The sequence below is a fragment of the Bos grunniens genome, chromosome 23, assembly GCF_055505025.1.
Source record: "Bos grunniens cultivar Pamir isolate PY7600 chromosome 23, Bosgru_T2T1.0, whole genome shotgun sequence".
Lineage (NCBI taxonomy): Eukaryota > Metazoa > Chordata > Mammalia > Artiodactyla > Bovidae > Bos > Bos grunniens.
This window is the reverse complement of record NC_141187.1, coordinates 8,445,403-8,568,399: the sequence shown is the minus strand read 5'-3', so window position 1 is coordinate 8,568,399 and position 122,997 is coordinate 8,445,403. Positions and strand designations below refer to the sequence as shown.

Below are 122,997 nucleotides of genomic sequence, written 5' to 3'. Positions count from 1 at the left end.
TAGCCACTGTAACCCAAAGGTCAGGGTCTCGAGTAGTGAATCCCAACAGAGAAGTTGGAGAATGAGAAGAGGCGGGATGGCATGTGGGTGGACGTGAAGCTGAACAGACTGGGAAGTCATGTAATCCTGACCCAATGCAGAAGTGTGTAGTTTTGAGAAGACATTGAAGGAAGTCACAAATGTGGTCTTATACTCTTGGTTTTCAATTACAGATGTTGGATGGGTTGAACAATTTTTGACTTTATAAAATGGAAGCTTAAGTGAAAACCGTCTGTCCAGAAGAGGAGCCTGTGTGCGTACAGGGACACTAGGAAGTACCTAGAAGGGCTTCAGTGTTAAGGCCAGCCTCTCAGAAAAAGCCTAAGACCACATTAGTGAATTTCTTCTATGTGCCAATGATGTCACTGAAGTTGTTTTTGTTTTCACCAGTCCAGGTGGCTGGTAGACCCTCAACAGAAACTTGCATTTCCAAGCTTGTGCAGTTATACACCAACCGCCTTCCTCTTCTCTGATATGAATGCAGCCCACTTCCAGGCCTACTCAATGGAGAGGACTTCCTGTGCACCAAACCCACAATGACTTCTCTTTTCTCTTTTAAGTCCACTATCCAGATTGCTTGCCTGCTTTAACAAAAACTCTTCTCTTTCTAGATGTTTCTTTCCACTCTCCAACCGACCAGCAAGTGAACGACATGGAGGCAGAGGCCACATCTCTTAGCTCTTGGGAGTTCGTATAATGCTTTGCACATACACACCATAGTTAGTCCACTTCTGGCCATGGTGGCTAGGTTGGTGGAAGAGGCAGTGGGCAAGGAGGGGACTTACTCTTTGGGCCCTTCTATAGTGGCAGTAGAAGAGGGACAGGGACTTCCCTGGTGGCCCAGTGGTTGAGAATCCACCTGCCAGTGCAGGGGACACAGGTTCGATCTCTAGTTCAGGAAGATCCTACAAGCCACAGGAAAACTAAGCCCGTGCACCAGAACTATTGAAGTCTGAGAGCCCTATAGACTGTACTCCGCAACGAGAAGCCACTGCAACAAGAAATCCTTACACCACAACTAGAGCAGCAATGAAGACCAAGTATAGCCAATAAATAAATACAGAGGGACAGCACAAGAGAAGCTGCCTGGGGTTCCCTAATGTCAGTCCTGGTTTCTACATAAATGGTCATCCAATCACCAACAGGACTGGAAAAGCTCAGTTTTCACTCAAATCCCAAAGAAAGGCAATGCCAAAAAATGTTCAGACTACCGCACAATTGCACTCATCTCACATGCTAGCAAAGTAATGCTCAAAATTCTCCAAGCCAGGCTTCAACAGTATGTGAATCATGAACTTCCAGATGTTCAAGCTTGATTTAGAAAAGGCAGAGGAACCAGAGATCAAATTACCAACATCCGTTGGTAATTCAAAATGGATTACCAACGTTGGATCATCAAAAAAGCAAGAGAGTTCCAGAAAAACATCTGCTTCTGCTTTATTGACTACGCCAAAGCCTTTGACTGTGTGGCTCACAACAAACTGTGGAAAATTAAAGAGATGGGAATACCAGACCACCTGACCTGCCTCCTGAGAAATCTGTATGCAAGTCAAGAAGCAACAGTTAGAACCAGACATGGAACAACAGACTGGTTCCAAACTGGGAAAGGAGTACCTCAAGGCTGTATATTGTCACCCTGCTTATTTAACTTATATGCAGAGTACATCATGCAAAATGCCTGGCTGGATGAAGCATAAGCTGGAATCAAGATTGCCGGGAGAAATATCAATAACCTCAGATATGCAGATGACACCACCCTTATGGCAGAAAACGAAGAGGAACTAAAGAGCCTCTTGATGAAAGTGAAAGAGGAGAGTGAAAAGGTTGGCTTAAAGCTCAACATTCAGAAAACTAAGATCATGGCATCTGGTCCCATCACTTCATGGCAAATAGATGGGGAAACGATGGAAACAGTGACAGACTTTATTCTCTTGGGCTCCAAAATCACTGCATATGGTGACTGCAGCCATGAAATTAAAAGACACTTGCTCCTTGGAAGAAAAGCTATGACCAACCTAGACAGTATATTAAAAAGCAGAGACATTACTTTACCAACAAAGGTCCATCTAGTCAAAGCTATAGCTTTTCCAGTAGCCATGTATGGATGTGAGAGTTGGACTGTAAAGAAAGCTGAGTGCTGAAGAATTGATGCTTTTGAACTGTGGTGTTGAAGAAGACTCTTGAAGCGTCCCTTGAATTGCAAGGAGATCCAACCAGTCTATCCTAAAGGAAATCAGTCCTGGGCGTTCATTGGAAGGACTGATGTTGAAGCTGAAACTCCAATACTTTGGCCACCTGATGCGAAGAACTGACTCATTGGAAAAGACCCCGATGCTGGGGAAGAAGGCAGGAGGAGAAGGGGACGACAGAGGATGAGATGGTTGGATGGTATCACCGAGTTGATGGACATGAGTTTGACTCTGGGAGCTGGTGATGGACAGGGAGGCCTGGCGTGTTGCAGTTCATGGAGTCGCAAAGAGTCGGATGTGACTGAGCGACTGAACTGAACTGAAGTGAATTACCAACAGTGCTCAAGAGAGTTGAAATATTCTTTGGAGTTGACTAGAAGTGGGGGACAGAGCTATATGTGTAAAATCAAACACAAAAAAGTAGAGTTAAGAGGAAAAAGGGAAGGAAGAAACCACTTCGCTGAGCACAGGTCTCTGGGTTTTTCTGTCCAGCTTAATTCTAAAACCACCTTCAATCTTCTCATTAATAGAGAAGTGAAATTGCCTGCATTTCCTGTTGCTGCCTTATGGAAGGTTTCACATCTCCTTTGGCTGCCTGAGCAGAGACCCAGGCACAAGAGGGAGCTCGCTGAGCCTCCAGGAGCTGGCAGAGGGCCACGCAGCAAGAATTCCAGTTCCAGGCAGGCTTTGAAGACCTTGATAAGGATCCCGAGACCTGGTTCCTAAGGTTAGGCTCACCACCTACCTGGAGGTGGAGGAGAGACTTTCAAAGGAGAAGTGATCATGTGTGTGGGAGAACTCACACAGTTTTGAGACTGTTGAAAGAGAAAGTAGAAGAGACACTGGTTTGGAGTGGGAGGAGCTCTGAGCATTGGAAAGATAAGACTCAGAGGGATGTGCTGGCTCTCCCCTTTTTCCTTTTCTGAGCGGGGGCCGCCACAAGCTACCTCTGTGTGGTCCTCTCAGTCCTAGGACAGTGTGTGTGTGGGTGTACCTTGAAACCTTTGGTGTGAATCTTCAACTTGTTTTCCAAATTGTAAGAAGGACCATTCATAACAAGACTTTTAAGAGTAAATGAAACAGTGTGGATCTCATAGTATCCACCATAAAGTAGAAGCTCAACACATTTTGGACTCGCGCCACCCCTCCCCCCCAACTCCTCCGTTTTCGGTTCATTCAACACCCTTCATGGCTGATTAGAGAAGTTCAAGTGTAGAACAATCTTGTAACCAGGTGGGGTTGAGGGCGGGGGTGGTAGGAAAACATGGTCAGAGCCGACACGACTGAGCAACTGAACTGAAGTGAATTACCAACAATACTCAAGACAGTTGAAGTGAAGCTCAATTAATTACACAAAACCAGCCTTTGGTTCCTGATATTTGTCTATATATTCATTTGGGGGATATGCTTTCCCCTTTCCTTTCTTCTTCAGAAATATCGTATTCTTCTGGAGTCAGGGACTTGGAGGGGGACAGGTAAGTGTCATGTTAAGGGGTTCCTTCCTCATCCTCCTTTGTTTAGCTCACTATTAAGTCAAGTTCAAGACCTTTCAGGAACCAAGCTGGGGAGAGGCAGCCCTGAAGCCTGGTGGGGACCACAGGGAAGTCAACTGAGGGTTTTACATTTGTAATGGAAAAATCTACCAGTTGTATAGGTCACAGGTGAGAATAAATTGCTACGTGAAGCTTGTCTTTTCCTGGGTTAGAAGAACAGGGAACGTTTATCTCATTTTTCTAGTGGCTTCACAATGCGAGGAGGGCCTGCCCCAAGACAGATGGCACCTGTCAGGGAAACACATAGGGGAGTTTTGAGTTTGCGGGAGACAAGTGAGCTATGGGCACTGGCTCATGACCAGCTATTTATCAAGCAGATTAGTGGGGTTGCCCAGCGGTCTGCCCTGAGATGGTTCAAAGGCTAGGAGGACAGGGTGTCCTGGCTCCAGAAAGCAGAAAGGGGAAAATGAAGCTCGTCTGGCTAGAATGGAAGAAGCAATGGGAGCCCAGGGAGGGACTGTTCAGGGCTGTGGCCCTGAGCTCTTACCAGCAGCGCCTCTTATTCCGCCATCTTGCTTTGAGGCCAGACAACTGTACTCTTAGCAGCCCTGACTCTACTGCATTCCCCACAAGTGCCTCTTGTCCACCTGTTTCCTGGGCGACAGGACAGACCACGGGTTATGTAATCAAGGGTTAAGTTCCCCAGTGACTTCCCTTAAAGGAGCAAGAGAGGTTACCTTGTCTCAGTATCTGGGGAGACCTTGAGAGAAAACAGTTAGACCAATGGGCAGTCTAGGCTGCATACATCCTGGGGATACAGGGTTTATTCTCTCCACCAGTCTAGGGAAATCCACCTGTGTGTGTGTGTGTGTGTGTGTGAGAGAGAGAGAGAGAGAGAGTCGCTCAGTCGTGTCTGACTCTGCAACTCCATGGACTGTAGCCCACCAGGCTCCTCTGTCCAAGGGATTCTCCAGGCAAGAGTACTGCAGTGGGTTGCCATTTCCTTCTCTAAGGGAAATCCACCTGCAGACTGGTTGTTCTGCAGAACAGTAAGAGCTGCTGCTGCTGCTGCTGCTGCTGCTAAGTTGTTTCAGTTGTGTCCGACTCTGTGCGACCCCATAGATGGCAGCCCACGAGGCTCCGCCATCTCTGGGATTCTCCAGGCAAGAACACTGGAGTGGGTTGCCATTTCCTTCTCCAATGCATGAAAGTGAAAACTGAAAGTGAAGTCGCTCAGTTGTGTCAGACTGGTAGCGACCCCATGGACTGCAGCCCACCAGGCTCCTCCATCCATGGGATTTTCCAGGCAAGAGTACTGGAGTGGGGTGCCATTGCCTTCTCCACAGTAAGAGACTAGTTGCTAAAAGCCCAGGGCAGGATGAGATCTACCTGGTAACTGATGATGCTGGGCTGAGATGCTCAATGATTTGTCTCTATACTTGTCCCCGCCTACCTAGGCAATCTGACAATTCTCAGTTTGGAACGCTCAGATGATCTGGCAAGGAACAGGTTTATCTCAGGCCTTAGTAGCCCCAAATTGCTCATTTAGAGAGCATCAAGGGGCCCCGGGCAATACCACATTCCCACTTAGTGTGTGGAGATCCTCTACCCAGGCTGGGACTTCTGGGGTAGACGAAGACCCAGGGCCCCTGGAGGAGCTGGTCCAGGGGACCGAACTCCCCGTGTCTCCTCAGAGCAGAGCATGACTGTCCTCCTGTCGCTGCTGCTGGGCTTCAGCCTGGGCTGCACCGCAGCAGGTAAGGACTCTCCCTTCCTCTGTTCCCTTTGTATTGGGGGGTTCTGTTTTGCTATTGGATTCGGATACCCCAAAGCAGTCTGCTGCTGCTGCTAAGTCACTTTAGTCGTGTCCGACTCTCTGTGACTCCATAGACAGCAGCCCACCAGGCTCCCCCGTCCCTGGGATTCTCCAGGCAAGAACACTGGAGTGGATTGCCGTTTCCTTCTCCAATGCATGAAAGCGAAAACTGAAAGTGAAGCCGCTCAGTCGTGTCCGACCCTCAGCGACCCCATGGACTGCAGCCTGCCAGGCTCCTCCATCCATGGGATTTTCCAGGCAAGAGTACTGGAGTGGGGTGCCATTGCCTTCTCTGCCAAAGCAGTCTATCTCCCTATTATATACTCCCACAGCACTTTGTACTGTAGCTTTGCAGCAATTTTTTGAATTTATATTTTTAAATTGAAGTATTGTTGATTTACAATATTGTGTTAATTTCTGCTGAGCAAAGCGACTCAGTTACGCACATGTATAGTTCTTTTTATATCCTTTTCCATTATGGTTTATCCCAGGTATTACTCTAGCTGCCAGAGCTACACAGTAGAAACTTGTTCATCCGTGTAGAAAATTTAATGTAATTAAGTTGTGTAATTATTTATGTAACAGATATCTCTTGCTGGAATGTAGGCAAAGGTGATGACGGCCCTGTTGATAACTGCTGTGTCCCCAGTTCCTCGAACGGTGTCTGGCACACGGCGAGTACTCCAGATATACATGTGGCATGGATATTTAATAATGTATCCAGCACAGAACAAGCCTGACTTTTTCCTTTGACCCCTTTTCTCACTCAGTCATTGGCCTTACTGAAAGTCTTAATCCTGGGTAAATCGTTGGGTTTAAACATGCAAATAATTTTGGGTCACTTGTGTCTCCATGCTGAGTCTTATGTAAAGAGGAAACGGGATCTAGGAACTTCTCTGTTAGGATCACCTAGTCCCTGAATCCGGAGAAGGCAATGGCACCCCACTCCAGTACTCTTGCCTGGAAAATCCCATAGACCGAGGAGCCTGGTGGGCTGCAGTCCATGGGGTCGCTAAGAGTCGGACACGACTGAGCGACTTCACTTTCACTTTTCAGTTTCATGCATTGGAGAAGGAACTGGCAACCCACTCCAGTGTTCTTGCCTGGAGAACCCCAGGGACAGGGGAGCCTGGTGGGCTGCCGTCAATGGGGTCACACAGAGTTGGACATGACTGAAGCGACTTAGCAGCAGCAGCAGCAGTCCCTGAATCAGGACTTGCAGAGACTCCTGTTCGTGAGTTTGGTGAGCAGATGATGCCTCAGGCAGGAAGCCTGCACCCTCCTTACCGGATGTAACTGAGCCTTGGGCTCTGGCAGAGGACCCTGAGCCGCCCCCTTTCTCTGGCTCCTACAGGTGGTTTTGTGGCACACGTGGAAAGCACCTGTGTGTTGGACGATGATGGGAATCCGAAAGACTTCTCGTATTGCATCTCCTTCAACAAGGATTTGCTGACCTGCTGGGATCCCCTGCAGGCCAGTATGGTTCCTCGTGAATTTGGGGTGCTGAACGGCTTGGCCCGGTACCTCTCACAGTTCCTCAACAATAATAGTTACCTGACCCAGCGCTTGTCCAATGGTCTGCACAACTGTGCCGCGCACACCCAGCCCTTCTGGAGCTCTCTGACCCACAGGACACGTAAGGAGAGAGGGGTGCAGAGGGGCGGTGAGGAGAGGGGAGGCCGCGAAGGCTCCCTCTGTTGATAGGGGGTTTGAGATGTGGGCAGAAAAGAAGCAGAAAAATGGGAGCACCTGTGATGTAGAAAGAGAGGGAAACAAGGGGGTTGACAGGGGTGGGGCTGGAATGCAAACCAGGTGGTGATATTTGAGCAGGCAAGGAGCTTCTGCAGGGAGAGTAAAAATGTTTTCCTTCGATTCAGGGCATCTCAGGAGACAGATCCAAGTTCAGCCAGGGGTTGAACTGTCAGAAGAACCAGAATGGCTTTCCCCAAAGTGCTTGTGCCTCTGTATCCCAGGTTCTGGTGTCCCGGGTCTAAGATGGGCCCAGGCATGGGACAATTTGGAAAGCCTCCCAGGGAATTCTGAAGCAAAGTGAAAGTGAAAGTCGCTCAGTCATGTCCGACTCTTCGCGACCCCATGGACTATACAGTCCGTGGAATTCTCCAAGCCAGAATACTGGAGTGGGTAGCCTTTCCCTTCTCCAGGGGATCTTCCCAATCCCGGGATCAAACTCAGGTCTCCCACGTTGCAGGCGGATTCTTTACCAGCTGAGCCACAAGGGAAGCAAACTCTCTCCCTAATCACTTGCACAGAGAATGACTTGAGATTGGTTAAAAAAAAAAAAAAAAAAAAACCCCAAACTTGAAGTTCTCTATCTTAAAAAGTATTGTGTCTCAAGATACCATTTCTCAGAATTGCCTGGGAAGGTGCTTGTTAAAAACGCAAGTCCTGGGGCTTCCCTGGTGGTCCAGTGGTTAAGAATCAGTGCTTCCAGTGCAGGGGGCACAGGTTCAATCCCTGGTCAGGGAACTAGGATCCTGAAAGCGGTGTGGCACAGCCAAAAACAAAAACAGAAATAAATTTAAAATAAAAACATAAAAATAAAAATGCAAGTCCTTGAGAGCTACTGCAGATCTGTTGAATAAAAATATCCAGGGATACAGGCTAGGGAATCTGCGTTTTAACACAGTATCTTGGATTTTTATTGAGGATTTTATCTGAAAGACACCCAAGCAAGCTGAAGGGTCACCTAGAAAAATAAATTACTAACAGACGGCAATATGAATGATCTGATGAATTAGGGTCCACCCTTATCCAAATTTAAGAGTTGGTCCTGAATTAGTCTTGCTTCCTTAAGCTATTCAGGCTTGCCAGATGGCACAGTGGTAAAGAATCTGCCTGCCAATGCAGGAGACTCTTGAGATAGGGGTTCAATCCCTGGATCAGGAAGATCCCCTGGCGTAGGAAATGGCAATCCATTCCAGTCTTCTTGCCTGGGAAATCCCATGGACAGAGGAGACTGGCAGGCTACGGTCCACGAGCTCGCAAAGAGTCAGACACGACTGAGCACGCACACATGCCTTAAACTCTTCAAGGAAAAAATACTTTTTTTACTGAGTTAATCTGTTCAATGAGATTTGAGGACAAGGGTGTTTTCCTACTTTTGCTCACCCCCACCTCTAAGTCTGGATGACAATTTGCTTTTATGTACTTGCAATGAATACAATGCCTTCTGAAACAGCTTGCAGTTCAGCCCCAGCTTTTACTTACGGTGACCAAACAGGATTTTGGAGGAACAAGAAAGGAAGGAGCAGGGATGGAGTGGGAGACAGGAAAGAGTACAGAGGAATATATTCCAGCTTCTCATTTTCAGAGGGATGTGTGCAGGCCTGGGGTGAGGGCCGGCAGGGTAGGTGGGCAAAATCCAAGAAGCATTGAAGTAGGAGAGAAACCAGGTTGGAGGAAAAGCCAGGGTGGTGCCCTCCTTCATGACTGTTTTTTCCTCCTGTGCAGGCCCACCGACCGTGCAGGTAGCCAAAACCACTCCTTTTAACACGAGGGAGTCTGTGATGCTGGCCTGCTACGTGTGGGGCTTCTATCCAGCGGACGTGGCCATCACGTGGAGGAGGAACGGGCAGGAGGTCCTCCCACACGGCAGGGCCTGGAGGATCGTCCAGCCCAACGGAGACTGGACATACCAGACCGTCTCCCATCTGGCCACAACCCCCTCTTTTGGGGATACCTACACCTGTGTGGTCGAGCACATTGGGGCTCCTGAACTCATCCTTCAGGACTGGAGTAAGTGTGTAGCAGGCGGGAGGAATTAGCATTAAAGCAGAGAGCTACTGGAATTCCCTGGCAGTCCAGTGGCTAAGATTCTTCGCTTCCACTTGCAGGGGGGCCAGGTTTGATCCCTGGTCGGGGAATTGAGACCCCCACATGTTGCTCTAGCGTGGCTGACAACAACAACAACAAAAAAGCAGAGAGCTACTGCAAGTGGGTGGTTGTAAAAAGAACACCAATACTTTGGCAGAGGGAATAAGCTGTAGAGAGGTCCACGGTACAGGGAAGAGAGGGAGATGCTGAAAATGAGTGAGTCTGGAGGAACTCGTGGAGAGTTCTCGACCAGAGATGGGGCCAGGGGATACTGGGACAGAAAGCGTTAATCATCCTTGCTGTTGCTATGGTGCTGTGGTTGGTGTTCTGTGCTTGTTGGAAGGTGGGAGGGGAGCCTGATTGTCCTGAAAAGAGGAAGTCGATTTGGTAACCATATTTTCAGAACCCCAAATTGTGATGCAATATTCTAGGATCTTCAGATTTCCACTGTTGTCAAGTCAGGGATGGGAACTGGAGAAATAAAGATCTCAGGAGAGCGAGGACCCTCTTGGTGTCAGAGAGGGGAAGCCAAGGCTGACAGAGGCTTTGATGTGCATGCTTGGGGGCTACGGCGTCAAGCCAATCATCGCTGTTTGAACCCCAGGACTGGAGATAGTTAAAGGAAAGGAATTTGGGAGGGGGACAGGATTCAGACTAGGACCAGCCCCAGGATGTAGGGGCTGTGGAGGTGGGGCAGAGACAGATTCTGGAAGGACCCATGGCCAATCTGAAAGTGGACAGGTAGAGACACCTAAGCCCTCGGATAGCAAGGAACTGCAGAAAGGAAAGGTGGAAAGACAATTTAATGGGAAAATGCTCGAATAAAGCAGTCAAGGGAGCAAGTATTGTCACCACAGGCAAATGAAGAGAGGAGTGGGGGGGCCCTCCATTCTTTGGTCAGGGTGCCTTTGGGGTGAAGAAAGAAAACGGGAAGCCTGGAGGGCCCCCACGGTCTCAGAGAGCATCTGGAAGCCGGGGTACAAACCTGGGGAGAGGGGTTCCTCAGGGACCTGCAGGAACAGAGACCCACGGGACAGGGGTTTTGAGGAAAGGCTGCTTGCTCGGGCCTGGATTGGTGTGAGGCCTGGTCCGCGGATGAGCACCTCTGAAGCTCTGGGCGGAGGTCGCAGGCAGCGAAGGCACTCTGGGGACCAGCTCTGGGAACCGGTTGCAGTTCAGTTCCTGTTTCCGCAGCTCCTGGGCTGTTGCCTGCGCAGACGGTGAAGGTTTCTGTGGCTCTGGTAATGCTGGTCCTGGGTCTCATCATCTTCGTTTTCGGTCTGCACAGTTGGCGGAGAGCCACCTCCTCCGGTGAGTGAGCCTCCCGAAACGTCAGTCCCAACCTCTGCTCGCTTTGGGTTTGTGACTGGTTCTCCCGTGGCGTCCCCCATTGCCGTGGAGGAGACTTTCATCCACCAGGCCCGTCCTGGGCGGGAGGGATCAACTGAGAGATGGGGATCGACATCTACACACTACTGTGGATAAAACAGATCACTAATAGGAACCTGCTGAATAGCACAGAAAACTCCTCGGTGCTCTGCAGTGGCCTAGATGAGAAGAGAATCGAAGACGAGAGTGGGTACAGCTGTATGTGTGACCGATGCACTTTGCTGTACACTTGGAACTGAACAGCGTAAATCAACTATAGTCTAATAAAAATTAAAAAACAAGAAAAGACTGTCCTCAACTCAAATATTTTCTTCTCCTAGGCTACATTTTCCTCCCGGGGTCCACTTATCCAGAAGGTAATGTCTCTGTTGGTCTGTGTGCCTCCTGGTCCCTTGGAGGGGATGACAGAGGGCGTTATCTCCCGTGCTGACGGCGGGGGCGGTGTGCGTCCACTGGGATCAGGCTGAGTGTGATTGCAGCTGCTGCTGTTGGGCTCAGGAGCAGAAAGCAGGAGCACCGACCCCTTCCGCTTCTGCCCAACAGTGTGTCTGAATGTGGCTCCTCAGTGCTTGGTGATCTGAAATTTCCCACATCACTGTGTTAAGGGCTCTGGCATGGATGGTTACAGGGACAAACGATGGGGTCACGTTGGCTCGAAGCGTTGAAGCGTTATTCATTTTCATTCCTTTTCATTTCTTCTGCAGGTCAGCACAATTGATAGAGGCAGAACCCTACAGCTTTCCCTCCACGTGAGAAGGATCTGAACTCTTGGGGATGCTGCTGGGGCCCTCCAGCTCCTCCAGCCCTCCACATCTTCTTGGACCCTATGGTTTCTCTATTTAATTCTTTGAATTTCCCAGTCTTCCCTATGTGAGGGCTTTCCTGGTGGCTCAGCTGGTAAAGAATCCGCCTGCAATACGGGAGACCTGGGTGTGATCCCTGGGTTGGGAAGATCCCCTGGAGAAGGGAACGGCTACCCACTTCAATATTCTGGCCTGGAGAATTCCATGGACTGTAAAGTCCATGGGGTCACGAAGAGTTGGACATGACTGAGCGACTTTCACTTCACTTCACTTCACTTCACTTCCTTATGTGAACCTTAGTAACTTGGGGAAACTCATTCCTGGTAAAAATATTCTGTAACCAAGGTGCTGTCCATATGCAGAGCCCAGGGCTAAATATCTGGGGTGAATATCATCTGGGGAGGAAGGTCAAAGACCCTCTTCGGGGCCCCCCTGTGTCACAGAGGGCGTGAGTCACTGTTGATTGTCTCTGAGGAATAAACTGGTAGAATCCTGTTTTTTTCCATGTTTTTTCCTGTGGTCCTGGGGAGGGACAGTGGGCAGTCGGGGGCTGGGCTTGATTCGCTCTTCCTGGAGCAGACGAGTTGGTGTTTCCTCCCATTTTCCCATCTGGACATGACGGAACTGGGGGCTTTCTGCTGGATAATTCATAAGAAGACTTTAAACTTTGGTGGGAGGGAGTCACAGAGTCAGAGATAGTAGGAAGTTAACAGTTTTCTGAACTCATAAGAGATCTTAATGAAGCTTAAATGAGTTCATACTTGTAATTGGCCAAGAACATTACCCGGTACCCAGCCAGCCCACCGCGGCGAAGTTAGCTGTTAGCAGTCACTCTACTTTCCGGGCCAGGCTTCCTACCAGCTTGCTTGCTCTGTTTCATTTGATCTTCATCACAACTCAGGTAGTCAGGGTTCAAGGGGCAGAGCTCAACTTCAGATCTGAATTCTGGGCTGTTATTCCTTCCACAACCAGCATAGGAAAGGGACCACAGCTCGAGTGCTTGTAGGCACTGGGTAGGTGCTTTATGCTGTATCTCATTCATGCTCCACAATCACCCAGTAAGGGGGAAGTGGTCTCCTCCAAGTCCCGAGATGAAAGTGAGGTTCAGAGAGGTTAAATAGCTTGCCCAAGATCGAACAGCAAATTCTCTACAGGATGTCGGTCTGCCTGAGCTGGAAGTAACTAGGCTGCTGTATTCTGAGGACTTTCCTGCTGGCGAACATACCATTCTTCAGAGCCCCCCTTCCATTCCCTCCACCTGGAGCTCACGGGGCATCCACCGTTTGGGGCTGGATTTCACACAGGGCAAGAGAGGTGCTTTAAAGAAAGCCGAGCACGGAAGAATTGATGCTTTTGAACTGTGGTGTTGGAGAACACTCTTGAGAGTCCAAACTGCAAGGAGATCCAACCAGTCCATCCTAAAGCAGATCAGTCCTGAATATTCATTGGAAGGACTGATGTTGAAGCTGAAACTCCAATACTTTGGTCACCTGATGGGAAGAGCTGACTCATTTGAAAAGACCCTGGTGCTGGGAAAGATTGAAGGCAGGAGGAGAAGGGGACGACAGAGGACGAGATGGTTGGATGGCATCACCAACTCAATGGACATGGGTATGGTGGACTCTGGGAGTTGGTGATGGACAGGGAGGCCTGGCGTGCTGCAGTCCATGGGGTCGCAAAGACATGACCGCAACTGAACTGAACTGAACTGGAGAGGTGCTGATCATTCCCAGTGAAGGGCGACACCTGCTGGGCCCAGGTGGAATTGTCTTTGGAATGAGAGTTGGATTCTAGAAAGAAACCAGAAATGAAAACAGATACTGGAGGAGTTTAGCCTAACAGAAAGTTGTGGACAGAGAACAAGCGGTTAAGAATGCACGTCTGCCAAAAAAGAAAAAGAAGAATACATGTCTGTGTGTGCGGGTCTATGTAGGAACATGGTAAGCAGAATCTGATGAGCTGGGAGAAGGGGTCAGAAAGACAGACAGTGTGTGGAATCTTCCTGCCTTGTCTCCAAGGTGGTCTGTGTGGGTTCCTGGTGGGTGGGATTGGGTCCCTTCCTCCCTGCATGGTCTCTGTCCTGATGGGGGCCTGGAGAACAGTGCGGGTAGCACTGATCGTACAGACTTCATATCCAAGGCAGGTGCTCAGGCATAAAAAAAGAAGAAAACAATTCCATTTGCAGCAACATGGATGGGCCTAGAGATTATTTTACTAAGTGAAGTCAGAAAGAGGAAGACAAATACCATGTGATATCACTTACATGTGGAATCTAAAATAAGATACAAATGAACTTATCAATGAAACAGACTCACAGATACAGAGAATGGATGGAGGGTTGCCAAGAGGTGGGCTTGGGAGAGGGACAGATTGGGAATTTGGGGTTGGCAGATGCAAATTATTGTATATAGAATGGATAAACAACAAGGTCCTACTGTAGAGCCCAGGGAGCTATAGTCAGTATCCTGTGATAAATCATAACGGAAAAGAATATAAAAAAGGATGCGTATATATAAACTCCGGGAGTTGGTGATGGACAGGGAGACTGGGGTGCTGCAGTCCATGGGGCTGCAAAGAGTCGGACACAACTGAACAACTGAACTGAACTGATATGTGTGTGTGTGTAACTGAATCACTTTGCTGTACAGCAGAAATTAACACAACATTGTAAATCAACTATGCTTCAATTGAAAAAAAAAGTAGGTGCTCAGGGTTTGTCTAGTCAGTGAGTTGATTTCCACTACGTCCATGCTTTCCCCAGAAAAGTCCTTGTGATCAAGGCACCTCTTCCGGAAGGAGTTTTACCAGAAAGTCAATGGAACGGGAAAAGGCTCCTGAGTTCAAAATGGCTCTTCTCTGAGCTGGGCCATGTAAGGTAGGAAGCAGTAGGGTGCTCTGTGCTGTGATTGGTGAGTGTAGGCTCAGAAACAAATCCCTACAAATTTTATCAATTTTATGTTTTATTGAAAAAAGGTTTTTATAGGGACTTCCCTCGCAGTGCAGTGGTTAAGACCCCAGGCTTCCACTTCAGGGGGCTTGGGTTCGATCCCTGGTCAGGGAACTAAGATCCCAAATGCTGTGCAGTGCAGCCAAAAAAAAAAAAAAAAAAGGGGAAACGGTTTTTATGTAACATTTAGTTAATTAGCTTGTGTATCATGTAAACAATCTATTGTCTCTCCGCAACTCTGAGCTTTAAGATCTTGCCGTCTGAAGCCTTGCCATATCCTTTCATTTTCACTTTTCTGTTCACTGTTATTTTGTTTGCTTGACAAAGTCAATTCCTTCTGAAATTCTAGTCTAGTCTGGGGCGGGGCTTTGGTCTATGCTTGGCCATTTGTGAAGGAGACGCTGTACATTTGGAGGGTGTGAGTGTGGCCTCAGCTGTGGAAATCAAAGGGGCAGGACCCCAGGGGAAGAGGGAGAGAGGCAGCTAATGAGTACGCCTCCAGTCCCCCTCTGGAGACCCCAGGCACGCTTGCTCTGCCCTAATCTTACTGGGTTTTGTTTTATAGGGAAGGCTGTCCTCTTTCAGATGGGGAGCTGGGAAAAAAAAAAAAAAAACCACGTAGATCTCCTGGGATCCAGGAAACCAGATTACAAGGGGAGAGAAAGGAGGATGTGTGTGCTACCCAGGCAAGTGAGTGGAGCCTGGAAGGAAGGCAGAATGATGGGTCACCTCCAGGACTGTGTGAGGGGAGTAAAATGCTGCATACCGCAAAGTGCCAGAAAGGGGTGTGTGTGTGAGAGAGAGAGAGAGAAAGAGCTGGGCTTTTACATTATGTCTAATACAAGTGGCTCAACGATTGTTCTCTCCCTTCAATGTCTTCTTTGTTTTAAAAACCGAACTGGGAGCAGGGAATTGACTTTGAAGGTCATCTAGTCCAACTCTCAGAGCATAGCGGACATGCGTCTGTGTCCATGAGGGCAGATACCAACGCTTTAGTCAAAGGTGTTGACCCCAAGTTTGAGGCTCTCTGGGCCCTTGAACACGATGGGAGTAAAACCAGATGCACCCCCACCTGAAAAGAACACAACATTGTAAGCCAACTATGCGCTAATAAAATTTTAACATGTAAAAGGGAAAAACGAAGGGAACACCAAGGATTTCCAGCAACCCAGGAAGCCAGGAGAGAGGCAGGGAACAGATTTCCCCTTAGAGTCTCCAGGGAGGACCAGTCCTCTCGGCAGCTTGATCTTGGACTTCTGGGCTTCTTAGCCGTGTGAGAATCAATTTCTGCTCCACCCTCTTTTGTAAAGCATCAAATGCACCCCAGGAGGCTGTGTCCTCGGGGCCCCATGTTCCAGGTACTTGGCTTCCTTACTGCACGATCATGGGAAAGGAGCAGATAGGCATTGGTAGCTAATCTCACTGTTCATTTAGGAAAAGTAATTTAGGGAAATTATTTTTAGATCATCATCTCAAGTAATTCTGTTTCCCCAGTAAAATCAGATGGATCAGAGGACAAACGAGGGTGGAGTGGAACCTTGGTCGTGGTTGGAGTGCCTGCTATTCCCAAGAGTCCTCAAACTGCCCTGGAGCAGGGCCTGGGGGATTCCTTCTGGGTGTGGAAACCAAGCAGCCAGTGGAGCTTCCAGGCATGGAGGCCCTTGTCTCCTGGTGCTTATAGGCGAGACTCCAGCTTCCACAACCTACCCTGAGTTCCACTTCCAACGGCTGCTCATCAAGGGAGGGGCAGCCAAGAAACCACCCAAGGCAAGATTAAAGGGACCTGAGACACAGATGTATAGAACAGTCTTTTGGACTCTGTGGGAGAGGGAGAGGGTGGGATGATTTGGGAGAATGGCATTGAAACATGTATAATATCATATATGAAACGAATCGCCAGTCCAGGTTCGATGCATGATACTGGATGCTCGGGGCTGGTGCACTGGGACAACCCAGAGGGATGGTATGGGGAGAGAAGTGGGAGGGGGGTTCAGGATGGGGAACACGTCTACACCCGTGGCGGATTCATGTTGATGTATGGCAAAACCAATACAATATTGTAATTAGCCTCCAATTAAAATAGATAAACTTATATTAGAAAAAAAGATTAAAGGGACCTGAGAAAGTTAGGAGATTAGGAGACAGACTGCCTGAGAAGAGTTTAAGGAAGTGCTAGCCTTGTTCCCACAACTGAGGCTTCCCTGGTGGCTCAGAGGGTAAGGAATCTTGCCTGTAATGTGGGAGACCTGGCCCTGGATTGGGAAGATCCCCTGGAGAAGGAAATGGCAACCCGCTCCAGCATTCTTGCCTGGAAAATCCCATGGACAGAGAAGCCTGGCGGGCTACACAGTCCAGGGCCAGGTCACAAAGAGTTGGACATGACTTCACTAGCCTTGTTCCCACCCTAATCTTGTTAGACCTCACCTTTGACCCACCTTTATAAAAATCCTCATCAAATCCTCCCGGGTGGCAACAGTTTTTCAAGGCAGAAGCCTGGTGTGTCTCCCTTTGGCTGGCAAAGTAATAAAGTGATCCTTTTCTACCTCACCCAAAACTGTGTCTCCGGGATCTGATTTGGCACCAGCTACAGAGAGGCCGAAAAAGCTAGTGGAGGTGATGGAATTCCAGTTGAGCTATTTCAAATCCTGAAAGATGATGCTGTGAAAGTGCTGCACTCAATATGCCAGCAAATTTGGAAAACTCAGCAGTGGCCACAGGACTGGAGAAGGTCAGTTTTCATTCCAATCCCAAAGAAAGGCAACGCCAAAGAATGCTCAAACTACCGCACAATTGCACTCATCTCACACGCTAGTAAAGTAATGCTCAAAATTCTCCAAGCCAGGCTTCAGCAATACGTGAACCATGAACTTCCAGATGTTCAAGCTGGTTTTAGAAAAGGCAGAGGAACCAGAGATCAAATTGCCAACATCCGCTGGATCATCGAAAAAGCAAGAGAGTTCTGGAAAAACATCTATTTCTGCTTTACTGACTATGCCAAAGCCTTTGACTGTGTGGATCACAATAAACTGTGGAAAATTCTGAAAGAGATGGAAATACCAGACCATCTGACATGCCTCTTGAGAAACCTATATGCAGGTCAGGAAGCAACAGAACTGGACATGAACAACAGACTGGTTCCAAATAGGAAAAGGAGTATGTCAAGGCTGTATATTGTCACCCTGCTTATTTAACTTATATGCAGAGTATATCATGAGAAACACTGGGCTGGAAGAAGCACAAGCTGGAATCAAGATTGCTGGGAGAAATATCAATAACCTCAGATATGCAGATGACACCACCCTTATGGCAGAAAATGAAGAGGAACTAAAAAGCCTCTTGATGAAACTGAAAGAGGAGAGTGAAAAAGTTGGCTTAAAGCTCAACATTCAGAAAATGAAGATCATGGCATCTGGTCCCATTACTTCATAGGAAATAGATGTGGAAACAGTGGAAACAGTGGCAGACTTTATTTTTTTTGGCTCCAAAATCACTGCAGATGGTGATTGCAGCCATGAAATTAAAAGATGCTTGTTCCTTGGAAGGAAAGTTATGACCAACCTAGATAGCATATTGAAAAGCAGAGATATTACTTTGCCAACAAAGGTCCGTCTAGTCAAGGCTATGGTTTTTCCAGTGTTCATGTATTGGATGTGAGAGTTGGACTGTGAAGAAAGCTGAGTGCTGAAGAATTGATGCTTTTGAACTGTGGTGTTGGAGAAGACTCTTGAGTCCCTTGGACTGCAAGGAGATCCAACCAGTCCATTCTGAAGGAGATCAGTCCTGGGTGTTCATTGGAAGGACTGATGCTGAAGCTGAAACTCCAGTACTTTGGCCACCTCATGCTAAGAGTTGACTCACTGGAAAAATCCCTGATGCTGGGAGGGATTGAGGGCAGGAGGAGAAGGGGACGCCAGAGGATGAGATGGCTGGATGGCATCACTGACTCGATGGACATGAGTTTGAGTGAACTCCGGGAGTTGGTGATGGACAGGGAGGCCTGGCGTGCTGTGATTTATGAGGTCACAAAGAATCGGACACGACTGAGCGACTGAACTAACTGACTGACAGAGAGGCCGAGCTTTCGGCCACAGAGCTTCTGGCCACCTCTTGGCCAGACTGGCCCCTGGGGGCTGCAGCAAGAGGCCCCGAGTTCAGAGTGTACTCCTAGACCGGGACTCACTGACTCTCCTGACCCTGTCTCTCCCTCTTTTCTGTTGCACATGAGGCTTCTAAAGAGGGAGGCTTCTAAGCAGGGCAGGGAATGAAGACATAAGTGACTTTCATTGTCACTTTCAAATGTCTCTTATTTCAGGGCCCTCAACCAGGATAGTTCAAGGAGAGTCTGTTTACAAGGAAGCGGCTGGAGGACAGGACAGTAGCACCAGCCTAGCCCCGCCCGCAATGGGAGGGGATGTCAGAACCCAGAGGAGGATGAATCCTGTAGCGTACCCGCCTTGCCAGCAGATGCCCTTCAGCCCAGAGACACAGCTGGCCTAAGGTGACCTTGGAGGGTGAGAGCCAAGGGAATAAAAACCCTGACCTCCCTCTCTTCCCTTCCTCTCTGGGTGAGGCTGAAAGCAGGAGAGGCCAGGGAGCAGGAATCCTGTGATGTCATACAGACCTGCTGGTGGAGCATACAGAGGGCGGGGCCAGAAGGCAGAGGGAGGAGGTCAGCACAGTTTACAATGTGAAGGAAAGAAGCCAAGGTCGGGGCGTGTGGGTGTGTGTGTGTGGGAGACGCAAAGCCTGGGTTTCTCTGGCCTTGGACAAGACCTCAGTAGCAAGACCCGGTTTGTACTTTCCTGCTGGGAGGCCGGGTGGAACACTCCCTTCTCCACCCCTTCCCCCGCAAGGCTCTGTAACTCTTTCTGAATCTTCCTTGTTTCTCCTACTTAGTTCACAGTAAGTTTACTGAGTTCTCAGGATTAAAGTAGAATTTTGATTGAGGTTATACTGAATATATACAGCAACGTGGGGAGAGTTGATTTCCTTTTCTTGTCAGGTCATCCCACGAAAAAGCAGAGGGTATGTCCTCATTCATTCAAATGACTTATTTGCTCTTAGATGCTTTTTCGCTGCACCATGGAGCTTGTAGGATCTTAGTTTCCCACCCAGGGATTGAACCTGGGGCCTTGGCAGTAAAAGCAGATTCCTAACCACTAGGCCACGAGGGAACTTATTATGTTTTTAAAAATTCACTTTTTCATAGTGACCAGGGTATGGCTGGTTAACTCTTGGACATTTTAGAGATTTTGTTGTGATAGGGATTGGTGTCTTATTGTAATTTTACTTTCAAGTTAGTTATTATTGGTACAGAGAAATATAGCCAATTTTTAAAAATTGTGGTAAACATTTAATGTAAAATCGACCATTTTAACCACTTTAAAGTATAAGTTTCAGTGTTAGGCACGTTCACTTGTTGCATATTTGTGTAACAAATTGCTCAAATGTCTTCATCTTGCACAACTGAGCTTCTGTACCCCTTAAACACCAATTCTCCGTGTCGCTCTCTCCCCAGCGCCTGCTGACCACTGTGCTTCTTTATGTTTTACTGAATTTGACTGCTTTAGACACCTCATGTCAACTTACAAAAATCCACAATGTGGAAGCTGCAAGTTGAGTTTTATTGGGGGCAAAATGAGGACTGTAGCCTGAGAGACAGCGCCTCAGATAGCTCTGAGAAACTGCTCCTAAGAGGCGGGGGTGGGGGGGAGGTGGCGGGGGGCGGGGGGGGGGGGAGGACAGTACATATGTGTGATTTTTGATGAAAGGAGAGTGCTTGCAACCAAGCACATATTTTTTTTTTATGAAAAGATTTTAATTGATTTAATATTTTAATTCTGAACCACAGCGCTTACACCTTGAGATTGCATTTTCTAACATAGAGAGAAAGCAGTTTAAAAGTTGATCAAGTTTGGCCAAGTTACCCTTGCTAAGCTTCTGTTTCCTCAGCTGTAAAATGATACATATCTGATAGATTGTTTTAAGAAGTGATGAGCAGGCCAGTAGCTCTGACTTTCATTTTGACTCTAGGATAATTCTTAGATTGTATCTCCTGGCACATACAACAGTGACTTATATACATCTTTGTGTTTATTACTTCATAGTAATTATTTGCACTCATTTTTATTCTAGGACATTTAGGGATTTATGGATGATTCTCCTAGTGGGGCATTGAAAGACTGTGAAAAGACCTTGCCCTTCTCATTTTTAAATGCAATATAGAGATACGTCTTCCCACTGGTTAAATGTCATTCTTTATAACCCCTAGGCCTCCTAATATTCTGCCGTATGCAGGGTGGTTATGTAGTACATATTAAATGAAAAATGTAACTCTGCCAGTGATGTCACTACATTCCAGCTCAAGAGCACTGTGCCCTCTTTGGTACACGAGCCGGGCAAGCAGGTACTGGTGTGCTGCTTGGATTCTGTGTTTTGTGTGTCCTGTTTTCTATATACAGCTACGATTTAGACAGCAATGACAATCACATATTTGCTCATGGAATAAATCTAGGTGCCACTTACAATATAGCTTATCTTGCATCTGCAAGCACATATTTTTGCAGAAGGTTTCTGCTAGTTACAGGGAACAGTCATCCCCATGAAGGATTTTAGTGCTTTTCTAGATATGAGGAGATACAAGAATTGGACTCATAAAACCAGCTCCTGAAAATATGTAACTGTCTGATCCCTGGTGGCTCAGACGGTAAAGCGTCTGCCTGCAATGCGGGAGACCTGGGTTCGATCCCTGGGTTGGGCAGATCCCCTGGAGAAGGAAATGACAACCCACTCCAGTACTCTTGCCTGGAAAATCCCATGGACGGAGGAGCCTGGTTGGCTACAGTCCATGGGGTAGCAAAGAGTCGGACAGGACTGAGCGACTTCACTTTCACTATCACGATAACTGTCTGAAGACCTGTCCTGCCAGCTTTTCCCTAAGCACAGAGTGCCTCATTTCTGTTCTCCACCCTGAACTCCTTTCAAGAGGTGTTGAAAATCAGCAGCTGCAGCAGCAGATGATGTAATCCTTGTAGAGGCAGATGGCAAGTGCCAATTTGTGGTTGACACCCATATAAGTCATACAGTACTTGTCTTTTTGTGGCTGACATTTTACTTAGCACAGTGTTCTTAAAATTCACCCATGTTGTCACATATGATAAGATTTCTTTCCTTTGTGAAAGCTGGATAATATTCCATTGTATGTATTTACCACATACTACTGTTTATCCATTCATCCATTGATGGATGTTTGTGTTGCTTCCACCTCTTGACAACTGTATATAGTGCTGCTATGAACATGAGTGTGCAAATATCTGTTCTTTTCTTGTTTTTAATCATAGGTATCCTAATGGTTGGAGAAGGAAGTGGCAACCCACTCCAGTATTCTTGCCTGGAAAATTCCTTGGACAGAGGAACCTGGCGGGCTACAGTCCATGGGGTTGCAAAGAGTCAGCCATGACTGAGCACATCAACGCATCCCAGTGGTATTTCACTGCGGTTTTGATTTACACATTTCTGATGAGGAGTAATGTAGAACGTCTTTAGATAGGCTTGTCGGCCACATCTATAGAGATGTGTCTGTTCAAGTCTTTTGCCCATTTTGTTAGTTGTTTTTGTGCATGGTCTTGTTTGTTGTTGTTGAGTTATAGGAATTTTTAAAAAATTTATTTATTTTATTTGGAGGCTAATTACTTTACAATATTGTAGTGGCTTTTAGATTCTGGATATTGCTGAAGCCATGAGTGGGGCTGAGCTCTATGAGGCTTGGCTTGGCCCCAACGCTTCCCTGGCTGCTGAGCTGAACTCCTTTTATTTTCTGATACTTGGACATTCCTGCCCTGTTCAGCTCCACAGCTCCCAGCTAGTAAGTTTCTGCTCCTTGGTGAGAATTCTGACTATTCGAATAAACCAGACACCCCACATGTATCATGTAAGTTAAAAAAAATAGATTCTAGATATTAATCCCTTAGCAGATATATGATTTGCAAATGTTACTTCTAGCCTACCAGTTTGGTTATAGTGAAGCTTCCCAGGTGGCGCTAGTGGTAAAAAAAAACCTGCCTGTCAATGCAGGAGATATAAGAGACTTGGGTTCTGTCCCTGGGTGGGAAAGATCCCCTGGAGAAGGGCATGGCAACCCACTCCAGTATTCTTGCCTGGAGAATCCCATGGACAGAGGAGCCTGGTGGGCTACAGTCCGTAGGGTCTCAAAGAGTCAGACACAACTGAATCAACTTAGCATGCATGCATATTGCTGTACTGGCATCAGTTCAGTTCAGTCACTCAGTTGTGTCCGACTCTTTGCGACCCCATGGACTGCAGCATGCCAGGCCTCCCTGTCCATCAACAACTCTCAGAGTTTACTCAAACTCATGTCCATTGAGTTGGTGATGCCATTCAACCATCCAACCTGTCGTCCCCTTCACCTCCTGCCTTCAATCTTTCCCAGCATCAGTGTCTTTTCTAGTGAGTCAGTTCTTCACATCAGGTGGCCAAAGTATTGGAGTTTCAGCTTTAGCATCAGTCCTTTCGGGACTCATTTCTTTTAGGACAGACTGGTTTGATCTCCTTGCAGTTCAAGGGACTCTCAAAAATCTCCAACGCCCCAGTTCAAAAGCATCGATTCTTCGGCGCTCAGCTTTCTTTCTAGTCCAACTCTCACATCCATACATGACTACTGGAAAAACCATAGCTTTGTCCAGAGGGACCTTTGTTAACATACTGGCATACCTCAGGATATTGTACATTTGGTTCCAGAGCACTGCAATAAAACAATATCACCATGAAGCAAGTCACAATTTTTTTGTTTCTAGTGCATATAAATTCACATTTGCACTATACCATAGTCTATCACATGTGCAAAAACATTATGTCTAACAGAACAATGTATGTATCTTAATTTAAAAATAATGCTGCTGGAAAAATGATGCTGATAGATTTGCTTGACGCAGGGTTGTCACAAACCTTGAATCTGTTAAAAAAAAAAAACCCCACAATATCTGCAAAATGCAACGCAGTGAAGTGCAACAAAATGAGGTATGACTGTATTCGAACTGAGTTTCTTGTAGTTAGCATATCTTTGGTACACCTTTTTAAAAGTCAACTCTTCCAATCTCTTTTAATTGATGTATTTAGACTGTTTACATTTAACGTAATTATTGATATGCACATTTACTTGAGCTGCCATAACAAAATACCTCCGATTGGGTGGCTTAACCAACAGAAATTAAGTTTCTCAATTCTGATCTCAGACTGCCAGAATGACAGGCTTCTGGTAAGAACTCTCTCCCTGGCTTGCAGATGGTACCTTCTTGCTGTATCGTCCCATGGATGGTGTGGCCAGTCCTCAGATCTTGGCCTTCTAGATGGCTTGCCTTCTTATCTCTACCTTTCTGAGTCTTATGTTTGTCTTATATATGATGCCTGGGGTTTTTGGCTGTACTTAGCAGGAGGAGTAGGAAATATACATCTATTTCTTCCTCCCAGAAACAGAACTCCTTTCTGTAGGTTTTTGAGTACAACCTTCACTAAATTAAGTAGGTTTTCTTTTATTCCTAGTTTTCTGAGTTTTTTAAAATAAAAAAAATCATAAATAGATGTTGAAATTAAAAAAATAGTTTCCCAGGATTGATTTATTTCATTATATATATTTCCCCTCTTAATCTCCGAACATAGTGAATTATATTGAGAGATTTTTGATGTGAACCATTTTTGCCTTCTTGTGATAAACCCTGTTTGATCACCCTATAATTACATATTAATGTTGGTTTTATTTAGATAATATTTTACTTAGGGTATATATTTACTTTTATAAAGATGGACATAAAATTTGTTTTTCTTTTATTTCTTTACTTATTTTTGCAGTAAAAATTCCTTTATACAATGTGGTGAGCAGATTTTGTTCTTCTGTTTTCTGGAACAAGGTACATATGTATCTTTTCAAACACCCGGCTTTTGTTTTCATTAATAACTTTATTGCTTTCTGTTCTCTATTTCACTAATCTCTGTCCTGATCTCTATCATTTCCTTCCTTCTTTGGGTTTGTTCTAGTCATCTTAAAAAAACATGTATTGATTTTTGGCTGCACTGGGTCTTCACTGCTGCGTGCAGGCTTTCTCTAGTTGCGGCAAGCAGAGGCTTCTCTTTGCTGCAGTGCTGGGGCTTCTCTTGTCGCAGAGCATGTGCTCTAGGGCTCGAGGCCCGGTAGTCGGGGCTCACAGGCTTCATGTTTCTGCAGCGTGTGGAATCTCCCCACACCAGGGATTGAACCCATGTCCCCTCCATTCTCAGGTGTGATTCCTAACCACTGGACCACCAGGGAAGCTCCGTCTTAAGTTTTGAGTTGAATGGTTAGCTCATTTTATTCACATCTTTTTATTCCTGATAAGTATAGTTAAAGGTAAAAAATATCTTTAAGTTCTGCTTTAGTTTATCTAACATATTTTGACATGTACTGATTTAATTTCTATTCAGTTTGAATTATTCTTAATAATTTTAACTTGAAAGTTGTTTATGAAAAGTGTAAACTTTTTATTTTGAAGTAATTTCAAACTTACAGAAAAGTTATAAGAATAGTACAAAGATTCCTATGTACACTTCCTCCCGATTCAAGTTTTTTAACATTTTTTCATATTTGCTTTTTTTTTTTCCCCTGTTTCTGCCCCTTTCTCTAAGATTTTTTCCTAATATTTTAGATTAAGTTGAAACAGATGTTTCTTTACTACTAAATATTTCAGTGTATTTCCTAACAGCAAGGATATTCTTTTATATAACTACATAATAATAATAATATCCAAGATATTTTAATTTTGTTGTAATACTATTATTTAATCCACAGTGCATATTCAAGTTTCACTAATTTTCCCAATAAAGATCCTCAAAGTCTCCCATCCCCAACCTTCTGCCCTGCAATCCAGAATCATGCATTTCAGTAAGTTGTCTTACCTCTTTTTTATTTTTAATGAATTAATTAATTTGGCTACACAGCTTTGGGGGATGTTAGGTCCCCAACCAGAGATTGAACCTATACCTCCCCACCCCCCACATTGAAAGCATGGAGTCCTCACCTCTGCACTGCCAGGGACTTCTCAAGTTGTCTTATCTCTTTAGTCATTTATAATCTGGAAGAGCTCTTCAGTTTCTTATTTATTGAGATCTGAATAATTTGATATTCTGCTATTTAAGATCTGTTTATTTTCTAACTTCCATATTTTGACAGGGATTTGTTAAAATCTCCAACTGCAATTTAAAAAGACCCACAGCTTCTAATTGTAGTTTTTTTAGTGCTTGCTTTATAAATTGTGAGGCTGAATTTTAAATTTTATATATATATTTATGATACTCTTCTGGGTCTATTGTTTCTTTTTAATTATATAAACACATTTTGTTTTTTCCTTTACACAGTTTTATTAAAACTTGAATTCTATTTTGTTGTGTAATTATTGCCCAGTTTTTTTTGGGGGGGTCATATTTGCCACCTGGTTAATCTTTTTCCTACTTTTAATTTCAATCTTTATGTGTCTTCTTGCTCTAGGAGTCTTTGTATGTGAATAACCCATATTTTGGTCTTTTTACTTCCTCCGTTATGAGAAGATCTATCTTTTTGATTGGTGACTGCTGACATAGTAAGGCTTATTTTGCAATTCATCTCATGCTTTATATTTATTCTACATTGTTTCTTCCCCCTTTTTTTTTTTTTGCTTTCAGTTTGATAGACTGATTTTTTTTCCTGCTGGATTAAAAAATATACATACTGATTCTGTTCTTCTGTAGTTGCCTTTAAGACAGACACTTGTGTTTACTTACCTTTATTCTTTCCTTTTTTTATTCTTAAGGTATTTATTACTATATTGGATATACTTCCTCAAAGTTATTTTTAATCTTGAAAATTTTATGAAATGCAGCATATATGCATGCATGCATATATTTCTTATTCCTTAAGTTAAATGACTATCATTTTCACAAAATGCATTCCAGATCTGTTTGTAAAGTTTTCTTTTTCTTATCTTTTCTTTTTTAAAAAAATAATATGAATTATATTTAATCTTTATGAAAATTAATTTCTTGATGCAAAGGTAACACATTGGAATTTTGTATATATATAATATATATATAAATAAAATATAACAATAAATATTTTATATATTTTTATTTTTACCATTTTAACCAGTTTTAAGTGTTTAGTAGTGTTTAGTGTTTAAGTATCTTCATGTTGTTGTGCAACCATAGTTTTTCTTAAATGGAACTTAATTTATTGATGAATGTGGTATTGCTGAAGCAATGTCTTCATGTTTATTCTACTTTATTATTCTTTCTCCAGAATATGTATCAATTTGAAGGCACTGGGTTTTCAAATATACCTTAACTTATAGACCACGACTATACAGTAAAACATGACATCACCAAGAAATTAGGTATAGTTCTGTTGAATCCTGTTCCTAAGGTAGGTGTATATGTACACTGTGAAATTTTTTTTTTATTTAAAAAATTAATTTTATTGAAGTATAGTTGATTTACAATAATGTGTCAGTTTCAGGTGTACAGCACAATAATTCAGTTGAAGCTGATCGGTTTTATGAAGACCAACACCCTCGAGAACTAACACCAAAAAAAGATGTCCTTTTTACCATAGGGGATTGGAATGCAAACGTAGGAAGTCAAGAGATACCCAGAATAAAAGGCAAGTTTGGCCCTGGAGTACAAAAAGAAACAGGGCAAAGACTAACAGAGTTTTGTCAAGAGAACACGTTGGTCATAGCAAGCACCCTTTTCCAACAACCCAAGAGACAACTCTACACATGGACATCGCCAGATGGTCAATACTGACATGAGATTGATTATGTTCTTTGCAGTCAAAGATGGGGAAGCTCCATACAGTCAGCAAAAACAAGACCTGGAGCTGCCAGTTGCTCAGCTCATAAGTTCCTTATTGCAAAATTCAGGCTGAAATTGAAGAAAGTAGGAAAAACCAATAGGCCATTCAAGTATGACCTAAATCAAATCACAGTGGAGGTGATGAATAGATTCAAGGGATTAGAACTGGGAAGCAGAGTTATTGAAGAACTAAGGACAGAGGTTTGTAATACTGTATAGGAGGCAGTGACCAAAACCTTTCCCAAGAGAAAGAAACACAAGAAGGGAAAATGGTTGTCTGAGGAGGTTATACAAATAGCTAAGGAAAGAAGAGAAGTGAAAGAAAGGGAGAAAAGGAAAGATATACTCAGAGATCAGAGTTCCAGAGAATAGCAAAGAGAGATAAGAAGAAGGCCTTCTTATCTCAATGAATACTGTGAAGAAATAGAGGAAAACAATAGAATGGATAAAGACTAGAGATCGCTTCAAGAAAATTGGAGGTATCAAGGGAATATCTCATGCAAGGATGGGCACCATAGACAGAAATGGTAAGGACCTTACAGAAGCAAAAGAGATTAGGAAGAGGTGGCAAGAATACATGGAAGAACTAAACAAAAAGGTCTTAATGATCTGGATAACCACGATGGTGTGGTCACTCACCTAGAACCAGACATCCTGAAGTGTGAAGTCTGGTGGACTTAGGAAGCATCACTTCAAACAAGACTAGTGGAGCTGAGCTCTTTAAAATCCTGAGATGATGCTTTCCAGCTGAGCTATTTCAAATACTAAAAGATGATGCTGTTAAAGTGCTGCATTCAATATATTAGCCAATTTGGGAAACTCTGCAGGGTGACAGGACTGGAAAAGGTGTTCTCATTCCAATCCCAAAGAAGGGCAACGCCAAAGAATGTTCAAGTGTGTTAATTGCTTAGTTGTGTCTGATTCTTTGCGACCCCACGGACTGTAGCCTGCCAGGCTCCTCTGTCCATGAAATTTTTCAGGCGAGAATACTAAAGTGAATATCCATTCTCTTCTCCAGGGGATTTTCCTGACCCAGGGATCGAACCCCGGTCTTCTGCATTGCAGGCAGATCCTTTACCATCTGAGGCACCAGGGAAGCCCCAAAATGTTCAAACTACTGTACAACTGTGCTCATTTCACATGCTAGCAAAATTATGCTCAAAATCCTTCAAGTTAGGCTTCAGCAGTACATGAACTGAGATATTTCAGATGTACAAGCTAGTTTCAAAGAGCCAGAAGAACCAGAGATCAAGTTGCCAACATTTGTTGGATCATGGAGAAAGCAAAAGAGTTCCAGAAAAACATCTACTTCTGCTTCGTTGACTATGCTAAAGCCTTTGACGGTGTGGATCACAATAAACCATGCAAAATTCTAAGAGATAGGAGTACCAGACCATCTTACCTGTTTCCTGAGAAACCTGTATGTGGACCAAGAAGCAGCAGTTAGAACCAGACATGGAGCCACTGACTGGTTCCAAACTGGGAAAGGAGTTTGACAAGGCTGTAAATTGTCACCCTGCTTATTTAACTTACATGCAGAGTAAATCATGCAAAATGCCGGGCTGGATGAATCACAATCTAGAACCAAGATTGCCAGGAGAAATAACAACCTCAGATATGCAGATGATACCACTCCAATGGCAGAAATCGAAGAGAAACTAAAGAGCCTCTTGATGAGGGTGAAAGAGGAGAGTGGAAAAAGCTGACTGGAAACTCAGCATTCGAAAAACTAAAAGCATGGCATCCAGTCCCATCACTTCATGGCAAATAGATAGGCAAATAGGAGAAAAAGTGGAAACAGTGACATTTTATTTTGGGGGACTTCAAAATCATTGTGAACAACAGTGACTGCAGTTATGAAATTTGAAGACGTTGGCTCCTTGGAAGAAATGCTATGACAAACCTAGACAGCATATTAAAAAGCAGAGACATCACTTTGTTGACAAAAGTCCGTCTAGTCAAAGCTATGGTTTTTTCAGTAGTCATGTATGGATGTGAGAGTTAGACCATAAAGAAGGCCAAATCCTAAAGAACTGATGCTTTTGAATTGTGCTGTTGAAGACTCTTGAGAGTCCCTTGGACTGCAAGGAAATCAAACCAGTCAGTGCTAAACAAAATCAACCCTGAGTATTCATTGAAAGGACTCTTGCTGAAGCTCTAATACTTTGGCAGCTGATATGAAGAGATTCATTGGAAAAGACCCCGATGCTGGGAAAAACCGAAGACAAAAGAAGAAGAGGGCGGCAGAGAATGAGATGGTTAGATAACATCACTGACTCAATGAACATGAATTTGAGCAAACTCCGGGAGGTAGTGGAGGACAGAGGAGCCTGGTGTGCTACAGTCCGTGGGATTGCAAAGAGTTGGACACGACTTACCTACTGAACAACAATAGCAAAATATATATATATATATAATACCTATATATCCATCTACCTATTCTTCTTTAGATTCTCTTTCCTTGTAAGTTATATATATCACATCTGTATCCATTCATCTGTCGATGGACATTTAGGTTGCTTCCATGTCTTGGCTATTGTAAACAGTGCTGCAATGAACACTGGGGTGCAGGTATCTTTTCTCTAGTTATATGCCCAGGAATGGGATTGGAGGATCATATGGTAATTCTACTTTAAGTTTTTTAAGGAACCTCCATATTGTTCTCCATAATGGTTGTACCAAGTTACTTTCCCACCACAGTGTAGGAGGGTTCCATTTTTGCCACACCTCTCCAGCGTTTATTATTTGTAGACTTTCTGATGATGGCCATTCTGGCCAGTGTGAGGTGATACCTCATTGTACTTTTGATTTGCATCTCTCTAATAATTAGTTCTGTTGAGCATTTTTTCATGTACCTATTTGCTGTCTGTATTTCTCCCTTGGAGAAACGTCTAGATCTTCTGTCCAGTTTTTGATTGGGTTGGTTGATTTTTTATATTGAGCTGTATAGGCTGTTTGGGTATTTTGGAAATTAATCCCTCGTTGGTCACATTATTTACAAATGGGAGAAAATATCAATATTTGCAAATATGACCAATGAGGGATTAGCTTCCAAAATATACAAACAGTCATTGATTTCCTAAAAAAGATTTGAAACAAGTAAGGCAAAATATTAAGATTTAATAAACCTGGGTGTTCAGGCAATGGATGTTTTTTAGTCTTTATGTCTAAATATATAACAGTTTAAATAAAATAAAAATCATTAAATGGATTTTTATTAAATGGATTAAAATCAGTAAATGGATTTTAAGAAATACTAAGTATAGGAAGAAAATCAGTTGTTACTTGCCCAAAGAACCAGATATAATTAATAATACTTGATTCCATTAGAACTAGACAGAATTAAAACTTATTCTATCATCTCTACATGGATTATGAGAATAAGAAGTTTGATCCGAAGAGTAGAATTCTATAATTGGCAGCAAGAGGGATCTAGAGTACATTTTACATTGTTATAATTAATATTAAACATTTCTAACACACAGAAAACATAGAGTCATACTTATGGACTGACTTAAGTTCCACCATTCTTTTCCCTCCTCAGATGTAATTATCTTAAAGTCAGTGCATATCATTTCTCACCATGTTTTGAGAAATGTCCTTGTGAGATGTCGTAAAATATTTAAATCTGTCTAAAAACAATGAATTTTTTTTTTGGGGAATTCAAAGATTCACTAATAATATTCACTGGACTGTCATAACTATTCACAAAACACTTAAAGTTTTTAAAGGCCAAGGATGCTTTCACATTCTACTTGGTACCAAGGGCGGAATCGGTGTGGTATGTGTGGGTTACACCACGTGTGTTGAACGGCTGGGCAGTCAGAGGTGAAAACCTCCGTAAGTGTTTAGGACATGGACATTAGGGAATTGGTACTTCTTTGTTTCATCTTAGAGGAAAAAACCCCAGAAGTTCCTGTGTTGAAGGTAGAACTTATTTGCTCTGCTTTATCCATCATGGCCCTGTGTCTGTGCTGGTATTTGTTCCAGGCTCCAAGAGTAGCTGTCTTTAAACTGGGGTCCTTGTATTTCTGGGTACCTAGGCATAGAAAGAAGAAGGCAATGGCACCCCACTCCAGTACTCTTGCCTGGAAAATCCCATGGATGGAGGAGCCTGGTAGGCTGCAGTCCATGGGGTCACACAGAGTCGGAAACGACTGAGCGACTTCTCTTTCACTTTTCACTTTCATGCATTGGAGAAGGAAATGGCAACCCGCTCCAGTGTTCTTGCCTGGAGAATCCCAGGGACAGGGGAGCCTGGTGGGCTGCCGTCTACGGGGTCGCACAGAGTTAGACACGACTGAAGCGACATAGCAGCAGCAGCAGGAATAGAAAATTGTAAGGGAATCTAGATGCCCAACACCTACCCGCACATTGACTGTAACAGTACTTACTGCTCTTACTCTTTCCCACTGCCCCTTTCATAATAATTTTCCTCTCACTTTACACAAGAAAGGCATACAGCTTACCTATCCCAAGTATAACTACAGTACTTTGACCTGAGTACTAAAGGAAAGGACAATTCAAAACCTGCATCCGTGAAGCCTTCTTTCATTGCAGCGCTGTGTCTTCTTTGTCTCATGTCTTATTTCTGTTAAGGGCAATGACCCTGAGACACTTTGCTCCCCAGGAAACATCTGCAGTATCTGTAGACATTTTTGGTTGTCTCTGGGGTCGGAGATGGGTGCTCCTGGCATCTAGTGGGCAGAGGTGGGGGGATGCTACACTATACATCTTACATGGTACGGGACAGCCCCCTACAGTGAAGAATTGTTGAACCTCAGATGTCAATAATACTTTGAAAAAACGCCATTTGAAGCAACATGGATGGACCTTAAGATGATCGTACTAAGTGAAGTAAGTCAGACAAAGACAAATATCATATGATATCACTTACATTGTGGAAACTAAAAAAATGATACAAATGAACTTATTTACAATACAGAATTAGACTAACAGACATAGGAAACGAACATACGGTTACCAAAGGGTAAAGTGGTAGGGAGAGACAAATTGGGGATCTGGGATTAACAGATACATACTACTATATATAAAATAATAAGGATCTACTGCATAGTACAGGGAACTATATTCAGTATTTTATAATCTCTAATGGAAAAGAATCTGAACAAGAATATGTATGTGTGTGTATGTAACTGAATCGCTCTGCTTTACACCTGAAACATTGTAAATCAACTATTCAATTAAAAAGGATAAATAATGCTTCAGGTTGAGTGGGAACCTTGTGTTAAGGGTGAGGTGGCATTAGAAAAAAAAGGAGCTTTGGCCTACCTTACAATATTCCAGAGTGATGTAATCTCTCAGTGGAGAAGCTGGGATGCTGAAAAGTTTCATCTGATGATTTTGATGCTTCCTCTCTGATAGTGATAAAGAATGAATAGCTCCTTGGCATTGGCAAGAAATACTGATCGTAGTGGTGATTTCATTCAAGTGACAAACTCAAGGCAAGGTTCCAATCCTTACCTGTTTCAAGATTAGGATATGTAATTTATAAAACCATGGAAAGAAACAGTAACTTGCGGCAAAGCAGTCTAAGCTAACAAAGACTCACTCATATCTCACCGGTACTTCACTTGCTTAGTTCGCATGATTTCGAGGCAGTGAAGGCAAAAGTCTCAACATTCATTTCTGACTGATCGACACCACATGTTGTAGTAAAAGAAACACGTATCCGGGGTACTTTAATATATATTTTCTTAAACTTATTCAGACTCATAGGAGAAATGTTTTAACTTCTACCAAATATTACTGGATTGTAGAAATACATTTTTCTGCTTGGGTTCTGGTCTATGATAGACTGTTATTTCTTGGCTCATTTATCTATTATCATATACTGACCAGATTCACATTAATCTGATGAAAAGATCTTGTGAATTCTGCTTTACATAATGCACACAGCAATCAGGGATAGGATTTCTGTAACACACTGATGACCTAATACTTTCTTTTCATTTTGCTGTTGATTTTCATTAAGTAAATTAAATGGTGATCTTAAAAGCAGAAAGCCACTTATGAATAAATACAAAACAAAATGTTCCCAAATACAATTTTAGATGTGATACCTTAAATTTAAAAACGCAGGTTCATTTATTTTGGATTAATTTCTCCATCTTGGATGTTGCCTCACTGTTTTTTATTTGTCAAGTGAAAAATTATAAAACATCATTTTTGACAATGAAATAAAAGGATATACACATGTTAAAGTATCCTCTGTGCCATATTTTTCATTATAAATGCATTTCCAGATGACATTAAAAAGTGGAAAAAAAGTCTTTATTCAGAACCTACTGAATTTTCATTTTCAATTTTGTGCACTTGTTTCTTTCTAACCCCATTTTCATGTAATTTGAGTTTCACAAACAAGATGTCTCTTCAGTGAAGGGCTAACATATAATTATTAGTTATTTCTACAAGCATGTGTAAAGCCTTTTTGGCATTGAGAAAGTGATAAAACCTTATGTATGTGTTTTGCAAATCAAGTAATTTCTAATTCTTTGCTTCAACAAAACTGCAGAAAAATTCTAAGTTTGAGTTGTGAGGCTATTAAAAATAGCATTTAATAAGAGCTTGCTATGTGAGTTTTTGGCATTTAACTAAGAGAAAATTTGTAAAATTGGGTGAAGTTGCTTCAAGAAGATTCTTTCCCACTCCCATATTTTTTCTGTTCCCCATACTTCTATATGTGAACAAAATTATTTAGTTATTCGATGGTAAACTTTTTTCCTAAGGAACAGAAATCATACCGAACCTGGCCTCACAATCGGTAAGTAACTTTCATCAACATGAAGCTGGGAAAATAAGTCTCCTGTTCATCTCAGTAAGAGATGCATTTTGGTTAAATTTTACTTTTAAAACATACTTTTTATATATGTCAATCTTTATAGACATTGTTCTGTGTATATTTTTTAAAGTTCATTTTTATTTATTTATTTGGCTGTGCTGGTTCTCAGATGCCCCACACGAGATCTTTTGGTTGCAGCAGGTAAACATTTGTCGCAGCATGTGGGATCTAGCTCCCTGACCAGGGATTGAACTTGGGGCCCCAGCATTGCAAGCGTGGAGTCTTAGCCACTGGAAAACCAGAAAGTTCCCTCTACTTTTTATATTTTTATTTACCATAACCTGTATTATTTGTATTGTTTTGAGCAACTGTGTATCTTTAATAATTGTAATATTATTTTAATCCACAGGACTTTTTAAGCACTTAGCAGAGAAAACTGAAAATTCATTTTAAGAATGTACTTTACTGCAAAGAAACATAATAGCTGGATCAAGAAAAGATTTCCAAGAACAAAAACATATTACATTAGGATGCAGCCAGCATGGAGAATTCAAAAACAATTCTATAGGGGACAGTACAATGAAAATAGGAATTCAAAGGAAAAAGGAGGAGGAGCAAAGTAAAAATTCCAACTGGTAAGGAAGGGGTTGCTTGCGCATTTCAAAAATTAATGATGGGTGTCAATCATTACGGTACATGGATTCCACTGGACATGTGATGGAGTGAATGACAGTTTAATGTAAATATATAATATACTGAAATTTCTTTTCTTTGCAACTATTTGAATCCATGCTGAGAATTTCAGGTCCACTTCAGCCCGAAGTGGGAAGATGTTTCACATTTCTTTTAGGAGCGAGGTGGATAGACGAGCACTAAGTAACTCTACTCTCTCTGTGTTACCGTGATAGGAACACAGACCTGCAACTGGGGAAGGAACCTCCGCGTCAGCAGAGACGGGAAGGAGGGGACCTTTTTCTCAGTTCTATGCCAGGAAGTCCACTCAAACTGAGGAAAGAGACAATAAGACACACGAGCTTTGAAACCCCTGGTATTCTGGAAGGCCTCCCCGCACCATCAATGACCAACCACCAAGGCTCCCTTCTGCTCAGTAGACTGTTCTTAAACTCTCAGTAATTCTTCCCCACAGCAAAGAACCAGTTTTCCCTTTCCCATGTGATTTGAATCCGTCCCCTTTATTTTCCCCATGATGAAGATCCTACCCTTTTTCATTTCTGTGAAGAGAAAATGGCCCTGTGGGGTCAGGGTGGAGTGGAGGTTGTGACGTCCTGGAGCAGCCCCGTCAGTCTTCTCTTTGAAGTAGTATAAAAAGGCGGACACCAGGCCGAGGGCGGTGTCTGGAAACAAGGGAGGGGAAGATGGACAGAGACTGTCTTAGAGGTCTGTCCTGCAGCAGTGACTTTCCTCCAGGGGACCCTCCGTCTGGGGGCCACACCATTGCTTCTGCTCTACAATTCTCCTCCTCTCTGCTTGGGGTAGATGTCCCCTTCTGAGTGTTCGGCATGCCAGCTGTAGCACCATCCATACCCACACATGCTCACCTAGAGGTTTCGGGGTTTGCTTCTGTTTTTAACCAAGGCTGGCACCTGGTTTCCTCCCTTGGAATCACTGTTGACAAAGTGGAGAAGAAGATTCCTGGAGAGGATCTCCTGAAGACAGGAGAACCCTTCCTCGGGTGCCTGGGTCCCATTCTGCTCCCTCTTCAGGCCCCTGGCTCAGCTCCCCCAGCTGTCTGAGTAAGCAGGGGAGGTCTGAGTGCAGACCAGGCACGGGGCACAGCCCACAGAGCCTGGCTATGCCTGCTGGAAGCCTGCCACCGGGCCCCGGGACATCTGGAAAACCTGGACTGCGGATTTTGCAGTCCTCCGTCCTGACTGCTGCTTGGATTGCCCATGAGGCTGAGTTTTCAGCAGCTTCTCACCTTCCCTCATTTCACACAAGCAGCGCTGGGAACACACTTGCACATTCTGGCCCCTCAGCGAGTGGCTACTTGGCCACTTGGCCACACCCTTCTACCGAGCTGGACTTGCCTGCCTCACACCAGACAGCTCCCTGCTCTCTGCAGCACACCTGTGAGTGACCATCTCTGGCCCTGGAGTAAGAGCGGGGGCAGATCGTGTAACTCACCGACTTGAGTGGGAAACCCACAAGTCAGGGTAAACAGATCTGGCATCCTCACTCAAGTTTTCCATCTAGGGATTTCCCAGTGCTCCAGTGGTTAAGACCTCACCTTCCAATGCAGAGGATGCAAGTTTGATACCTGGTGGAGGAGTTAAGATTCCACCTGCCTCAGGGTCAAAAAACTCAAAACTTCAAACAGAAGCAATATTGTAACAAATTCAATCGACTTTTTTTTTTTTTTAAAGCTTTTCCTCTATATTATCCAATCTCCATTCTGATAACCAGAGCACCAGGGAAGAGCAGGTCAGCAATGATGTCCATAATGGTTTTTTTTTTTTTTTTAAGATTTACACCACCAGAGTCCTCCCCTCCTCGGGCAGGTTAACAATTGCTAACCTGCCCGAGGAGGGGAGGACTCTGGTGGAGGAAATCAATCCTGAATATTCCTGAATATTCCTTGTAAGGACTGATGCTGAAGCTGAAGCTCCAGTACTTTGGCCAGCTGACGCGAAGAACTGACTCACTGGAAAAGACTCTGCTGCTGGGAAAGATTGAAGGCAGGAGAAGGGGACGACAGAGGACGAGATGGTTGGATGGCATCACCGATGTGACGGACATGAGTTTGAGTAGGCTCTGGGAGTTGGTGATGGACAGGGAGGCCTGGCGTGCTACAGTCCATGGGGTCGCAAAGAGTCGGACACGACTGAGCGACTGAACTGAATTGAACCCTACTTAGGTGATCCCTGGGGGCTACAATCACCGTCCCCAAATTCACCCGCTATAAGCATCTCCTGCGCGCTCTGTAGCCGTGTGCCAGCCACCGAACGGATACCCTTTTCCTCCAGCCAGGCGCTCCAGGACTTTTCGCAATCTCCCACGGAGCCTGGGCTCTCGAGACGCGGCTTCCGCTTCTGTCCAGTCTCCAGGCCCAGGTGCAAACTTTTAAGGAGCGCTGTCTGAGGCGCGGAGAAGCGGGACTCCCGGGGCGCTCCTCCGGGGCTGGTGAAACCGCAGCACCGGGCCGGGAGGATTCTCAGTCACCGCGCCTGGCGCACTCGGGCCCCACCCGCTCGGGTCGGAGGGTATGATTGGCTCTCTGGAACGCCAGTCACAGCTCAGCTCCCGGCCCGGGGCACAGAGCCCCACCCTCCCGCTTGGACCAGGCAGGGCTGCTCTCCGCTCTCCCGGGAGGAGCGCCATCCCGCCGTGACCCGGGCTGTTCGGCCTCAGCGCGGTTCCCCACGCACCTGCTCGCCCCTGCGGCAGGGCCCATGAAAGGAGCCGGACGGGCACTTCTAGTAGTTATCGGGTTCCAGATGCCACAGCACGAAGTGGGAACTCAGAAAGGAAATTCCCTGCCTTTGACTTGATCAGTGCGAATCTTGACTAAGGCTGGAATCTTCCCCGTGGGCGGGTGGAAGAGAGAAACCTGGAGTCACTGGCACCACGGATGTGGAAAGGTGGGTCCTGGGAATGCCCAGCGCGGGTCACGCTCCTGGATCCATTCCGAGCCTCATCCACGGCGCTGAAAGCCTGTATGTATGTGTATGTGTATTATTAGTGGAATGGGGTAAGTAATGTAAATGTATGTAATATTTGTATATGTTTTATATATAATATATGGGCGTGCTAACGTCGCTCTAGTCGTGTCCGACTCTTTGAACGACAGCTATGGACTGTCTAGCCCGCCAGGCTTCTCTGTCTATGGGATTTTCTAGGCGAGAATCCTGGAATGGGTTGCCATGCCCTTCTCAAGGGGATCTTACCGACCCAGAGATCGAACCCTGGTCTCTTAGGTCCCCTGCATTGTCAGGCGGGTTCTTTACCACTAGCGCCATCTATATATATCTATATCTATATAGATATTTATAAAATATATAGTAATATTGTATCTCCAGACAAGAATATTGGAGTGGGTTGCCATTTCCTTCTCCAGGGGATCTTCCTAACCCAGGAATCGAACCCGGGTCTCCTGCATTGCAGGCGGATTCTTTACCAGCTGAGCCACCAGGGAAGCCCTATATGAAATAAATATACTATAACTATATATTTAGTGGAATGGAATATAATACAGTGGAATAGAAAGTAGCAACCTGCACCACAGATAGTGAGTGTAACTACAGTTTCGTGAAATGCTTCAGTTAAATATATTTGTGTGTATCAACAGGTGAATATATTTAAAAAACTTGCTTCTTTGTAAATACTTAAAAATGTTTAATTAATTAATTTTTGGCAGCACTGGGCCCTCACTGCTGTGCCTGGGCCTTCTCCCCGCGGTGCATGGCTTCTCATTGTGGTGGGTTCTCTTGTTGCAGAGCATGAGCTCCAGAGTATGTGGATTCAATAGCTGTGGATCACAGGCTTAGTTTGCTCCACAGCATGTGGGATCTTCTCGGACCGGGGATTGAGCCTGTGTCCCCTGCATTGACAGGTGCATTCTTAACCACTGGACCACCAGGGGAGTCCTAAACAAAACTTTTTTTTTTTTTTTCCAAGTTTGTAAAGCACTGATCCCTCTCCATGAACTGAACTCCTGGTGCCCTTGCTTCCAAAGTAAACCAGCAGCAGTAACATGGATGGACCCAGTGAGTCAGGAACAGAAAGACAAATACCACGTATCACTTATGTGCAGGTTGGGGGAGATGGGGGTGTTCCCTGGTGGCTCAGTGGTAAAGAATCTGCCTACAAGGCAGGAGCTGCAGGAGATGCGGGTTTGATCCCTGAGTTGGAAAAGTCTCCTGGAGGAGGGCATGGCAACCCACTCCAGTGTTCTTGCCTGGAGAATCACATGGACAGAAGAACCTGGCAAGTTACAGTCCATAGAATTGCAGAGTCAGACACAACGGAAGCGACTTAGCACCCCCCCAACTCCCCCCCCCCCACACTTACATGTGGAATCTCAAATCTGACACAAATGAACCTTTCTACAAAACAGAAAGGGACTCACAGTCATAAAGAACACATTTGTAGTTGCTAAGGCGTTTGGGGGCAGGAGGGACATGGATTGGGAATTTGGGATTAGCAGATGCAAACTATTATATATGGGATGGATAGCAACAAGGTCCTACTATATAGCAGAGGGAACTTTATTCAATACCCTGTGATAAACCATAATGGAAAAGAATACTACATATATATAAAACTGAATCACTTTGCTGTACAGCATAAATTAACACATTGTAAATCAACTATATGTAAATAAAATTAAGAAAAGCAAAGCAAAGAAAAACACAACCCCCCCCCCCAAACAAGGTAACTGAGAGCCTTCTCTCTCTGAGCCCTCCCCCACCACCCTTAGACTCATTTATAAGGAAAGGAGCCCTGAGTCAGAGTGACCTTCCTTCAGGACATGGCATGTAATGGAAAGGGACTCTGCCATTTCTTTCTGAAAATAGCTCTGGGTGGAGGTTCCACACAGTGATCAACTCATCATTTTTCAGTTGCATTGAATTCTTTGTTTTAATAATCGTGTAGGAAAAATTAAATTGATTGTTGAATGTCTTTGCACAAAAGAAACTCAAACCCTGAATGCTACACCAGTAAGTTGTACCAAGAGCTTCTCTGATGGCTCAGTGGTAAAGACTCTGCCTACAATGCAGAGACTCGGGTGGATGCAGGTTCAATCCCTGGGTTGGGAAGATCCCCTGGAGAAGGAAATGGTAACCTGTTTCAGTATTCTTGTCTGGAGAATCCCATGGACAGAGGAGCCTGGCGGGTTACAGTCCATGGGGTCTCAAAAGAGTTCGGACATGACTTAGCAACTCAATAACAACAAAGTTGTACCAAACAATGAAGGAAAAAGCAATTCTAATCCTATAGAAATTCGTACAGAATATTAAAGGAGGGTATATCCCGTACTTTAGGAGGCTTATGCTGTGCTTTAGGTGCTCAGTCATGTACTACTCTTTGCGACCCTATGGACTGCAGCCTGCCAGGCTCCTCTGTTCTTGGGGATTCCCCAGGAAAGAATACTGGAGTGGGTTGCCATGCCTTCCTCCAGGGGATCTTCCCAACCCAGGGACTGAATCTATGTCTCCTGAATTCTTTACTGACTGGGCCACCAGGGAAGCCCTGTAGGAGGCTTATGTAAACTTTACTCTAAAAGTTTGACAAAGACAGTACAAGAAAGGAAAATAAGTCAGTCTCATCCATGAATATAGATACAAACATCCTAAACACATGGCTCACGTGGGCTTTCACAACAGGGAAAATAAATCTCACACTCTAATAAAGGAGAAATCATTAACTTCTTGGGAAAGCTGGAGATTGTACAATAGTGTTTTCCTGCCAAGGAAAAGAAGAAAACGCATACATCTAGAAGAGAAAAAAAAGCACATGGCTTCCTTATGTTTCCTTAATAAAAACTTGGGGTGGTGGGTTGTGGGTGTCTTACTGAGGAATAACCACCGATTGCAACCTCTGTGCTCTGCAGCATGGACTTAACCCAGGCTGGGTTGTTCTCAGGCCTCTCCATGGAGACACTCTCCAGCTCAGCCTCATTTCTCACAAAGAATCACTCACTTGGAATCAGATGAATTTAGAGCACAACCAACTTAGAAAAATGAATATAGAACGTATGCTGGAATTACAGGTGTTTTTCTACTCCAGTAGTTCTCAACATGTGGTCTTCAGACTAGAACCTTCATCACCCAGAGATGTACTTAAAATGCAAATTCTTTTGTCTGAACTCAAACCTTCTGCATCAGACATTCCGGATACAGGACCCAGGAATCTGCATTTTAACCCACTTTACAAAGAGTTTCTACGCACTCAAGTTTGGGAATGCCTGCGTGATTCAACTAGTCACGCACAGATGAGATTCCACCTGGACCCACACCTGTGACATCTGGCAAAAATCTTTAGACAAAAATCAACAATGAAAGAAAATCCTGTAATTCTCTTACTTTCTAATAGCTCTGGATTTTTAGTACAAATGAGTCTTGAGTGACAAAGTTTTGAGATATCTGGGGAAAGATCACAGAACTGGGCAGACTCCCATTGAAGCCCAAACAGAGATTTGTCTTACCTGATTTCTTAGGATTAAAAACTTTTCTTCTTGTTATTACTGTGGGCTCATCTTTAGGCTCAGCATAGAATCACTCACCTTATGGTTCTACTTTCTGCTTGGTTCAGTCTTTCAACAGTCTCTCATTCTTTGTTTAATATAAAGTCCAGTAGAGTCATTTTATTCTGTGTATGAGAAGAGAAAAATGCAAGTTATTCTCTTTTTTGACAGAAAAAAATTATCAAGTAATTTTAACTTCCTGCAGATGGAGATGTTAACAATATCACTAGGGCTCTCTACACTGTTAAGAAAGATGGGTGCTCAAACTTACAGGTTAAGGGGTATTTGATCTGATCTTGTCCAAAGTCTTTGAGGTCTAAGGGTTTGACAAATTATCTTTGTTAGATATAGCATTTACAAAGACAGATTTATGTTAAAAATGTATTCATTGTTCTCCCCAGCTTCCTGAGAAGAAAAGAACATCTTTTTTTAATTATCTTACAGAGAATTTTGTCACTTGCGTCTTAAGGCTAAGAACTGAAATCCTATCATTGGCATTGAGTTAAAAAGAGGTAGACCCTTCTAGAGAGTCAAATGTTATACTGTGAAATGGAAAATGGAGTTCCTTAGGGAGAGAATTCAGGAGTTTTAACAACAGCCAAAAGGAAGGAAAGAAGGAAAAATATAGTTAGAAGGGTAGCAAAGGAAAAAACAAATCTTCATTATTCATACATGGTATGACTGTCTACAGGAAAAATACCCCCAAATCTAAGATATAAGGATAAATAACAGTTTAGCCAGGCGGTGGGATAAATACACACAAAAATCAATTGCACTTTCAAAACAAACAAGTGGGACGTGATAAAATGGTCTCATTTAATAACAAATTTACAGGAACTAGAAATAAATTCTCAGAAAGAAAAGACATACAAGATTTAAATGGGGGAAACTAAAAATATTGAAAGCCCCGTGGAAATGGAGAGATATACCATAATCATGGTTAGGAAGCCTCAATATTAGAAGATGTCAGTTTTCCCCTGTATGATCTACAACTTCAATGCAATTCCTCAAAAAAAAAAAAAAAGTCTCTATTGGGTATTTCATGGAATGTGGGTGCTAAGTGGGTTCAGTTGTGTCTGACTCTTTGGGGCCCTATGGACTAGAGCCTGCCAGGCTCCTCTGTCCATGAGATTCTCCAGACAAGAATGCTGGAGTGGGTTGCTATGCCCTCCTCCAGGAGATCTTCTGGACCCAGGGATCGAACTTGCATCTCTTGCGGCTCCTACATGGCAGGCAGACTCTTTACTGGCTGAGCTACCAGGGAAGTCCCATGGAATGTAGACAAACTGATTCTAAATGAAATAAAGTAGAAAAAGGTTAAGAAGAAGCAAGATACCACTGAAGAGAAAGAGGAAGTTGAGGGGATTTCTCAACTATGTAACAAGATATTACAATGCCACTGTAGTTAAGAGCATGCACTACTGATGATGGTATGTGTGTAGCCAACTGGACCAATAAAATAGAATAGAAAGACAGCATCAGGTCCCCTGGTACCAATATATGAAGAGTGGGCATTCACTTCAAGTGGGTAAAAGATGTACTCTTAAATAAAAGACACTGAAATAATTGAATATACATTCATCACATGTAAAAATATATTTCAGAAGAACTAAGGTTTAAAAGGGTTTCCCAGGTGGTGCTAGTGGTAAAGAAGCTGCCTGCCTATGCAGGAGACATAAGAGACATGGGTTTGATCCCTGGGTTGGGAAGATCTGCTGGAGAAGGGCACAGCAACCCACTCCAGTATTTCTTGCCTGGAGAATCCCATGGACAGAGGAGCCTGGGGGGCTACAGTCCATAGGGTCACAAAGAATTGGTCATGACTGAAACAATTTAACACACATGCAAGGGACGACCCAGAGGGATGGTGTGGGGAGGGAGGAGGGAGGAGGGTTCAGGATGGGGAACATATGTATACTAATTAAATAATTTAAAAAAATGTTAGAGACAAGACATTAAAACTTTCAGATAAAAATGTAAAAAAATTAACTGTATGACTTCAAGATGGGAAAACAGTTATCAAATAAGACACACACAAATACTTGAAAACAGAAAAATAAAGGAAAGGTTAATAAATCTGGCCATATTAAAATTAGAAACTTCCATCAAAATACACTTTAAAGAGAGAAAACCAAAAGCTACAAACTAGATTTACTTGTATCACACATAATTCACATAGGATTATATTCAGAATAGTTCATAGCAATCCAAGAGAAAATGGTCAAAGATGGGAATAGGCATTTCACAAAAGAAGGAAATATGAATGACCAATAAATATACAAAATTATGTACATCCTCAATAATTATCAGAATTATGAATTAGAATGGCCTTTTAAAATTACTTATTTTTAATTGAAGGATGATTGCTCTATAATACTGTGTTGGTTTCTGCCATACATCAGCATGAGTCAGCCGAGATATATATAGGTTCCCTCCTGAACCTCCCTCCCGCCTCCCACCCCGTCCTACCCCTCTAGGTTGTCACACAGCCCTGGTTTGAGCTCTCTGAGTCACAGCAAATTCCCACTGACTATTTTACATAAGGTTCAGTTCAGTTCAGTTCAGTCGCTCAGTCGTGTCTGACTGCGACCCCATGGGCTGTAGCACGCCAGGCCTCCCTGTCCATCACCAACTCCCGGAGCTTGCTCAAACTCATGTCCATCCAGCCATCTCATCCTCTGTCGTCCCCTTCTCCTCCCGCCTTCAGTCTTTCCCAGCATCAGGGTCTTTTCGTGAATATGTATCTAAGCTACCCTCTCCATTCTTCCCACCTTCTCCTTCCTCCCTGTGTCTACAAGTCTGTTCTCTCTGCATCTCCATTGCTGCCCTGCAATAGAGATGCATTTGGAATCACTTTGTATTTTATTCTTGTATTGAGGTGTATTAACACACAATGTTACATTCGTTTCAGTTTACGACAGTGATCCAAATCTGTGTGTATGACATGGTCACTGTAATAAGACCCGTTACTCTTTGTCACCACACATAGCTGATACCATAGTCTTTACTATACTCCCTACGTGTACGTTACATTCGGGTGACTTATTTACTTTATACCTGGCAGTTTGTACCTGTGAATCTCCTCCACTGATTTCATCCGCCCTCCCAGCCCCTCGCCCTCTCAGAACCGCCAGTTTGTTCTCTGTATCCGTGACTCTATTTCTGTTTTTTGTTGTTGTCCATATTTTTTTTGTCACTGCCTATGTGGATCCCTATATAAACTCACATGGGATTTGTTTTTCTCTGACATTTCATTTAGTGTAATACCCTCCAGGTCCATTCATGTTGCTGCAAATGGCAAGATTTCATCTTTTTTATGGCTGAGGAGTATTCTGCTGTATATTTATGTACCACATCTTTTTTCTTCATCTATTTATTGATCCACATTTAGGTTGATTCCAATCTTGGCTATTGTAAATAGTACTTCAATGAACATAGAAGTGTGTAAAATTAGTGTTTCATGTTCCTCAAATAAAGACCTAGAATTGCTGGGTCCTAGGCAATGGCACCCCACTCCAGTACTCTTGCCTGGAAAATCCCATGGATGGAGGAGCCTGGTAGGCTGTAGTCCATGGGGTCGCTAAGAGTCGGACATGACTGAGCGACTTCCCTTTCACTTTTCACTTTCATGCATTGGAGAAGGAAATGGCAGCCCACTCCAGTGTTCTTGCCTGGAGAATCCCAGGGACAGGGGAGCCTGGTGGGCTGCCGTCTATGGGGTCGCACAGAGTTGGACATAACTGAAGCAACTTAGCAGCTGCAGCAGCATGATAGTTCTATTTTTAGGTTTTTGAGGGACCTCCATGCTGTTTTCCACAATGATGGCACCAGTATTTCTGCCAGCTGTCCATGTGGGCTCCCTGTGCTCCGCACCCTCATGAGCGCTTGTTACTTCTTGTCCTCTCGTCGGCCGTTCTGACAGGTATGAGTGGTGTCTCATCAGGGTCTGACTTGCCTTTCTGCGATGATTAGTGAAGTTGCTCGCCTTCTCATGTGCTTGTTGGCCATCTGTGCATCTTGGGGGAAAGTGTTGCTTCAGGTCCTCTGCCCAGGTTTTAACCGGGTTGTGCTTTTCTGCTTTAGTTGCATGAGTTCATTACACATTTGGGACACCAACCCATTGTTGGGTATGTCATGGGCAAATGCTGGCTTCAGTTCAGTAGGGGCCTTTTTGCGCTGTTGGTGATGTCTTTGCTGTACTTTTCAGTTTGGTGTAATCCCATTTCTTTATTTTTTCTTTTGCCTAAGGAGACATATCAAAAATATATAAGGGACTAAGTGCTGATTGTTTATCTTTTCAAAGAATTAATTCTTAGTCTCTTAATTAATCTTCTCCTTTTAAAAAGTCTGTATTTCATGTATTTCTGCTCTAATCTTTATTTTCTTTCCTCTGTGAACTTTGGGCTTTATTTGTTCTTCTTTTTCTAATTCCTTTAGGTGTAAAAGTAGCTTATGTATTTGAGATTTCTCTTGTTTCTTGGGATTAGGCCTGTATTGCTTTGAACTTCCCCCTTAGGATTGCTTTTCTGTGTCTCATAGATTTTGGACAGATGTGTTTCTATTTTCACTTGTCCCAAGGTACTTTTTGACTTCTTCCTTGATTTCTTCCTTGACCCACCGGTTGTTTAGAAGCGTGTAGTTTAGTCTCCACGTGTTTGTGTTTTTTGCAGCTTTTTTCTTGTAGTTGATTTCTACTTTTATACTGTTGTGATCCCAAAAGATGCTTGATATGATTTCAGCCTTAAATTTCTTGAGACTTATTTCGTCACCAAACATGCGATCTGCTTTGGAGGATGTCCCCCGTGCACTTGAGAAGAACGTGTGTCCTGCTGCTTTTGGGTGGAGTGGGCACTGCAACTGGGCGGAGACATGAGGGTCATTGACGCGATGGGTCAAGAGATTGGGTGAGGATGCGGCAGCCCGCTTGTGGGAGGCTCCTCCTTCAGCACACACACCCTCCCTCCATCCAGGGAGACTTAAGGGGAGGAATGTGTGCAGATTCAATGTATATTTCTGCAATTTCACTTCAGCTAAGGAAAAAATGTATATATTTGTTATCAGTATGTATCTTTTCTCAAGATTCCATTATTCCATAATGCATCTCAATTATTCAAATTTCTTTTTTTTCCCAGAAGTCCTTTAAAAAAATTTTTTTATCTTTTAAGCCCAGAGAGAAAGGTTGAATTAACAGATTTTAAAAAACCCATGTCTCTGAACCTCTATAGTTTCTCTGTTAGATCTTCCATGGAAGAGACAACCAACAATCTAATTCTTTCCTTCAGGATGCAAAGTTGTTACATCCAAATTCCTCAACTCCTTAGAGTAAAAGTCTCAAGAAATAGTATCACATAGTATCATAACAGTGAAACTTCAATAATTAATTTTAAGAAACCCTTTCAGACTTCTGCAACCAAAGAAACCAAGCTTTTTATACTTCTTTTTTTAATTGAAGGATAATGGCTTTACAATGTTGTGGTGGCTTCAGCTGTACATCAACACGAATCAGTCATAATTGTATATATATATCCCCTCCCTCTTGAGCTCCACCCCACATTCCACCTGTCTAGGTCATCACAGAGAGCCAGGCAGGGCTCCTGGTATTATGACTGTTCAATTTCAGTAGAAGTACATCTCAGGCCAGCTTACAGAAAGGCAGGTTATAGGAGAATGTGACCAGAAAAGCGTTGCTCAAATGCATAAATCTGTTATCTAATGTTCATGAAGCAATGAAACCTCAGACTGAACTTCTAAATAAACATTTGTAGCTACAAATGAACTAGAGCCTTTTCTTCTCAGCTTAGTATTTCCTTCTGCCCTATAGTGAAGTCACTCAGTTGTGTCTGACTGTTAGCGACCCCATGGACTACAGCCCACCAGGCCCTCCGTCCATGGGATTTTCCAGGCAAGACTACTGGAGTGGGGTGCCATTGCCTTCTCTGTTAACAGCGGCTAGGCATATTATATTTACTTGGAGCTGGTATACTTGGTGACAGCCTTAGTGCCCTCGGACACGGCGTGCTTGGCCAGCTCCCCAGGTAGCAGCAAGCGCACGGCGGTCTGGATCTCCCTGGATGTGATAGTCGAGGGCTTGTTGTAATGCGCCAGGCACGATGCCTCGCCAGCGATGCGCTCGAAAATGTCGTTGACGAATGAGTTCATGATTCCCATGGCCTTGGACGAGATGCCGGTGTCCGGATGGACTTGCTTCAGCACCTTGTACACGTACACGGAGTAGCTCTCCTTGCGGCTGCGCTTGCGCTTCTTGCCGTCCTTCTTCTGGGCCTTGGTCACAGCTTTTTTAGAGCCCTTTTTAGGGGCAGGAGCTTTTTTAGCCGGTTCAGGCATGTCTATAATGACAACACCCAACAACACAGAAAAATCTGAAAATGCCCTATAGGTTCAGACTAATACTGATTGTAATTCTCTACTACCACCTAGTGGAAAATCCATCTGTTTCTTATTTTAAAAATTCCATAGTAAATTCCATAGTAATTCCATAGTAAATCAGATCAGATCAAATCAGATCAGTCGCTCAGTCATGTCTGACTCTTTGCGACCCCATGAATTGCAGCACGCCAGGCCTCCCTGTCCATCACCAACTCCTGGAGTTCACTCAGACTCACGTCCATCGAGCCAGTGATGCCATCCAGCCATCTCATCCTCTGTCGTCCCCTTCTCCTCTTGCCCCCAATCCCTCCCAGCATCAGAGTCTTTTCCAATGAGTCAGCTCTTAGCATGAGGTGGCCAAAGTACTGGAGTTTCAGCTTTAGCATCATTCCTTCCAAAGAAATCCCAGGGCTGATCTCCTTCAGAATGGACTGGTTGGATCTCCTTGCAGTCCAAGGGACTCTCAAGAGTCTTCTCCAACACCACAGTTCAAAAGCATCAATTCTTCGGCGCTCAGCCTTCTTCACAGTCCAACTCTCACATCCATACATGACCACAGGAAAAACCATAGCCTTGACTAGACGAACCTTTGTTGGCAAAGTAATGTCTCTGCTTTTTAATATGCTATCTAGGTTGGTCATAACTTTCCTTCCCAGGAGTAAGCATCTTTTAATTTCATGGCTGCAATCACCATCTGCAGTGATTTTGGAGCCCAGAAAAATAAAGTCTGACACTGTTTCCACTGTTTCCCCATCTATTTCCCATGAAGTGATGGGACCAGATGCCATGATCTTCGTTTTCTGAATGTTGAGCTTTAAGCCAACTTTTTCACTCTCCACTTTCACTTTCATCAAGAGGCTTTTGAATTCCTCTTCACTTTCTGCCATAAGGGTGGTGTCATCTGCATATCTGAGGTTATTGATATTTCTCCCCGCAATCTTGATTCCAGCTTGTGCTTCTTCCAGTCCAGCATTTCTCATGATGTACTCTGCATATAAGTTAAATAAGCAGGGTGACAATATACAGTCTTGACATACTCCTTTTCCTATTTGGAACCAGTCTGTTGTTCCATGTCCAGTTCTAACTGTTGCTTCCTGACCTGCATACAAATTTCTCAAGAGGCAGATCAGGTGGTCTGGTATTTCCATCTCTTTCAGAATTTTCCACAGTTTATTGTGATCCACACAGTCAAAGGCTTTGGCATAGTCAATAAAGCAGAAATAGATGTTTTTCCAGAACTCTCTTGCTTTTTCGATGATCCAGCGGATGCTGGCAATTTGATCTCTGGTTCCTCTGCCTTTTCTAAAACCAGCTTGAAAATCTGGAATTTCACGGTTCACATATTGCTGAAGCCTGGCTTGGAGAATTTTGAGCATTACTTTACTAGCCTGTGAGATGAGTGCAATTGTGCGGTAGTTTGAGCATTCTTTGGCATTGCCTTTCTTTGGGATTGGAATGAAAACTGACCTTCTCCAGTCCTGTGGCCACTGCTGAGTTTTCCAAATTTGCTGGCATATTGAGTGCAGCACTTTCACAGCATCATCTTTCAGGATTTGGAATAGCTCAACTGGAATTCCATCACCTCCACTAGCTTTGTTGTAAATATCTGGAGAATACCTTGGAGAAGGAAATGGCAACCCACTCGTGTTCTTGCCTGGAGACTCCCAGGGACAGCAGAGCCTGGTGGGCTGCTGTCTATGGGGTTGCACAGAGTCGGACACAATTGAAGTGACTTAGCAGCAGCAGTAAATACCTGATTTCTTATAAAGTTATCTTGTTATAAAAAGTTCAAACCCTACAGAAGAGTGTAAAAAGGGTAAAAGGGCTCCTTTTCTCACTTCCCCTTCCCCTATCACTCTGCTTCCCAAAGGTAACTGTGCCCTGTGTCCTGTATCCTGCAAGAACACTTCCTGTATTTTTTACATATTCAGATGTACAGCAGAAAAATTCTAAGACATCAGCTGAAGATTGTTTTGTCCTTCTATTATAGAGACAGATAAAGCATCACCACTTCATGCCTTGAGTGGCCACAGGCAGACAAAGATGGTCAAAAGGTTAAACTCTTGGAGGGATAGATTAGGAGTTAGAGATTAACATAAACACACTACTATATAAAACAGATAACTAAGATCCACTGTCGGAGAAGGCAATGGCACCCCACTCCAGTACTCTTGCCTGGAAAATCCCATGGACGGAGGAGCCTGGCAGGCTGCAGTCCATGGGGTTGCTAGGAGTCGGACACAACTGAGAAACTTCACTTTCACTTTTCACTTTCATGCATTGGAGAAGGAAATGGCAACCCACTCCAGTGTTCTTGCCTGGAGAATCCCAGGGACAGGGGAGCCTGGTGGGCTGCCATCTATGGGGTCGCACAGAGTTGGACACGACTGAAGCGACTTAGCAGCAAGATCCACTGTATAACACAGGGAACTGTACTCAGGATTTTATAATAACCTGTAAGGGGAAAGAATCTGGAAAAAATGTATAACTGAATCACTTTACACCTGAAACTAACATAGTACTGTAAATCAACTATACTTCAGTTTTTTTAAAAAAAGATAAAAAATGGTGAAGCTTTTGAACTTAAAGTTTACTTTTGAAAACTATGGTAGAAGAAAGAAGAATGAAAGGCCTAAATTAGTAAATATCTGGTCAGTAAATGGTAGATTTGGGAAGGACTCCTGATGAAGTTAGTGCCACTTTTCTTGCCTGGAGCTGATACAGGATCTATGGGCTGAGGAGAGTGTCAGGGACTGGATCGGAGCCTTACACTCTAATCCTTCTAAACTGTGTCACAGATGCTTTTGTTTTAGTTTAGTTTAAATAATTTGAGTTTAAAAATCTGATCTACCAAATTTGGGAGCAAAAAAGGAAATAGTATATTTGATGTGCTCTTCTTGACCTATAACCTATTTGGTTTTGCTGTCCCAATAACTAGAGTGACAATAAAACATTTAAAAATAAATGTAAGCAGGTAACATGATAATTATAAGACGTTTTAGGTCTCTTATACTCAAAGGGTTTTGTTATTTGCTTTTAAAATGATTTAAGAACATGAAAAACTTTATTGAGGTGTAATTTACCTAAAACCCAATGGAACCATTTGAAGTATTCAGCTTGATGAGTTTTGACAAATGAATACACGTGTAACCACCACCTCAGCTGATACATAGAACATTTTTCTTGCCTCAAAAAGTTCACTCTCTCTTGACATTTTGCAGCCACTTCCCACTCTGCTGCTGCTGCTGCTAAGTCGCTTCAGTCATGTCTGACTCTGTGCAGCCCCATAGACGGCAGCCCACCAGGCTCCCCCGTCCCTGGGATTCTCCAGGCAAGAACACTGGAGTGGGTTGCCATTTCCTTCTCCAATGCATGAAAGTGAAAAGTGAAAGTGAAGTCGCTCAGTCGTGTCTGACTCTTAGCGACCCCATGGACTGCGGCCCACCAGGCTCCTCCATCCATGGGATTTTCCAGGCAAGAGTACTGGAGTGGGGTGCCATTGCCTTCTCCCACTTCCCAGTCTAGTCACTTACTAATTTGATTTCTATCACTTTAAATTGATTTTGGGGGAAAAAAACTAAAGGACTTCTGTCCTCAGATTCATTTTGCTGTCTCAATTTCTGGGAAGCAAACCTAAATGTAGGCATACATATTTAATCTAATTAACACAGGACATGCTTTTATTTTTTAAACTATTGGTTCTTGTGACCTTTAGACAATGTTGCAAATCATTTGACAGTTTCTCCACTTACTCTCTCCCTAAAAATTTAAAATTTCACCTCTAAGTGAAAACTTCTAAGATCAATAGTGATTATGTTAACTTTGTAGTCTCACCTAAATGATTTTATAACTTTGGACTAATTTAAATTGAGCTAATCAAGAAATAACTTTTGATTACCTGCAACATGCTTAAAAGAAATAACAATTTATAGAGACAAAGGAAGAAAAATACTGACTCACTGAAAAAGACTGAATCAGCTTTTATGTATATACTCTTAACAATATTTATTTTTTGCAAAACTCAAATTAAGATGGTCAACTTAAGATGAATGGATTAAAAAATGTGGCATGTGTGTGTGTGTGTGTGTGTGTGTGTGTGTGTAATGGAATATTTCTCAGCCATAAAAAAGAATGAAATAATGCCATTTGCAGCAACCTAGATGGGCCTAGAGATGATCATATTAAGTGAAGTAAGTCAGACAAAGAAAGACAAATACCATATATAACCCAGGGATCGAACCCTGGTCTTCTGCATTGCAGGCAGATTCTTTACCATCTGAGTCACCAAGGAAGTCCCATGTATAACCTATATGTGGTAATAAATAAAATGATATAAATGAACTTGTTTATAAAACAGATTCACAGACAGAGGAAATAAAGTTATGGTTACCAAAGAGGAAAGGTTGGTGGGAGGGATAAATTAGGAATTTGGAAGTAACACACACACACACACACACTATTATATATAAAACAGATGACCAAAAAGGACCCAGTGTATAGCACCGAGAACTATACTCAAAATTTTGTCCTGGTGTGCTGCAGTCCATGGGGTCGCAGAGTCAGACATGACTGAGCAACTGAGCTGAACAGATACAGGAAAATAATCTGAAAAAGAATATGTGTGCTCAGTCACGTCTGATTCTTGGAGACCCTATGGACCATAGATCACCAGGCTCCTCTTTCCAAGGAATTTTTCAGGCAAGAATACTGGAGTGGGTTGCCATTTCCTACTCCAGGGGATCTTTCCAACCCAGGGATTGGACCTGCATCTCTTGCATCTCCTGCATTGGCAGGCAGTTTATTTACCACTGTGCCACCTGGGAAGCCCCCATACTACACTTGATCTTAGCCGGAAGGCCGAGAAATGAAAAAAAATATATACACATACATATTTGCATGTGTGCATGCTCAGTCACTTCAGTCGTGTCTGACTCTTTGTGACCCCATGGACTGTAGGCTCCTCCGTTCATGGGGATTCTCCAGACAAGAATACTGAAGTGGGTTGCCATGCTCCCCTCCAGAGGATCTTCCTGACCCAGGGATGGTACCCACGTCTCTATGTCTCCTGCTTTGGTAGGCAGCTTCTTTACCACTAGCACCACCTGGGAAACCCACATATATGTAAAACTATATGCCTGAAACTAACACAGCACTGTAAATCAACTATACTTCAATAAAAAAATGATGGTCAGCTCAGTGTCATACACACATTACTATATTGTATTAATAAGATTAATTTACATTTAAAGCTGAAGCTGAAAGCTTTAAATAATATTGTCATCTAACTATATTTCTGTATATTTAAAACACATACATAATGATGAATTAAAATTAATAAGCAAAAAAAAGAGAGGATTTGTTCAAATTTGCTCTTGGAATATTCACTGAACTCTTAAAAAGAAATAAAAAAGTTTTTTTTTCCCCTTGAGTGTAATCAGCCCAGCCAACAGCCATTTCTTTTCAGAATACTCTCACTCACTCAGTATCCTGATAATTTGAATATTTTGCTGATACTTCCATGTTCTTAAATTGTTTTAAAAACAAATAACAAAACCCCTTTGAATCATGACAGACCTAAAGCTTCTTATAATTATTATGTTAACTTCTTTATTTTAAAATGTTTTATTTTCACTCTGGTTATTGGGATAGCAAAAGCTTTTACAACTGCCCACTCTTAAGTGCCTGTCCATTTATATTAGTTAAGTGACCAGTTTCCTCTGAAAAAAATTTTTTGTCCCCTTCCTGAAGCCTAAACTCTGAATTGAAAATACTAAAATTGTCCAGCTATTTTTAACTCTTAAAAAAACCTTCCCCCCCCCACTGCTGCTGCTGCTGCTAAGTCGCTTCAGTCGTGTCCGACTCTGTGCGACCCCAGAGACGGCAGCCCACCAGGTTCCCCCATCCCTGGGATTCTCCAGGCAAGACTACTGGAGTGGGCTGCCATTTCCTCCTCCAATGCATGAAAGTGGAAAGTGAAAGTGAAGTCGTTCAGTCGTGTCCGACTCTTAGCGACCCCATGGACTGCAGCCTACCAGGCTCCTCCATCCATGGGATTCTCCAGGGGAGAGTACTGGAGTGGGGTGCCATTGCCTCCGTTCCCCCCACTAGATAGCCACTACTTATTTGACCACTAGGTGGCGCCAAAGGCTTAACCTGTCACCACATGAACTGCAGAAGGACGTTATTGAGGTGCACTTGGCAAGCTTCATACACTTCCACTACGTGAAGCACTTAGCACACGCTGTGATCAAGGACAGCACAGCGCATTCACTTTGAAGTCATTCCGTACTCTCAAAAGAGCTACCTTGTGTCTCAACCCCACAATGTAGAAAGAGCTGACAAAACACAGGGTGCTCAATCTTTCCTTGATTAATCTTGGGATAAAAGGATTGCAGATTGTGTGTGTGTGTGCATTAGTTGCTCAGTCGTGTCTAACTCTGTGATCCCGTGGACCGTAGCCCACCAGGCTCCGCTGTCCATGGGATTCTCCAGGCAAGAACACTGGAGTGGGTTACATTTCCTACTCCAGAGGATCTTCCCCACCCAGGGACTGAACCAGGGTCTCCTGCATTGCAGGCAGATTCTTTACCATCTGAACCACCAGGGAGCCCCACTGCAGATTGTAGGGGTTTATTAATGACTGTAGCCCTGGAGAAGGGCACAGCAACCCACTCCAGTATTCTTGTCTGGAGAACCCCATGGACAGAGGAGCCTGGCGGGCTGCAGTCCACGGGTTCGCAGAGTCGGACACGACTGGAGTGACTTAGTATGCACGCACATAGATGTTTCAGAAAGAGTAAAGCACACTCTGGTTCATATTCCAAGTCTGGCAGGCTTATTTTAATACATTCATTTTAAAGAAGCTTTGTTTCTGGGTTTAAAATACCCTTGTTGATTAGTAGAAACCCTAGTCTTCAATTTACAGGCTGGATTAGAAGACCGTGGAAAGTGGCCAAAGTCCCTCACTGTCCAGATGTGTACTTACCTTTGGGGTAGTGACTGGTAAGTCTTTGTGAAACTGTGAGATTTCTAGATTCTATTTCTCTATTCTGATATTGTTGGTTACTGCGATTAATTAAACCCCGCTTGCCTGGAGAATCCCAGGGATGGGGGAGCCTGGTGGGCTGCCGTCTACGGGGTTTCATAGAGTCAGACACGAGTGAAGCAACTTAGCAGCAGCAGCAGCAACAGGACCAAAGAGATGTTTTCTGTTTTTCTCTCATAATTTCTGAAGCCCTTTGCTAGAAGCTGTCATCAAAATTGGGTCTTCTGGGATTTCCATGGTGGTCGGATGGCTAAGACCCTATGCTCCTGATGCAGGGGGCCCCAGTTCCATCCTGGTGGAGGAACTAGGTCCTGAATGCCTCAACTAAGACCTAGCACAGCCAAATAAATAATAAAGAAAGAAAAAGAAATGTTAGAAAATTCGATCTTCTGAGAGAAACAACAGAAAAGGACAATCTCAGGGCTCAGTTGAAATGAGATGACCATGATTTCTTGATCCTCACTCTTGCAGAGCATAGAATTATGAGAACAAACTGGTCAGTGTAAGCTGCCATTGCCACCTGTTGACACTTGTCAAACTGTACCAGGGACTTAAAAATGGGAACTTGTAAGACTGCTTTAGTACAGAAGCAGAGGAAGTCACTAACATAGTCTGTTAGCCCTTTTGTTGCTGTTGTTCAGTCGCTCAGTTGTGTCCGACGCTTTGTGACCCCATGGACTGCAGCACACCAGGCTTCCCTGTCCTTTATCATCTCCTGGAGCTTGCTCAAACTCATGTCCATTAAGTTGGTGATGCCATCCAACCATCTCATCCTCTGTCGTCCCCTTCTACTCCCACCTTCAATCTTTCCCAGCATCAGGGTTTTTTCCAGTGAGTCAGCTGTTTGGATCAGGTGGCCAAAGTGTTGGAGCTTCAGCTTCAGCATCAGTCCTTCCAATGAATATTCAGAACTGATTTCCTTTAGGACTGACTGGTTTGATCTCCTTGTAGTCTAAGGGACTCTCAAGAGTCTTCTCCAACGCCACAGTTCAAAAGCATCAATTCTTTGGCGCTCAGCCTTCTTTATGGTCCAACTCTCACATCCATACATGACTACTGAAAAAACCATAGCTTTGACTAGAGGGACCTTGGTTGGTAATGTCTCTGCTTTTTATTTTATTTATTTATTTATTTTTAAATTTTTAATTAATTAAAAAATTTATTTCTTTATCTTACTTTACAATATTGTATTGGTTTTGCCGTACATTGACATGAATCAGCCATGGGTGTACATGTGTTCCCCATCCTGAACCCCTGTCCGGCCTCCCTCCCCATCCCATCCCTCTGGGTCATCCCAGTGCACCAGACCCGAGCACCCTGTATCATGCATCAAACCGGGACTGTCGATCCTTTTCACATACGATAATATACATGTTTCAATGCCATTCTCCCAAATCATCCCACCCTCGCCCTCTCCCACAGAGTCCAAAAGACTGTTCTGTACATCTGTGTCTCTTTTGCTGTCTTGCATACAGGGTTATTGTTACCTTCTTTCTAAATTCCATATATATGCATGAGAGTCCCTTGGACTGCAAGGAGATCCAACCAGTCCATTCTGAAGGAGATCAGCCCTGGAATTTCCTTGGAAGGAATGATGCTAAAGCTGAAACTCCAGTACTTTGGCCACCTCATGTGAAGAGTTGACTCATTGGAAAAGACTCTGATGCTGTGAGGGATTGGGGGCAGGAGGAGAAGGGGAGAGAGAGGATGAGATGGCTGGATGATATCACTGACTTGATGGACTGAGTCTGAGTGAACTCCGGGAGTTGGTGATGGACAGGGAGGCCTGGCGTGCTGCGATTCATGGGGTCGAAAAGAGTCGGACATGACTGAGCGACTGAACTGAACTGAACTGATACTGTATTGGTGTTTTCCTTTCTGGCTTACTTCACTCTGTATAATAGGCTCTAGTTTCATCTACCTCATTAGAACTGATTCAAATGTATTCTTTTTAATGGCTGAGTAATACTCCATTGTGTACATGTACCACAGCTTTCTCATCCATTCGTCTGCTGATGGACATCTAGGTTGCTTCCATGTCCTGGCTATTATAAACAGTGCTGTGATGAACATTGGGGTACATGTGACTCTTTCAATTCTGGTTTCCTGAGTGTGTATGCCTAGCAGTGGGATTGCTGGGTCATATGGCAGTTCTATTTCCAGTTTTTTAAGGAATATCTACACTGTTCTCGATAGTGGCTGTACTAGTTTGCATTCCCACCAACAGTGTAAGAGAGTTCCCTTTTCTCCACCCCCTCTCCAGCAATTATTGCTTGTAGACTTTTGGATAGCATCCATTCTGACTGGCGTGAAATGGTACATCATTGTGGGTTTGATTTGCATTTCTCTGATAACAAGTGCTGTTGAGCACCTTTTCATGTGTTTGTTAGCCATCTGTATGTCTTCTTTGGAGAAATGTCTGTTTAGTTCTTTGGCCCATTTTTTGATTGGGTCATTTATTTTTCTGGAATTGAGCTGCAGGAGTTGCTTGTATATTTTCGAGATTAATTCTTTATCAGTTCCTTCATTTGCTATTATTTTCTCCCATTCTGAAGGCTGTCTTTTCACCTTGCTTATAGTTTCCTTTGTTGTGCAGAAGCTTTTAATGTCTCTGCTTTTTAATATGCTGTCTAGGTTGGTCATAGCCTTTCTTCCAAGGAGCAAAGTGTTTTTTAATTTCATGGTTGCAGTCAGCATCTGCAGTGATTTTGGAGCCCAAGAAAATAAAGTCTGTAACTGTTTCCATTGTTTTCCCATCTATTTGCCAGGAAGTGATGGGACCGGATGCCATGATCTTAGTTTTCTGAATGTTGAGTTTTAAGCCAACTTTTTCACTCTCCTCTTTCACTTTCATCAAGAGGCTCTTTAGTTCTTCTTCACTTTGGTGTCATCGGCATATCTGAGGTTACTGATATTTCTCTTGGCAATCTTGATTCCAGCTTGTGCTTCATCCAGCCCAGCATTTTGCATGATGTACTCTGCATGTAAGTTAAATAAGCAGGGTGAAAATATACAGCCTTAATGTACTCCTTTCCCAAGTTGGAACCAGTCCCGTTCTGACAGCTTCTTGACCTGCATGCAGATTTCTCGGGAGGCAGATCAGGTGGTCTGGTATTCTCATCTCTTTAAGAATTTTCCACAGTTTGTTGTGATCCATACAAAGGCTTCAGAATAGTCAATGAAGGAGAAATTGATGTTTTTCTGGAACTCTCTTGCTTTTTCTATGATCTAACGGATGTTGGTCAGAGAAGGCAATGGCGACCCACTCCAGTACTCTTGCCTGGAAAATCCCATGGACGGAGGAGCCTGGTGGGCTGCAGTCCATGGGGTCGCTAAGAGTTGGACATGACTGAGCAACTCCACTTTCACTTTTCACCTTCATGCATTGGAGAAGGAAACAGCAACCCACTCCAGTGTTCTTGCCTGGAGGATCCCAGGGATGGGAGAGCCTGGTGGGCTGCCGTCTATGGGGTCGCACAGAGTCAGACACGACTGAAGCCACTTAGCAGCAGCAGCAACAGATGTTGGCAATTTGATTTCTGGTTCCTCTGCCTCTTCTAAATCCAGGTTGAACATCTGGAAGTTCTCCATTCATATTCTGTTGAAGCCTGGCTTGGAGAATTTCAAGCATTACTTTGCTAGCGTGTGGAATGAGTGTAACTGGGTAGTAGTTTGAACATTCTTTGGCATTAAGATAGTCTGCTAGCCCTAGATCAATGGAATAGGGAATAAGACTGAGTGAAACTGTTAACCCATATTTAATTGTGGTGATTTGTTTTAGAATATGGTTTTAAATGTTCTGTTTTCTGATAAGCTTGTGAATAAGCCATTTTATTTTCTTCTTATCTATCTATAATCCTCAACGTTAGCCTGTGCCTGTGGAAAATGAAACTCAGTGTTCTTTGAACCATGTCTTTCTTGTTCCAGTGAAACTTCAGAACTCAAGAAAAGTATTCTATCTAAATCTTAGTATAGACTGGAAACTACTCAAGAAAAATGAAAGATAATGATGACCCTAATGACTGGAATTCCGACAAATGCTTTTACAATTTTTAAGCTTAGAAAAATCCCAACTCTTCTTGGTTAAAGGATAGTGAGTCAAATTTTGCTTTTTAGAGCTACCATACCTCTAGAGACAATGAAATATTTTTGTGGCCAGCCTCGCTGGTGGAATATATGATGATTCTATAGAAAATCTGGTATATGGTTCTTCTCTGCAAATACTATGCCAAGTGCTTTTATGGGTTGCTTTGTCTTTACGGCAACGTAGTGATAAGCAGTGGTTCACATCCCCTAATTCGGAATCCTGAGCAGGCCAGAAATGTCACATATAAAAGAAAATCTCATTTAATTGGGTATGACCAGTCAGTAATAAGAGAAAGGACTGAAGTTTATATGTGGAAACAAGGCCTACGAAATCCTCTGAGCACATCAGTTCCTAGTTTATTAAGTCACTGCCTGACAGGTGGAAAGGATGTTTTTTATTTCTGTTTTTAAAAAAGATTTATTTACTTATTTGACTGCACCAGGTCTTGGTTGCGGCATAAGGGATCTAGTTCCCTGATTGAAATTATTGAACCCAGGACCCCTGCATTGGGAGCATGGAGTCTTAGCCACTGGGCCACCAGGAAAATCCCAGAAAGGATGTTAATTTCTGGTGAGCCAGGATCATTGATGAACTTCGGGTGTCTCAGAGAAAATGAGATTTCATCCACAGTGAAAGGCCCTATCAGCAAAGCTCTGAGAAGGTGAGTTGGGGGAGAGTTCTTGGAATCAGTAAGTTGATACATGGCAATAAAATTATTTCTGGTTATCAAAGGGGTAAATAAAACTATGACCTTATGGGCAAAAGTTTTCTAGAGAGACGACAACTCTCTAGTCTTAATATCACTGAGACCTCTATTTGTTAGCCACACAGCAAGGCAATCGTCACATCTTATTCTAAAACAGACCATATAAAACAGCCTGTCAGATTAAGGACATGGAGTTAGAACATTTCTGGAAAATTTTATTTGGTCAACTCATTACCTTAAGGGTAGGAACCATGTAGGGAAAATATTCCAAAAATTGGAAATAAGGCAAAAATCAGCTTTCTTGATTAATATTGTATGTGAACATTTTCTCATAATCCTGCCTGACCAAAATCTGAGTGTTTTCAAGGATTGTAACTTGACTAAAAACCCAGCTGGCCCTGTACCATGAGAGGTTGATCTGCAGAAAGCTGATAAGGTCTGATGACTTTGCCTTTTCTCTGGTGAGGAAGATAAGTCCATGGTTATGATTTTATTGCTTGTAGTACATTAACCATTCTGAATCTCCAACAGCCATTTCCCAGACTATGTGTGTACATCTTTGGTTTGCAAATACTCTTTGAATCTAGCCTCTTATATTCTTCCTGATTCCGATTCATGTTTGGTAACACTTTAAAAAGTCTAACAAATACATTTCTGCAACATATGGGAGGCACATCATAAACAGATAAAGCACCCCCTGCAACTGCCAGCCAGAACCGATCTGACAAACCGATTTACTTCTGCTTCTAAGTGTTGCTGTTTGCTGTGTCGTCAGGAATTAGACTTTACAGCAACCACCGCTCAAACCACTTCCAAGCCACTTCCGTGTCAGGAACTTCACCTTTTTTTAACGCTGCTTCTCCAAAGCCAGTTGCTTTTCTTGTCACCTTTGCCAGTGAAATGAATGGAGGGGAGATTCCCATTTCCTCCTGTTGCTTAACTGTGAATTGAAGTCTCAGGTGCATGAATTTGATTTATTAAAATTTTTTTTAACTTATTTTTGGCGGTGCTGGGTCTTTGTTGCTGCTCTTGTTATGGCGAGCGGGGGCTACTCCTCATTGCGGTGTGGGGGCTTCTCTTGTTGCGGAGCACAGGCTCTGGGGCATGCAGGCTTCAGTAGCTGCAGCTCGTGGGCTCAGTAGTTGGAGCTCCCGGGCTCTAAGGCACAGGCTCAGTAGTTGGGGTTCATGGTCTCTAAAGCATAGGCTCCGTAGTCTGGGCTCCTGGGCTCTAAGGCACAGGCTCAGTAGTTGGGGCTCCTGGGCTCTAAGGCACAGGCTCAGTAGTTGGGGCTCATGGTCTCTAAAGCATAGGCTCCATAGTCCGGGCTCCTGGGCTCTAAGGCACAGGTTCAGTAGTTGGGGCTCCTGGGCTCTAAGGCACAGGCTCAGTAGTTGGGGCTCATGGTCTCTAAAGCACAGGCTCCGTAGTCCCGGCTCCTGGGCTCTAAGGCACAGGCTCAGTAGTCGGAGCTCATGGGCTTAGCTGCTCTGAGGCATGTGGAGTCTTCCTGGACCAGGGATTGAACCATGTCTCCCGCACTGGCAGGGGGATTCTTCACCACTGAGCCTCCAGGGAAGCCCAAATTTGATTTTTTTTTTAAAGTAGGACTTAGGTCCTCTATTGGTGCCCTGACTTCCAAGAGGGCCAGCAGCAGTGGGCTTTCCGCACTGTACTATGGAAAGGCAGGGCCCAGAAAGTCAGGGGAAATTTTATGGCATTTTTAAGGTGTTCAAGTCTGATGGGACACATAACCAGTGTCCTTACATGAATTGTGAGGGGCTGTGTGGAGTGCCTGCTGTGATAAATGCTTTGGTTCATGGGTTACATCACTAGTTCTTCAAGTTCAGTTAACCCCCAGACTCACAAGAAATCATAAAATGATTATCTTTGTTTTAAGCCTCAAAGTCTAGGGGTGGTTTGTTCCACAGCAATAGGTATACTGCTTTTTTTCTTCTTTCTCTAATGTTATTGAAGTAGACTTGATTTGCAATGTTGTGTTAATTTCTGCTGCACAGCAAAATGACTCAGCTATACACATTTTTTTTCATATTCTTTTCCACTATGGTTTGTTTCACGACATTGAATATAGTTCCCCGTGCTACACAGTAGGACCTTGTTGTTTCAAAACATACTGTATTATGTAGCTTTGTGTATGTGTGGCTTTTTTACTCAAATTATTTCTATGAAATTTATCTTGTTGCATTATCAGTAGTTCATTAATATGCATTGCTTATGTAGTATTCTGTTGTATTAATGAGCTATGTTTTATTTGTTTCCTGTTGAGGAACTATTTTTTAAGGCCATTTGAGAAAATTTGTGGACATCATGACATTTTACCCTGAAATAGTTTGGCATGTGTATTTTAAGAATAAGGACATTTCTTCTACAGAAGCAGAATAACATCACCTCCAAGATACTCACGTAGAATATAATATTATCTAACACGCAGTCCATATTTAAATTTCCCCTGTGATCCTAGTAATGCCCACTTGTAAATGATTGTTACCCTAAGCTGCTAAATTTCAGTGTCATTTGTTACATAGCAATAGGTAACTAAGATCTGCAATGCAGGAGACCCAGGTTTGACCCCTGGGTTGGGAAAACCCCCTGGAGAAGGAAATGGCAGCCTACTCCAGTATTCTTGCCCGGAGAATCCCATGGACAGAGGAGCCTGGCGGGCTACAGTCCACGGGGTCGCAGAGAGTCGGACACGACTGAGCGACGAACACACAACGCAATGCAGTGGGTATGATACCACTGTAGAAAATTTCCTTCCTTATTTCTTTAGGTTTGCTTAATTGCTATTTTCCCAAAGTTTTAGGAGAATTTTTACATCATTATTTTAAACATTTTTTTGTTCTAATAAATGTATTTGAAGTTATAAAATTCCCAGCACTCCTTTAATCATGTCTCACAGAATTCGATAGCTAACAGTTTTACCGTGTGCTCCTGAATGAGTAAGTTTCTTTTATGACTCACCTTTTAAATCTGCTATTTATCAAAATTTTCTTAGTTTGCAAACCATGAGAATTTTAGGTGTCCTTTTGTTATCAAGTTCTAATTTAATAGGGTATGGCTGCTGAGTGTGGTTTCAAAGATATTAATACTTTGGAGTTTATGGCATCATGCATATTCTCTTTCAGTAAATGTTCTACGTGACTTGAAAAATTATATATATAGTTGCTTTTGGATGATTTTCTTTCTTCCTTTATTATTATTTTTAGAATACTCTTAGAAGTTTTATTAATTTTTTTAGTTCAAAAATTAAAAACATTTTTTTTTGCCTGCACTGGGTCTTCAATGTGGCATGCGGGCTTATTAGTTCCCTGACCAGGGATCGAACCTGCATGCCCTGCATTAGAAGATGGATTCTTAGTCGCTGGACCACTAGGGAAGTCCCTATAGTTTTTTAAAAAGCTTTCCTCCTTATATTCATTGTATTTATTTATTTTAATCTTTTGGCCACAGCAGGTGGCTCGTGGGCCTTTGACAGTGCAGAGTGTTAACCCCTGGACTGCCAGGCAGGTCCCTGCTTTTTAAATGAATCTTTTGAATCTTGTACCTGATTTCATTTCCTTCTTTGCTTTCACTACCCTGTAGCTTAAAGCTGACTAAGCTTGTGGATAGCTGGCTGGTCAATGCATGGCCTGGTAAACAGGCTTTCTGGGGAAAAAAAAAACAAAACCCAAAGTTCTGATACGTAACATTTCTGGTTTCGTAGTATAAATATTTCTGCCGTGGTCAATGTCAAAACTACCAGTGGTTAACAACTGCCTTTCGAATCTCCTGAGTGTTTTACAATCTGCTCTTGTTAAGCTGTTCAAGACAGCTCCAGCATATCACTGCTCTTTTTTAAAAACAGATATTCATGTTTTACCTCTTGGCTTCATTTATTTAACTTTGTCTTTTCTCCAATTATTTTCTTCTTTTGCTCCTCCTTTTTACATTGTAAGCTGCTACAAGCCCTTTGTGGAATGAGGGGCACAACAATGCAAATTTTTTGACCAATAAAGAAAAAGCCGGCCATCCGGTGTTTAAAGGTTGGTATCTGCATTGAGTTCTCCAGTTTTTAAAGGTTGGTATCTGCATTACGTTCTCAAGGCCTCTGCTGTGCTGTCTGATTTTGTGGCGTGCATGTGCAGTTTAGGTCGTCACAAGGATTCATCCCTAGAGTCAGGGAATCCCCATTCCCAGCTCTCTCATCTGGGAGATTCCCCTGCGCCCTCCGGCCCACAGGGGCCCGCTTTCTCCCTTCCCCTGGCCAGAACCATAGTGTTTTTCTCGGAGATGCAACTCAGCAGTGCAGCTCTGCAGTCGACGCCGGACTTCAGGGCAGAGCCGTGAGAGGAAAGTGGAAAAGCCTCTGAGCCCTCCTTTCCCCTCAGAATGCTGTCTCCTCCGGTTTTCAGTCTCTCCACAATCCACCTGGTTTTTGTTTATTTTTCAGAGTGGTTTAGTGCCTGCTTTTGTCTACTCTCCAGTGTTCTGAGTTGTTGTAATCAGCAGGAAAAATATACTCAAACTATTACATTGAATTTCAAAATAAGTTAAATCTGGTGGCTAGAAAGAACTCAAGGCAATAGTAATTTTAGATTCATTTTCTCCAAACCGAATACATACTACCTAGAACATAGGGATGTCTTAGGGTGCTTTGTATGTTTCCCCTGAGATCTGGAAAGAAAAGCAGACAGAAGCTTCCTAGGTGGCCCACTAGGATTCTGTTAAATATACCTCTTGACTGCTCACTTGTGTGTCAAATGGCATTGACTGTCATTAAAGCATCTCAGAAGTCACTCAACACCCCATTTGACAGAAGAGAAAACAAGGGCTCAGAGGAGGGGGGTGGTTTGCCCTGTCTCTCAGGAAATGCCTGGCAAAGACAGGTCCAGAGCTCAGCCTGTTGAATACCGTTATTCAAACATCAAACAGCGTCCCAAGTGTTAAATGTTGGGCTGGGCTAATTATTGCAGATTTCAGGGAGGAGATGGTATATGAGTCTTGAGGGAACAGGTTTCACGTCAGTGGTAGAGGAAGGGCATTTGTAAACAAAATCCCACATCTCCACTTTTGAATTGCCATGACTTACTCATAGTAACCTTCCATCGATTCTTACATTGAAGAGTCAATAGTTGTAGCCCATACCTAAGGTCTTTTGGTTTGGGTTCTAAGAGATAAAAAGTTTACAGGCATGTAGCCAATGCTCAGTTCAATAAATGTTGCTTTTTTGGGTTATTGTTACTATTCTTTGAAATTCACAAGTCCCCCTTCCACAAATATTTAAACACTTATCATGTTTTGGCTTCTAATGTGAATGAATGCGTTATGAGAGGAATCCTTTTCCATGTGATCTGGCTGGTGCTTCTAGCTAATTCTCAGGTGTGTAGCTGTCTTAGCTACCTGAGATCTGTCACGTACACCTGATTTTCACCTGCTCCCCCACTGCCCTCCTCTGGGAAACATGTTTTAGAAGTAGGAGACAAAAGAATACAAAAGATACGCTAACATTTGGGTGGGCAGAAGCCCCCTTCCCAAGCTTCACCTCTCTGAGTGCACACGGACCATACCAGCTTCTGGTTCCAGAAAGTTTATTACAAAATAAAGAAGGAGAGTCCGAGGAAGGAGATTCACTCGTCATAGAATCTTGGCAGCTCATCGCCCAGGATGACGCGATGGTCCACCCCAGCGCCCGTGATGGTGGCCAGGTAGATGACGCCCCCGCTGGAGCCGTCCCGCTTCATGGCCAGGGCAATCGCTGCAAAGGGTGCCGGGTGGAGAGAGGAAGCGAGAGCAGCTTAGCTGCAGAAGTCGCGTCCCATGGGACCTCCCTGGTGGTCTGGTGGCTAAGACCCTGTGCTTCCAGTGCAGGGAGCCTGGGATCCATTCCTGGTAAAGCAACTAGATCCCGCATGCTGCAACTAAGGCCCTGTGCAGCCAGATAAATAACTATTTTTAAAAAACGGTTTCCCTTCCCTTCTGCCCATATGCCTACTACTACATGCAGACTTCAGAGCACATCTCCTAGAGATGTGTATTTAGAGATGCAACTTAGAAAAATACAAAGGTCTTCATGCAATGTCCATGGTCTCAATACTCCCACCATGATGATTTTGTAACAAGTAGATAAGCAAGCAGCTCCCAAATCCTTGAATATGTAACAATTGGCTCTTACCGGCTGGCCCAAGCACACAACTCGTTTCCTGCGGTCACCCTAGATCTTTCTTTGGTGTGCGCAGAACAGTCTTGGTTTATGCCTTTTGTCCTGAAGTGCGTTAGTTCCTCAGTCGTGTCCGACTCTTTGAAACCCCATGGACTGTAGCCCGCCAGGCTCCTCTGTCCATAAAATTCTCCAGGCAAGAGTACTGGAGTGGGTAGCCATTCCCTTCTCCAGGGGATCTTTCCAACCTAGGGATCGAACCCAAGTCTCCTGCATTGCAGGCGGACTCCTGACCATCTGAACTTTGTCCTGAAAGCCCATCTCGTTTAGCCTTTGCCCCTTCACTCTCAAAGGTGTCCCATTTGGACATTTCGTTAGATGGGCATCGATGTCTTTCTCGTCCTCACACTCGACGTCCTTACCATGTGTAGCCCCTGCCCCAGGTGCCCTCCCACCTGCGTATTACCATTTGTGGTGAAGCGTCTGCACTCCTCCGGGGACATGCCTGGTTTATACGCTGCATCCACGTAACCATAGATGTAGGTGCTGCCAGAGCCACCGATGGCGAAGGGCTGTCGAATCAGCATCCCGCTCATGGTCCCGTACACCTGGGGAGGCACCCTCCGTTCAGACTCTGGGAGCCTGCATCCTCTGCTCAGCCCTGAGACAGGCAGGTGGTCTCCACGCCCTGCAGTGAAGTCCCAGCACCTCATACGCTTCTCCTTTGAGACGGTCCTATGCTTTTAGGGGCAGTGTCTTTGGAACTCAAGGCTGGAATGCCATATAACCGCCATCTCCCTCTCTGGGGGAGAGGGTAACTCCAAGGAAGGGGGGACGCTGGGAGAGACTCACCTGGCCCCCTTCTCGTTGGTCCCAGCCAGCTACCATGAGATGTGCGGACAAGTCCTCTCGATATTTATAGGTGATGTTTCTCACCACGTTGGCAGCAGCCAGAACGAGCGGGGGTTCCTCCAGTTCCATCCTGAAGGAAGGGTTAGGAATAGGTGGTGATATGCTTTCCTGGAGGTCCACCCTCCTAGACCATCATCCTCATCTCTGCCAGGTGACCCCTAAAAACTAGCTGTAAGGATTCAGACTCCAGCTCCCTTCCCACTGGTGCAGGGGAACCAGAGTCTCACATTACCCACTAGGAAGAAGGTTTCAATTGTTAATTGTTCTCCCTCCTTTACTCTGTCCCCCGCCCCCCGGTCCCCAGTGACAAAAGTCTCCTGGCTGCCGGAGCCCTGCACATATGGGTTTAGCAGATAAGCATCACTTCTGCCCCGTGACCTTGGTTCCCACACGGTCACTACCTGATACCGTGATGGGCGAAGTCCTCATTTTCTGCCTCACTATTTATATTAGGAGAGTGATCTGCAGTGTTCAAATCACTTTTACGCATATTTTTTGGTTTTGGAAATAACTATCTGGTGAGGTAGGGGAGGTGTTGTTAGTTACCTCTGCTTTACAGATGCAGAAACCAGCTTTGAGAGAGCCAAGTGCCAGTTCAAAGAGAAATGAAAGCTAAAGGCAAAGCAAGAAGTTTTCATTTTCCACGGTAGCACCCCTGGAATAGGACACGGTGCTGGCGTTCACTGAGTGGGGGAACTCTAGGCAGCCTGGACGGGGGAGCCCACCGTTTCATACCCATGGAGCTCCAGCTGGTAGGCGGCCATGTCCGCTATGGCCTGAGCGTCAGCAGCTGAGCCGGAGAGAGCGCAGTAGATGTGCTGGTGCAGCGGGGAGAGCTTGTCAAACACTCGGTTCACCACCGCCTCCCTGTCAGCAAGCAGTGCAAAGTCATCAGCGTCAGAGTTGCCAATTAAAAAAAAAAGTATAGTTGATTTGCAGTGTTGTGTTAATTTCTACGGGGCTTCCCTGGTGGCTCAGCGGTTAAAGCGTCTGCCTGGAATGCGGGAGACCCGGGTTCGATCAGCAAAGTGATTCAGTTATACATATATAACTCTTCTTTTTCATATACCCTTCCATCATGGTTTATCACAGGATTTTGAATAAGTTCCCTGTGCTGTATGGTAGGAACTTGTTGTTTATCCATTCTATGTATGTAACTGCGTCTGCTGATCCCAGACTCCCAGTCCTCTCCCCGCCCCCACCTCGGCAACCACAGGTCTGCTCTCTACGTCTTTGAGTCTGTTTCCATTTTGCGGCTATGTTCATTTGTCGTAGTTTAGATTCCATGTATACGTGATATCATATGGTATCTATTTCTGACTGTGCCTAATTTGATCATCTCTGCCATTGCTGCAAATGGCATTATTTCATTCTTTTTTAGGACTGATAGTCCATTGTGATATATATATACACACACACACACATAATATACATATATATCACATCTTTAAAAATTTTGTATTGGAGTATAGTTGATTTACACTGTTGTGTTACTTTGAGGTGTATGGCAAAGTGAATTATATACAGTTATCCACTCCTTTTTTAAAATTTAGTATAAAGACAGTCCTCAGAATGAGAGAAAATATTTGCAAATGATGCAACCAACAAGGGATTAATCTCCAAAATATACAAACAGCTCATTCAGCTGAATATCAAAAAACAAATAATCCAATCAAAAAACGGGTGCAAGATCTAAATAGACATTTCTCCAAAGAAGACATACAGATGGCCAAAAAGCACATGAAAAGATGCTCAACCACTGATTATCAGAGACACGCTCTATCCACTCTGTACATTAACAGTTCGCACCTGCCAATCCCAGACCCTGTCCTCCTCCTTTCTCCCACCCTAACATCCACAGGTCTGTTTTCTATGTCTGTGAGTCTCTGTTTTTGTAAAAATAAAAACTACAATGAAGTATCACCTCACACTGGTCAGAATGGCCATCATAAAAAAATCTACAAACAATAAATGCTGGTGAAGGTATGGAGAAAAGGGAACATCGTTAATACTGTTGATAGGAATGTAAATTGGTACAGACACTATGGAGAACAGTGTGGAGCTTCCTTAAAAATCTAAACCTAGAACTACCATATCACCCGGAAATCCCACTCCTGGGCATATTTCTGGAGAAAACTATAATTCAAAAAGATATATACACCCCAGTGTTCACTATTTACAATAGCCAGGACACAGCAGCAACCTAAATGTCCATCAACAGAGGAATGGATAAAGAACATGTGTACTGCTATGAACACAAGGGTGCAGGCATCTTTTTGAATTACAGTTTTGCCTGGCTATATGCCCAGGAGTGGGACTGCAGGATCATACATCGAGTTGTTAAAATTTCTGATGTTCTTTTGACAATAGAATGGCTTCAGAGTACATGAAATTTAATGCCTGGATTAAAGCAGGAAGGAAAAAATTGTCTCAGACAAATGAAACCCTGCAAATAATGATCAAAATCAGACTTACATTTTATAATAAAACAAAAATACTACATTAAATTAAGAACAATCTTCCCCTTACTAATTTTTCTTTGTTATTAACCATCTTGAGGAAGTTGTATGTCCTATGGCATGTAAAGTAAGTAATGTTGATCTAATCCTGTATACTTTTCTTGTATGTGGGGAAACTGGCCAAAAGGGAGAAAGACAAACTTAGTTCACACAGTGGATCAGAAACCAGGATACCTGCTCGGCAGAACCATCTTTTCTATCTCTAAACACAGATGGAAGGAAGACCTCTGAAATCCCTATTTCCTAAACTGTTTTCAGACCCAATTCGATGACCCCCTGGGACAGGCCACGTTAGCATTCAGGCCCCAGATTGCTCTCCATGAATTCAGAGACCCAATCCCTCACCCAATATCTTAGTATAGTGCCTTTCTGAAAGGTTCACTCAGTTTCTCCAGAGCTTCAGTATGCCAGTCTCTTTATGAATGATTAAAATTGTGCATTAGGTGCCATGGGCTTCCTTCCAAAAGTACCCAGGGTCACTGGTACTCACCCTGCAGACACCCGGGAATCCGATCCCACCACAACGCCCCCATCAAACTCTACTGCCATGATGGTTGTCTGCGGAGACATGGGATAGAACGTCAGAGCAGAAGAGCCTTGACCCTTTCATGTTAGATAAGGAAACATTCTCAGAGAGGGGAGGCAACTGGCTCAAGGTTATCTGGTAATTTAGGCCAGAGTTGACTCCCAGGATGGGATTTTTTTTTTCTTCCCGTTTTGTCTATTGTCTTTCCTGGCTGCAAGGGAACGTCAGAGTCTGGCTGGTGGTATCACATAGAAAGAATGGCATCCCTAAAATTCTTCCCGCTGTGAAGAGAGAGGTGGGATGAAGCTCCCAGGGGCTTAAGTGCTCCCTCTGAGTGAAGGGCTCAGGGGGGCACTTCCAGGCCCTGATGACGCAGCTGCACAAATGAATGACCTCTGCTCGGGCTTGTTGTGTGAACAGATGTGCTGCAGATCTTGCCACACAGCAAGTGACCGTGACCTTGGGAAACAAGCTCAAGTCTTTTTATTAGCCCAGAATCGTCCACCCCACTCTCCCCTTAATCAGTTTACTGAACAAGGGAAAACATCTCGGAGGTCAGTGGTTACCATGGCCACGTGTCAAGGAAGGAGTAAAATATCAAGAAACACATGGGACAGTTTAAAATAAAGGTCTCATTTAAGAATTTCTGATCAAGAGGTAAACAGCAAGGGGACTTCCTTGGCGGTCCAGTGGTTAAGACTGTGCTTCCTTTGTAGGGGCCATGGGTTTGATCCCTGGTCAAGGAACCAAGATCCCACATGCCATGTGGAGTGGCTAAAAAGTAATTTTTTTTTCTTTAAAAGAGTAAATAGCCAGGGGAAGAGATCTGTAGCAAGAGAGGATTTGATTGGGGAGTTTTAGCTGACTTTTCCAGGAAAAGTGAAGGAGAATAAAGCCACATTTTCTTTTTTTTAACATTAAAGATCCTACAAAGGAAGAAACTGCATCATACAGAAGGCAAGTGACTTGCCCAAGGTCACACAGGACTAAAACCCCCATCCAGCTCCCAGGGTTTGTTCTGACTTGTACTTCTTACTTTCCACTGTTCATCTGGTGGTGAGGGGAAGAGTTTCTAATTAATAAATGATTTCACTGCTATATTCCTCAGGGCTTCATAAGTTGTTCTGGCCTCCGGGGATATTGGCCGGGGTGCTCATTTTGACACACTGATTCATCGTGAAGAGCAGACCAGAGATAAGGAGTAACCCCACCGAGAGGTTACTCCGTTATAACAAGGCTGCCGGAAGCTGAGAATGGTGGCGGTCACTTGAGAGCAGAAGCCAGCCAGCCAAGGGCTGCCACCAGCCCCCCGGGGGCCCAGCCTGGGCAAAAGTCCTCTAGCAGGTTGTGCAGGTGGATGAGGAAGACACCGGGAGGGGAGCACGGTGCACCCGGCCCAAGTAGCTGCCTTCCTTCCTGGACCAGGCTGGGCACTGGCAGCGCCAGCTCACAGGGAACCCCCGTGAGCAGGGCCCGGGCGGTAAGTTCCCCCGCGCGAGTCCATCAAAGGTCTGTGGGACGCGTTCCTCCCCAAGTGCCGTCCTGTTCACTCTGGGCACCGTGTCCTTATCTCTGCGCACCTTCCCCAGCTCTCTCCCCTTCATTGAAGCAGCCCCTGTCTCTAGTCCAGAGTGAAAGCGAAAGCGCTCTAGAGCAGCTTCCCCTCAACGCTTTCAGATCGGAGCCCAAGCGCCCCTTCCCCGCCGGCCCCTCGCGCCCAGTCCCTTGGCGGCCACCCGGGCACCCTGCTTCTGTACGGAGACGCCCGTGTTCCTTTTGGGATGCGCGCCCCGGCTGCTGCAAGCGGTCTCCTCCCTCTTGCGAGTCTCCGAGTTCACCCTGTGGCGCTTCCAGGGTCCGCCCGTCCCTTCGTCCCTCAGCTGATGCTCCAGACTCATTACCCCGGTGTGGACTTCTCCTGCCCGGGGCAAGTCCCCGTTGGGGGCTCCGGTCCGCAGCATCCCGGCTCCGCGAGGCTCGCCGCTTCGGGCTCTGGTTTCCGACCTGGGACCGCGCGCGGCACGCTGCCCGAGGCCCCGCCCCCGCGCCGCGCCCGCCAGGGGGCGCCCGAGTCCGCGCCGCCGCGTGGGGCGGCCCGGAGCTAACCTGTGCGGGGCGGGTCTACCCGGAGATAGATGACGCAAGAGACCGGTGCCAGCGGATCTGCCCAGAGACGGATGACGCAGGAGCCCCGCCTGCAGACCCGGGGCCAGAAAGTCCCCAGCAGCGCGGCACCTGCAGGCGGGGCTCGGGTGGCGATGGAGGAGGTCAGCCTCGGATCTGAGGTCTCCGTGCTCCTCCTAGGTGCTCTGGGCCGGCCGCCTCCGTAGGGGCCGGGCCTGGGAAGCCGGGCCGCTTTCGTTTTCTCTTTCCTCTAAACCGCCCGCTTCTGGGCAGCGCCGCGGGCTCTGCCGGCTCCCGGGACTTTCCGAGGCCCCGCCCCGGCCCGCCCCGGCCCCTCCCCGCGGCGGTCCCGGCTCCTGCCCCGGGCTCGGACTCCTACAGCACCCCGTCGGGGACAGCGAGATCCGGGACCGCGCGCGCCCATGGCCTGCTCGGGGTCCCCAGTTCCCCGCGGGCGCCCGCGCCTCCCCCGCGCCGCCGTCGGGTGGCTGGGGACGGCGCTGCTTCTCCTCGCCGACTGGATGCTGCTCCGGCCGGCGCTGCCCCGAGTGGCCTCGCGGCTGGTGCCCCCTGAGCTGCCGCTGCTCCGGGTCTGGGTGGCCGGCCTGAGCCGCTGCGCGCTGCTGTGGCTGGGGGCCCGCGGCGTCGTCGGGGCCGCGCTGGGCTTCCGGAGGGAAAGCACGCGAGTCCTCGGGTGGCTGGCTGTTTTGGAGCCGCTGGCGGCGGCGCTGGGCTTGGCCCTGCCGGGACTTGCCTTGTTCCGAGAGCTGGTCTCCTGGCGAGCCCCCGAGGACGCGGACAGCGCCGGGCACCTGCACTGGGAAGGTCGCCTGGACGCTTTCGCCTTCAGCTACTGGGCGGCACTGCCCGCGGCCACCCTGTGGTATAAGATCAGGAGCCTCTGGGTGCAAGGAGCTCGCGGGGCTTTTGGCCTGGCGATGAGTCGGCTTCTAGTCTTCCTGGGTCCGGAGAAAAGCCACGTGCAGTTCATTCTGGCCCTGGTGTTCCTCTCCTGTTTCGGTAAGGGGGGGTGGTGCAACGGGAAGGGGGACGGGACTGGAGGACTGGGTAAGAATCGAGGGGCATGGTCAGTGAGATCAATTGGTGTGGGTTCTCGGAAATGTGGGTGAGGGGAAGGGGACCCAGCTCAGGTCTTGATCACCCCACTGGAGCGGGAAGGTCCTGACTGGGTAATTGTCAGGGGTCCTGGACTCCAGGGCTGCCCTGCGTGTTGTTGCTTTACTGGCCACCGTGGACAAGGGCTTTTCCGGGGCAGCCCATCCTACAACCGCTAGGCTTCCTCATTAAACCTCTAAAGGTCTTTGGGCCCCGTGTAAGTGGAGATGGTATCTTTCTGCCACTGCTCTGCAGGAGAATGAATAAAGGCCGGTGGGCCAGGGCCTGGTGAGAGCTGACCTGCTTAGACTTGCTATTTGTTCCCCTCCGCAGGGGAGATGGCCATTCCGTTCTTCACTGGCCGGCTCACCGACTGGATTGTACAGGATGAGACCGCCGCTGCCTTCACTCAGAACGTGACTCTCATGTCGGTCCTCACCATAGCCAGGTCTGGGCACTGAAGTTAGAAGGCTGGGGGACAGGGGATTCGGAAAAAGTGGGAATTGGAAGTTGGGGCTGCCGTCCAGGGTGAACTTCTGGGGGACCTCCTGACCGCCCTGGGCCCCCTTCTCTTGTCTCCCTGTAGCGCAGTGCTGGAGTTCGCAGCGGATGGAATCTACAACAGCACCATGGGCCGCATGCATAGCCACTTGCAGGGAGAGGTGTTTCAGGCTGTCCTGCGCCAGGAGACAGAGTTCTTTCAAAAGAACCAAACAGGTTTCTCATGAAAATCTTTTCACTATCCATTCACTTACTGTTTATATACCCATAAAGTATTAAATTATTAGTCTCTCAGTCATGTCCGACTCTTTGGGACCTCATGGACTGTGGCCCACCAGGCTCTCTGTCCATGGAATTCTCTAGGCAAGAATACTGGAGTGGGTTCTCTAGGGGATCTTCCCGAACCAGAGATCATACCCAGGTCTCCTGCATTGCAGGGAGATTCTTTACCATCCGAGCCACCAAGGAAGCCCATACCTCCTCTTTTACTTATAACCTTGATTTCTATCTCTCACACATAAACATTGTCATGTCTTATTCTCAACATGTCTCAAGAGCAAAACATACTCCTTTTATTTAAGAAAAGCCTAGTGTTTCCATCCAAGCCTTACAGACTTATCCCTCTGTGTGAGTTTAGATACAAATGACTGGAATTTAAAACCTTGGAATTTTGAGATCACAGAGTCCAGCCACCTTGCTTTGCAGAGAAGGGAACTGAGGCCATCCCCAAATGCTGGCACTTGAATAGATCCGTATGGACAGAGATGAACTCGGAGACAGAACCCCTCTCTTGATTCTCAGTCCAGTGCTTGCTACAGTTTCCTGGACTGCTGTCTAACAGCAACTTTGTTTCTCTCCAGCTATGTTAGATGATCTGCTTAAGTTTTTCCTGCCCCTGTACCTGGGATATAAAAGTTCTTAGAGAACAGAAATCTGTCAGAGAAAAGAAAATTCACAAGTGCATCTTTTTTTTTTTTTTTAAACTGGAAAGTCTTTAGCCAGTCTTTTCCTCTGGAATACTTTCTCCTTGTGTTGAGGTTCCAAGTCTCCCTAACCACTGACCTTGTCTTCTCAGCTTTCTTAGAACCCTTCCCTTGGCACCCTGGCTCACCTGTCCCTCCCATCACTCTGAGATTCTCATTCACACCACCCTCTTCTCCCCAACCCTTGACAGGTGAAATCACATCTCGGGTGACAGATGACACGTCCACCATGAGTGAGTCTCTGAGTTCGGATCTCAGCCTGTTGCTGTGGTACCTCATCCGGGGACTGTGTCTCCTGGGGCTCATGCTCTGGGCGTCCCCGTCCCTCACTATGATCACCCTGGTCGCCCTGCCCCTGCTTTTTCTTCTGCCTGAGAAGATGGGGAAATGGTACAAGGTGTGTCTGGGGAGTTGCCTCAACCTACACTGACTCCTATTGCCCAGATGTGGTGGGCTCGCTTCCTGTCAGGGTTCTTTCCTGGCGCCTGCACTGATTCATCATCTCTGTGGCTCTATTTGTGCACATTCTTGGGCTGCTCAGTGTCAGTTTTCATGTTCTCCGTGTCTTCTAACGTCTCCCACAACCTGAGGTTAGGATTAACATATAGACACTACTGTATATATATTAATAAAATAATCAGTAACAACCGACTGGATAGCACAGGGAACTCTGCTCAATACTCTGTAATGATATATAGGGAAAGAATCTGAAAAAGAATAGATATTGGGTTGCCATTTCCTTCTCCAGGGGATCTTCCCAACCCAGGGATGGAACCCAGATCTCTTGCATTGGCAGGCGGATTCTTTATCACTGAGCCACATGGGAAGTCATATATATATGTATATATACACATAAATATCTATCACTTTCCTGTACTACTGAAGCTAATACAATATTATAGATCAGCTATGTTGTTGTTTAGTTGCTAGAAAGAAAGAAAGTGAAGTCACTAGTCGTGTCCACCTCTTTGCAACCCCATGGACTGTAGCCTACCAGCCTCCTCCATCCACAGGATTTTCCAGGCAAGAGTCCTGGAATGGGTTGCCATTTCCTTTTCCATGTTTAGTTGCTAAGTCATGTCCAACTCTTTGCAACCCCCGCCCTGGACTGTAGCCCACCAGGCTCCTCTGTCCATGAGGTTTCCCAGGCAAAATACCAGAGTGGGTTGCTGTTTCCTTCTCCAGAGGATTTTCCCGACCCAGGGATCAAACCCATATCTCTGAACTGGCAGGTAGATTCTCTGCCACTGAGCCACAACAGAAGCCCCCAAATAAACTGTACTGTAATATAAAAGAAAATAAAAGAATATGACACCGATCTCAGGAATATGACCCCCATGGCCCTTCTGAAGCATTTCCCTCTTTTCTGTTTCTCTTTGGTATGGGGGCGGGGGGGTTGGTGAGTGGTAGGAGCTGTGTCTTTTTCTCTCTTGTCCCTCTGCTGCCTCTCACCTGTAATCTCTGATTGGATAATTCAGGTCCTAGCATCCCTCATGGTTTGCCAACCTTGTGTGGTATCTCTGGTTCATATCTCCACAGGTGCTGGCAGAACAGGTACAAGAATCTCTGGCAAAGTCCAGCCAGGTGGCCATCGAGGTGCTGTCAGCCATGCCTACAGTTCGGAGCTTTGCCAATGAAGAGGGTGAGGCCCAGAAGTTCAGGCAAAAGCTGCATGAGATGATGGTGCTCAACCGGAAGGAGGCCCTGGCCTACGCGGTCAACCTCTGGACCTCCAGTGTGAGCACCTGGGCATGAATGCCTATCCCCTGATATCCCCTATCACCATTCCCCTTCCCCTGACCCTGCTCCGCACTCTTCCTTCACTGGGCAGGGGTGGGTTCAGTGTCTGTATCCTAGCAACCAGGGGCTGGGTGACCTAGTGTTCTGAACCCCCTCCTTCTTTCTAGGCATGCTACATGGCTTCTTTTCCCCATGGTGCACCGAATCTCCATGACCCCCTTTGTAGGAAAGCACCATGTCTTCCAGTCCCAGGACTTCTCCTTGCCTCATGGGGCAGCATGGGGAATGGCAGGTAGCTTTTGTTGGGCAGCTTCATGCTGGGACTATGCAGATGAACTTGTGAGAGACAAGGGACTAGCAGAAGCCAAGGAGGAGGGGCATCTTGTGATGTAATTGACCGAGAATTAGACCAGTGATCAGAAGTTCCTGCCTTGATGCTACCACTTGTTAGCTCTGTAGCCATGGGCTATTAATAGTAACTTACCTTCTGTGAGACTTATTTTCTTATTTTAAAAGATGAGAGTGCTATAACCTTGTTTATAAGATTCTTGATATGAAAATTAGATGACATCACGTTCATGAAAGCCTCTTGTGAAGAGCAGAATGCTCCCCAAACAAGGCATTCCTGGTGATGGTGATGATGGTAGTTGACTTGTATCCTGTGCGCCTGAGTGATCACACCACGGGATGCTGTGATTCATCCTTTAATCCCCATTGAGCCCCATGTGTTACTTGGTGCAAAGGGACTTTCTCTCTCCTTGATATTAACCATTCTGGTTCTTGACTTTCCTGCTTCAGTCCCTTTTTCTCTGTGGTCTCTCCACAGCTCTCAGGGATGCTGCTGAAGGTGGGAATCCTGTATTTTGGCGGGCAGCTGGTGACAAGTGGGTCTGTCAGCAGTGGGCGCCTGGTCACCTTTATTCTGTACCAGATCCAGTTCACCATAGCTGTTGAGGTGAGGTCCCTCCGTGGCCACTCCCCAGTGCTTTTCCTTCCTGTGTGCCACCGCCATTCAAGTCACTTCCCTTCCCTCCCTCACCCTCCTCACATCCTGTAACCCTAGCAACAGACTGGGTCCTTCCTGCGTCCCACCGCACTATTCATACCTCCCCTCCAGGTGCTGCTGTCCAGCTACCCCAGGGTACAGAAGGCTGTGGGCTTTTCAGAGAAAATATTTGAATACCTGGACCGGGTCCCTAACTGCCCAAAGAGTGGATCATTGGCTTCCTTAACTTTGCGCGGCAGCGTCCAGTTCCAGGATGTCTCCTTTGCCTACCCAAACCGTCCGGATGTCCCCGTGCTGCAGGTACAACCTACAGATCCCTCCATTCCTCCAGCCTCCCTCTCAACTCGGTCATCCTAAATGGTCTTCCTGCCTTCAGCCTGCTTAGCACCATGTACAGACCCTCCCTCACCCCTCAGAGGCAAAGCTGAGTAGCATTTGTCCCCTAAAACTGCCCCAGGGATTTCCGTGGGTGGTCCGCTGGTTAAGAATCCGTCTGCCAATGCTGGGGGCATGGGTTCGACCCTTGATCTGGGAGGATCCCACACACCATGGGGCAATTAAGACCATGTGCTCTAGAGGCTGTGCTGTGTAACAAGAGACGCCACCGCAAAGACAAGTCCACACACCATAAATAGAGTAGCCCCTGCTTGTTGCGACTAGAGAAAGTCCGGATGTAGCAGTAAAGATGCAGCACAGCCAAAATACACACATAAATAAACAAAAAGCCGCCCCAAACTCAAGAATAGTCCAGATTTCCAAGGAGAATGGGAGTGGATGCTCTTAGGGAGAAGGTTCTCCTGTAAGGCATCACCGAAGCAGAGGCTGTGTCTCCAGTCTTCCGTATTTCCTTTTTCTTTCCAACTGTGCTTTTGAATATGATTTTTTCTTTTTTCCCCACAGTGTCTGAGATCCAGCGTGTGGCTCTTGGTGCTTAAGTTCTGCCTTTGTCTTTGTTTCATCTTTCATCTCTACTCCACGGGGAGCAATCTATGTCTGTGGGAAGGGAGGAGCTGCTGTATTTCCCCCGCTTTTCTCCTTTCTTCTCTGGGGGAAGACGTAGGCGAGACACCATAATGAGTGGATGATACCTGGTCTTAAGGTTAGGGGCCTCTGGCTCTCTTTTAGTGTGTGGTTCTCCGGCTTCCAGGGGCTGACCTTCACCCTTCGTCCTGGTGAGGTGACGGCGCTGGTGGGGCCCAACGGGTCTGGGAAGAGCACGGTGGCCGCACTGCTGCAGAACCTGTACCAGCCCACCGAGGGCCAGGTGCTGCTGGACGGGGAGCCCCTCCCCAAATACGAGCACCGCTACCTGCACAGACAGGTGAGCAAGAAGATGGCATGGGGGAGGGCAGGGAGCCTCAAGTCAGGAGAGCCTTCTCCGAGGGCACTCTGAGCGGAAGTTAGGAGACCCTGGGGGAGAGGTGGGCGTGTGGTCAGCAGAGAGGCCGTGTCACTCTGTGACAGGCTCTCAGTGGAGATGCTCAGCCTTCAGTCTCTAGATGACCACACTCCTGTGTTCCTCGTTCTATGACTCTGCACTGTATTTTGTCCTAGGTGGCTGCTGTGGGACAAGAGCCTCTGCTGTTTGGAAGAAGCTTTAAAGAAAATATTGCCTATGGCCTGGTCCAGGAGCCGACCATGGAGGAAATCACAGCTGCTGCGGTGGAGTCCGGAGCCCACGGTTTTATCTCTGAGCTCCCTGAAGGCTACGACACAGGTGCTTGCTCCCATCACCCCCCCAGACATCTTTACCTTCACTGAAACCCCAGTAGTCTTGCCTTCATTCCTTAGGTCCTCCCACCCCACTGACATCAGTTTGAAGTTAAGATCCTGTTCTCGTGTCTCTTGCATCCTCATATTCTCAGAACTCCTTTACCTTCCCAGAACCTTTCTTACCCTGCTGCATCCAGCAGTCCTTGTTGGGTGTGCGTGTGTGTGCATGTGTGCTTACCCAGTCCTCGCCTTGGCCCTTGTCTCTGCAGAGGTGGGTGAGGCTGGGAGCCAGCTGTCAGGGGGTCAGCGACAGGCAGTGGCCTTGGCTCGAGCTCTGATCCGGAAACCACGCGTACTCATTCTGGATGATGCTACCAGCGCCCTGGATGCAAACAGCCAATCCCTGGTGAGACAGTCGTCTTCTTATTGCCTATTTCCCACCCAAGCTGCCTTGCCTCACTCATCCTCTGTCATTATACTACGTGGAAATTTTCCAATCCAGTCCTTGTAGTTCTCAGTTCCCACGAGCTTCTCTCCAAGGTGGCCTAGTACCTAGAGCCATATGCTCAGTCATATCTGGCTCTTTGCAACCCCCTGGACTGTAGCCCACCAGGCTCCTCTGTCCATGGAATTTCCCAGGCAAGAATACTGGAGTGGGTTGCCATTTCCTCCTCCAGAGGATCTTCCTGACCCAGGGATGGAATCCGAGTCTCCTGTGTCTCCCGCATTGTGGGTGGATTCTTTACCCACTGAGCCATCAGGGGAGCCCAAGAGGCCTAAAACTGGTTAGAAGAGATGATCTACAATCCTGAATCAGTGAAGCCAAACATGAGCAAAAGGCCATGCTTGTAATGCTAATGTGAATTGAACTTTTTCTACGTGCCAGCCATGCTGGATGGCCCTTCACATGTACTCTCTCCCTCACTTATCACGAACTCTTGTGAGCTGGCTGTTGTCATCCTCATTCAACAGATGAGCACATGGACACTAAGAGAGGTGGAATTACCTGCTCAGTGTTGTGCAGCTGTTGAGTAGCAGAACCTGGACCCCAGTAAAAGTCTGCTTGACTTGAATGCTCATGCTCTTTACTCAGTTTTATTTCCTTAAAAGAATATAAAAATTAGGGTGGAGAGACTTTCCAGTACCCTCCCCTCTCTTGTTTTGAGTTTCACCCTAGGACTCTTTACTTTTATTCCACTGTTGCCACCTCATGTAAACAGCCCTTCACAGATCATAAGTTTGACAGAGAAGCACTCAGAAGGAGACTCTTCACTCTCTTTGAGGTTTTTGGCAGAGGTGGTATTGATTGAGGCAAAGTCCCTCCCAGCTCTGGAAACACAGGTGTCTTCCTGAGCCGGGAGGGGTCCTCAGCTCTGACAGTCTGTGTCTTTTCTCAGGTGGAGCAGCTGCTCTATGAAAGCCCTGAGCGGGGCTCTCGATCAGTGCTTTTCATCACCCAGCGCCTCAGTTCGGTGGAACAGGCTGACCACATCCTCTTTCTGGAAGGAGGCACGATCATTGAGGCAGGAACCCACCAGCAGCTCATGACGAATGAAGGACGCTATTGGGCCATGGTGCAGGCTCCTGGCCGGCCAGGGGCTCCAGAATGAAACACTCCTCAGACCCGCAGACTCTGTCTCCCTCCCTCACTCCCTCCTGTCTATAGTGGAGAGTTTGAGAACAGAGGTCTTACCAGAGCTGCAGCATGGGCAGCTGCTTCTGAAACGTAACCCCCTAGGTGATACCTGAAATTTTGCCATGAGTGTTACCTGCTCTCCAAGCTCCTCTTGTGGTGATGCGGATTTCAGGCTTGAAAACAGGGGTGCTAACTCCTTGTGTAACTGGGTTTGGAGCCAGGGTTGCTGTGGCTAGCACCCAGACAATGAAGAGATTTAGAATACACATGGAAGGTCGGCTTCTTTCCAGTCCGACCCCAGGCAGATGCTGGCCCATAAATACCCTACAGTTTCTTGCGTAAGTACACTGTAGTTTCTTGATATTTATAATAAAATTGGTGTTTTGTTACCCTGGTTTCTCATGTTTTCATTGGCCCAAGTGGCCCGCCGAAGTTTGCAGCGCACTTTTCGGAAGCCGGATCTTTCCCTCCTTCGGCATCCTCGTGATCCCCAGCCCGAAGTGTGGCATCTTCTCCCCTAAGTGTTCTGTTCCCATGGTTGCTCTCTCCACTTCTCCAGCCCTCTGTGCCAGCCCCCCTAAGAGTGAGCCAGACAGGGATGCAGCGTCCTCCAAGGCGCCAGCAGCAGCAGTGCCTCAGAACCTGGAGGAGGAGGCTGGAGGGTGAGCACGGCTGAAAGCAGTTCATCACTCTCGCCAGCGCCGGCCCTTTGCAGCGGGGTTCACCGCGCTGTGCGGTGGAACCTGCGGGAGTCATCAGCGTAGTGGGCGGGGCGCTCTAGTACACCTCTTCCATTCAGAGCGCGCCGTGCTCGTGTGACGTCAACAGTTGCTGGGCAGATGAGGCCTAATCAGGTTGCAAGGAGAGGCGGGGTTTAGAAAAGGCGAGCTCCGGAGTGCTCGGTCCAGCAAGAATTACGCGAGGAGCTGGGGGCGGAAAGCGCAGTTCTTGTGGGTGGCTACAGGTTGGGGAGACCGTTGAACTGGGAGAGGCCCTAGGAGGCACCAGGCGGAAGTCTGGGGCTGTACCTTCTCCTGGGCGCTCCGTTCCCCCACTCGTGCAGGTATATTCGGCGGGCAGTCGCCCCGGGACCTGTCCTGGGACTCAGGGCCACCACGCACTCCTAGCCCTCCCCTACTTTTTATAAAACGAGGCTCCTAGGCGCCCCCCTCCTCCGTTTCCGCTGAAACTGCTCCCAGGTTCTCGCTGAGGTTGAGCCCGTTTGGGGTGAGGCTGCGCTTTTGATGCTATGACCCCCACCCCGCCCTGTAACTGTCCCCGGAGGATGCCGCAGGCTGGCCGTGTCTTTCGCTGAAACCTCATCGCCGGGTGGGGAGGGGGGTGGCTTTCGAAGCCGCTCTGTCTTTCTTCCTTTCTTCTAACGGCCTGGCACCCTCGTTTCCCCAATTTCCATGAAGGCGAAGCAGAGAAGCCTCTTCCCAACCTAACACTCCCCGTGCCCGGACTCGAACGGGACGGCTCCTCGGAAAGGGCAGGGGGATGTGGAAAACATTTTGGTTCCCTCCCCTTAAGGCTTCGGGCTTTCGCTTTCACTTCCTCCTCCGCGAGCCGCCAGGTCTCTGGGTGCTGAGCGGCCATGGCGCTGCTAGACGTGTGCGGAGCCCCCCGAGGGCAGCGGGGGGACTGGGCTGTGCCCCTCGCGGGAAGCCGGCAGCGCTCGGACCCCGGCCACTACGGCTTCTCCCTGCGATCTCCGGAGCTCGCCCTCCCCCGGGGCATGCAGGTCAGGGCTCTAACAAAATCCCGTGGGAGGCAGGCGGGCGGGCGGGGGCGGGGGGTTCAGTGGGGGTGTGCGCAGAGTAACGGAGGGGCTGCCTGGAGGCTGTTCCGAGGCGGGGAAACGCGCAGGGGCATCCTTTAGGAGAGCCTCGTTTGGGGTCCAGGGCCGGAGCTGGGGAAGAGGCCACGTGGGACCTGGGGGCTGGCCGCCTGAGGGCTAGGAAGTGCAGATTAGGACCAAGAGCTGAGGGTGGGATCCCCGTTCTCCATCACACACAGATCACGGAGTCTTCCTTATTGGGCGACCCTATGATACAGGGGCTGTAGACTCTCTTGGGAAACCTATGACCTTGAGCGGTTGGCCTGGCCCCGGCCATTCATTGTTGTGTGCCTTGGTCAAGTCCCCTAGCACTTGGTCTGGGTCTCCTGGGCCTCTCTTCTGTAAAGTGGGGATACAATTCATAAAACGTGTTTCCTGAGGATTAAATGACCTATGAATGGAAAATCATTATAGTTACCCTTAAAATGTTTAGTTACAGTAACTTAAAAAATTTTTATTTTCATTTCTGGTTGTGCTGGTAAATGGAAAAGGTCAGTGTCGTGGCCTCGTCTTTTTCGTCTCCCCAGTCATTTCCTTGCAAAACTGGGCTGTTAACTGCTTCATTTATTCGTGGTATGGCTATCTTCACCTTCCCACGCTCTGCAAATTTGCTTTCCTGGAGCATCCATCTTCGGAAGTTTGCAGTGGTCCTTTCTCTGCCTCTTCTGTCTCATTAGCCCACTGAATTCTTCCGGTCCCTGGGTGGGAATGGAGAAAGTAAGGTGCAGATCGAGATGGCTCATGGCACGACCACGCTGGCCTTCAAGTTCCAGCATGGGGTGATTGTGGCCGTGGATTCTCGGGCCTCAGCTGGGAATTACATTGGTGAGTGTGTGGGTTCCGGCTGGCGGAATCTAGGGAGCTGGGCCCTCCTCTCAGCAGGAGTCCAGTATCTGCACCAAAGTGGGACCAGATGTTGACTCGGAACATTCAGGGAAACCTGTGCGCTCATCCCCCCTCTCCCCAAACTCCATCTTCTTCCAGCCACATTAAAGGTGAACAAGGTGATTGAGATTAACCCTTACCTGCTCGGCACCATGTCCGGCTGTGCGGCTGACTGCCAGTACTGGGAGCGCCTGCTGGCTAAGGAGTGCAGGTAGGCCAGGCCTCTTACTCTCCTCTAAGCACAGGTTCTGCATCTTGCAGATCACTGCTCCTCCCCCAGTCTCCCTACATTCACAGAACATCTTAGTGCTAATGTCCTATCTCAAAAAGCCACCTTTTGGTGATTAAAAAACCTTCTCTTTAATCTCAAGCTTGTGCTCCTGCCAAGAAGCCAGATTGAAAGTGAAAGTGAATGTGTTAGTAGCTCAGTCCTGTCCGACTCTTTGAGACCTCATGAACTGTATAGTCCACCAGGCTCCTCTGTCCTGGGATTCTCCAGGCAAGAATACTGGAGTGGGTTGCCAGCCCCTTCTCCAGTGAATCTTCCCAACCCAGGGATTGAACCCAAGTCTCCTGCATTGCGAGCAGGTTCTTTACCATGTGAGCCACCAGGGAAGCCCAGGTTATTTGTCAATTATTTAGTAATGACCATCCACCCTAGTGGGATATCATTTACTGGGATTTCTCTAGGTGATTTTGATGACTTCCCTGGCAGTCCAGTGGTTAAGACTCCACACATCAACATGGGGAGCATTGGTTTGATCCCTGGTTCAAGAACTAAATCCCACATGCTCCACCAAGAGCCCGAAGAATTAAAAAAAAGAAAAGAATTCTATATAAATTCCAGATCTTTGTCCATCCTGAGATCCTACAGAACCATTCCTTTTAGATGCTAATCTCTTCAGCCATGTTCTGCTCATCAAGTAACCTGCCCAGAGGGCTGTCCTCCTGCCCCTTGTAAACTCTCTCCCTGGACTGTCCGGTCCTCACCCAGGCTGTACTATCTGAGGAATGGGGAGCGTATCTCTGTGTCGGCCGCCTCCAAGCTGCTCTCCAACATGATGTGCCAGTACCGGGGCATGGGCCTCTCCATGGGCAGCATGATCTGTGGCTGGGACAAAAAGGTGAGTCCCCTCCCTGCTGCGTATTCCAAGGTGTAGACGAGAGGTAAGTTTCCTGGCCTTACACTCCCCTCCCTCCCCTTCCCTGCACAGCACAGAGAAAGCTTGGTTGCAGAACTGTTGCTCAACAGCAATTTCTAGGTCCGGATGTGGACCATTGTTTCATAAGCTTGTCCCTTTGGATCAAATAGCTGATTTCAAGTTTGTTTTTCCTCCTCAAAGTTCTACGATTGTTTCCAAAGTGCTTTCCTAGTTCCCATGTTCCTGGGCTCATCTGTAGTCTCTGGTCCACTTCTTGTGGCTCACACTTGAATCTGGGTGTTACCAACAACTTCCAACCTTCTTGCTTCCTACAGGGTCCTGGACTCTACTATGTGAATGACAGTGGGACTCGACTCTCGGGAAATATGTTCTCCACCGGTAGTGGGAACTCCCATGCCTATGGGGTCATGGATAGTGGCTATCGACCTGACCTTAGTATTGAAGAGGCCTATGACCTGGGCCGAAGGGCAATTGTTCATGCCACCCACCGAGACAGCTATTCTGGAGGCGTTGTCAATAGTAAGAGATCAAAGTGCCCCCCTCTGTCCCTGGGGTGGGGGCAGGGGGGTTGAGATTGGGAGGTATGGGGGAGGCAGGGTGGCAGAGAGCAGGTTTTCCTAGCCGGAAGAGGGGCACTGAAGCCCCTGTCACAAGGGCTTTGAGAGCGTGTGCTGCTGTTGTCGCCGTTGATGTAACAGCGTCAGCAGGACCTCGCCGAGGGGACCATGACTCCATGCTCTTTCCCGTCTGCCTGCAGTGTACCACATGAAGGAGGACGGCTGGGTGAAAGTGGAAAGTACAGACGTCAGTGACCTGATGCACCAGTACCGGGAGGCCAGTCAGTGATCGTGGCGGTGACATGCGGGCAAGTCGGGGGAAGCCTGGCTGACTCAGGGACCTGGGCCGGATCGCACTCTGGGAGAAGGAGGCCTGACCTGGCCCAGAGACGGAGAACCAGCGGCCACTGGAAGGCAGCACAGAGTTTATCCCTTTGTGTATTCTCTGTCTCAATGAACGTCACCCCCACCCCCCCTCCTGGATGCCCCACTAAGCACAATAAAGGAAAACGGTTATAAAAGCTGTGTGTTGTGGCTGTGGGCTCAGGGCTGGGGTGGCTGGGAGGAGGGGACAGGAAATAGAGACAGGTTTTTCCTGAGAAGAGAGAAACCCCTGCCTCAGAAATGGGGCCTCACCAAATATTTCTCCCGGGCTTCCACTCTCATTCCTCCAGGACCGCTGGAAGGCTGTGTTATCTGTGTTTAACCGAGGTTAGGGTCCTTTCTGTGGGCTCTCAACCAGGAGGCTCCTGTGTGGCTGCTTGTTAATGGTTTGGATATGTTGGAGGAGGGCACTTGGAACACCTGTTTTTAACTGCGTTAGAATGGGAGAAACAAGTTTCCTCCTCACATGTGTGCACGAACTGTGAACACAGCCCCATTTACCTCATATAGCCCCACGGAGATGAAACCGTTCACCTCAGGTTGGGACTCGAACCCACGTGGCCAGGGTGTGAACCCAGACAAAACTCAGAATCTTCCGACAGATCACACACCTGGCTTAAGGACTTAATGGAGCTCAGGTTCTTGACGTCTTGTTGAAGAACGAATTCAGTGAGAGACGAAGTGATAGATGAGAAGTGGATTTATTCAGAGAGGAACACACTCCACAGATGGAGTGTGGGCCATCTCAGAAGGCAAGAACGGGCTTGAAACGTAGTACGGTTAGCTTCCATGGGCTGGGTAACTTCATAGGCTAATGAGTGGGAGGATTATTCCAACTATTTTGGGGAAAGGGTGGAGATTTCCAGGAACTGGGCCCCCACCCACATATGGGTCTTTGCTGGTTGATCTTGGAACTGTCATGGCACCTTGTGGGAGTGTCATTTACCTGGATTATGTGTTACAGTGAGCATTCACCTAGGATCAAGATCTAGGGTGAGTCGACTTGTCCACCATCTTGGACCTGTTTGGTTCAGTCAGTTTGTGTTATGTCCTTGGGCTCCTTCATTCCTTTAAAGGTTGGGCCCTGCCCTCTTCCCTCCTGTGGAGTGGATATTACATGAAAAGATGCACGTTAGCCATTCAGTTTCATGATGGGTCACACTCATTGCAAGATGACAAGACTGCGATTGAAGTGGAACAGGAGATAAAGGAGGCTTCCCTGAAGTTGGGAAAAAATGAGGAAAAAGTAACCGGTTAGAAAGATGAGACAGGCATAGTAAGATTTCCTTTTTCTTTCGGCTGTGCTGCATGGTATGTGGGATCTTAGTCCCCTGACTGTTAGGGAAATTAAAGTGGAGGTAGTCTTGTTCAGGCTTCAGAAGCAGGAGAGCAGGCCTCTGACCTGCTTCTGACCTGCCTGGACACTGCCCAATTCCGTGGCTGTCTTCAAGCAGAGCAAGTCAGGTGGCACTTGAAATAAAGATAATGGTGGGGCTTCCCTGGTGGCTTAGTGGTGAAGAATCCACCTGCCAATGCAGGAGACACGGGTTTGATCCCCAATCTAGGAAGATCTCATGTGTCTCAGAGGAACTAAGCCCGAGTGCTGCAGCCACTGAGCCTGTGCTCTAGAGCCCGGAGCCAAACTGCTGAGCCTGGGAGCCACAACTACCGAAGCCCTCCTGCCCTAGAGCCTGTGCTTGGCAACGAGAGAAGCCACTGCAATGAAAAGCCCACGCAAGCAACTAGAGAGTACCCCCACTCACCACAACTAGAGAAAAGCCTGAGCAGCAACAAAGACCCAGCACAGCCAAAAATAACAAAAAATAAAATTATATTAAAAAAAGAGAAAGGGGTGAACCTTGGAATTCTTGAGCCCCTGGAGGTCTGGCCAACCCCCCAAGATATAATGAAATCCTATGACTCACAAGGTAAAAGAAACAGCATTATAAAAAGGTATTTTTGCACACAAACTCATGATGGTATCAGTCTATGGTTTGGAATTATAATCAGGAGCCCCTGAAACTGCAATTCGAAGTCTCACTCGTGGGGTGGATGCACCACTCGGGAACTTTTCCTAACTAGGATTCCAGATTGCTGTTAATGAGGGACTTCCCAGCTGTTTAAGTCGGAATGTTGGTTAGCCCAATTTGGTGATGTACTTGTTGTTCAATTTTCTCAATTGTTTCTATTTCTCTTCTTTTAATGACTGTCTATTGAAATCAGGCCAGATAATCCTCTATTAAATATTAAAATCATTTCACCAGGGATCGAACCACGTCTCCTGGATTAGAAACGTCCCACTTGACAGCTAGGGAGGTCCCCACTGTGAGATTCTCTGAATTATGTTGGGCCTGCAGGGAGAAGCAGCACAGTGTCACTTTCCCAGGAGAATTAATCAAGAGAAAAGCCTGTAAGTAGAAAGCAGCTGAGTGTGGAGTTTTTTTTTTTTTTTTTAATTAGAGAGAGATCCTTAAAATTCCAGAATGAACAGGGTTGGAGAAGTTTAAATAATTTCCTAACTTCAAATCTAAATTTGAAGTGACTCATGGTAATTGTGCCAACAACATTCCAAGAGGGTGGTTTGGAATTCAAGTGGTCCTCCCTTGGGGGACATTTTGAGTCTGGGAGGTAGTTTCAACTAGAAGAGTTATTTCTGGAATAAACCCAGTTGCATGTTCCACAAATGGGCTCTGGGTCTGGTAGGACCTATAGAAACCCGATTACTGAGCTAATCAGTGTTAGAGTAGACCAAGAAACAAAGCCCACTTTCCTCATATGATGAAGGCATTCCCCAAATAACTGAGGCACACATTTAGAGGCTTCTGAGCACGTGCTTGCTCAGGAGCTCTGCTGAGGAAGACATGAAGATGTAGGGTGAGTGCCTTCTCAGATAAGAATCTGCAAGTGGAAACTCACACAGGTCCTGGTGAGGTGGAGGGGCCTTCTGTTTTGCAGAAGTCCTGCTTGTTTCTCACTTGGTCTCCGCTCTCTTTTTTTTTTAACCCCAAGATCCCACAACTGGAACTTGGATGGGGGAAAGAGGGCTGTTCTCAAAATAGGCTCAATTCAGCTCAGTTCAGTTCAGTCACCCAGTCGTGTCTGATTCTTTGCAACCCATGGACTGCAGCACGCTATGCCTCCCTGTCCATCACCAACTCCCGGAGCTTACTCAAACTCATGTCCATCGAGTCAGTGATGCCATCCAACCATCTCATCCTCTGTCGTCCATCCCGTTCTCCTCCTGCCTTCAATCTTTCTGAGCATCAGGGTCTTTTCCAATGAGTCAGCTCTGCATCAGGTGGCCAAAGTATTGGAATTTCAGCTTCAGCATCAGTCTTTCCAATGAATATGCAGGACTGATCTCCTTTAGGATTGACTGGTTGGATCTCCTTGCAGTCCAAGGGACTCTCAAGAGTCTTCTCCAACACCACAGTTCAAAAGCATCAATTCTTCGGCGCTCAGCTTTATGGTCCGACTCTCACATTCATACATGACTACTGGAAAAACCATATTTTTGACTAGACGGACCTTTGTTGGCAAAGTAATGTGTCTGCTTTTTAATATGCTATCTAGGTTGGTCATAGCTTTTCTTCCAAAGAGCAAGCGTCTTAATTTCATGGCTGCACTCACCTCAGAGCGGAGGTAAGAAAATCCAGCGGTTCTTCAATTGCAAAGCATCCCAATCCTTGAAACAGCGTCATCTTACTTAACCGTAGTTTTAAGAAGTGCAGTAGTTTCCTACGACAGAGTACTTGTGGCTGAGGGTGGTAGACTCGCCCTGGCACGCGGAGCCGGCCTCGGGCACCGGTCCTGCGTTCCGCGGGTGTCGCGCGCCCCCGGCCGGCCGCCAGGCGCGCAACCAGGCGGCGGCTGCCGAGGCGGAAGCGAAAGCAAAAGCGAAAGCCCAGGAGCCTGGCCGCCCCCGGCTGGGGGAGCCTCGCCTGCCAAAAGAGGCGAGACGGAGCGGAGGCCGCGCGAGGGGACCTCAGAGCTCAGCCCTCGGCACGCCAGCAAAGAGCTCGGGAGCCCCCACTGGTGAGCTTGTGCGCGTGGAAACCTGGAACGCTGACACAGGCGCAGCCCGCCCGGCACGCGCGCTGCGCCCCCGCCTCCGGCCCCTTTGGACCCGGGGCCTGGGGAGCGCGGCGGGCATCGTCTGGCCCCTGGGAACTCGGCGGCGGCTGGCGGGGCCGGGGTGTGCGGTGGGGGTCACGGGACGTGTTTTAGAGGACGAGGCTGCTGATGGTCAGGCTTCCCAGCTCCCTCTGTCAGGCCGAATGCCTTGGGTCCTAGGAGGGGGGTGCTGGTGAGACGGGGTACCCAGGGCATCTTTCAGGGCAGCACAGGGTTAAAAAAAAAAAAAAGGAGGGGGCGGGGGGAAGCCAGCGGACGCTTGGGCAGAGTGGGAGTGGGGATAGGGACTGGAAGCCACCTCTGTCCTTCTCTTCTACCCCTAGATCTCGCCATGCGGCGCCCGGACCTGAGACTCTGGGCCTCTCTGCTGCTGGCGGACTTGGCCTTGCTCTGGCTGCTGCAGGGGCCCCTGGGGGCCCTACTTCCCCTCGGGCTTCCCGGCCTGTGGCTGGAGGGCGCCTTGCGACTCGGTGGACTTTGGGGGCTGCTGAGGCTGGGAGGGCTGCTGGAGGGCGTGGGAGCACTGCTGCCGATCCTCTGCCTGGTGAACCCCCTGTTTCTCTCCCTGAGGGCTCTTGTCCTGGGGGCCTTGAGCGCCCCTCTGGTCAGAGTGGCTGCAGCCACCTGGGCCTGGCTGCTGCTGGGGTATGGGGCAGTGGGGCTGAGCAGGGCCCTGTGGGCCGTGCTGAGCCCTCCAGGAGCCAAGGCGGAGGGGCAGGGCCAGGAGAACAGAGTCTTGATGTGGAGGCTGCTGAAGCTGTCCTGGCCTGACCTGCCTTTCCTGGTTGCCGCCTTCTCCTTCCTCTCTCTGGCCGTGTTGGGTGAGTGGGGAGAGGGCGCAGGGACTTGGGGGTTGGGAGGAGGCCTTTCAGCAGCCGCACTCTGACTGGGCCCTCCTGGCTGTTGCAGGTGAGACCGTGATCCCTTACTATTTTGGCCGTGTGATTGACATCCTGGGGGGCGACTTTGATCCTGATGCCTTTGCCAGTGCCATCTTTTTCGTGTGTCTCTTCTCTGTTGGGAGGTAGGTGATGAGCGATTTGTTAGCCCCCAGTTTTTACAGGGGACCTCACTTTGCTGTTTTCAATCCCCTTTGTGCACAAAGCACAAAACTCTTAAATGAAGAAAAAGCCTGTATGAGTTCATTCACCGTCTATATCAAGCATCCATCCATTTACTCCATTCGCTGCCTGGCTCCAACATCTTCAAAGTTTATATTGCTTATTATAGTTCAGATACGAGTGAGTGTAGTACAATAGGTGTTTTTGTGTTGAGTGGAATGTCTCTCAGTTGCCTGTGAGCATTTTTATCTCCGTGAAGTTCCGTTTCTCTTTTCTGATCTGACCTCCCAGCTCATGTTTGTTTCCAGTTAGCCTATTGTCAGGGTGGGGGGCATGTTTGTTCATCCTGACCCTTCTTCCCTAACTCATCTTGTCAGTCTTGGAAGCTCTTACTCTGAGCCTTGTCACCTTTCTTTCCAGCATCTTTACTCTTTCCCACTGTATTTACTTTCCCTTTTGTTTTTCAACACAGCCAGGAATCTGCTGTCTACAAACTAACTACTTGGTAGGGGTTGGGACTAAGATGAGGCTCACTGAGTCCTCTTTTTTCCTTCCTCTGTTCATTCCTGCCCTTCATGTCTCTTATTTGTTTCTCTTCTGCTGTCTTGATATACTACCCCCAACTTTGTACTTCTTTTCCTTCTGTGCTTTTTCTTCTCCTTCCCTCCCCCTTCGTCTCTGCATCTCTCTCTCCTTCATCCTCCAACCCTCTTTCCCCACAGCTCTCTGTGTGCAGGCTGCCGAGGAAGCATCTTCACCTTCACCATGTCCAGAATCAACCTGCGGATCAGGGAGATGCTTTTCTCTTCCCTCCTGCACCAGGACCTCCCTTTCTTCCAAGAGACTAAGACAGGTAAGGCCTGGGGTGCAGGTCTGGGGTCCTCCTACATGTTCCTTGCCCACCTGCTGCCACCTACCTGCACCCAGCCGGGCCTGCCTGCATCCTTGGTGCCAGGGCCGGGAGCTGTTTTTCTCTCTCTGGGGACCTGTCTCTCTGCAAGGAAGGGGGGCTCCGTGAGATGACCGGGAGGTCAGGATGGAATTTCTGGGGGTTCTGCATTACAACACATGGTTTCCTTGCCTGCTCTGTCCTGCCCAGGGGAGCTGAATTCCCGGCTGAGCTCGGATACCAAACTGATGAGTAACTGGCTTCCTTATAACACCAATGTGCTGTCTCGAAGCCTGGTGAAAGTGCTGGGACTTTATGGCTTCATGCTCAACCTGTCACCTCGACTCACCTTCCTCTCTCTGTTCGAGGTGCCTCTCATGATAGCGGCTGAAAAGGTGTACAATGCCCGCCGTCAGGTATGTGCGGATGCTGGGGAATCCCCAGGGAAGACCACATCCCAGGGACTTTATGTGAACGTGTGTGTTTTTGAGAGAGGAGTGGGGGGAGAGGGAGAGATTTTCAGATGTTGAATGTGGTTCCCTGTGCTATACAGTAAATCCTTGTTGCTTCTCTACTTTGTGTGAGTGATTTATATCTGTTAACCTCAAACTCCAAATGTATCCCCTCCTCCACATTTGGTAACCATAAGTTTTTTTTTATTTTTTATGTCTGTGAGTCTGTTTTGTGCATAGATCCACTTGTATTTTTTTTAGATTGCACATATAAACAATATCATATAATATTTGTCTTTCTCTGTCTTACTTCACTTAGCATGAAGGGACTGGAGTGGGCTGTGGGGGTTGGCTGTCTTCTGCCAAATTGGCCCGCTCCATCGTTGGCCCCACTGTTCCAGGCAGTCCTTTGGGAGATCCAGGACGCCACGGCGAAAGCTGGGCAGGTGGTGCGGGAGTCGGTTGGAGGGCTGCAGACCGTGCGCAGTTTTGGAGCCGAGGAGCAAGAGGTCTGTCGCTATAAGGAGGCCCTTGAACGATGCCGGCGGCTATGGTGGCGACGGGACCTGGAACGGGCCCTCTATCTGCTCTTAAGGAGGGTGAGGAAGCTGAGGGCTGGAGGAGGGGCACAGGTGGGGGCTGGTGTTGGGGGTCCTTGGGGTTCTCGATGCTTTTGCCAGTGCCTTCTTTTTCATGTGTCTCTTCTCTGTTGGGAGGTAGGTGATGAGCGATTTGTTAGCCCCCAGTTTTTTCAGGGGAGCTACTCTCCTGTTTTCAATTCCCTTTGTGCACAAAGCACAAAATACTTAAACAAAGAAAAGTCTGCATTTGTTCATTCACTGTTCTGTGTCAAGCATCCATCCATTTACTCCTTCATTCGCCACCTGGCTCCAACATCTTCAAAGTTTATATTACTTATTATAGTTACAGAGTCGAGTGAATGTAGTATAACAGGTGTTTTTGTGTTGGATGGAATGTCTCATCATAGGGGCAGGGAGGCCAAAGAGTGGAAGGTCCTCAGGCTCTCCTTTCTTCTCCCTTCAGATGCTGCACTTGGCAATGAAGGTGCTCTTGCTGAACTGTGCGTTGCAGCAGATCCTGGCCGGGGACCTCACCCGCGGTGGGCTCCTCTCCTTCCTGCTTTACCAGGAGGACGTGGGCAAGTACATGCATGTGAGTTGGGAGCTGTGCGTGCTCTCATTTTCCTCCTTTGGCTTCTATTTTGTTCCCCTTAAAAAAACAAACTGAAATAACCCCAACTCATTGTCATTTAAAATTTCAAACTTGGGTTAAAAAAAGAGGAAAACGATAAATCTATAAACGTGAACCTCCTTGTACTCAGCATCTTTTTTTTTTTTTTTTTTTTACTTTTTGTTTAACTTTTTAAAGACAACTTTTTACTTTATATTGGTATATAGCCGGTTAACAACGTTATGACAATTTCAGGTGTACAGCAAAGTGAATCAATCTCCATTCTTTTTTAGATTCTTTTCCCATGTAGGTCATTACAGGGTTTTGAATAGAGTTCCCTGTGCTCTACAGTAGGTCCTTATTAGTTATCTATTTAATATATAATTGTGTGTATATATCAGAGGATATAGACTATACTTCTCTGTGCTATACAATGGGACCTTGTTTTTTATCTCCCAGCATCTAACAGTTATCAACTCATGGCCAATGTTATTTTATCTATACCACCCACCGACTTCTCCCCACCCATATTACTTTGAATCAGAGGCAAGATATGGTTTCATCTGTAAATATGTATCTCTAAATGTAAACATTACAAATATATAACCACAAAGCCATGATCATACCAAAAAAATTAACAATAACCTCACCAAATACAGTGGTCAGATTTCCACGTTTCATAGAGGTATGTATTATATTGATCTCTTTTTTCCTCTCTCATATACATCTGTGGTGGCAACAATCAATAAAGCTTAGTGTCACGATCTATTGAATTATTCAGGGTTGCAAAAATGGTGACACTCTGTCATTCCTTCATTTATTAGCCAGGATGCATCTCTCCGGGAGATGTCTTCTCATGTGCTGATAAGCTGCTGAGGGGTATAGTTTGATTAGGAAAGGCAGAATGAGTATTTAGTTCTTTCCCTATAGACGTGTGCTCACTCGCTCAGTCCTGTCCGACTGTTTGCAACCCCATGGACTGTAGCCCGCCAGACTCCTCTGTCCATGGGATATTAAGGCAAGAACACTGGAGTGGGTTGCCATGCCCTCCTCCAGGGATTCTTCCTGACCAGGAATTGAACCTTTGTCTCCTGCATTGGCAGGCAGATTCTTTACCAGTGAGCCTCCTGGGACACCCTCCTTATATAAAGCAGTTTTGAAAAGTAATTAGTTACTGCACCTTGGGCTTTAGTTTATAACTTTTATAAACATCTCTTACATGTGGAGAGCTGTGTGAGGCAGTCTGGTGGCTGCAAAGATGAGGTGGGCACAGTGCTTGCATTTAAGGAGTCCCTGTCTCACCAGGCTAGACAGCTGTGTACAAGTAACACAGCACAGTAGCTGGAAAGGTCTGGAGATGAAGGTGACGCTGGATGGGAGGGGCAAAGATGTCTCCATCCTTTACAGTACAAATTGGAATAATGGGGTGCTGGTGCCCATTTTGAGTCAAATTGCACACTTACTCCTGATAGTCCAGTGGTTAGGACTCTGTGCTCCCACTGCAGGGTGCATGGGTTTGATTCCTGGTGGGGCAACTAGGGTCCCACTTGCCACCTGGGGCAGCCAACATTTTTTGTAAAAATCTTTTTTTTTTTTTTAGACTCTTATACTAGTTATTTCATATGGAAGCCATCTGCCTCATTATTCAGGAAAGTGAGTGTTAGTTGCTCAGTTGCATCCCAGTCTTCAACCCGCCAGGCTCCTCTGTCCATGGAATTCTCCAGGCAAGAATACTGGAGTGGGTTGCCGTTCCTTTCTCCAGTTAAAAAATCTTTTCTAAGAAAGTTTTTTTTTTTTTTAATCTTTAAAAATTAAAGGTGGTGATCTTTTTTGGGACAAGGGGAGAAGCCCAGCTCGGGTGGAGTGTGGCGGGGCTGTGTGAGGAGCTGGGAAGCTGGTTCGTGGCACAGCTGCCTTTGCTTAGCTGAGCCCCGCCCTTCTGTTTTGCAGACCCTGGTGTACATGTTTGGGGACATGCTGAGCAACGTGGGGGCAGCCGAGAAGGTGTTCCGCTACCTGGACCGAAAGCCAGATCTGCCTCCACCGGGGACTCTGGCCCCACCCACTCTGCAGGGCAGGGTGAATTTCCAGAACGTCTCCTTTGCGTATCCCAGTCGCCCCGACCAGCCTGCGCTCCAGGTGCCCGATGCGGGGAGCCTGGGCCCCTGACTCCCCGCGCGGATGATCGGCCTCCAAGGAGAGGGGAGGCCGGGGGAAGGGGCAGGCCTCTGACTCTTCCCCGGCTGTTCTAGGGTCTGACGTTCACCCTGAGTCCCGGGCAGATGACGGCGCTGGTGGGGCCCAACGGGTCTGGAAAGAGCACGGTGGCCGCGCTGCTGCAGAATCTGTACCAGCCCACCGAGGGCCAGGTGCTGCTGGACGGGAAGCCGGTCTCCGAGTATGAGCACCACTACCTGCACCGTCAGGTGGGGAGGACGGAGAAGGGTGGGCAGAGGGCAGGGGAGGGGCGTGGGGCGGGAACCCAAGGGGTCGGTGGTGAGCCGGGCGGGCGGGGAGGAAGGGCGGGTCCCTGCCGCGGGGGATGATGCACAGCCCTCTGCTCCCGTCGCCTCCGCTCAGGTGGTCTTGGTAGGGCAGGAGCCCGTGCTGTTCTCGGGCTCGGTGAGGGACAACATCACCTACGGCCTGAAGGGCTGCAGCGACGAGAAGGTGCTGGCTGCGGCCCGGGCGGCCCGCGCGGAGGAGTTCATCCGCGAGCTGGAGCTCGGGCTCGATACAGGTACCTGCGGCCACGGCGTCGCCCCCTGCGCGCGCCAAGTGGGCGCTGTGGCCTCCCGACCCCCTCGGGAGCCTGTGTTCCCAGAGGAGCGGCCGCCGCGGAGGTCCCCCGCCCCACCCCCGTCCACGGGCGCTCGTCCTCCGGAGCGGTGCCCGTGGAAGTACCAGCCGCGCCTGTGACGCGGGCGTTGTCTGGGCCCCTGCCTCTGAGGAGAGGGGTTTCTCGGTCTCCTCAGAGGTGGGGGAGAAAGGCAGCCAGCTGGCCGTGGGGCAGAAGCAACGCCTGGCCATCGCCCGGGCCCTCGTGCGGGACCCCCGCGTCCTCATCCTGGATGAAGCCACTAGTGCCCTGGACGTGGAGTGTGAGCAGGCTGTGAGTGCGGGGCGGCGGGACCTCTCTTGGGGCTGGGGCCGGGCGGGGACCTCCCCGATCCTCTGAGGCTGCCTGACCCCGCGGAGGGAGGAGGGCAGCTGACCTTGCCCTTCTGCTCTGTGCTACCTTCTCGTGGCTCACGCCTCTTCCCCCTAAGCCCCGTGGGCCCCGGCCTCCAGCCCCTTCTGACCCGGCACCCGGGGCATCGCGATCCTCCCCCTTCAGCTGCAGGACTGGAGAGCACAGGGGACCCGCACGGTGCTGGTGATCGCCCACAGGCTGCAGACGGTTCAGAGCGCCGACCAGGTCCTGGTGCTGAGGCAGGGGCGGCTGCAGGGCCCCGAGCAGCTCATGGACGGGCAGGACCTCTACTCCTGGCTGGTGCAGCAGAACCGGAGCGTGGAGACCCCAGACACAGCCGGCCCCGCCCAGGGCCATCTCAGCGACCCGGAGTAGCTCCTGCCTTGGCTTTCCCTGGGTGTGTTCCCCTGGCTGGTTGTTTTTGGAGCTGGATTTAGACCGTGGGTACTTCTGCTGGGGCCGTGGGAGGGCGGGGGACGGGAGACGTGGTATCTGTCTGCATCCAGGAACCTTAGTTACTTGACGAACAGAGTTTTGCCTGGTGCTGAGTACTGTATTGTGGCATCTTGAGTATATTTAAAACTATTTTTTCTTACATAAATAGCATACATTTGTATAGTAAATTTAGACAATAGAGACAGTCTAAAGGAGAAAAGAAAAGAGAAAAGAGTCTAAAGGAGAAGGAGAAAAGTAAAATTATGCACTGTTTCATGTCCCAGAGATAATCACCATGACTATTTTGCTGGCTGTCTGATCAGTCTTTGGATTGTTCTTTGAGATACATAACTATTCATGAGTTTGCCCTTCCCTGTCTTTTTCTCAGTTCCCACCAGGGTCTGATATTTTGGGGACCACTAGGATATGGGGGAGCAGAGTACTGTTCCCTAATTAACAGTTTTAATAAAATTTTGATAACAGCTACTGTGTACAGTGTTTTAATATGTGTAGGAAATATGCGAAGTCTTTTCCATGTGTTATCATTTTTAATGCTTATCCTCAACCCTTTGAGGATAACCCTTATACCCATTGTATGTATGAGAAAACTGAGTCTCAAAGAGATTAAAGGACTTTCCCAAGGTTGCACAGTGGTGGAATTGGACTTGGAATCCAGGCCTGACCCCGGAGTCCACACTGTCAACCAATTATATTGCACCTTGTGTTATAGTCTACTGAATAATCAAACCTCGTAAAGCTCTTTCACTTCTAGTTGTGAACAGCTCTGAATTCCTTATTTTCTAATTCCATTGTTACAACTTTTGTTCATTGTGTTGTGAAAGTGAAAGTGTTAGTCACTCAGTCGTGTCTGACTCTTTACGACGTCATGGACTGTAGCCCACCAGGCTCCTCTGTCCATGGGATTCTCCAGGCAAGAATACTGGAGTGGGTAGCCATTCCCTTCTCCAGAGGTTTTTCCTGATCCAGGGATCGAACCTGGGTCTCCTGCATCATAGGCAGATTTTTGTACCATCTGAGCCACCAGGGAATGATCTCATGTCCAAAGAGATTCCCCTACCATTGGTTCATCTCTTCCAGACATTGTTAATGAAGTCATTTTTCTTTCTAGGGGACAAGTAAAGCAGTATCACTCCTGAAAAATCCTTCCTGTGTCCCTACTCTTTTCTGCACTGATATTTCTTCCCCAGAAACACAGCTTATCTAGCCCATTTCTCTCTGCTTTGCCTTTTGGAAAGGACGTTCCATCCATGATAAACTTCCTGCCCTCCTGATACCTTTGTGCCTCCGTATATGGCGCGCCCTGCCATTCCCAAAATGGCTCTCCCCATTAGGCCCTAGTTCTTTAAGATTCACCAGCAGCAGCAGGGTTTAAGTCTCCCAGGAATCCTTCTCTAGATGTCTCAGAGCTCCTTTCCATGTGCTCCAGCTGCTCTGCTCCCGGGGCTCACCTCTCTCACTGTCCCTATTAAATTCTCCACCCCCACCATCGACCTCCATCCTTAAACTAGACCGTGAGCCCCTGCAGGGGAGGCCATCTGTCTTATTAAAGCTTTATGTCTACTGCCTGGCACAGGGCTCCGTTCACACTGAATGATAAATAACTGTTTTGGGTAAATGAATAAATCTCCTTCCTCTACTGTCTTCCATCTCAATATTCCTTACACATACAAATCACTGACATTCCAGAGCTCTACATGTCACTGGTTCCTGGAGGGTCTTACATTTGCTCTTTTTTAGAAAACTGAAACTTTCACTTTCCCAGAAGTGGCAGGTACTTTCCAGACTAGCACTGAACTCCCCAGAACTTTCGTTGTTTGGGGTTTGTTTCTGCCTGGCAACTGTTGGCATCAGGGTGAGGCCAGAGTACATAACTTCCTATGCGTGCAAACCTCTACTTCATCCGCGGTTGTCCTACTGCTCCACACCTGTTCATTGTTCAAATTTCACCGAGGGCGAGATAAGCATTGGGAGAGAGAGAAAATGAAAGTCACTCAGTTCTGTCCGACTCTCTGCGACCCCATGGACTGTATAGTCCATGGAATTCTCCAGGCCAGAATACTGGAGTCAGTAGCCTTTCAAATGTCACCGAGGGCGAATTAAGCATTGGGAGAGAGAAGACTGGCCTGATTCTTTCCCCTCCCCACCAAGTGTCCTTCCTCCATCTGTAAAATAGGAATAATAAGTTCTATATCCCCTACCTTGTGGGAACTATAGTCTTCATGGAGAAAAGGATCTATTAAAATTCTTTGGTAACCTCAGCAGCCATGAAATTAAAAGACACTTACTCCTTGGAAGCAAAGTTATGACCAACCTAGATAGCATATTCAAAAGCAGAGACATTATTTTGCCAACAAAGGTCCGTCTAGTCAAGGCTATAGTTTTTCCTGTGGTCATGTATGGATGTGAGAGTTGGACTGTTAAGAAGGCTGAGCGCCAAAGAATTGATGCTTTTGAACTGTGGTGCTGGAGAAGACTCTTGAGAGTCCCTTGGACTGCAAGGAGATCCAACCAGTCCATTCTGAAGGAGATCAGCCCTAGGATTTCTTTGGAAGGACTGATGCTAAAGCTGAAACTCCAGTACTTTGGCCATCTCATGTGAAGAGTTGACTCATTGGAAAAGACTCTGATGCTGGGAGGGATTGGGGGCAGGAGGAGAAGGGGACGACAGAGGATGAGATGGCTGGATGGCATCACTGACTCGATGGATGTGAGTCTAAGTGAACTCCGAGAGTTGGTGATGGACAGGGAGGCCTGGTGTGCTGCGATTCATGGGGTTGCAAAGAGTCGGACACGACTGAGCGACTGATCTGATCTGATTGAGGGACAGTCCCAGGTAAGACTTACTTCAGAGACACAGAAAAACATTCCCCGACAGTGCATTCAACAAACTCCTACAAGTATGTTCTGCCTGGTAACCACAAGCATTAGTAATTCTGATTTGTCCAGAGTTCCGGTTCTTTTTAAAAAAAAATTATGTATTTTTTGGCTGTGCTGGGTTTTGGTTGATGCTTGCAGGCTTCCTCTAGTTGTGGTGAGTGGGGTACTCTCGAGTTGTGGTGCAAGGGCTTCTGATGCGGTGGTTTCTCTTGTTGCAGCGCACAGCCTCTAGGGCACTTGGCTTCAGTAGTTGTTGTGTGCGGTTGCCACACAGCATGTGGGATCTTCCCAGACCAGGGATCGAACCTGCAACCCTGCAGTGGCAGGTGGATTCTTAACCACTGGACCACCAGGGAAGTCCAGTTCTAGTTTTTTTCATTTTCCCCTCCCACTGCCCATCACCATTTCACTCCCACCCCTTAAATTCCCCATCTTCTCGTCACTTATCTTCAGAGTCTTTCCACTTAGCTATGTGCTGCTCTTTCCGAAGCAAGATATGAATGGTGAAGAGGAAACTTAGGAGACTCTCAGATTACTGTGGGTCCCCAAACAACCTCCCACCCTGTCTGCCCTGCCCAATGTGGGAATGATATTGAACTCCAAGTCTTTCACGCCCCAGCTGAGTGGGGCAGCCACTTGCCTCTGAATGGCAGTGGGGCCTCAGAAGGAAGTGTGGAGTTGTCAGAATCTGCAGAGAAAGGACTGCCGCTGCTGCTGAGTCACTTCAGTCGTGTCCGACTCTGTGCGACCCCATAGACAGCAGCCCACCAGGATGCTCCGTCCCTGGGATTCTCCAGGCAAGAACACTGGAGTGGGTTGCCATTTCCTTCTCTAATGCATGAAAGTGAAAAGTGAAAGGGAGTCGCTCAGTCGTGTCTGACTCTTAGCGACCCCATGGACTGCAACCCACCAGGCTCCTCCGTCCATGGGATTTTCCAGGCAAGAGTACTGGAGTGGGGTGCCATTGCCTTCTCCAGAGAAAGGACTAGGGGGAAAGGAAAACAAAGATCTTCCCTGTTTTGGGTGCTGAGTGAGAGGAACATCCATTTTCTTGAATCCAGTGCCATCTGCTGGTCCTGGGAAATACTGAGTTTCAAGGATTTTATGAATTACAATATTCAGTATCAATGATAATCATTCATGGAGTGCTTTCTGTGTGCTCCTGCTGTGCTAAGAACCTGCCATACCCTACTTTACCTTTAAGGTAATCTTATGTGGCATGCATTATGTTCCCAATTGTAAGAATGAGAAATGGAGACTGAGAAACATTTGCTCACTTGCCTGGGACACAGAGCTACGTAAAGGTGGACTTTGTGCAACTTCACATATTTAGAACATACTTAAGAATACAAAGGTATACACAAGGACAACTGAAGAGAAAGGGAGAGAATATAAGCTAGTTTTCGGATATTTATAGTAGAAAACTAATAAGAACTATCTAACTGCATTATATAAAGGTAAAATCAAGATAATGCCAACATAAACAGCTTCCCCCAAATCTGAAAGACTGCAGTTTAGAAAAACACAGAAAGATATAGTGAAAGATTTTAAAAATGCAATGCTCATATAAACATATTTAATAGAAAATAATAATCTCCAAATTAGACTGAATCCATTTGCCATATTAATAATTGTAAATGGACTGAACTCATTAAAATATTAAAATTAAAATATTTTCAGATTAGATTAAAAAAAAACTCTGCTGTTTGCAATATACAAAAGATATGTTTAAAAATACAGTGACTCAGAAAGATTCTTTTTTTTTTCACTTTTAAATTTGAATTTTTTGGCCACTCCATGTGGCATGTGGATCTTAGTTCCCTGGCCAGAGATCAAACTCACTCCTCTTGCAGTGAAAGCATGGAATATTAACTACTGGATTGATAGGGAAGTCCTGAAAGATTCATTCATTTATTCAACAAATAAAATGATAGACAGAGGCACAAAAAAAGAGAATGTAAACCTAAAGAAAGCAGAGGTCACAATCTTATTATTAAAGAAGGTGACATTCAGATCCATCTCCCCAAATTGATTGAGATAAGAAGGCACTTTATAATGGAAAGTGTAAAATTAAAAATGGGTATCTGAGAGATATATAAGTTCCAAATAGCATATAAGTAACCATCACGGAGCAGAAATTAAGGAAGATACTAGGAAACTATTCGGAAAGGTAGTAATAGGTGATTTTAATTTACTTTTCTTAGGACTAGAGACATCAAGTAGACAAAAGTTATGAACACAGAAGATGCTACTAACTTAGTCAAAAGTTAGATTTGATGGATCTATATTGACATCTTCTCACTGAAAACTGGGAACACAATTTTTCAAGTTTCAACAATGTATTAATGAAAATGGACCACACATTCTGGCACAATAAACTTCAGTAATTTCCCCAAAAAAGTAGGCATGATATAGATACAATTCTCCGACTATAATGGAACAAACTAAATAATAATAATAAGGTCAGAAAAGATAAATGCCCTTCCACATGGAACCTTAAAGAAACGGTCTTTCTCTTGGGCCAGACAGTGAGAAAGCAACAACTGGAAAATTTCTAGAAAAATGACAATTGAAAATCACACATCAAAATTTTTAGGATACGGCTAAAGCAGTGTTCAGAGGAGAATTCATGACCTTAATTACTTATATCAATAAAAGGAAAGACCAAAACAAAGTGAATTAAATGAAAAGGAAACAAAATCAAGTGGAAACAGCCTAAGTGTCTATCCGTAGATGAATGGATCAAGAAGATGCGGTACATACATGCGATGGAAAGTTACTCAGTCATAAAAAAAGAAAATCATGCCATTAGCAACAACATAGACGGGCCCGGCAGGCATCACACTAAGGCAAAGTAAGTCAGAGAAAGACATACACTGTACGGTTTCACTTACATGTGGGATCTGAAAAACAAGTGAACAAGCAAAGAGCAGAAAGACACGTGGTACAGAGTGGTTGACAAAGGGGAGGGGACTGGGGAGTGAGTGAGATAGGTGAGGGAGATTCAGAGGCGTAAACCTCCAGATACCAAATGAATGTGTCACAAGAACGAAATCCACAGGGTGGCTAAATCAGTGAATCCTATGGTAATAGCTTTGTATGATGACAGATGGCATCTAGATTTATCATGTTGATCACTTTGTAATGTCTAGAAGTAGCAAATCACTATGTTGTACACTTGGAACTAACATAGTGTTGTAACCTAATTATATCTCAATAAAAAATAATAAAGTCACCAAGATAGCGACCGAAGAGATATTTTTGCCAGGTAATGAGAGAATGATTTTTTTTAACGCCCTCAATGAACAGCTGCATCTACCATGCCCGACTTCTCTCACTCTCTAGAGAACAGGGAGGGAAAGCGGATGAGGGGTGCAAAATGAGGGGTGAGTTTTGGGGGAAAATCACAGAAAAGCCCGTATCTCTATGAAGTAGAGCTCTTGGTTGAAGTCAGGCAGGAAGAGAAAAATAAAAATCCCCCATCTTAGTTTTCAAACTCATACAAGTAGAACAAAAAACAAAAATGTGAGAGAAGGCAACTAGGCATGACCTCTCTCTTTATTAGCTGTCTCCCTGCAATGTCTAGTTTCTCTGAAGAGCCTGGGAAACCCAGATCCTCCCACTGGGGACGGTGACGAGCAGCACAGAAAACGACCCAACAACAGAGCTTCTGATTGGACCAACCTGACGCTTTCATTTATTCAAGCTGTTTCAGAGGCCACCGGCAAGGCAGATTCCCAGGTTGGTATTGCCTTCTCTCTTCGGTTGACTTTGCTACCTTTTCCTGCAGATGGTCTCCCTGTCATTCCTTGTTCCTGATCCATGAGACCACTGACTTCTTTTTAAGAGACAGGGATGGAGATCTATCCTGGCACCAAAGTTATAGTGCGATTCTTCAGTCATTTTGACCTTTTGTGCATCTTCTTGCAGGGATGTTAAAGATGTAGAAATGAGGTTTTCCTGGGTTCCCAAGTAAGAAATACAGGGCAATGAAAACAGCATAGCCCGTGGACTAACTTCCTGTGAACTCTGGTTCTTTGTCTCATTACTTCACCTGTAGAAGGGACGTCATGATAGTATCACAGTGAAGAGTTGTTCTGATGATTCTCTCTCCCTCCTCCTGCCCCCCATATTCACACTGTGCCTAGAAAAATGATTCGTAACAAGCAGCTGACAGATATTAACTCTTATTGTTATGATGCAGTCAAGTTAGATTTCAGAACGTACGTGGTGCGGACACATTCACACCGGAAGTAAGAAAGAACAGGCCTGCTAACTTCCGGTTCAGCATCCGTATCCTCCAATCTTCTCCATCTAAGGACCTCCTCCTCCCTGCAAATGCACGCACAAGCCCCATTTACTCTGTGTTCTCTGGGCCCCACGGTCCTCTTCTCCCCACGGGCTCTTGTTTATCTCTGAGAGAAGGTGCAGGAGCCCGGCCAGGGGGCTGGCAGCAGAGGAGGGGAGACAGGCTGAGACCCTTGGGGCCTTCTTATCTCCGACTTTTTCTGCTTCTGGTACCCCCAAGTCACGTCCTCACTCACTCAGCCGCAAGCAAAACACTTTTCTTCATTTTCAGATGAGGTGAGATACATGGGAAAGATACATAGGTATTTGTGTGAAGAAAGAAGGAAATTAAAATTCAGCTGCTTGAGCTCCTTCTGATGGCTACCTTTTTTTTTTTTTTTTTTACTCAGCGCCACACACACCCTTCCAACTGGGAGCAACACCCCCACCCAGCTCTAGAACACTCACAACCATAACACTCACACTCACATCAGGTGACACATCCCCACACTTAGTCAATTTCTGACCTGTGGTCAGGCTCCTAATTCATAAAGATTTGAATCTACCTGAGGACTGTGGGTGACATTCTGGTTCCTGTTCTAGCAAGTTAAGTGAGGCTGTGGTAACAAGAACTGCTGGTGCCTTTTTTTTTTGGCTGCACTGCATGGACTATGGGATTTTGGTTCTCTGATCAGGGAGTGAACCTGACCCCTTGCAGTGGAGTCCCAATCACTGAAGCTCCAGGGAGGACCCATTATCAAATGCCTTAATTAAGCAAGTTATTTCAGATTCACATAGCATCTGTTGTAGGTTCAGGTGTTTCTCCAGGGACCTTCTTTCCCCAATGACTCATCTAATTAGATTGCTTTTATATAATGATTCCAACATTTGAATACAAGCCTGTTTTGGTTGACTTGGTGATGTTGCCAAAATTGGACCTCTTTACAACAGTGCCAGATTACATCTTGGAGACAGAGTTTTGGTGAAGTATAAAGAAATAACTTTATTCCTTTGCCACGCTGGGCGGGGGGTCATAGGAGGAGGAGGTAGTGAGGAGTCTCACAGTGTTCAAGGAGCAGGGGGGTGGTCAGCACATGGACTGCTCTTCCGATTGGTTGGTAATGAGGTAATCTGGAGTCAGCATCATCAACCTCCTGGTTCCTGGGATCTGGGGTCTACATGCTTTTGGGCAGCCTACAGTTAATGTCTTCCACCAGAGAGTGCTCAGTATCTTCAAAACAGCTCACAGGATATGACTCAGAATACTATCTATAGTCCTTGAGGAAGAACTCAAGGTCCTTGCCTTTGTATAACGGCTCAGATATTATTATTTTGTCTTGTTTCACTATTTAATTTTTTTTCTTTTTTTGTATTTTCTCATTTCTTTGATTGAGGTTTTTCTACAGACGAAAGGCAGGTGGAGAATGTGGGTGGGCCGTCTATTCTGGGAAGACCTCATAGGATTCTGGTCGGTTACAGCAGGGGAAGAGAAAAGTCCTCCAGAATTTAACAATCAATGCGGTGGATTCTTCTCTCAGGGGGGCTAGAACTAGTCTCTAGCAGCTATAGGAGAGTAGGAGCTGCAGTTTTCTGTATGCCTAAGGAATAGAGAAAGTTGGTGAACACCAATAATGTCTTCCATACTGCCCCATCTGTTTCTTTCTTTCTTTTAAAACTTTGATTTTATTTTTGTTTCCCATGGCTTGGGGAATCTTAGCTCCCCAACCAGGGATCAAACCCGGGCCCATGGTAGTGAGAGCACAGTCTTAGCCCCTGGACCCCCAGGGAACTCCCTCCATCTTTTTCTTATTTTTCCTGTCATGGCCTTCCAGGGGAAGAAGTATTTATTCTGGAGCCTCAGATCCCTGGGCAGAGCATGCATACTAACAGTAGAGGGGGAGGGGCGTCACAGGACACTAAATGTTACAAAGTTGCCTTTCACCTCCCTCACCTTCATACTTATTTAATTTGTAAATCTGAGATTGAGCTGCCTTTCCTATTTTGTGGGTGTGCATGCTTAGCCGTGTCTGACTCTTTGTGATCCCCATGGACTGTAGCCGCCGGGCTCTTCTGTCCATGGGATTTTTCAGGCAAGAATACTGGAGTGGGTTGCCATTTCTTACTCTAGGGGGTCTTCCCAACCCAGGATTGACCCCATGTTTCTTATGTCTCCTGTACTGACAGGCAGATTCTTTACCACTGGCACCCCACTCCAGTACTCTTGCCTGGAAAATCCCATGGACGGAGGAGCCTGGTAGGCTGCAGTCCATGGGGTCGCTAAGAGTCAGACATGACTGAGCGACTTGCCTTTCACTTTTTACTTTCCTGCATTGGAGAAGGAAATAGCAACCCACTCCAGTGTTCTTGCCTGGGGAATCCCAGGGATGGGGGAGCCTGGTGGGCTGCGGTCTATGGGGTCACACAGAGTCGGACATGACTGAAATGACTTAGCAGCAGCAGCACCCCTCTGAGAAGAATAAATCTTTAAAAAAATAACTTACATCTTGTTACACTTTTCCAATATTTGAACTGAATTGTGTTTAAATGTTTATGCTCTTTGCATTCAGTTCATTATTTATTCAAAATTTTTGCTATAGGCTTTATCTTGAATGTGCAAAACCATTCGCCCTGCATAGAAATCCCTATGTTCCTCTGGCAATTCTTTGAGGGTTTTTAAGGCTCTCATGAGAAACGCTGGGCTGGAAGAAGCATAAGCTGGAATCAAGATTGCCGGGAGAAATATCAATAACCTCAGATATGCAAATGACACCACTCTTATAGCAGAAAGTGAAGAGGAACTAAAGAGCCTCATGATGAAAGTGAAAGAGGAGAGTGAAAAAGTTGGCTTAAAGCTCAACATTCAGAAAACTAGGATCATGGCATCTGGTCCCATCACTTCATGGGAAATAGATGGGGAAACAGTGGAAACAGTGTCAGACTTTATTTTTTGAGCTCCAAAATCACTGCAGATGGTGATTGCAGCCAGGAAATTAAAAGACGCTTACTCCTTGGAAGGAAAGTTGTGACCAACCTAGATAGCATATTCAAAAGCAGAGACATTACTTTGCCAACAAAGGTCCGTCTAGCCAAGGCTATGGTTTTTCCAGTGGTCATGTATGGATGTGAGAGTTGGACTGTGAAGAAAGCTGAGTGCCGAAGAATTGATGCTTCTGAACTGTGGTGTTGGAGAAGACTCTTGAGAGTCCCCTGGACTGCAAGGAGATCCAACCAGTCCGTTCTAAAGGAAATCAGTCCTGGGTGTTCATTGGAAGGACTGATGCTGAAGCTGAAACTCCAGTACTTTGGCCACCTCATGTGAAGAGTTGACTCATTGGAAAAGACTCTGATGCTGGGAGGGATTGGGGGCAGGAGGAGAAGGGGGCAACAGAGGATGAGATGGCTGCATGGATGGCATCACCGACTTGATGGACATGAGTTTGAGTGAACTTCGGGAGTTGGTGATGGACAGGGAGGCCTGGCGTGCTGCGATTCATGGGGTCACAAAGAGTCGGACCGACCGAGTGACTGAACTGAACTGAACTGAACTGAAGGCTCTGTCCAAAATTTGTGCAGCTCTTGATGCTGCTGTAGGATCTTTGTTTCCATAGGTATCCTTCAGGGAGCCGGCGTGAGGACCTCCACCCGTGGCAAAGGTCATGAGGAAGGAGGCTCGACATACGCAAAGGCAGGATCGAGCCTCAGGAGTCCCCCTGGAAATTCTAGAGCATCTACCTCGAAAACCAGAGTCTGCCTACTTTACTACTTTGTGCTCTCACCTACACCTCTGACTTTACATGGGGCTGTCCCCCACCACCTCTTTCAGAGAAGGAGTTAACTTAGAGCTCCAGTTAATAATAATTCCTGGGCGTGATAGGAGTGTTTCAACCTACAATCTCCTCTGAAGGTTCTCTAGCCTGCCTTACAGGCTTGTCTGGCCACATGTGATTGCTCACAGCTTCCCAACCATGAGAGGCACGAGATACTTTAAACCTTCTAAAAACAGGTTCTTTAGAGAAGTTAGAAAACTATTAGTATAAGTATAGTGGGCTGATTAGAAATTGTATTGGTGAAGGGTTTTTCATTTGTTGAGCCAATGTTTACTTCTAAGTCTCCACATCCCCTGCCATTAATGAATATATAGAAGAAATATGTATTAACCTTTGATATTAATCACATTAGACCTTAGGCTAAGCAAATTCTTTCCTTAATTAAAACCCACTACACCCTCACCCTATAGGAATGTAACTTTATCTGGTACCTTCAGAAGGTGGCGTCTGTTTCAAAAATAATCACCCCTGGAGAAATAAGTGTTCTGGTTGACTGACTGCTATCACAAGGAGAGGGTCATAAATTGTCAGCAGGCCCCCCTGGCCAGAAGATGATGTAACACCCCTAAGACCTCTGTATACATTTGTATGAAGCACCTGACTTTGATAAAAGTCAGGACTGCTGTCCCCACGTGACTTTTGTATAACACCTCAGTCTATAAAAACAGACTCTGGAAAATAAAGAATTGGGATCAGTTCCTCCAAATACTGGTCTCCCCATGTCTCTCTCTCTCTCAAACTCTGGCTGAGTTTCCATCTGGAGCACAGAGCCCGCCAAGCTTACTAACTTTGCCTGGGCTTCTAAGATCCGACCGGGGAGGCCTCAGTGTCTCCTCTCCTTTGGGAGAACGGAAGGACGCCTGCGGCCTACATAAGTGGTGCAAGCTTCTTGTCTTGAAGTTTTATTGGTTTCCCGCGTAAACCAAGCTATTCAGCCTCTTTTCTCCACTGAATTTTCCTAATGAGCTATCCTTATTCTATTACTCTTTATATCTCTAATTAATATTTAATTAAAGCCAGTATACCCAGTGAACTCGCCGAAGCCATCTCCCCTTCGAACACCCTGGATCAGCTGGGGCTGGACCTCGGCAGTATCCATTTTACCATAGCATTCAGAGGGAAGTTGCTTCCAAAAGACATTCACCCTCACTCCAAACTCTTCAGAAATTATATTATGAAATCATAAAGCAAGAATGAACAAAACATCTCCAGCTTTAAGGGAACATTTGTACCACCTAGCCTTGGAAAACAGTAGATATTTAGATAAGTCTGGGTTATCTATGTTCGACACTTCTGATTTAATACCTGGTAATTATAAATATTGGGCATCTTGAAGACTGAATAGTATAATGCATTTTTTCCACTGTTACTTGTATTGAGAAGTTATCCATTACATTATAGTGGATCCAAAGTTGTACCTTTGGTGAGCTTAATTTGAAAAGCACTGGAAAAGAACCATTCTTTGAAGAATTTTGGAAACTCAATATTGCAGAAATTGCTTTCTGATATTTGCAAGATCCTTTCTAGGTTCTTTCCCAAGTGATCCTAGGTCGTCCTTCTCAGTCTTTTCTATTAATGCTCTCTGGTGGCCTTATGAAGAAATGTCTCTATATATGCTTGTAGTAAAAAGTGGATCCACAAAGCATGAAGTACAGTAGATCCTCTGATATAAAGAATTCCTTATGGTTTTCTTCAGTTGCCTCTGTACCAGCTTGCTAAAAGTTTAAGAAAGTCCATGGGGCAACTGCACCAACATGACTCTTCACTTCTCTCCTTCTGATTTGGCTTAGGTGATCCACTGTCCATCTGCTTGTGAAAGTGAAGTCGCTCAGTCCTGTCCAACTCTTTGTGACTCCATGGACTGTAGCCTACCAGGCTCATCCATCCATGGGATTCTCCAGGCAAGAGTACTGGAGTGGGTTGCCATTTCCTTCTCAGGGGATCTTCCAGGCCCAGGGATAGAACCTGGGTCTCCCACACTGTAGGCAGATGCTTTACCATCTGAGCCACCAGGGAAGTCCTCTGTCCATTTGCTTGTACATGCTCCCAAATCAATTCCTTTCAACACCAGAGGTTTTCTCTGCGGATCCAGGTGTCCCATGAACTGCTCCTGCGAATCACCCTCGAGCTGAGGTATAGGGACGCGCTGCCCATTCTCCTTCAACTCTGGGGAACCTCCACGTTTCGCCTTTCTTTTCTGGAACATTATTTCCACCATCTTCAACAGAGTTCCTTTGTGACCCGCTATCTTTCTTCTTCTTACACTTCATGTGCTTGGAAGTTCTAGTCCTTCAGGATTTACAGCTGATTAGTGGAGGGCAATAGCACCCCACTCTAGCACTCTTGCCTGGAAAATCCCATGGATGGAGGAGCCTGGTAGGCTACAATCCATGGGGTTGCAAAGAATCGGATACGACTGAGTGTCTTCACTTTCACTTTTCACTTTCATGCATTGGAGAAGGAAATGGCAACCCACTCCAGTGTTCTTGCCTGGAGAATCCCAGGGATGGGGGAGCCTGGTGGGCTGCTGTCTATGGGGTTGCACAGAGTCGGACACAACTGAAGTGACTTAGCAGCAGCAGCAGCAGCAGTGGTAAAAGTGGAAACATGAGAACATTGCTTGGGGTCTCATGCTTCATAGAAGCTTTACCGTAAAACCCTCTATTAAAGCATCAGGGATTTGACCGGCCTTTTATTTACAATTTGCTGTTACATTTATGAGTAAGAGTATTGCATTTATTACATTATGGAAAGAATATTGCATTTGTGGGTAGCTGAGGGCCTCTCGGCATGTTCGGTAACACATAACTCAAGTATTCCAGACTCTCTGATCTCCTACCATTACAGTCCCACCTTACACACCCATCAAAATGTGTGTTCTCTTAGGGAAGTGAAAAAGAAAAAAATTCTACTGTGTTCTTCTCCCACTCAGTGAATTAGTGGGCATACATATATTTATTGTGGCCAAACAGTAACTTTTAAGGAATTCCTGGCACATTTTTTGTTTCACTGTTTATTTCTTCTCTATTGTCCACATGCACTGGGTATTCCGAATTATAACATCTCCTGTTGGCCACTTGTGTGAAATGTCAACTTTATCAGCTTCATCATGAACGCCTTCTAGGCGGCTCGAATTTTCATGTGTGCCCAAGCTTTAAAGCTCATTTGATTCTTCCTAACATTATAGTGGATTGTTTCTCTGTCACTCCACCTAAATTTTACATTTCTCATGGACAAGAAACATGTCTGTTTCATCTTGCAGGATTCACAATATTGGGCCATGGATTGAGAGGCAAATTAAATAATAATACACTTACAGATCACTTTGGAGAAAAAGAAGTCTTGCTCTCCTTACTTATCAAATATTTTTTTCCAGTTTCTTTTTAGCAGAAGATCTTGTCTTGTTCTAAAATAAGTTTGTTGAAGCCACACAGCTTGAACTTCCTCATTCCCCTGTTTTTCAAGTCTTCCTACTTTAATCATGTGTCTGAAAAAGTGTTTTTTCTTTCTTTTTTTAAGCAATGCATTTTATTCTTTTTACCTTCTATTTATATGTACAAATCTAGCTTAAAAGTACACTCAGATTCATACATTCCTTATACGTATCAAATTAGCCAATTTCACAGAAAAAAAATAATTTTAAACCACTGTTACTCACTGCTCACTTTCATCACTGCAGAAGGTAGCTATAAAAACAAGTATTAACGTTAAAGGTGACTGACCCTCAGCATAGAGACATATCACTTTTAAGCCACCAGAAACTATTGGGTTGGCCCAAAATACGTTTGGATCAATAGAATTTTTTGGCCTACCTAATAATATCATTAATTAAGAAGTTTATGGGGCTTCCCTGGTGGCTCAGATAGTAAAGAATCTGCCTGCAATGAAGGAGACTCTTGAGAGTCCCTTGGGCTGCAAGGAGATCCAACCAGTCCATCCTAAAGGAAATGAGTCCTGAGTATTCATTGGAGGGACTGATGCTGAAGCAGAAGCTCGAATACTTTGGCCACTTGATGCAGAGAACTGACTCTTTGGAAAATACCCTGACGCTGGGGAAGATTGAAGGCGGGAGGAGAAGGGGACGACAGAGGATGAGATGGTTGGATGGCATCACTGACTCAATGGACATAAGTGTGAGCAAGCTCCAGGAGATGGTGAAGGACAGGGAATCCTGGCATGCTGCAGTCCATGGGGTTGCAAAGAGTCGGACAGAACTGAGCGACTGAACAAATAACAACACAGTGCACATATGTCAACTTCCCAAATTCCTGAAGTCCTGGTACATCTACTGCCTTCATTTTCTCATTTTAATTCACTCTTTGCCTTTTTAAAATATTGCCTCTTCTTTTAATACTCTGTTCCACTGAAAGCTACTGGTGCCCCATTAATTATAAAACATAATAATGCTTTTTTTCCCTTTTATCCTCTTTAAAGATTGTTTCAAATCTACCTTTATTAGCTTAAGAAGTTTAACATTTAGATTCACTAAATGTTAAATGTTAGAAATGTTAGATTTCACCAAGTTATTATAAATATAAATCCATGAGAGCTATTGTCTCCCAGATATACACCAAACTCTTTTCATATTTTAAAATTTTTATTGGAGTATAGTTGATTTACAATGTTGTGTTAATTACTGCTGTACAGCAAAGTGAATCATATCCACATATCCACACTCTCTCTTTTTATCCTTTTAAACATTTTTTTGCAGCATTTTATTCTTTCGAGAAGCTTCTCTCCGTGTTTGTTTTTTCCTCCCTCTCCTGGTTTATAGGAAATCCTCCTCTCCAGATAATTCTCAGTCTCTTCCATTTTTTCCCCAATAGCCCTTTCCCTGAGTCCTCACAAGGCCCGTGCCTCGGAATGCTGTCCGCTGTCGTCTCCATTTAGATGTTCTCTGTTGGCAGTGTCAGTCACCGCATCATCATGGAGATCTACTGGCCACAGCAGGCCAGGGACCGTGCTGGATGACAAAGATCCACGGTGAACAATCTGCCTTGTCCTTCTGAGACCACATACCCTGTAGAGTAGTTTTCTTTTTTCTCCTAGTCTAGTTTCCAAGGACCTGAACTGCAGTCAGTAATTCTGCAGGTGAAAAATTCTGGAGTGGTATCACATGGCTTTATGAAGGCATCCTACCCAGCACCTAATGACACTAAGCTCCTCTAGCTTGATTGGTTATCTGGATGAGGAGTTTCCAATCCCAGGGTAGACAGAAAGACATCTCTGCTCTGCATGAATATTTGACTGAGTGTGTGTGGCCAAGCCCTGTTCTAAAGAGGTGAAGATTTTCCTGTCTTGTTGGTTTTCTTCCAGAATGAGTCCTAGCTGGGTTCCCTGGGTGGTGGCCTTCTTATCCACGGCTCTCAGGCTGGATGCTTCTGTGACTCAAGGCAGAGATTCTCCAGGTAAGAACATAGTGATTTCTTTCAGGTGTAAGGCACACATTGACACGGGGGAGAGAGGCCTTTCCCTACAGGTCCAGGCTCCAGTCCAGACAGGAAGCAGATCTGGCTTCAGAGAATCTTCTTTTTTCTCACAGAAAAGCTTTCCCTCCCGCTTTACCACATGAAATGGACCGGCAGGGAAAGGGACTTCCTGTCTCAGAGCCGCTGATTCAACAAAAGGGAAACATACTGCTTGCTCAGGGTCCTTATGGTATTGATGGCCATCCGGAGAACTGGGAAAAATTGAGGCAGGCTGAACATAGCCACTGTCCTTCAGCCAGGAGTTTGAAGATTGTGACTGCTTCTATTTGTGACTGCTTCTTTATGCACATATGGACTTGACTGCTTCATTGGACATTTTTAAGCCTCTGTAACATGGTCAGATTGTACCGAGTGATTGGACAAACAGGAGAAATTGAATGTGTGATGCCCATCCTCAGGTTGCCAGGTACATACGCTTACTGGTATCTGTCTAGCTGAGAAGTTAAGCTACGCAAGCGTGAAGTGACAGTACATTCCAAAAACATATTTATCAGAAGAAAACAGGACACAGCATTCTAAAAACAGAACCCCTTTGAACGTCAGTCTCGTTAAACACAAAAGAGGAACAAAACCCTAGGGGTGGGGAGGGTGGGTGTGAGGAGATCATTGTTCTTGGAGAACAGAAACCTCTCTGAGCTTATAATTTCTATTAAACAAAAACAGCAACAACACACACACACACGATCAGTAAGACCTAAACTCTGACACAGATCTGGCTGAAAAATAATTATTTTTCTAATTTAGACTGTAAGATGAAAGAGGGAACTGGAGATTAGAGACTCATCTGAGTTTGAGATCAGTCTGGCTGACCCAGGAAGGATGTTGGCCTCCTGACACTCAGCCCAGCAGTTCCTCTGCGCTTAGGCATGAAGGCAGGTCTGCATCTGAGGTCAGGATCACCCTTCACATCTCAGCCGAAATGCCGTTTCTTCAGGGAGATTGTCCCCGGTTAATTTGTGCTACCAACCCATCTGAAAGTCCTTTTGCGTTGTTCTTAAGTGCACAGAGTGGAGTTCTCTCTCCCAGCGAGCTCACAGCGCTTTGTCATCACTCCCTTCTCTTTATCCTCACTCCCTCCCTTCCATTCCAACTAAGTATCAGGGTGGCTTTAGAAAAGATGTAGCAGTTTTTTGTGTGTATTTAAAATATCAGTAAATGTCATCATGTGTTGAATTACATTCTGCTTTTTAAAAAAGTTTAATTTTTAAAATTAATTTTTATTGGTGTGTAGTTGGTTTATACTGTTGTGTCCGTTTCTACTGTAGAGCAAGGTGGATCAGCTATACACACACATGTATCCCCTCTTTTTTGGATTTCCTTCCCAGTTAGGTCACCGCAGAGCACTGAGTCGAGTTCCCTGTGCTCTACAGTAGGTTCTCTTTAGTTTTCTGTTTTATACAAAGTATCAATAGTGTATATACATCAATCCCAATCTCCCAGTTTCATCCCCCCGCCCCACCTCCCATTCCCCACTTATCCACACGTTTGTTCTCTACGTCTGTGTCTTTATTTCTGCTTTGCAAATAAGGTCATTTATGCCATTTTTTCTCGAATCCACAGACATGCATCAATATTTGATATTTGTTTTTCTCTTTCTGACTTGCTTCACTCTGTATGACAGTCTCTAGGTCCATCCTCATCTCTACAAATGACCCCATTTTGTTCCTTTCTGTGGCTGAGTAATATTCCACTGTACACATGCAGCACGTCTGCTTTCTCACATTCTGCTTCTTTTCTTACTTGACCCAAATGCTCTTGAGTTCTACCTTGGTGGTGATGTGTGTGAACTGAAGCCCCATCTTTATTGATGGGGAAGCAGGTCAGGAAGTGGAAGTGTCTGTTTCTATGTGACACCAGTATATGCAGAACTAAAACTCCAGTCAACTGGGACCTAGCCCACGGCCAGGTACCAGTTTCTGTCTTAAAATTACCCATATCTTCAAGTTTAAGACAGCTATCATTATCTTAGTCTGTTTGGACTGCTATGACAAATACCACAGATTGGGTGGCTTATAAACAACAGACATTTATTTCTCAAAGTTCTGGAGGCTGAGGAGTCCAAGATCAAGACTCCAGCCTGGTTGTGTCCTGGGAAAGGCTGTCATCTTGGTTCGGAGCTGGTGCCTTCTCTGTGTCCTGACGTGGTGGAAGGGGCTGGTGCGCTCTCTGGAGCCTCTTCCCTAGGGGTGCTAATCCCATTCATCAGGAGCCCGCTCCCAACTGAGGTACCTCCCCTGATACCACCAACTAATTCCATCACCCTTGGGGTTTGGGATTTCAACATATGAATTTACCATAGTAAACAGTCACACTTTTCCTCACCTATGAAGATTGATTAAATAACTTTGGAAAATTAAAACTGTTTTGGAGAACATGAGCCATTTAGAAATGAGGTACAGTGTATGAAAGTTAATATAGAGCTCAAACTAATCACTACCAATACTAGGAACATACTTTGAGAGTAGAAAATCATAATGGAGAATGAGTTTGATTTTTATTTTTTTACTTATTTACTTTAAATTTATTTTTATTGAAGTACGGTTGAATTACATGTTGTGTTAATTACTGCTGTATGGCAAAGGGACTCAGTTATATGTGTATATATATATAAATATGTACATACTGTCTTATATTCTTTTCCATTATGGTTTATCACAGAATATTGAAGGATTTAGATTTTGTTTCTGATTTGGAGTTTTAAAAATAATTCTTAAAAATTTATTTAATTACTTTACAGTGCTTGGTCTTCATTGCTGCGTGGGCCCTTCTCCAACTGGGACAAGCAGGGGGGTACTCTCGAGTTGCTGTGCATGGGCTGCTCGCGGCAGTGGCTCCTCTTACTGCCGAGCACGGGCCCCGGGGCATGCAGCTGCAGTAGTTGTGACTCCCGGGCGCTCGAGCACAGGCTCAGTTGTTGTGGCCCACAGGCTTGGTTGCTTCGCGGCGGGTGGCATCTTCCTGGATCAGGGATCGAACTCGTGTCTCCTGCATTGGCAGGCGGATTTTTTTTTTTTTTTAAACCACTGAGCCACTAGGGAATCCCTGGATTTGGATTTTTTAATTCACTCTTCAGTGGAAGTGCTTAATATTAAAGGCTCCAGACAAGGTTTAAGTTAAGCTTATATTCCTTATCACCATGTTATTACAACCACTAGAACTGTACATATAGGGCCAGTGATGGTGATGATGATGATAAAGGCATATTCAAACCAGGAATTAATATTATTTTGCCCAAAGTTGATAGAGGTAATGAGGTCATTACCTTATTAGAGCCAACAGAGAGGATGAGGTCTCTGAGTAATCATGCACAGGAAAAGGTACAGGAGAAAATTCTTGAGAAAACCCATATGAGTGGAAAGTAGAAGGGAAATTTCTACTACTGTGAATCTGCTCTGCATTTTTTTTTTAACCCCACTTCCATCTTCCTTTCATTTTACTCCAGAAGGAATATACAGAATGATCCTGCTAATGGCAAGAAAATTGAACTATTCCGTACAGGGATGGTTGGTTTTGACTTGATAATAAGGAGAATTAAAAGTCTGGGCTTCTGCAAGCCTGGGCTGGAGACACTTAGCACTTTCTGGCAAAACACAAACAGTCTATACATACTGGACAAATGATTGTATATTTGTTGAATGAATGTTCGTGTCTCTGGACTCATTCTGACTTGCTTCTTTGGGTGACATGTCTCCTATTTGGCTGGCCTGATAGGCTGCACCTCAGGCTTCTTTCAAAGAAGAAAGGGTGTTCTTTTTAAAAAAAAATTATTGGAGTATAGTTAATGGCAACCCACTCCAGTGTTCTTGCCTGGAGAATCCCAGGGACGGGGGAGCCTGGTGGGCTGCCTTCTATGGGGTCACACAGAGTTGGACACGACTGAAGTGACTTAGCAATAGCAATAGTTAATTTGTAATGTTGTGTTAGTTTCAGGTGAACAGCAAAGTGAATCGGTTATACATATACATACATCCACTCTTTTCATTATCTTTTCCCCCATATAGGCCATTACAGAGTATTGAGTAGAGTTCTGTATGCTGTACAGCAGGTCCTTGCTGTTAGCTATTTTATATACAGTAGTATATATATCTCATTCCTGATCTCCCAATTTATCCCTCCCCTTCTTACCCCTGGCGACCATGAGTTTGTTTTCTATATCTGTACTCTATTTCTGTTGTGCAGGTAAGTTCATTTGTACCCTTTTTTTTTTTTCTGATTCCACATTTAAACAATACCATATGATATTTGCCTTTGACTTACTTCACTTAACATGATAATCTCTAGGTCCATCCATGTTACTGCAAATGGCGTTATTTTGTTCTTTTTTATGGCTGAGTAATCTTCCAGATGTTCAAGCTGGTTTTAGAAAATGCAGAGAAACCACAGATCTAATTGCTAACATCCGCTGGATCATCAAAAAAGCAGGAGAGTTTCAGAAAAACATCTATTTCTGCTTTATTGACTATGCCAAAGTCTTTGACTGTGTAGATCACAATAAACTGTGGAAAATTCGGAAGGAGATGGAAATACCAGACCACTTGATCTGCCTCTTGAGAAACCTGTATGCAGGTCAGGAAGCAACAGTTAGAACTGGACATGGAACAACAGACTGGTTCCAAATAGGAAAAGGAGTACATCAAGGCTGTATGTTGTCACCCTGTTTATTTAACTTATATGCAGAACACATCATGAGAAACGCTGGACTGGAGGAAGCACAAGCTGGAATCAAGACTGCCGGGAGAAATATCAATAACCTCAGATATGCAGATGATACCACCCTTATGGCAGAAAGTGAAGAAGAACTAAAGAGCCTCTTGATGAAAGTGAAAGAGGAGAGTGAAAAGTTGGCTGAAAGCTCAACATTCAGAAAACGAAGATCATGGCATCTGGTCCCATCACTTCATGGGAAATAGATGGGGAAACAGTGGAAACAGTGTCAGACTTTATTTTTGGGGGCTCCAAAATCACTGCAGATGGTGATTGCAGCCATGAAATTAAAAGACGCTTACTCCTTGAAAGGAAAGTTATGACCAACCTAGACAGCATATTCAAAAGCAGAGACATTACTTTGTCCACAAAGGTCCATCTAGCCAAGGCTATGGTTTTTCCAGTGGTCATGTATGGATGTGAGAGTTGGACTGTGAAGAAAGCTGAGTGCCGAAGACTTGATGCTTTTTAACTGTGGTGTTGGAGAAGACTCTTGAGAGTCCCTTGGACTGCAAGGAGATCCAACCAGTCCATCCTAAAGCAGATCAGTCCTGGGTGTTCATTGGAAGGACTGATGCTGAAGCTGAAACTCCATTACTTTGGCCACCTCACGTGAAGAGTTGACTCATTTGTAAAGACCCTGACGCTGGGAAAGATTGAGGGCAGGAGGAGAAGGGGATGACAGAGGATGAAATGGATGGCATCACCGACTCAATGGACATGAGTTTGGGTGGACTCTGGCAGTTAGTGATGGACAGGGAGGCCTGGCGTGCTGTGGTTCATGGGGTCGCAAAGAGTCGGACAGACTGAGCGACTGAACTGAACTGAACTGAATATTCCATTGTTTATGCGTACCACTTCTTTTTTAAAGAATGGATGTCTGTTTGCTAAGAGGAACCAGGGTGGGGCCCAGAGGAGCAGAGGCTACTTTGTCAGATTTACTGAGGTCAAAGCCCTCCTCTCCAATCCATATGGTCCATAGTAATATACCAGGTATGGGTTTCCTAAAGATGGGGGCTAGTTCATAGTCTTTTTTTGTTTTTCCAGAAGATTTTGTGACCCAGGCAAAGGCTGACTGTTACTTCACCAATGGGACAGAAAAGGTGCGGTTTGTGGTCAGATTCATCTTCAACCTGGAGGAGTATGCACGTTTCGACAGCGACTTGGGGATGTTTGTGGCCTTGACGGAGCTGGGGAAGCCGGACGCCGAGCGGTGGAACAACCGGCCGGATATACTGGCGAGGAGTAGAGCCTCTGTGGACATGCTCTGCAGACGCAACTACTATCTGGGTGCACCCTTCACCGTGGGGAGGAGAGGTGAGGTGGGAGTTGGGGTCTCCTTGGTGGGAGCCTGGGCGTGGCTCTTCTTCCTTGTCCTGGGCAGTTTCCTGCTTTAGGATATCTATCCATCAGGGTCAGGTGCAGGGGAGACTATATATGACCTGTCCCCAGTTGTGACTCTGTCCTCAGGGGTCAGGTCACTGTGGTCTTGGTCCCAGATACCAGTTCTCGGCGCCTTTGAGGGCTAGTGTCTTCCTGAACACAAGGAAAATTGTGGGTGTGTCTGATAAAGCCCACATCCTCCTTGCGGACACTGACACTTTCAGTGTCTGAGTCCTGGGGGTGAGCTTTCCCCACATTTCCGGTTGCCACGTGGGTGATCTGGGGAAGAGATTCAGGGCAGAGACAGCCCCTAAAGGCACTCCGGGGTTGGCTTTGTGGATTTCCTTCACCACCTCTCATTTTTTCTCTCCCCTCCTAGTACAACCAGAGGTGACGGTGTATCCGGAGAAGACCCCAGCCCTGCAGCACCGCAATCTGCTGCTTTGCTTGGTGACAGGTTTCTACCCAGGAGACATCAAGGTCACCTGGTTCCGGAATGGGCAGGAACAGAGAGAGGGGATCATGTCCACTGGTCTCATCAGGAATGGAGACTGGACCTTTCAGATGACGGTGATGCTGGCCATGACTCCTGAGCTTGGAGAGGTCTACACCTGCCTCGTTGACCATCCCAGCTTGCTGAGCCCTGTTTCTGTGGAGTGGAGTGAGAACCGGCTTGTACTTTCTGGACCCAGCTGGGGTCGATCTGACTCTGGACAGGGCCTGTGTTACCTCCCTATTCACCTTGGCCACAGCACTAGCTCCTCCCTCTGACCTGAAGGAGTCATAGAAATTGGGGTCGTTGGGCTGGGGTGGAGAAAATCATGGCAGATAGATATCCTTGGATCTTCCAAGAAATAAGGAGGTCTAATCACCTCGTCACTCACTTCTGGCTTTGGGAACGTGCATCCTCTGGTACTTTGGCCTTGGGATTTAGGGGGGCATTCTTATTGGCCATCAGAATCGTTAACAGAAACTCCACGAGTACAAAACTTGGACCCAAAGATGTATTCTTTCTCGGAACAGCATTGTACTGCTGTCCAGCACGGGCCCTGGGATTTCAGGAGAAAATGTTAGTCACTGTCATGTTCGACTCTTTGGGACCCCACGGACTGTAGCAGCCAGGCTCCTCTTTCCATGGGATTTCCCAGGCAAGATTACTGGAGTGGGTCACCATGCCCTCCTCCAGGGGATTTTCCTGACTCAGGAATTGAACCGGGGTCTTCTGCATTGCAGGTGGATGGAGTTTCAGGAAGGAGCACCAAATATTGGGAGCTTTTGGCCAACTTTGAGACCTGTTTCCCTTAGGAGCTCAGTCTGAATATTCTTGGAGAAAGATCCTGAGTGGAGCTGCAGCCTTCCTGGTCGGGCTAGTCTTCTTTCTGGTGGGAATTGTCGTCCACATCAGGGCCCGGAAAGGTAATAAGTTTTGAGGAGCACCCTGCCACCTACCCCCGCCTCCAGCTTCCCCTACTTTCCACTTTTCCTAATGTCTAAGATGTGTGACAGCGGAAGGCTGACCATACTTCTCAGGGATCACTGGGATAATCTTTTCTGAAGCCAGAAACATTCCAGGGGGTCATTGGGGGTCACCTCCCACCACTCAGGATAATCACTTTTGATCCTAATTGATGCATTCTATTTCTTCCTTCTTTTTTTTAATTCCAGGACGTGTGGGGACTCCGTTGCCTGGCAATGAGGTAATGTCTCCTTCCTTGTCTTTGGGTCCCAGATCAATCACCCAGCCTTTGGCAGAGGGTGGGATAAGATGTAAGTGGCTCTGGGTGGGTGCGCTGCCTGCTGAGTCCTTGCCCAGGAGGGTGGGGACCTCACGAGACTTTATCGCTCTCCCTGCAGGTCCCAAGAGCAGTGCTTCCACCACCGTAGCAGCCGCACTAGGTTCTCATTGATGCTTCTCCCTGGGAGCCTGAAGATTCATCAGGTGGCCCTGGACCAAGTGAAGGATGCTGTGAGGTCAATGTTCAGGATGTCTCATTCTGTGAGATCTTGGAGGAGTCCTGAACTAACTCTGGAGTGCTGTGTTCTGAGATCACGCATCTCTTACCCTCCTGCCCTTTGTCCTCCTCCTTGTCTACACACATCCTCATTCCCAAGGACAGTGCCCTGAAATTCCCCCAAGACCTAGCTCCTTCCAGCTCCAGATGATTTACTTTTCTGTGGTCCAGCCCTAGCCCTCTGAGTCGTGGTCTTCAACTTTCTCTCCTCCAAACGCAGCCCCGCAGTCTTCAGAAGACAAGTGTTCAGATAGTCACTGCTCCCTTTTCATTGTTTTTTGTTTGTTTTTGGCTGCACTGTGAGGCCTGCGGGATCTTAAGCGCTGTGACCAGGGATCAAACCTGTGCCCCCTGCAGTGGGAGTGAAGAATCATCACCCCCGGACCACTGGAAAAGTCCCGGTTTCATTGATTTTTAAAGTCTTTTTTTCCTTTAAAATAAAACCGAGGTACCAACAACCACGTAAAATGTGTTATTTAATACATGACTTAAGACAAAACCCTTTTAATCAATACCCAGTTCAAGAAGTAGAACTTTTCCAGCTGCTGCAGAAGTCTCTCTGCTGAGGGCCAATCAAAGCTCCTCCTCCCTCTTCTCAAAGGGAATTATACGTTTGCCAACTATTATACACAAGACGGAGGAATAAAAAGGTCTTACTCTTTAGCACAGGGAACTATATTCAGTATCCTGGGATAAACAATAATGGAAAAGAATATATACAAATGAATCACTTGGCTGTGCAGCAGAAATTAACACAATATTGTACATCCACTATGACTCAATAAAATTTGCAAAAGTAATCCCTGGTGGTCCAGTGGCTAAGACTCTGCTCCCACAGCGGTGGCCTGGATTCAAGCCCTGGTCGGGGAACTAGATCCCACATACTGCAACTAAGTTTGCACACCACAACTGAACAAGATCCTATGAACCACAGCTAAGACCCATTGCAGACAAACAAATAAATAAATATTTTAAAAGAGTAAATTAAATTAAAAAAAAGTAATCATATCTGGACCATTATAACTGACTGACTGCTAAGTCACTTCAGTCATGTCCGACTCTGTGCAACCCCATAGACGGCAGCCCACCAGGCTCCCCCATCCCTGGGATTCTCCAGGCAAGAACACTGGAGTGGGTTGCCATTTCCTTCTCCAATGCAGGAAAGTGAAAAGTGAAAGTGAAGTCGCTCAGTCCTGTCTGACTCCTAGTGACCCCATGGACTGCAGCCTACCAGGCTCCTCCATCCATGGGATTTTCCAGGCAAGAGTATTGGAGTGGGGTGCCTTTGCCTTCTCCGGGACCATTATAACAACTACTTTAAAACATTTCTTGGTGGTCTATTTACTCAAGTATAAATTTTTGGACATCTAGCTTAGGTGTCTCTTTAAAGATTTAAATTTCTTTATTTTTAACCAGATAATTGCTTTATAATATTGTGTCGGTTTCTGCCATACATCAGTATGAATCAGCCACGAATATAGGTATGTCCCCTCCAGCGTGAACCTCCGTCCCACCCCCCTCCCCATCCCAGCTCTCTGGGTGGTCACAGAGCCCTGATTCGAGGTCACGGGTCATACAGCAAGTCCCCCGGCTCTCTAATTTCACACGCTGCAGTGCGCATGCTCCAGCGCTGCTGCCTCAGCTCATCCCGCCCTCTCCTCCCGGC

At 45.9% G+C, this 122,997-nt stretch overlaps 7 protein-coding genes, 3 long non-coding RNA genes and 1 pseudogene across 23 annotated transcripts; 5 read left to right on the top strand and 6 right to left on the bottom strand.

Annotated features, from left to right (window-relative positions):
* Nucleotides 1–5,213: 5,213 nt before the first annotated feature.
* LOC147346565 (HLA class II histocompatibility antigen, DM beta chain) lies at nucleotides 5,214–12,058 on the top strand. 2 transcript variants are annotated; one of them, XM_086371093.1, is made up of 7 exons: nucleotides 5,214–5,478; nucleotides 6,594–6,780; nucleotides 6,892–7,173; nucleotides 9,009–9,293; nucleotides 10,566–10,682; nucleotides 11,081–11,116; nucleotides 11,465–12,058. In XM_086371093.1, exons 3-7 carry the CDS (start codon nucleotides 7,017–7,019, stop codon nucleotides 11,476–11,478), a joined length of 609 nt encoding a protein of 202 aa, XP_086227219.1. In that variant the 5' UTR covers nucleotides 5,214–5,478; nucleotides 6,594–6,780; nucleotides 6,892–7,016; the 3' UTR covers nucleotides 11,479–12,058. The 2 variants fall into 2 exon arrangements, with proteins under 2 accessions (XP_086227219.1, XP_086227218.1); XM_086371092.1 differs by lacking the exon at nucleotides 6,594–6,780.
* An 8,248-nt stretch (nucleotides 12,059–20,306) lies between these two features.
* LOC147346564 (uncharacterized) lies at nucleotides 20,307–36,004 on the bottom strand. 2 transcript variants are annotated; one of them, XR_015152959.1, is made up of 3 exons: nucleotides 35,745–35,994; nucleotides 32,676–32,867; nucleotides 20,307–23,271 (listed from the first exon to the last, which is right to left on the bottom strand). It is a non-coding gene; the product is annotated as an uncharacterized LOC147346564 (long non-coding RNA). The 2 variants fall into 2 exon arrangements; XR_015152960.1 differs by lacking the exons at nucleotides 20,307–23,271; nucleotides 32,676–32,867 and adding an exon at nucleotides 33,519–35,540 and having other exon boundaries at nucleotides 35,745–36,004.
* Nucleotides 36,005–45,168: 9,164 nt separating this feature from the next.
* LOC147346563 (histone H2B type 1-C/E/F/G/I-like) lies at nucleotides 45,169–49,918 on the bottom strand. The gene has a single exon (XM_086371091.1). It carries the CDS (start codon nucleotides 47,732–47,734, stop codon nucleotides 47,354–47,356), a length of 381 nt encoding a protein of 126 aa, XP_086227217.1. The 5' UTR covers nucleotides 47,735–49,918; the 3' UTR covers nucleotides 45,169–47,353.
* Nucleotides 49,919–65,185: 15,267 nt separating this feature from the next.
* On the bottom strand, nucleotides 65,186–72,176 carry PSMB9 (proteasome 20S subunit beta 9). 4 transcript variants are annotated; one of them, XM_086371088.1, is made up of 6 exons: nucleotides 71,835–72,176; nucleotides 69,693–69,760; nucleotides 67,419–67,550; nucleotides 66,624–66,753; nucleotides 66,238–66,379; nucleotides 65,186–65,369 (listed from the first exon to the last, which is right to left on the bottom strand). In XM_086371088.1, exons 2-6 carry the CDS (start codon nucleotides 69,749–69,751, stop codon nucleotides 65,242–65,244), a joined length of 591 nt encoding a protein of 196 aa, XP_086227214.1. In that variant the 5' UTR covers nucleotides 69,752–69,760; nucleotides 71,835–72,176; the 3' UTR covers nucleotides 65,186–65,241. The 4 variants fall into 4 exon arrangements, with proteins under 4 accessions (XP_086227214.1, XP_086227213.1, XP_086227216.1 ...); XM_086371087.1 differs by lacking the exon at nucleotides 71,835–72,176 and adding an exon at nucleotides 71,630–71,722; XM_086371090.1 differs by lacking the exon at nucleotides 67,419–67,550 and having other exon boundaries at nucleotides 71,835–72,141.
* A 16-nt stretch (nucleotides 72,177–72,192) lies between these two features.
* On the top strand, nucleotides 72,193–80,936 carry TAP1 (transporter 1, ATP binding cassette subfamily B member). Of its 3 annotated transcripts, none has more exons than XR_015152955.1 (11): nucleotides 72,193–72,872; nucleotides 73,302–73,416; nucleotides 73,555–73,685; nucleotides 74,644–74,849; nucleotides 75,992–76,189; nucleotides 77,019–77,147; nucleotides 77,310–77,498; nucleotides 78,324–78,519; nucleotides 78,753–78,915; nucleotides 79,181–79,317; nucleotides 80,309–80,936. XR_015152955.1 is itself a non-coding variant. In XM_086371083.1 (11 exons), exons 1-11 carry the CDS (start codon nucleotides 72,275–72,277, stop codon nucleotides 80,519–80,521), a joined length of 2,253 nt encoding a protein of 750 aa, XP_086227209.1. In that variant the 5' UTR covers nucleotides 72,193–72,274; the 3' UTR covers nucleotides 80,522–80,936. The 3 variants fall into 3 exon arrangements, 2 of the variants coding, with proteins under 2 accessions (XP_086227209.1, XP_086227210.1); XM_086371083.1 differs by having other exon boundaries at nucleotides 78,346–78,519; XM_086371084.1 differs by lacking the exons at nucleotides 77,019–77,147; nucleotides 77,310–77,498; nucleotides 78,324–78,519; ... (1 more) ...; nucleotides 79,181–79,317; nucleotides 80,309–80,936 and adding an exon at nucleotides 76,360–76,628.
* LOC147346561 (uncharacterized) lies at nucleotides 77,831–79,287 on the bottom strand. The gene is made up of 2 exons (XR_015152958.1): nucleotides 79,150–79,287; nucleotides 77,831–78,242 (listed from the first exon to the last, which is right to left on the bottom strand). It is a non-coding gene; the product is annotated as an uncharacterized LOC147346561 (long non-coding RNA).
* A 1,185-nt stretch (nucleotides 80,937–82,121) lies between the features above and the next one.
* PSMB8 (proteasome 20S subunit beta 8) lies at nucleotides 82,122–85,513 on the top strand. Of its 2 annotated transcripts, XM_086371085.1 has the most exons (6): nucleotides 82,122–82,291; nucleotides 83,065–83,212; nucleotides 83,372–83,483; nucleotides 84,267–84,396; nucleotides 84,750–84,954; nucleotides 85,193–85,513. In XM_086371085.1, the coding sequence occupies exons 1-6, from the start codon at nucleotides 82,145–82,147 to the stop codon at nucleotides 85,279–85,281; spliced, it is 831 nt and encodes a 276-aa protein (XP_086227211.1). In that variant the 5' UTR covers nucleotides 82,122–82,144; the 3' UTR covers nucleotides 85,282–85,513. The 2 variants fall into 2 exon arrangements, with proteins under 2 accessions (XP_086227211.1, XP_086227212.1); XM_086371086.1 differs by lacking the exon at nucleotides 83,065–83,212.
* Nucleotides 85,514–86,058: 545 nt separating this feature from the next.
* LOC147346558 (uncharacterized) lies at nucleotides 86,059–89,215 on the bottom strand. Of its 2 annotated transcripts, none has more exons than XR_015152953.1 (2): nucleotides 88,293–89,215; nucleotides 86,059–86,475 (listed from the first exon to the last, which is right to left on the bottom strand). It is a non-coding gene; the product is annotated as an uncharacterized LOC147346558 (long non-coding RNA). The 2 variants fall into 2 exon arrangements; XR_015152952.1 differs by having other exon boundaries at nucleotides 86,059–86,595; nucleotides 88,293–89,201.
* Nucleotides 89,216–89,315: 100 nt separating this feature from the next.
* Nucleotides 89,316–97,213, top strand: TAP2 (transporter 2, ATP binding cassette subfamily B member). Of its 3 annotated transcripts, XR_015152951.1 has the most exons (13): nucleotides 89,316–89,411; nucleotides 89,834–90,331; nucleotides 90,420–90,534; nucleotides 91,294–91,424; nucleotides 91,671–91,876; nucleotides 92,314–92,511; nucleotides 92,957–93,085; nucleotides 94,704–94,827; nucleotides 95,054–95,242; nucleotides 95,356–95,529; nucleotides 95,684–95,843; nucleotides 96,079–96,215; nucleotides 96,441–97,213. XR_015152951.1 is itself a non-coding variant. In XM_086371081.1 (12 exons), exons 2-12 carry the CDS (start codon nucleotides 89,842–89,844, stop codon nucleotides 96,669–96,671), a joined length of 2,160 nt encoding a protein of 719 aa, XP_086227207.1. In that variant the 5' UTR covers nucleotides 89,316–89,411; nucleotides 89,834–89,841; the 3' UTR covers nucleotides 96,672–97,213. The 3 variants fall into 3 exon arrangements, 2 of the variants coding, with proteins under 2 accessions (XP_086227207.1, XP_086227208.1); XM_086371081.1 differs by lacking the exon at nucleotides 94,704–94,827; XM_086371082.1 differs by lacking the exon at nucleotides 94,704–94,827 and having other exon boundaries at nucleotides 89,316–89,682.
* A 9,278-nt stretch (nucleotides 97,214–106,491) lies between these two features.
* Nucleotides 106,492–109,961, bottom strand: LOC147346556 (tRNA wybutosine-synthesizing protein 5-like; annotated as a pseudogene).
* A 3,031-nt stretch (nucleotides 109,962–112,992) lies between these two features.
* On the top strand, nucleotides 112,993–121,789 carry LOC147346555 (HLA class II histocompatibility antigen, DO beta chain). Of its 3 annotated transcripts, none has more exons than XR_015152949.1 (6): nucleotides 112,993–113,151; nucleotides 118,984–119,253; nucleotides 119,699–119,980; nucleotides 120,553–120,735; nucleotides 120,985–121,016; nucleotides 121,174–121,789. XR_015152949.1 is itself a non-coding variant. In XM_086371079.1 (6 exons), the coding sequence occupies exons 1-6, from the start codon at nucleotides 113,061–113,063 to the stop codon at nucleotides 121,201–121,203; spliced, it is 813 nt and encodes a 270-aa protein (XP_086227205.1). In that variant the 5' UTR covers nucleotides 112,993–113,060; the 3' UTR covers nucleotides 121,204–121,789. The 3 variants fall into 3 exon arrangements, 2 of the variants coding, with proteins under 2 accessions (XP_086227205.1, XP_086227204.1); XM_086371079.1 differs by having other exon boundaries at nucleotides 118,987–119,253; nucleotides 120,625–120,735; XM_086371078.1 differs by having other exon boundaries at nucleotides 120,625–120,735.
* The last annotated feature ends 1,208 nt before the right edge of the window (nucleotides 121,790–122,997 follow it).

Bases quoted from the DNA above. Each gene is read 5' to 3' on its own strand.
- PSMB9 (XM_086371087.1), bottom strand. From the start codon at position 71,689: ATGCTGCGGACCGGAGCCCCCAACGGGGACTTGCCCCGGGCAGGAGAA. The intron at 66,754-67,418 runs GTATGAAACGGT...CCCTTCCTTCAG, and splicing joins TACCAGCTGGAGCTCCATGG to GATGGAACTGGAGGAACCCC. The intron at 65,370-66,237 runs GTAATACGCAGG...CACCCTTTGCAG, and splicing joins CAGACGCTTCACCACAAATG to CGATTGCCCTGGCCATGAAG.
- TAP2 (XM_086371081.1), top strand. From the start codon at position 89,842: ATGCGGCGCCCGGACCTGAGACTCTGGGCCTCTCTGCTGCTGGCGGAC. The intron at 92,512-92,956 runs GTGAGGAAGCTG...TTCTCCCTTCAG, and splicing joins TCTATCTGCTCTTAAGGAGG to ATGCTGCACTTGGCAATGAA. The intron at 93,086-95,053 runs GTGAGTTGGGAG...TCTGTTTTGCAG, and splicing joins ACGTGGGCAAGTACATGCAT to ACCCTGGTGTACATGTTTGG.
- LOC147346555 (XM_086371078.1), top strand. From the start codon at position 113,061: ATGAGTCCTAGCTGGGTTCCCTGGGTGGTGGCCTTCTTATCCACGGCT. The intron at 113,152-118,983 runs GTAAGAACATAG...TTGTTTTTCCAG, and splicing joins TCAAGGCAGAGATTCTCCAG to AAGATTTTGTGACCCAGGCA. The intron at 121,017-121,173 runs GTAATGTCTCCT...CTCTCCCTGCAG, and splicing joins CTCCGTTGCCTGGCAATGAG to GTCCCAAGAGCAGTGCTTCC.
- LOC147346565 (XM_086371092.1), top strand. From the start codon at position 5,424: ATGACTGTCCTCCTGTCGCTGCTGCTGGGCTTCAGCCTGGGCTGCACC. The intron at 5,479-6,891 runs GTAAGGACTCTC...TGGCTCCTACAG, and splicing joins CCTGGGCTGCACCGCAGCAG to GTGGTTTTGTGGCACACGTG. The intron at 10,683-11,080 runs GTGAGTGAGCCT...TTCTTCTCCTAG, and splicing joins GCGGAGAGCCACCTCCTCCG to GCTACATTTTCCTCCCGGGG.
- TAP1 (XM_086371083.1), top strand. From the start codon at position 72,275: ATGGCCTGCTCGGGGTCCCCAGTTCCCCGCGGGCGCCCGCGCCTCCCC. The intron at 74,850-75,991 runs GTGTGTCTGGGG...ATATCTCCACAG, and splicing joins AGATGGGGAAATGGTACAAG to GTGCTGGCAGAACAGGTACA. The intron at 78,520-78,752 runs GTGAGCAAGAAG...ATTTTGTCCTAG, and splicing joins ACCGCTACCTGCACAGACAG to GTGGCTGCTGTGGGACAAGA.
- LOC147346563 (XM_086371091.1), bottom strand. From the start codon at position 47,734: ATGCCTGAACCGGCTAAAAAAGCTCCTGCCCCTAAAAAGGGCTCTAAA.
- PSMB8 (XM_086371085.1), top strand. From the start codon at position 82,145: ATGGCGCTGCTAGACGTGTGCGGAGCCCCCCGAGGGCAGCGGGGGGAC. The intron at 83,213-83,371 runs GTGAGTGTGTGG...ATCTTCTTCCAG, and splicing joins CTCAGCTGGGAATTACATTG to CCACATTAAAGGTGAACAAG. The intron at 84,397-84,749 runs GTGAGTCCCCTC...TGCTTCCTACAG, and splicing joins TCTGTGGCTGGGACAAAAAG to GGTCCTGGACTCTACTATGT.